The sequence below is a fragment of the Molossus molossus genome, unplaced genomic scaffold (genome assembly GCF_014108415.1).
Source record: "Molossus molossus isolate mMolMol1 unplaced genomic scaffold, mMolMol1.p scaffold_m16_p_10, whole genome shotgun sequence".
NCBI lineage: Eukaryota > Metazoa > Chordata > Mammalia > Chiroptera > Molossidae > Molossus > Molossus molossus.
Genome location: NW_023425345.1, coordinates 2,812,050 through 2,935,293, shown reverse-complemented (window position 1 = coordinate 2,935,293; position 123,244 = coordinate 2,812,050). Strand labels below are relative to the sequence as shown.

General features: G+C 41.1%; 1 protein-coding gene and 1 pseudogene across 4 annotated transcripts; both read left to right on the top strand.

The window, feature by feature from the left end:
• Nucleotides 1-3,231: 3,231 nt before the first annotated feature.
• Nucleotides 3,232-90,721, top strand: EP300 (E1A binding protein p300). Of its 4 annotated transcripts, XM_036252358.1 has the most exons (32): nucleotides 4,104-4,525; nucleotides 15,317-15,442; nucleotides 23,676-24,292; nucleotides 30,836-31,012; nucleotides 32,667-32,928; nucleotides 35,037-35,150; nucleotides 36,134-36,379; nucleotides 47,712-47,805; nucleotides 48,640-48,777; nucleotides 50,189-50,306; nucleotides 50,979-51,153; nucleotides 58,777-58,854; nucleotides 59,601-59,710; nucleotides 61,719-61,856; nucleotides 62,450-62,887; nucleotides 64,539-64,718; nucleotides 64,921-65,065; nucleotides 67,358-67,476; nucleotides 68,887-69,126; nucleotides 69,534-69,622; nucleotides 71,399-71,479; nucleotides 72,857-72,913; nucleotides 73,985-74,062; nucleotides 75,980-76,047; nucleotides 77,435-77,585; nucleotides 77,706-77,852; nucleotides 78,479-78,592; nucleotides 79,520-79,685; nucleotides 81,096-81,260; nucleotides 82,725-82,886; nucleotides 86,963-87,244; nucleotides 87,441-90,032. In XM_036252358.1, the coding sequence occupies exons 1-32, from the start codon at nucleotides 4,432-4,434 to the stop codon at nucleotides 89,625-89,627; spliced, it is 7,356 nt and encodes a 2,451-aa protein (XP_036108251.1). In that variant the 5' UTR covers nucleotides 4,104-4,431; the 3' UTR covers nucleotides 89,628-90,032. The 4 variants fall into 4 exon arrangements, with proteins under 4 accessions (XP_036108252.1, XP_036108251.1, XP_036108254.1 ...); XM_036252359.1 differs by lacking the exon at nucleotides 15,317-15,442 and having other exon boundaries at nucleotides 3,232-4,525; nucleotides 87,441-90,721; XM_036252361.1 differs by lacking the exon at nucleotides 62,450-62,887 and having other exon boundaries at nucleotides 4,108-4,525; nucleotides 87,441-90,028.
• LOC118624835 lies at nucleotides 77,162-77,280 on the top strand (annotated as a pseudogene).
• Nucleotides 90,722-123,244: the final 32,523 nt, after the last annotated feature.

The window sequence follows — 123,244 nt, the reverse complement described above, 5'->3', positions numbered from 1 at the left end:
CCTGGGGAAAGGCATATGTATGAACTAAGGCCGTGGTGCCTGTGGATCATATGGAGAGCATCTTGACCAGATAAAACTGATGAATTTATCCTGAAGTAATACCTTTCTCCTCCTATTCTTGTGTCCACTATCTAGGGGTCTCCTTTTTGGCCATCAAGACACCTGGAAAGCTGGATTCATCATCAGAAGATTTTGAGGTGAATAGAGAATGTCTTAAAGGGAGCTGGATGATCCTGTAAGACATTTCCTTGTGACTGTGGAGAAGCCAAAATCACGGTAGCCCAGGAGCATTTGCCAGGCTCTGGGCACTGCTAAACAACTTACATGCAGTCATCACATTTTCCTTCTTCCAGCAACTCTTTGAGGTAGGTAAGATCCTTTCCCTTTTAGAACGAATGACTAGAAACAGCTAAGGTATATTGCGTGCTTACTATATGCCAGGCATTGTGGTAAGCATTATTCATAAATTATCATGTTTAATCGTTGCTACAATAAAGTAGGTTTACTCAAGAAATTCCTTTTACAGATGAGGAGCCTACACAAGTCACACAGCTGCTAAGTGACAGAACCTGAATTTAAACCTAGTCCTGCTGACTTCAGTGCCTCTGCTCTTATCTGACAGTCTCTGCTGTCTCATGTGTGTTCCTCTCGCAACCTCCCTTACCCCCCAAACTAGCAGACGATTCCTTCTTCATGAGTGCGCTTTTAATCTACACATAGCACTATACAACTGATTATAGTTTTATTTGATTAGGTTATATATAATCCAGGCTGATGATTCAATTCTGCTTTCTTGAAACCAGTTAAAGTCTCATCTTGATTGCATTAGTGTGATTCTATTTTCTCCAGCCACTTCCAATGTGGCTGACTTCAGGGTCCCAGGTAAAGACAGATACGGAAAAGGGTATCCCAGGAAGGAGCAGAATTTCCATTTACAGCAGAGCTTTCCCTCCTGGACAGGTCCATGCCTCTTGACTCAAGAGACCTTCGTTTGATCTTTTGACAGGCTTCCTGTACCTAGCTAGTTCCACAGTATTTTTGGCTAAGCTGGCCAGATATGTTTGCATGCTGCTGAGACTCAAGATGGATTCTCTGCAAAACTAGCAAAAAAAGGTCAGAAATCCTTTAAAAAATCAGGTGAGCAACCTCCCACAAGGAAATTACTGGCCATGCCTCCAGGTGTTGTCCACATTTCTTTCCTCTGTCCTGTTTACTGTGAATGTGGTATAAACTATTAAAAAGAACTGAAGGCCTCCCTGGCTGGTTGCTCAGTGATTGGAGCTCTGGCCTATGGACTGAAGGGTCTCGGGTTCGATTTCCGGTCAAGGGCAGGTATCTGAGTTGCAGGTTCCATCCCCAGCCCCAGTCTCCTGTGGGGGCACATGTGGGAAGCAACCAATCTGATGTTTCTCTTTCTCTCCTTCCCTCCCTCCAACTCTACCTAAAAATCAATGGCAAAATATCCTTAGGTGAGCATTAACCGAAAAACAAACAAAAAACTTGCAGACCAATTTTGATCTTCGTGGTACACATTGAGTCCATCCTATACCAACTTTTATAAGCGAGTATTGCCCTTTTCAATTTGCCTGCTTTTCCACTGCACTTTGGGTGAATTAGGCCTGAACATTACACAACATAATTCATTCTTGTTGGCAACCTGAATTGTTTAAGATTTTCATGCCTAGGTTCTTATTTATTCTCATCATTCATTTAAAAAGCAAACAATGTCCTGGCCGGTTTGGCTCAGCGGTTAGAGCTTCGGCCTGCGGTCCAGAGAGACCAGGGTTCAGTTCCCGCTAGGGGCGTATACCTCAGTTGGAGTTTGTTCCCTGTCCTGGTTGGTCGTGTGGGTGGCAGCCACTTGATGTGTCCCTTTCATGTAGATGTTTCTCTCTCTCTCTCTCTTCCTCTCTCTCCCTCCCACTCTATCTGAACAAAAAATAAAAAAATGTCCTCGGGTGAGGATAAAATAAATAAATAAATAAAAATAAAAAGCAAACAATAACAACAAAAACTGAACTGGGGAGCATATTTTAAATATGTTAAAAAGCTTTTAACTCTCTCCACAGATGCTGGTTTGGGGGTTTCCTTGGGGAGCACTAACAACTTTGCCACTTCCTCAAGTACCATTTTACCCAAGGCCAAACAGACTCCTGGACCCAGTAGGAATGTGAAGCACCCTCAGGAGGCCCTCTTCTGCAAAACTGTTGTCTCACACAGCACGCTGTACTTAAGCATTTTCCTTCATCGTTACCTATTTGCTTTTTTTCCATCCTTACATTACCTTTAGCACATTACATCTACGGTTTCTTTCATAATTACATTATCATTAAGGCAATGCATAAATGTGGTCTTTTATCAAGCTGGTTTATTGGGAGCGGGTGAAAAGAAATGTCTTCAAATGTCCTCAGGTCCCAGAATAATTCAGAAAAATAATTCAAGGCCCCTTTGGTGATGGTGATATCTGGTAGGGGCATGTGGACACGTGGTGGACACGAAACGAATTTGGGTCTGGTCCTAAAACGTCTTCCCACTGCCGTGATTTTTATTTTCTGATTATCAAAACAATACATGCTCACCGTCAAAAATTGTGAAATTCCCAGAAAAAGTAACTCGTAATCAGTGTGATTTTATATGTAAACCGTTCCCTCTGGGAAAGCGATGGAGGGGAGAGGACGCATTAGGTCTCTGGCCCAGAACACCGGGCAGTGGGGTACCCCCCCTGACTGATGGATTCAACCGGGGTTCGAAAGATGGGCCACCATAGGGTCCGGGGCGCAGGACCATTTCCACAGCGATCCTTTTCCGCCACCTGTGCGGACTTGGCGCCTTCCCCGGCGTGGCTACCGGACTCCGTCACCCCCGGTTCCCACCGGTCCCCTACGCAGAGACCCAACCCAGGGACCTTCCCTGAAAGTGTCCACCGACTGAAAATAGATCCCCAGTCAGTCTCCGACCCCCCCCTTCAAATCCTCCCCTTTAAAGGGAGCCACCGGGTGACTCCGGGGGAGTTTGCGGAAGCACCAACCGCGTTAGGGCCTTGGGCGGATCCCGTGATTGAAACTGGCCCCGCCCCCGGGTCCTCTTTCCCCCATTGTGTGAGCGTCTCGGGCCCAGGCCCCGCCCCCTCACCGCCTGCCTCCGGAGGCCCAACCCCTCCCCTTTTTTTCACCCCCCCTTGGCTCATTTCCGGCCGCCGCTGCTACCGCTAGCCCGTAAGGAGGATTCGGCAGAGGGAAGAAACAACAGCCGCCATCTTGTTTGTGTGCTAGGCTGGGGGGGAGAGCGAGCGAGAGGGAGAGGGCGAGAGTGTGGGCAAGCGAGACGCCGGGCTGAGTACGAACTGCGGGAGCGAGAGTGCGTAGGAGAGCCGAGCCGGAGAGAGGCGGCAGGGGCCGAGACAGTAGCAGGGGGCCAGGGGCGCACGGGCCGAAGCGACCGACCCCCAGCGCCCTCCCGCCCGCACACACCCCCACCGCGGTCCGGCAGCCGTGCCGGCGTCGACGCCTAGGGGGGACCATTACATAACCCCGCGCCCCGCGGCGCCTTCGGCCGCCGCTGAGGGCGGCCCTGAGCGGAGCCCCGGGGGGCGGGCGCTCCCGGCAGCCAGGTGCCGGGGGTGGGGGCCGGAGCGGCGGCCGTATTTATTTTCCGCGGGAGAGGAGGACGAAGGAGAGCGCGGAGCCAGGGGAGGGTGCGTGTGCCGCCCGCCGTAGCTGGGCCTCCTCGGTGGGCTCCGCGTCCGCACGGGCGTACGGCACTGTTCGGCTCGGCCCTTTGGGCTGACGAGCTCCGCGCCCGGCGTCCTCGCCGCGCCTCCGCCGCGCGATGTGAGTCGGCGGCGCCAGCCTGGCTCTCGGCTCGGGCGAGCTCTCTGTGGCCATTAGGGGCCGGTGCAGCGGCAGGAGGAGGGTTCGGAGGGTGGGGGCGCAGGTCCGGGAGGGGGCACCGGGAGGAGGTGAGTGTGTCTCGTCGCCTCCTCCTCTCCCCCCTTTTCGCCCCCGCCTCCTTGTGGCGATGAGAAGGAGGAGGACAGCGCCGAGGAGGAAGAGGTTGATGGCGGCGTCGGAGCTCCGAGAGACCTCGGCTCGGCAGGGACCGGCCGTGGCGGGCCGGGGACTGCGCCGCTAGAGCTGCGAGTTCTCGGGAATTCGCCGCAGCGGACTCGCTCGGCGGATTTGCGTTTCTGTGCCCTCCTCCGGGCCTGGGCCCAGGCCCGGCCCCTCTCACTTGCCCCTACCTTTCTATCGAGTCCGCATCCCTCTACAGTCACCGCGACCCGGCGGAGAGAAAAAGGAACTTCCCCCACCCCCTCGGGGGCCGGCGGAGCCCCCCAAGCCCACCCCAGAGAGCGGGGCGGGGACCCCATCTGAAGAAGAGATTTCCCGGAGATTCTCGTTTTCCTCGCCTGTATCTCCGAAAGAATTAAAAATGGCCGAGAATGTGGTGGAACCGGGGCCGCCTTCAGCCAAGCGGCCTAAACTCTCATCTCCGGCCCTCTCGGCGTCGGCCAGCGATGGCACAGGTTAGTCTCGGGATCCCTCGCCTTCCACATCCCCTTTAATGTTTTCTGCTCCGTGCACCTTTATTCTTCCATATTTTCTTTCTTTCTCTTGTTAGTTCTCTCTCTTGGTTAATTTTAAAGGTGTTTGAATGAGCTGGTCGAAGACGTCCAGTAGCCCAACCATTTTCTTTTGCTTCCTAATACGTTCGTTGCAACATTATGTCATATCGATGTGTGTTCTGGAATTAGAGCTCTTTAGTGGTGCTACAGAAATGGTCTTTATTGTTGCTCCCATGCAGTTTAAATTTGGAAATGCCAATGCATTTTTGTGTAAGGGGTTTTTATACGATTTTACTGTTAATTTTGTTGTTGGTAAACGAGGAATTGCGAATCTTTTCTCATTGGTTTCTCTTACTGTTTCCACTACTTTCCACTCTTTTCAAGATTTTCGTTGCACAAGGTTTTCTGTTGATGATGAGGGTGTAAAAAAATCTTTGTTTTATTTATTTGTGTGTATGTGATCCAGGATTTCAGCCTTGACGTGAGGTTTAACGTCAACCCTGAAATTTGATTTGAATTATTTTACCTATATTCCTAGTTTTTTGTTTTCCCTTTCTTAATTTGCTTTAAAAATCAATATGGAGCACAGTTATTTTTACATCTTCCATTCTTTGGTTTGAAACCAAAATGTCTTAAACTCTGGGTTTTCAGGTTGGGAGAGAGCAAGGGTATTTTCTTTGCAGTTTGTAGTCACTTTCTCTTTGGGGTTGGGGAAGAAAAGATGTAACTGATTTTCTGGAGTTATGTACTTGGAAATCAAGATAAGAAATTGAAAGAGTCCCAGTTATGAACTGCAAGCACAAAAGATCCAACATGTTTGAAATGTGTATTAGGTTTTGTGTGTGTGTGTGTGTGTGTGTGTGTGTTGCCTTTTCATGCTCTAAACGTATCTGGAGATTTCCATTTAATAAAGCTCTACAAATTCTTTACTCTCAGTTGTGGACTATCCCTTTCTCAAGAGATATTCAGGGAGACTTTCTTCCATCATCCCTTCCTTACAGTTAGTTTGGTGCTATCCTGATGTCCACTGACCTTTTTTGCTGTTGTAGTTGTTTGAGGTGCCAGGGTAATGAAGAGAAGAATGGCTGGCCATCTGACAGTCCACAAGATGTTCCCCCTTACTATGAAGCATCTCTTTAACTCCCCAAGAACAGGCTCAACGTCATCCCTCCATCTGCCAGTGAGAGTGCTTAATGGAGTTAAATGTACCCTTTGAGTTGTAGAGCACTTCTAAGCACATTTCTAAGTAGGCTTCATTTTAAAGGGTGAAAATGTAAGGATATAGCAAATCCTTTGGTTTCTTTGCTTTTATAGGAAAGATAACCTGCAAAATTTGAGTTTTGCAGAGTTCCTCTACTTGAGGCTTGTAACATTGGCAATGCATAAACTTTGATCTGTCCTTACTCCTTGAAGTTTCTGTAGTCTTCAGGGATTTTTTTTTAACTGTTTTTTGTTTTTTGTTTTTCTTTCTCAGAATTCATGCACATAATGAGTATTGTATTCCTTTGCACTTACTATAGTGTCATTCAGAAATTCTTGTAGATTACCATTAGACATGTTTTCACCTGTAGATTTTTGGGTTGTTTCTTTAGTTTTTATGTAACATGGTAATGGATTTTACATTTGAGTTAGCCAGTCACTTGGGTTATTTTAGAGAAAACTTCTTTTGTATGCGTTATTTTGATGACTCCTTATTTGAACAGCTTAGTCTTGGAGTAATGCAAGGCCTAAAAAGGCTCTGCTCATGTTGGAACACCTCTGTTCAGGTGCGCTACTTACTGCCTTCTCCATACTTGATCTGTGTATTTGGTAACTTTAGCTAACTCATTTTGGTGTAGTGTTTCACCTGTCTATTACACAAAAACTATTTTGCTACTTGATATATCTTTGAATAGTTGTCAGAGTCCTAAATGTATCAAGTGGGGTTTTATAATAAAAAAACAAACTCAACATTGGAATTAACTCAGTCTTAGTACTAAGAGTTTGTTTTAGTTAGCTTTCTCTAAATTTTGTAGTGAGGATTGATTACCCCCCTCCCCAATAAGATTCTATTTTAAGAATTTTTGTCCAGTTTTTAATCCTAATGGGTATGGGTTTTGTTGTTGTTGTTGTTGTGAGGGTAGGGAGGGAGGTATAAAAAAATACAGTCCCCTCTGTGAACTTACTTCTAGTTGGTTACCATTACATTTTGATTTTTTTTTTTTCTTTTTGCATCCAGTAGTGTATACTATAAGTTTGCAGGCAACTTTTAGCAGAGACACTTCACTTTTTAAAACTTGACATTTCAAACTTGTAACTTCTACATTTTGACTTTTGAGTTGTCACCTAGATATTTTATAAATGTGAAAGTAAGTTGTTCCTTGTTGCTTGGTTGTGAATTTTATCTAGAACTGGTCAAAATGATGCCATAATTCTAAGCCCCAGAAACTTTTTTTTTTTTTTTTTAAATAGAGGCTTGCAATTTTAGTAGTGTAAGTGTACCTACCAAGAGTGTTTGCATGTGCCAATTTTATAGGAAAGAAAACTAGAATCCAGTTGGGTTGACATGCAAAAGCATTACAAAACAAATCAGCATAGCCACTGGTGTAGAATAAAAATGAGTTACTCAGTGATTGTTCTAAAAAGTTTCCAGGTTGGTTCAAATAACTTGAATTAAGTTTAAGTTTCATGTGCTGGAATGAGGAGGAAAAGATTTATTTTATAGCTGTTGTATCTTTATGTTCCTGTTTCAGTATTTGCATTTGAGTCATTGAAAGTTTTAACTTTCTATGGTTAGGTCAAAACTTTGATAAATCAAATCACTTATCCTCCCCCAAAAAAGATCATTAAAAAACCATTTGTAAAAAAATATTGTTAAAATTATTGACAGAAAAGTTAACAGGTAAGTCCTGGAAGAATTTCTTGAATCTGTTTCTTTTCTTTTTTGTTACTCCTCACTCAAGGATATTTTCTCCCCCATTGATTTTTTTTTTTAGAGAGAATGGAAGGGAGAGAGAGACATTGATGTGAGAGAGACACATGGACTGTTGCCTCCCCCACTTGCCTAGGCTGGGGATCGAACCTGGTACTGCCTGCATGTGCCAATGCTCTAACCACTTAGCAACACTGGCCAGGGCTTAAACCTATTTCTAATAATTACCTGAGTGTTGGGAATGATGAGGATGATATGGTGCCTTCATTGCACATTAGATATGTTTTGTCACTGCTTTGTAAACACTTCATGCTGTATGTACTGGAAAAACAGACTCTGGAAAGGTGGGTGACAGTAGCTCTGCTAGGATCTGGCATATTAAGTAGGTAAAGATCCCTCTAGTTGGGGTACAGTTTTGTGGCCCTACTGTGTACTCATGTGTCAGAATTGGCTTGGTTTTATACCTTTTTATTTATTTATTTATTTTCATTTTAAAGGCACAGGGCAGCTAGAATATAAAATATACCTGAATCTTGCCCTGGCCGGTTTGGCTCAGTGGTTAGAGTGTCAGCCTGTGGACCTAAGAATCCCAGGTTCGATTCAGACCAAGGGCATGTACCTCGGTGGGGGTCGTGTAGGTGGCAACCAATTGATGTGTCTCTCTCACATCAATGTTTCTGTCTCTCCCTCCCTCCCTCCCTCCTCTTCTATCTGAAAATAAATGGAAAAATATCCTCAGGTGAGGATTAACACACACACACAAACATGGATTTTAACCACTAGATTAATATATACAATAAAGAAGTGGCAAGGATTTTTAAAATGTCAATTTTACTTTCTCAAAACACTATTATGTATTAGCAGTTTATCATCCTAACCAGAATGTTTTTGGTGGAGACCATTTCTTTTTTTGGCTCTTAAACCTAAGATACTATGTACTATGTTTTATTTTTAATTTTTATACATGAGTATTTACTGCTTCTGGAATTTTTCATTTATGGCTTTTCGACCTCGTGAGGTGTTACTGTTAAAATTAAAGTGCAAGACATTTTACCAAGTGTCTTGAACTCTGGCAGTTGCTTATTCTCAAGGCTTTGTAAGTTCATTTATAGGACTTCAGGAAGGCTATCTGTGCTTGATAGGAGGTAAAGTGACTTCTGTTAAATTGTAAATCCTGTATGTGTTACAATCTGGGTTCCCTTTTCCAGCAGGAGTTCATGTTCTATTGCAGAGGTAAGAAATGTATTGGCATAACCAGTGTATAGATGACAAGGATGGAGAATAGGGTTTCTGCCTTGGTTGCCTCTTAGTATTATTTTCTGTTTTACTTTGCTTTTCTACCTTCTCCTTAGTCTAGTCTCTAAACTCAATGGATAAATTTAAAAAATACTTTAAAAAAGGAGTTCGTGGTCAAATTTAAAACCTAAATTATACCAAGTGTAAAATTTTTACAACACTGAATTTTGCTGATGATTTTTTTCCCCATGTGATAGGTGGTAATTTTTTTCTGGGGGAAAAAACAAAACATTTTTTTTTTACATCCTCACCTGAGGATATTTTTCCATTGATTTTTAGAGAGAAACATTGATGTGAAAGAGAGACACATCCATTGGTTGCCTCCCTTACAACCCCAACCAGGGCCGGGAATCAAACCTGCAACTTAGGTATGTGCCCTTGACCAGAATCGAACCTATCACCTCTCAGGCTGATGCTCCAACCACTGAGCCAAACTGGCCAGGGCTCTTCTGAAATTTTAATGGAAATTTTTTATTGCTCAGTTCTCAAAAAAGGTTTAAGAGAATAAATATTAGTTGAGGTGTTAAGCCTCTTCTAAACAGTTTGGATCTTTCTTGTTTTTAGGTGTAGATCTTTGTTTATAAATTGCCCAAAAAGGCAATTAGGAGTAATTTAGTTGAGAGAGAGAGAGAGAGAATTAGAGAGAAAGAGAGAGAAATTAAAACTACTGAAAAAAAGTGAGTGGTTAGGAGATTGGGTTTTGGCGTCAGACTACTAGAGTTGAGATTCCAGACCTGCCTTTATTAACTGTGAACCTTGAGTCACTTTCTTAACCTCTCTGTCTTAGCTCTCTCACCTACAGAACCTACCTTATAGGATTGTGGTAAGGAATAAATGAGAATTTTCTTTATCAAATGCTTAAGATAATGCTTGCTGCAGCATAGTATGTGCTCATTAAGTGTTAACTGTCTTTTTTTGTTTGTTTTTAGTTAAGAGGAGTTTGTTTGTTTATTTATTTTGGTGGTACTGCCCCTAGTGGGAACCAAACCCGGGACTCTCTGGTCCGCAGGCTGACGCTGAACCACTGAGCCATACTGGCCAGGGCAAGTGTTAACTGTTTTTAACCTTACTACTAAATATACAGAAAAAAGTAGTAGTAGATTAAAAAAAAAAATTTACTGATTGATTTTTGTAGAGAGAGGATAGGGGAGTGAGAAAGAAACATTGATTTGTTGTTCCACTTATTTATGCATTCATTGGTTGATTCTTGCATGTGTTCTCATCGGGGGTTGAACTCGCAACCTTGGTGTATTAGGATGATACTCTTAACCAAGTGAGCTACAAGCCAAAGCAGTGATAAGTTTTTTAAAGACAATATAGAGACTAGGAAAAAAAAGGCAAGTGCATGAAGTTTAGAGGGTAGTCTCAGAAGTAAGGCTTATGGTGCAGAGTTAACCTATACATCATCTAGTCAGAGATTAAGTTTTTTGAGCATATATGAAGGTGGCAGCAGAGATGAAAATACTACATGTACTACTGTCACATAGGATGTCTTGTTTATGTAATTGAAATGAAAATCAAATTTTTAAGGCATAATGAGAAATCAGAAAGCAGATTGTTCTTATTAGAAATGCTCAAGTTAAGAATGGCTTTTTGCTAAAGAATTGTGTGGTTGAGCATTATTTTTTCTGTTATGTATTTGCTTATTGGGGTCTTAAAAGAATACTATAAAGGAGGCGGAGGGAAAGTAGAAGGAGCAGTGTGATACTTTTTCATTTTTTTATTTTTATTTTTTGACCTCACCTAAGAAAGAACTATATTTTACATGGAAAACCGGAGGACCTATCTCAGCAAGTGAGCAAGTAATACTTACCTTACTATTGTAATATACTCTGATATTTTCTGTTGCATTTCATTTTTTTAAAAAAATTTATTACGACCCCACTCTATTGAGCTCATGACTCTCTATTGACTTGTGACCCACGGTTTGAAAAATACTGGCTTAGAAAAGTTGACAAAGTAGCAGTCGTCCTGTAGTGGACCAACATTTTCTGTATACTATGTGTTTATCCTCCAGTACAGGGAATACTCTGGTAATCCAGATAGATGTAGACTCTTTCTTCCTGGAACTTATAGATAAGGGGAGGAGAGCAACATTCAAGTCTTATGTGACCAGCATTGTATTTGAGAAGTACATTGTATATTGGAACAAACGGGGGGGCCTAACCTGTAATTACTATTACTCTGGTGGTTCTCTTTGAGGAATTGGTGTTTGATCTTGGGATCTGAAGGATAGATATAAAGTTAGTTAGTAAGAGTGACCCAGGCTCACTTGACTCAGGGAACAAGATAGTATGGCTGGGGGATAGCAAGAAATGACCGTAGAGATGAACAAGTTGCCAGTCATGCAGGGCTTATAAATGCTTATTGGAGTTTAGCCTTTCCATTTTAGCTCTTTTAAATGAATGGGACAGCCCTGGCCGGTTTGGTTCAGTGGTTAGAGCATTGGTCCCTGGACCAATGAGTTGAGGGTTTGATTCCGGTCAAAGGCACATCCCTCGGTTGTGGCCATGCAGGAGGCAACCAATCCATGTGTCTCTCTCACATTGATGTTTCTCTCTCTCTTCCTCCCTCACTCCCTCCCACTCTATCTGAAGATAAATGGAAAAATATCCTCAGGTGAGGATTTAAAAAAAATTAAATGACTGTGACTGAATTATACCTCAAATGATGGACTAAGTGAGGAATTATTTGGAAAGGACAAGGAAAATTATGAAGCTGAGAGACCAGTGAGATGGCTCTGTTAGGATTCTAGCTGTGATGAGGGTGGCCTGGATTAGAATATAGAAGTGAAAAGGTTTCAGGGAAGGTGATGGTTAACAGAACTTAAATGTTAGGATATTGCAATGGAGGAATTGTGGATAAGTTCAAAGTTTCAAGTTGGGGCAGCTGGATTGGTGCAGATGCCATTTACTAAGATAGCAAACATAGGAAAAGAAGTATTTGTGTATGGATATACAGGGAGGGGTTATAATGAGTTAAATTTTGGACATTCTGAAGTGCGATTCTCCGAAATTAAGTAGTCACTGTTTTCATTTAATGTGTCTTTCTCTCATAATCAGCCAACAAATTTTAACTACTCACCAAGTTTTAGGCACTTGGAATTAAAGATAATCAAGGTGCAGTTTCTGCTCTCAAATCCTTTAGGATCTGGTGGGATTTGTATACAATACATTTAATTTCCCCATAAATTATACTCTAAGTTTTTTAAAAATGTTTTGAATAAAAGCAGAGAATAGGAATTACTTTGAACAGGGTGGGTTTGCGGTATTGGGGGAAAACTTCATAAAGAAAATGTATATTTTGATGGGGGGTAGGAGAGCTTGAAGGTAACTTGCCTTTTCATGGAAATAAGAAAGTTGGGTATTTCAGGTGAAACAAATACAAGTGGGCTTTTGTGTGTGTGTGTGTGTGTGTGTGTGTGTGTGTGTGTGTGTGTGTGTTTTAAATCGCGGATATAGTCATTGATTGATTGAGAGAGAGAGAAAAACATTGGTTGGTTGCCTCCCACTCGTGCCCTGATGGGGGATCAATCCCTCAATCTTTTGATATATGGGACGACATTCCAACCAAGTGAGCCACCCAGCTAGGGCCAAATACAGGTGGTTCTGATGTGTCTGGAACATAGACTGTATGGTGGAGTGTTTTAATGGAAGACAAGTGGAAAAAGATGTTGGGCTCCCATTATGAAAAGACAGAAGTATGCCAAGGAATTTGACATTTATCTTACCACCAGGATGAAAATTTATGAGCCAGGGGAATGACATAGTCAGGGAAAGGGGGAAAGCTAATTTTGGTGATGCTATACGGGATCAGTAGCCAGGAGAGAACCTACTGGCAGGAAGACCAAGTGTATGTCATTTATCTCTTAAAATGCACTTATCATTTGCCTTGGAAGTTTTTAGTGAATTGTAATTACCAAAGTGCATTGTTTATTTTTTTAAGATCCAAGTTTTGCCCTGGCCGGGTGGCTCAGTTGATTCAAGTGTTTTTCCCTACACCAAAATGTTGCTGGTTCGATTTTCTATTCTGGGTCAGGGTACATATCTAGGTTGCGGGTTCGATTCCTGGTTGGGGTGTGTACAGGAGGCAGCTGATTGATGTTTTTCTCTCACATTGATGTATTGATGTTTCTCTCTCTCTCTCTCTATCACTCTCTCTATCTCTTTCTCTCTTCTTCCATCTCCTCTCTCCCTTCCTCTCTCTGAAAAAACATCCTTGGGTGAAGATTTTTAAAAAAAAATTCAAGTTTTGTTTACTAGTTGTCATAAACTTAGAAAATGTAGCAGATAACTCAAAGAACCATTCACTCACTCTCTCGTTTTTCTTTTCAGATATGTAAATTTTAGGAGGCCTTTTTTTTTTTCCTTTTTAAGAGATAATATGATGTCTTCGTTATCAGGATTCATTCTAGGCATTCCCAGTCAAGCAAACAAATCCTAGACTCACAACAAAGCTTCTCACATGATGTTAATACTACTCAAAATTAAGTAATGATCAGTGGTAGGTAAGTTAGTATGCAGTTTAGGTTTAAGATAAACATGTCATTGAGTTGATTCTTAAGGTGGAATTTTAATACATAATTCCTCATCTTTTAATTTCACACCAAAAAGTGTCATATATTAATAAATCGATAAAGAGCATGGCAAATAGTGTAAAACTTCTAAAAGTAGGCCCCCAGTCACATTCTAGATCACTTGTAGCACTCCATCTCTGTTTAAATTTATTTTTTAATCCTCACCCGAGGACATTTTTCAATATTTTGTTCAGATAGAGTGGGAGGGAGAGAGAGAGAAACATCAATGTGAAAGGGACTCATCGAGTGGTTGCCACCTACATGACTCAACCAGGACCGGGGACAAACTGCACTGAGGTACGTGCCCTTAGCGGGAACCGAATCCGAGTCTCTCTGGACCGCAGGCCAACGCTCTAACCGCTGAGCAAAACTGGCCAGGGCTCTGTTTAAATTTTTGAGACCTAACCTAAATGAGTTGAGGTTAAGAGTCAACCTCAAGTTGATCACTTCCCAAAGTATAGATACACCTTTTTTTTATCCTCATCTGAGGACATATTTCCATTTATCTTCAGGTAGAGGGAAAGGCGGGGGGGGGGGGGATCAACATGAGAGGGACACATTGACTGGTTGCCTTCCTCAGGACTCTGACCAGCGCCAGGGAAGGACCGCAACCCAGGTACGTGCCCTTGGCTGGAATCAAACCTGGGACTCATTAGTCCATGGGCTGACGCTCTACCTCTGAGCCAAACCAGCCAGAGCTAGATACATCTTTTTTTTTTTTAAATCTTCAGATAGAGCGGGAGGGAGAGAGGGAGAGAGAAACAATCAATGTGAGAGAGACACATCGACTGGTCGCCACCCACACAACCCTAACCCGGGCCAGAGACAAACTGCAACCGAGGTATGCACCCTTAGCGGGAACCGAACCTAGGACTCTCCAGTCCGCAGGCTGACACTCTAACCACTGAACCAAACCGGCCAGGGCTAGATTCATCTTTTGATGTCATGGTTGCAGGACTGTTAAGAGTGCGTATTTTGAAATTTGCTCCACCTTTTCACCTTTGACTCTATTAGATTTCAAAATTCAATAGCTGCCACCTTGCACAGCTGTGAGATCCTGTATAACTTAATTAATAATATCAAACTGGTCCAAATTTGCGTATAATTCACACGTCGTTTCCAGTTGTTTTGGAAATTATTACAACTCTTTTTTTTTTTTTAATCCTCACCTGAGGACATTTCTCCATTTTTTGTACAGATAGAGTGGGAGGGAGAGAGAGGAAGAGAGAGAGAGAGAGAAACATCGATGTGAAGGGACACATCGAGTGGCTGCCACCCGCAGGACCAACCAGGGCCGGGGACAAACTGCAACCGAAGTACGTGCCCTTAGCGGGAACCGAACCCGGGTCTCTCCGGACCGCAGGCTGACGCTCTAACCGCTGAGCCAAACCGGCCAGGGCGGAAATTATTACAACTCTTGCCAGCATGGATAGTTTATTTAATTTTCTCTGTGTTTATTTATTTAGTTAGTTAGTTAGTTGTTTATTTATTTATTTTATCCTCACCTGAGGACACTTTTGCATTTATCTTCAGTTAGAGAGGGAGGAAGAGAGAGAGAAACATTGATGTGGGAGAGACACATCAACTGGTTGCCATCTGCACAATCCTAACGGGCCCAGGATGAACCACAACTCCCTCTCTCTCCCTCCCTTCCACTCTATAATAATCAATGGGAAAATATCTTTGGTGAGGATTAACAATAACAACAAAGGTGGGACCAACGGTAATAGGTATATGTTAGTTTTATCTTTCACATAGATACTTCTCTGTCTCTCTTTCTCACTCTCCCCCTCTCCCTCCCCCACTCTCTATAAAAAGAAGAATCAATGGAAAAATATCCTAGGATAAGGATTAACCAAAAAAATAATAATTTAGTGTGTGTGTTGTTGTTGTTTTAATGAGGGAGAGGGGGAGAGAAACATCCCTATAAGAATGAAACATCGGCTGCCTCCTGCACATCTCCTACTAGGGATCCAGCCCGCAACCCGGACATGTGCCCTGACTGGGAATCAAACCAGCAACATTTTGTTGCACTGGATGATGCCCAGCCGACTGAGCCACACTGGCCAGGGTTTAAATAAAGTGCTGAATGAAGGTTAGTAGAGTTGTTTTACCTGATAAATTGGTGAAGTTTGCAAAAATTGCCTCATTTTAAAGTCTGCAGTGTTTCATTATTTATTTTTAGAGAGAGGGAGAGACATCTATTTGCTGTTTCACTTTTTTTTTAAATCCTCACTTGAAGATATGTTTCTTTGTGTGTGTTTTTAAATTTTTATTTTTATTTTTATTTTATTTTTATCCTCACCTGAGGATATTTTTTCATTTTTTTGTACAGATAGAGTGGGAGGGAGAGAGAGAGAGAGAGAGAAATATCGACGTGAAGGGACACATCGAGTGGCTGCCACCCGCACGACCAACCAGGGCCGGGGACAAACTGCAACCGAAGTACATGCCTTTAGCAGGAACCGAACCCGGGTCTCTCCGGACCGCAGCCCGACGCTCTAACCGCTGAGCCAAACTGGCCAGGGCTAAATTTTTATTTTTATTGACTGATTTTAGAGACAGAAAAAAACATCAATTTGTTGTTCTACTTATTTATGCATGTATTGGTTGATTCTTTTTTTTTTTTTTTTTTTAATCCTCACCCGAGGACATTTTTCCATTTTTTTGTTCAGGTAGAGTGGGAGGGAGGGAGAGGAACAGAGAGAGAGAGAGAAACATCAATGTGAAAGGAACACATTGAGTGGCTGCCACCCACACAACCGACCAGGGCCGGGGACAAACTGCAACCGAGGTACGTGCCCTTAGCGGGAACCGAACCCTGGTCTCTCCAGACCGCAGGCCGATGCTCTAACCGCTGAGCCAAACCGGCCAGGGCTATTGGTTGATTCTTGTATGTGCCCTCACTGGGGATGGAGCCCACAATCTTGGCATATTGGGACAGTGCTCTAACCAACTGAGCTACCTGGTCAGGGTGATATATTTTTTTTGTAATTATTATTGATTTTAGAGAGAAAGGAAGGGGGTAGAGAGAAACATCAATTGGTTGCCTCCTGAATGATCAGGAATTGAATCAGCAACCTTTTGGTGTATGGGATGATACTCGAACCAACTGAGCCACCTGGCCATGGCTGCTGTTCTACTCTTGATGCATTCATTGGTTGATTTCTTGTATGTGCCCTGACCCGAGATCAAACCTGCAACCTTGGCATATCAGGATGGTGCTCTCACCAAAACAGCTACCTGGCCAGGGCAGGGTTGCTCTGCTTTATAATCTCATGCTTTTAAGCACCCAGAACAACTGAGTTAATGTAAGAGTGCCCCAGACCAATAAGAACAAGAGATCTTTGTGAGATTGATAGTTTCATTGTCTAGCCAAACTGTTAGTGGAATTGTTAAAGTTATGTAGATTTTACTTTCATTTCCATCCTTATGTTTTAAAATCCCAAATTCCTCACCTGGAACTACTAGGGGATCTGAATACTTTGATCTCTGCCAGCCTTATCATTCACTTTGCTCCCTCTACTTTGAATTTTTTCAATTGCTGAGCTGTAAGTTGTTCACATCCTATTCTCTTTCTCCACACTCTTCACCTATCTAGATCGTACTCCATCCCCTGACCTTACCACTGGGTTAGATGAAAGAAAGATTTTGAGAGCTAGAACATTCATTTTGTAGAAAGCATTTTAGCCTGGCCAGTGCAGCTCACTGGTTAAGCATCGACCCATGCACCAAGAGGTCGCTGGTTCGATTCCTGGTCAGAGCACAGGCCCAAGTTGTGGGCCCAGTCCCCAGTCGGGGGCATGTAGGAGGCGGCCATCCACGTTCCCTCTCATCGATGTTTCTGTCTCTCTCTTCTCCCTTCCTCTCTCTCAAAATTACTAAAGAAAAAAATTTAAAAAGCATTTTAATACCAGTGAAAACTAATTGAAAGGCAAATCCATGGATGGATTCTGTCTTCTAAGTGGATGCTTGAGAATTGACTAGTTTTAGAATAATTTGTATGGCCATTGTACTTAATGTACACAGTTTAAGAACAGACTGAGTTTTAACTTGACTTCAGTTTACCTGAAGTACCAAAATAAGACTGTTTATTCAACAAATAATGTATAACTGGAAGAGATACTATTATGTAGTAGAATTAGATTTTGAACCAAAATTATCTCAATTTTAAGTTGTTTTGCATCCTAGTTAGTAACTAAAAATATTTTATTTATGCTCATAGATAATGCAGTGTTCAGGATTATATTGTTAATCCTAATTTTGAAGGTTATACTTCCCCTATATATTTCATGGTAGGCAATATTTGTCTAGTTTTTTGTGTATCATGGAATTGTCTTGATCTTTTGATTTATGGAAAGGCTAAAGGAGCTGAGTGTTTATTTTACAAGAGATTATATGGCTACATCTGCTATGAAGATCACAGCAACATAGAAGATACCCAGAGTGTCCTATAGAATCAGTATGTAATAATGAAAGGATGTTTTGACTCAGTGCTAGTTTTTCACATGCCCATTCAATATTTGTTTTTGTTTAGATTGCCACATTTTGAATACATATTCCATTGAATAAACTCACGTATTCTAAATTTTTCGAATAAGATTTAAATCTGTGCCAGTCACGTTTTGTTTGCATCATTGTTTGGACTCAGATGCAGAAACATTTTAGCCCTAGTCGGTTTTGCTCAGTGGTTAGAGCATCGGCCTGCGGTCCAGAGAAACTTGGGTTCCGTTTCTGCTTAGGGCGTGTATCTCGGTTGCAGTTTGTCCTCGGCTCTGGTTGGTCATGCGGGTGGCAGCCACTCGATGTGTCCCTTTCACGTCAATGTTTCTCTCTCTTCCTCTCTCTCTCTCCCCCTCTATCTGAACAAAAAATGGGGAAAAAATGTCCTCGGGTGAGGATTTTTGAAAAAGGAAACATTTTACTCAGTCATTTTGTTTTTGAAATTCATTAAATGTATATGGGAACTTACCAACAAGCTATTTGATAGGAGTAGCCTACCAAATATTGGTTGCTATTTAGAAAGTAACTGGGAAATGTCTTACTGGCGATAGTGTGAGTTCGTACATTTCATCAGTTGTATGTGATAGTTTTGTAATATTTACCACAGGATAATTTAAAGGCAATGGAATAAATTTCAGATTTATAAATTTATTATCCAAGAGAAAAGTGGAAGGAGTGATCAAATTACATATCTAAGAGCTCACCTAAATATCTAGAAAAAAACTTGGTGTCTTTTACTTTACCTACTACTACTCAATCCACTGCAGTCTGGCTTTTGCTCTTTACAACTTCACTGAACTGCTCTTACCTAAATTTCTAAATATATCCTATTATCTACATTCAGTACCTTTTCTCTGGAACATGGGACACCACTGACATTTTCTGCTTGGAACCTGGTTTCTAGGACAGTATTCCTAGTGGATAAGCTGGGTTTTAGCATCCATTGCTGGTTAAGCTCATGGTCCCTTAAATACTGGCATTTCTAATGGTCCCCTTAATATCTGATGATGAGTTAACCTCCATATTTCTCTCTCATATCGCCATGTATTAATTCTTATTGGTCATTGGGACAATACTACCACTGTACTCTCAGGTTGTCCAAGCCAGAAACTTAGGAGTCATCCTTGTATCTTTCTCGTAACTCTCTACTTATAGTTACAAATGAGTTCTTTAGATTGGCCTTTTTGATACCTCTGCTCCCTTTTAGTACTTCTGCTCCAGAGTTAGTGTTAGCTTTTGTTATTTCTCTAGCAGCAGCCTCCTAACCAGTCTCACTTACTCTAGACTTGTCTGTCTGACTCATTCTTCGTTGTATTTGTCTTAGTAGGCTCTAATAAATGCATATTTGTTCATATCATATTTCTGTTTAAAATTCTTCAGATCAGTTGTCTTTCTGGAATTAAAAAGCCCAAACTAGCCCTGGCCAGTTTGGCTCAGCGGTTAGAGCATCAACCTGCGGTCCAGAGAGACCCGGGTTCGGTCCCCGCTAAGGGCACATGCCTCTGTTGCGATTCATCCCTGGCCCTGGTTGGGTCGTACGGGAGGCAGCCACTTGATGTGTCCCTTTCACATCGATGTTTCTCTCTCTCTCTCTCTCTCTCTCTCTCCCTCTCCCCCCCCCCGCCCTCCCTCCCACTCTATCTGAACAAAAAATGGAAAAATGTCCTCGGTTGAGGATAAAAAAAAAGCCCAAACTATTATGTTACAGAACTCTTTCATTCAGTTGCTTGTATTTCTTGAACATCTAAATTTTATTCAGCTGATTTAAACTAATCCCTGTGAAGGGCAAGTTGAGATGGGAGCCTAAAAAGATGATTTATTTGAACTTTTATTTTTTTCCCTTTCCTTGAAGGAAAAGGAAGAACCTGAGGAGCTTGGTAAGAGGCACTACATTGAGGCTGGTCAATACTAAAACCCACTGTTTAATAGGATTTATTTAATTATGGCCTTTAAAATTTTATTTATTTTTTGCGTCTTCATATGTATTATTTTTAGTTTGGGACTTCCTAGGTTTAATTGACTATTTATGACAAACTTTGGCTAAAGATACAATCTCTTACTTTAGTAGCCTTTTTACAATAGGCTGCTCATGAACTAACTATACCAGGTTTTTTTTCTGGGAAGCCTTTGTAGAAGATCTAATGGGGAAAGATTAGAAATTTGATGGCAAAAATGAACTCCACATACTAGGTTTTAAAGCTTTAGTACTCTTAGTCCTACTCGTATAGAATTGATTTTTAGCTTATTTAAAAAAAATTTTTTTTTCTCTATTGATTTAAGAGAGAGAGGAAGGGAGAGGGCAAGAGAGATAGAAACATCGATGAGAGAGAACAGCTATTGGCTGCCTCCTGCATGCCCTCCACTGGGGATTTGGCCCACAACCTGGGTATGTGCCCTGACCAGGAATCGAACTGGCGACCTCCAGGTGCATGAGTCAATGCTCAACCAGTGAGCTACACCAGCCAGTCTTGATTTTTATTTTATTTTAATATTCTCTGGCTGTTTTTCTCAGTGGTTAGAGGGTTGCAGGATTGATCCCTGGCCCTGGTTGGGGTGGTGCAGGAGGCAGCAAATCAGTGTGTCTCTCTCACATCAATATTTCCCTCCCTCCTTTCTATTCTATCTAAAAATCAATGAAAAAATATTCTCGGGTGAGGATTAACAAAAAAAAGAGGGTCAGTAAATTTACACATTTCTATGCTTTAGAATCAATCTTTTAGAATTCTTTTTTTCCTACAGAAAGGCCAGAACAAACAAATGAGGACCAGATTGAAAGGCTAAGAAACAAGAAGGAGCTGGCTGAAAAACTTTATAGAGTTTGAAAGATCTTTTGGGAATAAGTGTAATCTACAGTTTGGGATAAAAAAGCAGAAGAACATTTGAATCTCAGTGTTACTTTTGAAAATGTCAGGATTTAAAGTGTGTGTGTGTGGTGTGTGTGACCACAGTCCTAACTTCCCTTAATTCTGAGAGCAGCCAAGAGATTGTGAATAAACAACATCTATCCCAACATTTGTTTTTCATCATCCATTGTCAGCAGCAGAGACAAGAATAAAACACAAAGTCTCTGAGAACAGTGTTTTGTAATTTTATTTAAAGACCAAGTAACAAGAGGGAGAATGTTTAACTGTCTCACATTTACTAATCATGAAATTTGTTGCTGATGCTGTTTTTTATTTTTACTTAAATTTTTTTTTTCTTTATTGATTTTTAGAGAGAGAGAAACATCGATGTGCAAGAACATTGATTGGCTGCCTCCTGCACTCCCCACACTGGGGATAGGGCCCATAACCTGGTCATGTGCCCTGAATCGAACCGGCAACCTCTTGGTGCATGGGTCGATGCTCAACCACTGAGCCACACCAGCTGGGCCAGTCTTTTAGAATCTTTAAGAGCCATCTCATTGGTTCTTACAACAATTCCATGAGGGAGGGAGGGAAGGAGAAGTAAGTTTTTCACTACTTTTTGAGAGAAAGGTAACTTGAGCTCACAGTTGGAAAGTGACAGCTAAATGAGGTCAGCTTGAAGACTTGGGTTTAAATCCAGGTGTTTAGACTCCTTGAGCAGTGCCAAATTAGATACCTGTGATGGCTGATGGCATTTAGGAATTGTTAATGTCCAGAAATTTGAGGCACAATCAAAATAGCTAAGGAGTGCTGGGCTGGTGTGGCTCAGTGGTTGAACGAGGACCCATGCACCAAGTTTGTCTTTATTACTCCTTCAAAGAACCAGCTGGTTTTGCTCAGTGGTTCTAGTGTCGGCCTAAGGACCGAAGGGTCATGGGTTCGATCCCTGATCAAGTACATGTACCTGGGTTTCAGGTTTCATCTCTGGCCCTGGTCAGGGCTCATTCAGGTGGCAGCCAATCAATGCCTATCTGTCTGTCTGTCTCTCTCTCCCTCTCCCTCCCCCCCTTCGTTCTACTCTCTCTTAAAAAAAAAATCAGTGGAAAAAAATATCCTCAAGTGAGGATTAACAAAAAAGAGATCAGAATGCTTAATTGTGTTTGGCATTGGCAAGGAGTTGGCCTATAAGTGATAAGACATGCTTTCCAAAGAGCCACAGTCTGGGTGCACAGGTGGGAGTGGGGAGCAGTGGGGAAGGGAGAGAGAAAAAGGCACACTAATAATTTCAATGCTGTGATAGAATGCTATAACAGGAAAGGCACATAGAAGAGGAGCTGTACTAAAAAAGCAAGATTAGCCCTGGCCAGTTTGGCTCTGCGGTTAGTGTTGGCCCGCAGACCATAGAGTCCCAGGTTCAGTTCCCACTAGGGGCACGTACCTTAGTTGCAGTTTGTCCCCAGCCACGGTTGGGGTTGTGTGGGTGGCAACCACTCGATGTGTCGCGCTCTCTCTTCCTCCCTCTCTCTTTCTTTCTCTATTTGAAGGTAAGTGCAAAAATGTCCTCGGGTGAGGATGAAAAAAAAGGCAAGATTAATTGGACCAAATAGATCATTTAAAATGGTATCTTGTCTTTAAGGGATGATCTATTTTTAACAGGACAGTCAGTTGTAGATTCTAGTATATTTAATTATTAAATACCCAGCAATGCCTTTTTAATGAGAAAAGTACTTAGAGAATTAAAAAGGAAGAAAATTCAAATACATACATACATACATACATACATACATATATATGTGTGTGTGTGTGTGTGTGTGTGTGTGTGTATGATGAGTTAAGACTGTCAACAGGTTAACCAGGGGCAATTTTCCCCTTCCAAGAGACAGTGATACTGAAGACATTTTTGGTTGTCACAAATGGGTATAGCTACTAATGACACTGAGAAAAGAAAGTAGGGATCTGTGGAGTATTTTAATAATGCATAGGACAATTTTAACAATGCAATAGGACAAGGGAAGGAAGCCTCTTTCTTCCATCACAATAAAGAATTATTCAGCCCAGAATATTTAGTAACAAGATTGAGAAATCCTGGGTTAATCTCTTAATTTCATCCTTCTTGGTGGGAGTGGAAGCTGGGTAGTTGTGGGGGTGATTTTTGTGTTGTTGAAGGAGCTAGAGGCTTGGTTTTGTATCCTATTTCTAGATAGGATTTTGGTTAAGGACATCTAATCTGTAGGCGGAAGTCAGGTGAAAGCAAATTCTCTTAGCAGATTGAAGACCTACTTTGTAGCAGGCACTGTGATAGAACTTGGCAAAGAATGGTAGACACATTACTACAATAAAGATAAAAATAAAGAAAGCCCTGGCCAGTTTGGCTCAGCGGTTGAGCATTGGACTGTGGACCAAAGAGTCACGGGTTCAGTTCCTGCTAGGGTCACATACCACAAAAGAAAAAAAATAAATAAAGAATAAAAAAGACTGGTAGAGTCTGCCCCTTGCTTCATGAAGCTCTCACACTGAATGTTCTGTATATGACGGGTCTTTTGTATCAGTTTTCTTTATTATGATGATAGTTTAAATCTTTTGTTCTGAATTAGTTTGTATATTGATAAATTATTTTAACCTAAGGAATTCTGGAGTATTATATAACTTATTTGTACATCTTTTTTCATGACAATCAACAAATTTTTGGCAACTCATTAATAATGAGTTTTGTACTAAGATTTAGTCCTTTTTCCTTGGTGTTATTTTAGGTACAATTCATTAAGTGTTTAAACTTGTTGGCATAATCAAACATTCTCCTATTTTAAAATATGTATATATAAAAAAAATTTTTTTTTGTATATCATGAAAAACTGCAGTACAAATAGTATTCCATAGAGTGAGGTATAGAAATTTAATGCTTATTAAGAACAAAATATAGAGCAATTTTTAATTTTGATTTTGTCAAACTTTAATCATTATCTTTCCTCTTGCTTTCAGATTTTGGTTCTCTGTTTGACTTGGAGCATGACTTACCAGATGAATTAATCAACTCTACAGAATTGGGACTAACCAATGGTGGTGATATTAGTCAGCTTCAGACAAGTCTTGGCATAGTACAAGATGCAGCCTCTAAACATAAACAGCTGTCAGAATTGCTACGGTCTGGTAGTTCCCCTAACCTCAATATGGGGGTTGGTGGCCCAGGTCAAGGCTTGGCCAACCAGGCCCAACAGAACAGTCCTGGATTAGGTTTGATAAATAGCATGGTCAAAAGCCCAATCCCCAACATGGGAATGGGCTCTAGTGGACCAAATCAGGGTCCCACACCGTCTGCAACAGGTATGATGAACAGTCCAGTAAATCAACCTGCCATGGGGATGAATACAGGAATGAATGCTGGCATGAATCCTGGAATGTTGACTACAGGCAATGGACAGGGAATGATGCCTAATCAAGTCATGAACGGTTCAATTGGAGCAGGCCGGGGGCGACCTAATATGCAGTACCCAAACCCAGGCATGGGAAATGCTGGCAACTTAATGACTGAGCCACTGCAGCAAGGTTCTCCCCAGATGGGAGGACAAACAGGATTGAGAGGCCCCCAGCCTCTTAAGGTAAGTGCAGTTTTGGTTTGTGTGCACTGTCAGTGTGTTTTTGAGTATTCCAGTGTTATTTTTATTTAATTTTCTTACATTGTGTTGCATTTTGCACATATTTTATGCCAAGGATCTACTGTATTGTCACGAATTTTATGAAGCTATTGTATTAAATTTAAGTAAAACATTTTACACTGACTGATATACCTTCACAGTTTGTTCCAAATTATTGCCAGCTAATTACTGTCCTCTTTGGCACAAGTATTAGAATATTTTCATATTATTTCTAAGCCCACTTTAGCCTTCTTATAAAACCACAGTTTTGAGATAGCTGGCATAATACTGTATTCAGATAGATTTCATTTGTTACCACTGCTTTGAATGTTTCAAGTTTTAAGAGATCATTCTTTATTATAAGATTTTTTTAAATGTTATTTTTTCATATTAGTTGATGGAAATTAAGGTATATTAGTTTACTATGAAACCTCAGCTAACATTCCAAGTGTTCCAGTGTGTACTTTCTTAGTTTTATGAATTAGAGAATGCTAAGTTTGTTTTTTAAAAAACTTTAAAATGTGCCCAGCTGGTGTGGCTCAGTGGATTGAGCACCGTTCCATGGACTGAGAGGTCCCAGTTCGATTCCGGGTTAGGGCACGTGCTTGGGTTGCAGGCTTGATCCCTAGTAGGGGATGTACAGGGGGCAGCTAATCAGTGTTTCTCTCTCTCATCAATGTTTCGCTCTCTCTCCCTCCCTTTCTAAAAAAATCAATAAAAACATATTGTAAAACAAAACAACCAACTTTAAAATGTCTTCTCTCTATATAATTAATACATTATAAATACATTTGTAACATTTTTTCTGCCTTAGTTTTCCTGTGTATTTTATTCCTTTTTCTTTTTTTTTTTTAATCATCACCCGAGGACACTTTTGCATTTTTTGTTTAGATAGAGTGGGAGGAAGAGAGAGAAACATCGATGTGAAAGGGACACATTGAGCAGTTTCCACCCGCACGACCCAACCAAGGCCGGCGACAAACTGCAACCGAGGTACGTGCCCTTAGCAGGAACCGAACCCGGGTCTCTCTGGACCACAGGCCACTGATCTAACTGCTGAGCTAAACCAGCCAGGGCTATTCCTTTTTCTTAAAATAGTACCACACTATAGTTGTCACTGCCTGGCATGTAGTTAGTAAAATATTTGGTGAATGAAAGAGATGGCTTTGCTTGAAAGGTGCTTTTGGAAATGGGTAAGATTTTCACAAACAGGTAAGAGAAAGTTTTCTCTGTTAGAGGAGTGATTTGATAAGCATTAGGATTTCTGTGTTCCTGGGAATCATGATGGGTAAGAGTTAAAAAATGAAATTAAGACATAGGCATGAATCAAGGAGTGCAGGAACTAGGGTCACATGTAAATATATAAAAACCTTTAATGGCCCTGGCCAGTTTGGCTCAGCATTTGGAGTGTTGGCCTGCGGTCCAGAGAGATCCGGGTTCGGTTCCTGCTGGGGGCGCATGCCTCGGTTGCCATTTGTCTCCGGCCCTGGTTGGTTGTGTGGGTGGCAGCCATCGATGTGTCCTTTTCACATCGATGTTTCTCTCTCTTTTCCTCTCTCCCACTCTATCTGAACAAAAAATGAAAAAAATGTCCTCAGGTGAATATAAAAAAAAACATTTAAAAAAAAAACCCTTAACTTTTTTTTTTTTTTTTTTTTTTTTACTACATGATAAAGAATATAGACATTAAACATGGGAAGGAATTCTGTTTGTTATCCCTACCTATACTATAGATTATCCCTTGCTGGCACTTCTGTGTTGTTGTATTGATGTAGTTTACTTAGAATATTTGGAGTGAAAACCAGAAGCACAAGGTAAAATATTTATTAGGTACTGCTTCTAGGTCCTAGGAATTAGGAGTCCCTGCCTTGCCCCGCTGGTGTGGCTCAGTGGTTGATCACCAATCCATACACCAGGAGGTACTGGTTCAATTCCCAGTCAGGGCACATGCCCAGGTTGTGGGCCAAATCTCCAGTGTGAGGCATGTAGGAGGTGGCCAGTCATTGTTCTCTCTTCTTTCTCTCTCTCTCAAACCAATAAAGAAAAAAAAAATTTTTTTTTAAGAGTCCCTGCTTTCCTGATGTTTATATTCCAGTGAGGAGAATAGGGATGACAGACAGTAATTCTTCACTGATTGATCAGATATTTATTGAGTCCTAGCTTTGGTGCTGAATATAGAGCAGTGAATAAACTTAGTCATGGGACTTATTTTCTAGTGTTCATAAAACATGTAAATTTACTTATTCCAGGTAAGTGCTATGAAAAAAAAAATTAAGGGTAAGGCTCATTGGGAGAATACCTTTGTTAGGAGTAGGGCACTGTTTTACTTATAATTTAAATCACAAATTTTTTTAAGGTTTTAAAATTTATTTTTAGGAAGAGGGAGAGAGGGAAACATTGATGTGATAGAGAAACATCAGTCGGCTGCCTGCTGCACTCCCTCTACTGGCCTGAAACCCCGGGCGTGTGCCCTGACCCGGAGTAGAAACTGCCACCTCTCAGTGCATGGAATAACACCCAAACAACTGAGCCACTCAGGCGAGGGCACCATCAGTTTTTGATGGTGTTTGACCTGTGATGTTAACAAGTACTTCACCTTTAAAGTTGTACATCAAGAGCAATGATTAATCTGTTGCAGCTTTGTTTCAGAACTTGGGTATCCTTGGATAGGGAAGGAGTGAAGCAGGGAGGAAGGAAGGACCAGTTAGAGGGGTATGAGGTGTAAGACAGGGAGGAAGAATCCATGTTGAAAGAGAGGAAGGTCTTAAGTGACATACTGTGCTGGATTTTAAATAGGAAGGTCTTAGGCCCAAATTGACAGTCGAGATTGCATGTAGTTTTAGATGTACAATATTAATGTACAATTTTTTTCTTTATTTACAGAGAGGGAAGGAAGAGGGAGAGATAGAAACATCCATGAGAGAGAACATTGATTGACCACCTCCTGCATGCCCCCCACTGGGAATCAGGCCCACAGCCTAGGCATGTGCCCTGACCAGGAATTGAACCAGTGACGTTTCAGTGCCTGGGTCGATGCCCAACCACTGAGCACACCAGACGGGCTATGATATTAATTTAAGAGGAATGGTCCCTAATGATGACGAGGCTGCCTAAACTAAGGCACTGGTATAGGAATAATGGGAATGAGCCTGAAAACTAATGTTGAGGATTTGGTGTAGGTTCTGAGAGATCCCTAGTCCTCCTTGTTTATCAGCATACCCCCAGTGCTTACCATAGTGCCTGGCATTAAAGTTGTATACAGATACACATCGTGGGCATTTATTGAATCCAGTAGGTAATAGAAAATGTCTGAATGCAATTTAATTTGTTTTATTATTTGGTGAATCTTTGAGTCACACATAATTGTGTTGCTGTGGTTCCTACAAGTCTTATTAAGGGATTTTTGTCCCTGAGTTAAATGTTCCTAAACTGTTATGTTCTTTATATTTTGGGCACTTCTTTTTATTTATCAATGGTTGTCACTAGTGTGTTTTTTGTGTTCTTTGTTCCCCAGGTTTCTGCTTTTAATATATTGAAAACATAGAAACAATTTGTAGAGTCAAAAAAATTTTTTCAAGTAAGAATAAATAATCCCTCTGCAGGTCATTTTTGTTTTAGTTTCCTAGAACTGTTTGTGGCTTCTGGTCTTTTGCCCTTTCAGTTACTGCTGGTCCAGGTAGGTGATGAGTACTTGGACATTAGCTATAGAGAAGTAAACAAGATCAAGTAATTATAGTGTAGCAGGAATTAAATACAGTATATTCCTTTCCTGTTATGTTTGGTGAGGTAGTAGTGAGGATTGGGGTTACTTTCCTCACTCTGAGAACTCTGAGGAAGATGGTAAAACTAAAGCCTGAATCTGGGTCTGAGTGACGGAAGTGTGAGGAATGGATATTACCAACTGACCAGCAGTCAGTGCAGTCTGTGTTTTGTAGACCAGTCTGCTCGAGAGTGAACTTGGGAGTTTCTAGATAATGCAATGTCAGAAATTAATTGAAACTTGATTGGTGTAGGCAGGCAAGGCAGTAACTATGTGAACAAATGTGAAGGACCAGATTCTGCTGGGATGTGGTATTTGAATAAAGAAAGACATTATGCTTATTAATGAGACATTAGGCAGCTTACAAATCTCTACATTTTATTTACATAAATAATGGACTCTTAAAAGCTTTAACTTATTGTCTGATGGTTTTTTTATGGCCTGTCATTGCAGGTTCTGTGATAGAATGGCTTTCATTTTATGTCTATCATGAATTTCCATGTGAATAATAAACAAAATTAAATGAACTATAACTCCCCCAGGTGTAAGCGTGCATATTATTGGAATTATTTTAGGATAAATATTAGTACTTTAAAAGCATATGTAGGAGCATTTGCAGCACATTTGAAACTACCAAAAGACACCTGAACATGCATTGAAGCCTATTTCTGTATTTGATTGTCCATATAATCTTACTGGCCAGATACACCTAGGAAATTCCAGTTACTGGAATCTGAATCAATGAGTTTTTTTTACTCTGCATGCTTTTCATTTAGGCTGCCCCATTCTTTTATGCTTTCACCCAAACCATGCCATTTCAGTCTCATTCCCTTTCATCACTAGGCAAATTACTTAACTCATAGTCTTCAATCTTATCTGGAAAATGTGAATATACTTTAAATATTTTTCCTTATTCTTTTGCCTTTCCACTACAGGCAAACCTTTGATCTGATAAAAATATCATATTCATAGAAATTTGCAGAGTATAGACAGTGCATGTAATTTAAAGAACTGAATTTTATTTACAGAGGTTTATGCCATTTATTTTATGACTTTTATAATTTGTTTTCCTGAGATAACGAGCTCTTTTGTAAATCCGGTTTAGGGTGGTGGTGCTACAAAGATAAATTAATTAAGGCTCTTTTCATTCTGTGCATGGTCTGGGAATGGAGACATGCATTTTAACAGATTATTTTGTCACCCGTATTGTATTATAAATAAAGGCATGAACATTTGTACCATGGTAGAAAGAGAGCTTTTTGCTGTTTAGGACAATAAACAGATGCTTCACACAGGTGGTAACTTGAAATGTATCTTAAAGGATGAGTAGAATCTAGCTGCTTCTTAGTTTTAGTTGTTCTAACTGAGTAAGCAACAACAACAACAAAAAACCCTGAAAATAGGACTGCCACTCTGTGAACTTGACTATTTTATTTCCTTTATAGGTTAGCATTCAGGAGTCAAATAGGAAAGGAAGCTACACAGCTACCTAATTTTAGGGAAAAGGAAAAGCTTAAGACAAATACTAGAGATTTAAGAAGCATGCCCTCAGATTTGCAAGTTATTGGATACTATGAAGAAGTAGTCAGGCCTCATGCACACCACGAAGGCTCTAGTATACCATGGCGTTTTTTCCCCCTTATGAATTAATTGAGGATGGAAGGCAAGAAAACCTGTTGGACATAGTCTACATAGGCCGCAATGAGGGGCTGAATTAAGACAGTGACAGTGGACATGGGCATGGATACGTGGGAAGCGTTTGAGGGTGGTGGTGTAGAGGTAGAATTTGAAAGACCCCTTGATAGAATTGGATCTGACTGAGAAGGATAAAAATCTTATATGACTCCTTTTAATTGGGCAGTAGTAGCTGTAGAGTCCTTACTTTCTCTTGAGTGTTTGCTGCATGTTTCTAGTATGCAATGATTGACTTACTTTTGATCTTACATGGAAGAATAGAATTGTAAGTAGCTTGCATCATTGTTATCACCAAAACATTTGGCTGTTGCATAATTAATGCTGTTTCAATTAATTATTATATAGTATGATGGCTCCAGATGGACTTACGTAAACATGGGTGGAGGGCTACTTTTTAAAGTACATAGAGGCTGAAAAAAAAATCAAATTATGTTAAGAGCCAAGAAGGTAATTTAATGAATAAAGAACTTAGGTTTAAGACAACAAGAAATGGTGTGGACTCTTAAGTTTATGTGCTCTATATAAAAGATTCAGATTCAAAAGTTTTAAAAATCACTGTGCCATTGTGTTCCTAAATACAAAAAGACATATTCCCTAATCCTACCAGTTTTGTACCTTTTATATAAACAAAATGCCTAAAATAAGCATTCAAATGTTTTGATATATTAAACTCTGATATATTTAGGGATAGACATGTTACTGAGTTGGATTTATTGAGCCCCATAGTTTGTACATTAAACAAAAGTGCATTTAATGCATTAAAAGTGGAGATGGCCCTGGCTGGTTTGGCTCAGCGGTTAGAACATCGGCCTGCGGACCAGAGAGTCCCGGGTTTGGTTCCCACTAAGGCCACGTACCTCGGTTGCGGTTTGTCCCCGGCCCCAGTTGGGGTCATGTGAGTGGCGACCACTCCGTGTGTCTCTCTCACATCGATGTTTCTCTCTCTTCCTCCCTCCTTCTCTCCCTCCTGCTCTATCTGAAGATAAATACAAAAGTGTCCTCGGTTGAGGATTAATAAAAAAGATTTAATTTTTTTTTCTTCTTATTTTTAGATGGGGATGATGAACAACCCTAATCCATACGGTTCACCATACACTCAGAATTCTGGACAGCAGATTGGAGCCAGTGGCCTTGGTCTCCAGATTCAGGCAAAGTCTATACTACCAAATAACTTATCTCCATTTGCAATGGACAAAAAGGCAATTCCTGGTGGAGGAATGCCCAACATGGTGGGTAGTAATCTATTTACAAATTTGTCTTTAAACTGGCATTTTAACTAAAGAATTATGTTAAACTTTCATCCCTCCTACTATACATATTACAATGTAATGGATGGCCCTTGTGATTGAGAAGGTTGTACCCTTCTTTCAGTTCACATGGTATTTTGTCACTTGTGGTATTGGTCAATAGGCTGCTGGTCCACATAGGAGCAAGTGGGGTTGCTACAGTGAAAGTTTTGACTGGAAAACAATATGGTGTTTCCTCAAAAAAGTAAAAATTGAACTGCCACTAGACCCCGTGATTCCACTTTTAGGAATATATTCTAAGAAGAAATACCAATCAAAAAGAATATATGCACCCCTATGTTCATAGCAGTGCTATTTACAATAGCTAATATCTGGAAACAGCCCAAGTGTCTGTCAGTGGATGAGTAGATAAAAATGCTGTGGTACATTTACATAATGGAATACCATGCAGTTGTAAGAAAGAAAGATTTCTTACCCTTTGAAATGACATGGAGGGACCTGAAGAGTGAAATAAGCCAATCAGAGAAAGACAAATACCACATGATCTCACTTATTTGTGGAATGTAATGAACAAAATAAGCTGTTAAATAAAATAGATCTAGGCCTGGCTGGTTTGGCTCAGCGGTTAGAGCATCGGCCTGCGGTCCAGAGAGACCCAGGTTCGATTCCTGCTAAGGGCACGTACCTTGGTTGCAGTTTGTCCCTGGCCCTAGTTGGGTCGTGTGGTGGCAACCACTCAATGTGTCTCTTTCACATTGATGTTTCTCTCCCTTCCTCTTTCCCTCCCTCACTCCCACGCTATCTGAACAAAAAATGGAAAAGTGGCCCTGGCCGGTTTGGCTCAGTGGTTAGAGCATCCGCCTGCGATCCGGAGAGACCCGGGTTCGGTTCCCGCTAAGGGCATGTACCTCGGTTGCAGTTTGTCCCCGGCCCTGGTTGGTCGTGCGGGTGGCAGCCACTCGATGTGTCCCTTTCACATCGATGTTTCCCTCTCTCTCTCTCCCTCCCACTCTGTACAAAAAAAAAAAAAAAAATGGAAAAGTGTCCTCGGGTGAGGATTAAAAAAAAAAAATAGATCCAAAGACATGGAAGTAGGGAACAGACTGACAAACATCAGAGTGGGGGAGTGGACGGGAAGAAATAACCAAAGAGCTTATATGCATAACTAATGGACACAGACAACAGGACGGTGGTGGAGGAGGCGCAGAAGCAGGGAGGAGGGTGTCAAAGGACTGACATCTGTAATTTTAAAAAATTAGGTATATTGATGCCCTGGCTGGGTTGGCTCAGCGGTTAGAGCGGTGGCCTGCGGTCCAGAGACCCGGGTTTGGTTCTCCCTAAGGGCATGTGCCTTGGTTGCAGTTTGTCCCTGGCCCTGGTTGGGTCATGTGGGTGGCAGCCACTTGATGTGTACCTTTCATGTTGATGTTTCTCTCTCTCTTCCTCTCCCTCCTACTCTGAACAAAAAATGAAAAAATGTCCTCGGGTAAGGATTTAAAAAAAAAAAAGGAGTCTGGCTTATAGTAGACTGTTCTTAAAGGTTTTAATTGAAAATGTCTATGTTCATACTTATTTAAAAATTAGCACATTATGACACCTAACATTAAGTGTGTCTTTTTATTGTTTTCTTTGTTAGGGCCAACAGCAGGCCCCTCAGGTCCAGCAGCCAGGCCTTGTGACTCCGGTAGCCCAAGGGATGGGTTCTGGAGCCCACACAGCTGATCCAGAGAAGCGCAAATTAATCCAGCAGCAGCTTGTTCTCCTTTTGCATGCTCACAAGTGCCAGCGCCGGGAGCAGGCGAACGGGGAGGTGAGGCAGTGCAACCTTCCCCACTGTCGTACGATGAAGAACGTCCTAAATCACATGACGCACTGCCAGTCAGGCAAGTCCTGCCAAGGTGAGTGAGCTTAAAGGGTTTGTGTGCCCAGCAATTAATATTTACATCAGAGAGAAGAGATAAGATATGGTCAACTCTATTTTGAGGCTCCTTTACTGTTAATGTCTTCCTCTATAGTAGGATATTCTAAAATATAGTATTATTTTGTGAGTGAATATGTAGGGATGTGATAGAAGAAAGTTTTAAAGGACTTCCTTTTGGTGATGATCCTTACTGAGTTTGATTCACCAGCATAGCATATTTTAAATATTATTGAGGGTTTGCCAACTATCATGTAACCCAATAGTAAAACAATTGCCCTGGCTAGTTTGGCTCAGCGGTTAGGGCATCAGCCTGTGGACTGGAGAGTCGCGAGTTTGGTTCCTGCTGATCCTTAGTGGCTAAGGGCACGTACCTCTGTTGCAGTTTGTCCCTGGCCCCGGTTGGGGTCGTGTGGGTGGCAACCACTCAATGTATCTCTCACACATCAGTGTTTCTCTCTCTTCCTCTCTCCCTCTCTCCCGCTCTGTCTGAAGATAAATGCAAAAATGTCTGGGTGAAAAGAAAAAAATAAAACAGTGTTATCTGACATAATTTGTGTATTTGTGGAATCATGAGAAATCTGTTTTTAAAAAATGAAGTACCCCTGGCCGGTTTGGCTCAGCGGTTGAGCGTCGGCCTGCGGACCAGAAACTCCCGGGTTCGGTTCTCGCTAGGGGCACATACCACCAAAAACAAAACAAACAAACAAACAAAAAAAGCTTATTTCTGCCCTGGCCGGTTTGGCTCAGCGGTTAGAGCGTCGGCCTGCGGTCCGGAGAGACCCGGGTTCGGTTCCCACTAAGGGCACGTACCTTGGTTGCAGTTTGTCCCCAGCCCTGGTTGGGTCGTGTGGGTGGCAACCACTCGATGTGTCGCTTCCACGTCGATGTTTCTCTCTCTCTCTCTCTCTCCCTCTCACTCTATCTGAACAAAATATCGAAAAATGTCCTCGGGTGAGGATTCAAAAATAAATAAATAAATAAATAAATAAATAAATAAATAAATAAATAAAGAATGAAGTAGATTGCACTGCTTGGTGGTGAAAAATATGGGCCCTGGCCCTGGCCAGGTGACTCCCATACACTAAAAGGTTGCAGGTTTAATTTCTGATCAGGGCACATATCTAGGTTGCAGGTTTCATCTTCTGTCAGGGCAGGTATGGAAAGTAACCCATCAGTGTTTTTTTTCATTCTCTCTCTCTCTCTCTCTCTGTTCTTCCTCTCTTCTCTTCCTTCCCTCTCTCCCTCTCTAAAAGTCACTTTAAAAAACAAAACAGCCCTGGCCAGTTTGACTCAGCGGTTAGAGCGTCGGCCTACGGTCCAGAGAGACCCGGGTTCGGTTCCCACTAAGGGCATGTACCTCGGTTGCAGTTTGTCCCCGGCCCTGGTTGGTCGTGTGGGTGGCAGCCACTCGATGTGTCCCTTTCACATCGATGTTTCCCTCTCTCTCTTCCTTTCTCTCCCTCCCACTCTGTACAAAAAATGGAAAAATGTCCTCGGATGAGGATTAAAAAACAAAACAAAACAAAACATCCTCTAGTTAAGTAGTAAAAAAAGGTGTTTATTATTATTATTATTATTTTAATATGGGCTCTGGAGTTAAGACTGCTTGAGATTGAATCCCACGTTAGGTATTCTGTGACTTTGTGCAAATTGCCCAGTTTTTGCCTGTGTCTCAACTATAGTAGTAATAGCTACCCTGTAGGGCTGTTAAGAAGATGAAATGAGCCCTGGCCGGTTTGGCTCAACGGTTAAAGCGTCGGCCTGCGGTCCTGAGAGACCCGGGTTCGGTTCCCGCTAAGGGCGCGTACCTTGGTCCCCGGCTCTGGTCAGTCGTGCGGGTGGCAGCCACTCGGATGTGTCCCTTTCACATCGATGTTTCTCTCTCTCTCTCTCTCTCTCTCTCTCCCCTCCTCCCCCCCACTCTACCTGAACAAAAAATGGAAAAATGTCCTCGGGTGAGGATTAAAAAAAAAAGAAGATGCAATGAGTTAACATCTGTGGCATTTGTTAAGTGATCAATAAGCTAACTGATAGAAATGTAAAAATATAACATGCATTTTAAAAAAGTAATTTTCTACTTTTTAGTGGCACATTGTGCATCTTCTCGACAAATCATTTCACACTGGAAGAACTGTACAAGGCATGATTGTCCTGTGTGTCTCCCCCTTAAAAATGCTGGGGATAAGAGAAATCAACAGTGTAAGTGATTGAATCTCTTGAAGCTTTTTATACCAAAAGTATTCCTAGACTCTCCCCAGTGCACTATGGTGGGATTTAGAGTATTTGATTATGTGAAGTTACTGTTACTGCCTAATTGTTTTTTCACTTTTCATTAACTTCATATTAATGAGGTTAGAATTGAACTGCTTATTACCTAAAATAAGATCCAGAAACTTAATCATTCTTTATAAAAATGATAAATGAATTTATGCTTCATTTTTAAATTCATGAAAACTTAAAAGAGTATTGCTTTAACATTGGGCAAGTTACTCCACTATTCTTATTACCTAAATATTTAGATAATTTGAAATTATTTAAAGAGGAATAAATGGAAATTCTTTTTAGAACCCTGAAATTATGCGAAACTTTTCTTAGAGAAAAGGCAAGTCAAGAGTAGAAAGATTTAAGTGCAGCTACCACACCTCTACTCTAGAAACAATTGAGCATTTAGGATTGAAAGACAAATTTGGAAATACATAATGCAGCATGTGGGAAAGGAATTAAACTTCATAAATTAATGAAGAAATCATAAATAGTCCAGTTGAAAATTGAAACTAGGAAACAGAAAATTCACTAGAGGGAGGAGATACCAAAAGTTCACTGTTAAAGTAAATGAAATACTCTCTCTCCCATCACATTAGCAGGAAAATGCTACCTAGTGTTGACATTTGTATGGCTCTAAGGCATTCATATGCTGTTTTGCTGGGAACTGTGATGCAACTTGCAGGAAGGCTTTTGAGTATTTTGGATCAAAAGCCATTTCATGCCAATCGTCTGCTTTGACCAGTCAGTTCTGTATCTAGATTTTTTTTTCCAAGGAAACAATGGAGGGAAAGATGCATGTACTGAGATGTTTCAAAAAACAGTAATTTTGTGGTTTTTAAAATCCTATTAAATGTTAGTCCTTTTATTTTATTGAACCATCTTTAATGTTGTAATTCCATTTCTTTTGTCTTGTACAGCAATTCTGACTGGAGCACCAGTTGGACTTGGAAATACTAGCTCTCTAGGGGTGGGTCAACAGTCTACACCCAGCCTAAGCACTGTTAGTCAGATTGACCCCAGCTCTATAGAAAGAGCCTATGCAGCCCTTGGACTACCCTATCAAGTAAATCAGATGCCGACCCAGCCCCAGGTACAAGCAAAGAATCAGCAGAATCAGCAGTCCGGGCAGTCTCCCCAAGGCATGCGGCCCATGAGCAACATGAGTAAGTTTGCATCCTCCCAGTGGCAAATGTGATATTGATTGTATCTGTAAATGCTATGTAATAGTAGGATTAACTCCTTTGATGATTTAGTCTGTGTGTGTACCTGTTTCCCCTACCCTTCTTAATTTTTTTGTTACATGATTAATATTTGAAGTAACTTTAAAAAAAGATTGTAGTTCCCTTGTAATCCACATACCAGAGGCAACTGCTACTGGTTTATATCCTTAATCCTTTTATGCATATGTAACTTTAAATTCTAGAAATGAAATGCCATGTGCTATTCTATAATAGGCTATTTCTTTAACACAGTGTGGCCATCTTTCACTTTTTGTACTCAATATGTCCTTTTTAATGGTTGTATAGTGTTTCACTGTATAAAGCAATCTTTAATGGATAGATAGTTAGGTTTCTGGGCTTTTGTTAGTTTGTTTGTTTGTTTGTTTGTTTGTTTTTGTGTTTTTAGCAGAATAGAAATCATTCATTCACATTTTTACAGTATTGATATCTAAATTTCTAGAGCTTAACTTCACTAATTCTTCTTAATTTCCCAGCACTGAAGTAAATGTCCAGATAAAAATTACCACCAAATACAAGTAATAAGAACACCGTATTAGTAGATTTTTAGTAGTGGTAACATTGCACACTTATTTTTTGCTACTGGCAAGTAGCTGTTGGCAAAGCTCTAATTCATTCTTAAGTTACAAATACAAATAATTTTATCATTGACTCAAAATAGAAAGTGGAGATATCTAATTTTCATGCAGTACTAGAGTCCATTGACAAGCAAACTAAATTTCACAGCACACTTAAAACTAGCTTCATTTTGAAAATAATACAAAGTTATGGATGTTAAAACTAGATCTTACCAGTATAAGCGCCACCAATTTTATAGCAATGTAAATTTCAATATTTGACACCTAGAGATTAAGTTTGCAAAATCTGCAGGCTCCACAGTCACATAGTCAAAAATCCCTGGTGTGCTAGGTGAGCACACCTAGACCCAGAGAGTTTAATTAAGTAAGTGACTGGTTCCTACTCCCTCTCCCAACAGAAACAACTAGCTACAGACAGTGAGGATTAGAACTGGTTTTATCTACTTTATGAAAAATCTCCTCATCAGAAAAATAATTGGAAATACTGTTCTTCCATTTAGTATCGTGTGATCTATGCTGTCTTTATTTTTGTAAATGATACATTAGAGATCACAAATTCCAGTTCTGCTACCTTCCAGTCACCGTCTCACATAGGTGAAGCTGAATCATGGAGTAGGAGGTTGGGTTAGTGGTTGTACATAATAGATGCCACCATTTATTAAGTCTTTATTGGAAAACCTTGGGATGTAACACAACTACCAGTTTACACAAGAGAAAAACACAAGCTAAGTTATTGGCAGCAGGAATGATGAATCACTCAACCCGAGTTAAAAAGAAACAAAAGTACACTACTAACTGTATTGTATCTTAATAACCATAGAAGCTTTTTGTTAAAATTGTATGCTTTCCCTAATGTTATACACTCATTTTATAATAAATTTTAATAAACCTGGTATGCATTTCAAGGCAGTATCTTAGTTTAGATTAACTTAAGCATCCCTATATGATAACACACTTCATACTTAGTAACTTGCTAGTTACCCATGGTTCATATGGTATGGTTTTTAAATGATGTGAGTGAACAAGCACTTTAACTCAACCAAAAAACAAACCACACACACACAAAACAGAAACAATACAAGTTAAATAAATAAGCAACACAAGTAGGAAAATTACCTTAAGCTTAACTTTAAACACCGATATCAATATGGCAAATGGAAGAGGCTCATCACTATTCAGAATGTACAAGAGAGTTGGGGGGAGGGTCGTGCGGGGAAGGTTCATAACCCTAAGGGGTATTGGACAAGTGAAGAGCGATTTCTGGTTTTCCACATTCTGCCACCATTGGTTGCTAAGTGGTGCTGCTGGGGTCATAACCTATAACCTTCATCCCAGAGAACCCCAGCATTTCTCCATGCTGTGCAAAGTCGATTGCTGGAGGAGAAGGGCTTAAAGGCCAGGCTTTACTGCTCAGGGACGTCAGACAAAAAAATCTTCTCCATCCCCAACCGAAATCGGAGCAATGGGTGTATTTGTGGAATGGATTTCTTAGCAGGGCCCTTCTGGTGATTGAAAAGTCTCCATATCCTGGTGAAGAGAATTCCCATTTTCCGGCAGCAGACCCTGTCTCCAGCCAGGTCTGCCTGACCTTCCCTGGTTTAAGCTGATGGGGAGGAGAGAGATGAGATGCGCAGCCTTTGCCTCTGCTGCCGCTGCTCCCGCGCTGGCCACCATCCTGCTCCTAGGAACCAGAGAGAGGTCGAAGCCCAGGCCTCCTTGCTGTGCATGAGGGCCCGCCTCCACTGCCTCATCCGCCTGTCTCCTGGACATCGCCGCTGAGTTATCTGGCGAGCTTCATGGGCCACCATCCTCCCCAGCTCCTCTTGGGCGGCCACTTTTTGTTATTTTAAACTGCACAAAAAAATTGTTGTGTTTTGGCTTGAAATATTCTTTAGGTTTGAAATGTGTAGAAATGAACATGGATAGTGTTAATATCGATTTTCACATATCTGGCAGCAGGAATAGTGTGCCTTTTGAAATTTTTTATTAAATGCACTTGTTTGCTTTACCTCTCCCTATGATATGAGTGAGAGGGAGGGGGGGAGAGTGCGCGGTGTTGTAATAGCCTAATTAGTGGTGTATTGTTTTCTCTAATTCTATGGTAAAACAAAGGAGATTTGCCCTATGATTATCTCTTTGCTGTTAGGCAGTGGAACCTCTAAACCATTTTGTTTAGATCCATTGCTGGTAACTTCATGACTCTTAATAGCATTTTGACTCTTATTCTAAAATTGTTTGTGGTTATGAAGTTCTTCTGTAACTAGATACTGGTTTAATTACGAATAATCAATTCACCATTCTTTTTCCTGTGAAATTTGATTTTCTTTTTTTTTTATCCTCACCCAAGGACATTTTTCCAATTTTTGTACAGATAGAGTGGGAGGGAGAGAGAGGGAGAGAGAGAGAGAGAGAAAAACATCGACGTGAAAGGGACACATCGAGTGGCTGCCACCCGCACGACCAACCAGGGCCGGGGACAAACTGCAACCGAAGTACGTGCCCTTAGCGGGAACCGAACCCGGGTCTCTCCGGACCGCAGGCCGACGCTCTAACCGCTGAGCCAAACCGGCCAGGGCTGAAATTTGATTTTCATCCTTCTATTAGTATTTGCAGTAGGCTTTAGTTTATGCCAATTATTTAATTCTAAATTAGGAAACAAAATTGGGCATAGTTTTTCAAAAATGTAATCTGTTGGTTCTTGTGTTTAACTTAAGGAAGTGTGCACTATTTTATAACAAGCAGTGCTAACTTGTTAAACAATTATTTTGTGTGTTTAAAAAACGGAACCAGAAATTAGGATAAGAGCCATCCTGCCTTTTCAGGCTTGTATTCAAGCTCTTGTGTAGTATTAAAAGTATACTAAAAGGGGTTAAAAATAGAGACCTGGGTCTTCTTTTTTCCCCTCTTCTAGCTTTTTTTTTTTTTTTTTTTTACTTAGAATGTTTTTGGTTTTTTTTCCCTCTCCCTCCTGTTATAAGTATGCATCTTCCTTGAATTTTAGGTTCTTGACCCAATGCAGTTGACTGTCGCTGGCCTGGATTTTTCATTTGTATAATTGGATATTTTCCATTAATTAAAAAATTTCTGCATGTAGTTTCTACTTTAGCTCTTTATATCTCCTATTGTGCCATCTGTGTAAGTGCATTTGTTTATACTTGTATACACAGAATTATTTGAAAGTTAGCTTCTTGGGATCCCCCCCTCCCCCATTTCTCAGTGTCTTTTCTTTATTTTAGGATTAAATTTGAAACTAAATGAATTTTTATCTACCTTTTACTGTTAATGGTGACTTTTTAGTAATAATCATCATTATTATAAACCAAAACTTCAAGAATACCTCAGTATTTTTTTTGTTGTTTAGATCCCATTTTGAAAACCATTATAAAGAAAACATATACTGCCCTGGCCGGTTTGGCTCAGCGGTTAGAGCGTCGGCCTGCGGTCCCGAGAGACCCGGGTTCGGTTCCCGCTAAGGGCATGTACCTCGGTTGCAGTTCGTCCCCGGCCCTGGTTGGTCGTGCGGGTAGCAGCCACTCGATGTGTCCCTTTCACATCGATGTTTCTCTCTCTCTTCCTCTCTCCCCCTCCCACTCTACCTGAACAAAAAATAGAAAGAAAAAAAAAGACAACATATACTGCTTTTTAGTTTAGAACATTCTCATCGTTTCTGTTCATCAGGCACAACCCCAATAGGCAAAGGCCTAATAGTGAAGTGTTTTTCCTTTTAAAATAAAGCCCCTTTGCCCAGCCGGTGTGGCTTAGTGGTTGACCGTCAACCCATGCACCCCCAGAGGTCGCTGGTCAGGGCACATGTCCAGGTTGTGGGCCAAATCCCCAGTGGGGGGCATGCAGGAGGCAGCCAGTCGATGTTATCTCTCATCGATGTTTCTATCTTTCTCTCTAGAATCAATACAGAAAAAAAGTAAAATAAAGCCCCTTTTTAAAAAATATATATATTTTTTTATTGAAAATTTTTAGAGAGGAAGCGGGAGGGAGATAGAGAAACATCAATGACAGCCCTGGCTGGTTTGGCTCAGCGGTTAGAGTGTCAACCTGTGGTCCAGAGAGACCCAGGTTTGATTTCTGCTAAGGGCGCGTACCTTGGGTGCAGTTTGTCCCTGGCCCTGGTTGGTCGTGTGGGTGGCAGCCACTCGATGTGTTCCTTTCACGTTGATGTTTCTCTCTCTCTCTCTCTCTCTCTCTCTCTCTCTCTCTCTCGCTCTTTCTCTCTCTCTCTCCCTCCCCCACTCCTTCTGAACAAAAAAATGAAAAAAGTCCTCTGGTGAGGATTAAAAAAACAAAACAAAAAGAGAAACATCAATGACAGAAACATTGATGTGAGAAAGGCATCTCAATCAATTGCCTCCCAAACATACCCTAACCTGGATTGCAGGTTCGATCCCTGGCCCCTGTTGGGGTCGTTTGGGAGGCAGCCAATTGATATGTGTGTGTGTGTCTCCCTCCCTCCCTTCCACTCTGTCTGAAAATCAGTGAGAAAATATCCTCCGGTGAGGATTAACAAAAACAAATAAAATAGTACATTATCTTTATGTTGAAGAGTATCCCTTGTATTTTCCTTTTCTTTTTTCCTGAGTTCCCTAAAGCTTAAATCAGTTATTTTCAGCCTTTTTTTTTTTTTATCCTCACCCAGGGACATATTTGCATTTTTATTTTCAAATAGAGCAGGAGGGAGAGAGGGAGGGAGAGAGAGAAACATTGATATAAGAGAGACACATCTACTTGTTGACACCTGCATAACCCGGGGACAGACTGCAACCAAGGTATGTGCCCTTAGCAGGAACCGAACCCTGTACTCTCTGGTCCGCGGGTTGACGCTCTAACCCGAGCCAAACCGGCCAAGGCCAGCCTTTTTTAAATCTCACGGCACATATAAACTAATTACTAAAATTCTGCGGCACACCAAAAAATAAATTTTTGCCGATGCGACAAAACATGATAGGTATAATTTTGATTGATTTATCCCGCCTCTCCCCCGCAAATGATAATTACCCACCTTTTTTGCTCCAAAGTGACTTTTTAGGAAACCAGATACCAAGAATTGACCAATCAGATGGCAACTGTATCATGTAACGTGACCAATATGCAACTTTATTATATGATCTATATATATTTATGATTTAAGACAAGGCATTCACACAGGATGGCTATTGTTGTATTAACTGTTGTCATCTTTTTATTTGACAATCTAAGGACAAAGAGGTCGGTACTACTGGCTAAATAGTCTGGCATTGCATATTTTAAAAATTCTTGAGGCACACCAGCTGAAAATCGTTGGTCTAGATAATAAGTAGAGGAAATAAATAGTAAAATGAAATCACTGTTACTGAGTCATGTAATTTTCTCAACAGTCTTTGTGGGGGGGGATAAAAAGAAGTATTGATTGCATATTATGAACATGTGACTGCCTTTTCACTTCACACCAGAATCTTAAGCAATTTATCATTTTAAATAAAACTTTATATTTTTGGGTTATGTTTGGGGTTTTTTATTATAAGTATTTCAGGTGCTTAAAGTGATCTTTTAAGGCTTCTATCATTATAAATCTTATCATTGAATATAATAGTTTTGATGGTGATCAGAAATATGACTCTGGAATTGCAACTTTGCCTTAGCCCAGTATCATGTTATCAGAGGAGTAAAGAAATACACAGTTTTAATTAATCAAGTTAGTGTCAATACCTTTATTTTCTTAATTTTTTGATGTGTCTTACGATTTTGAAATACTAAACCAAGGTTTTTTCACTTCTGTTTTCTTCCACTGATGGTCTTTATTTTAGGATACTTCAGGTTTGGACCTAAATCCACACTAGGACTATATTGTGTTCCCTCAACAGTGTAAGACTTTTGTTGTGTTCCCCAACACGATAAATTTTTATCCCACTTGTGAACAAAAGCAATTTACTTGACTATATTTACATTTACTTAGCAAACTAAAATGTTTGTCTTTTATGTTTTTACAATGGTTAATGCTATCAGGTCTCACCCATATTATTTTAACCCTAAATTATTCTTGGGAGCACTTCTAAGAGATAGATTGGATACATTATGATTAGACATCTAAGCCCTAGCTGGGTAGCTCTGTTAGAGCATTGTCCCACTATGCCATGGTTGCATGTTCGGTCGCCTGTCAGGGCATATACAAGAAACAACCAATGAGTGTATAAATAAGTGTAACAACAAATCAGTGTCTCTATCCCCCCCTCCCCCCCATCAAATCAGTAAATTAAAAAAATGTTTTTAAATCTAGAGAGAAACTGTCAGGATATTTGAGTCATATGTGTTCCTTCCTAACATCAATTTAAAACATTCTGGGTTTACCTTGGCCGGTGTGACTCCGTTGAACATCTGTTGAACAGGTTGCAGGGGTCGATTTCTGGTGGAGGGCATGCAGAAAGCAGCCCATAGTTTCTCTCTCTCTCCCTTCCTCTCTAAAGTCAATAAAAACATTTTAAAAATGTAGAATAAAATATTCTGGGTTCTTCATAGTTATTGCAGGCTTAAGGTTAAAAGTATTATTTTGGTGACCTTTTTTCTCCTTTTCTAAAAAGTGTGTTTTGTTTATTATTTTAATTATGTTTGCTTACTGTTAATCCTCACCTGGGGGTGTTTTTCTTTTTAAATTTTTTTTTTTATTCTTATTTTAGAGAGAGGAAGGGAGAGAGAGAACATCGATGCCCTCCCCCACCACTACCACTGGGGATCAGGTCCACAACCTGGGCATGTGCCCTGATTGGGAATCGAACTGGTGACCTCTTGGTGCATGGGTTGAAACTCGGCCACTGAGCCACACCAGCTGTGCCTGAGGATATTTTTCACTGATCTTTTTAGACAGTGGAAGGGAGGGAGGGAGAGACAGACAGACAGACACAGACATTGACTGGTTGCCTCCTGCACAACCCCAGCTGTTCAGAGATCGAACATGAGACCCTTCAGTCCAAAGGTCAACACTCTGACCACTAAGCCAAACCGGCCAGAGCTCTTTTGTGTCTTTTGATTTAAAATTCATCTCACTCTTTATTCTTCACACATTGACTTTTGATGAGTCCTATAGATTGTCCCTAAATTTGGATTTCTCTGATTGTTTTCTTATATACAGAACCTTAAACAACACAAGTTTAAACATAACAGATCCATTTATACATAGGTGTTTTTTAGTTAATGTCCGGTCGGCCTTCTGTGTTCTTAGGTTTCGAATCTCTGGATTCAGCCAACTGTGGATGTACATTGATTTGCATTTGAGAATCCAAGGATCCAGAGAGTCAACCATGCATTTTATATAAGGGACTTGAGCATGGCAGATTTTGGCGTCCACAGGGTGTCCTGTAACCAATCCCCTGGGGATACTGAGGGACAGCTGGGTTTTGAGGGAGTCAAAAGTTAGTTGGATTTCTGACTGTGTGGGAGGTTGATGCCCCTACCTCCCATGTTGTTAAAGGGTCAACTGTAATTAGATCAAGTTTAAACAGGATGAGAGGGGAAGGGAGAGGGAGAGAGACATCAGTCGGCTACCTCCGCATGCCACTTATTGTGGACCAATCCCACAACCTCAGGTATGTGCCCTGACTGGAATCGAACCAGAAACCTGTTGTATGGAAAGACTCTCAACTAACTCAGGCACACCTGCCAGGCTCTTGGGACTCTTTATTTGTCTTTAGCCTTGTACTATCCATATCATCTTGTTTTATTTCTGACCTTCATATTATATTCTACTTTTCAATTATTTAATGGAAACTCAGGAACTATTACTATCAATAACTTCTGAGTTTTGTATGCTCTTCTGAAAGTTTTGTGTTCCAGCCCTGGCCGGTTTGGCTCAGCCGTTGGAGCGCTGGCCTGCAGCAGACCAGAGAGTCCTGGCCGGGTTCGGTTCCCGCTAAGGGCACATACCAAAAAATAAATAAAAGTTTTGTGTTTCATATATTTGGTAGATAGGATCTCTATTTTATGCTGTTGGATTTTTAGAGAAAGTGTTATTTGTGTTTATGGATCTATGTCATACTGTAGCATGTAGTACTAGGTAGGATGAAGCACCTAAGGTATGTAGTACTAGGTAGGATGAAGCACCTAAGTATGTTTATATTGATGCTTCCATTGGAAAAATATGTTCACAGTAACAGCTTGAGATGACAAATGTGTCTCCCACTGTGACAGAACTGGCTGTAATGTTAGAACATTCTCAAGAGTTATAAATTTTAGGTACCTATGATTGACAAGGATATTTGAATAATTGATAAGCAGCATTCATTCAGGTATGCTTTCTGCTGGGAAAAACATACCAAAGGAACATGTTCACTGTAACATCACTAGTCTGAATGGGCAGTTAAATTATTAAGTAGACAAAACTACAGAATCTCTATTACATGTCAGGTTATCAAGATTCTGTAGCAGGGAGGGAAGAGGGAATCCCCTCTGGAGCCCCAAATTAGCTTTTCATTGTAAGCCTTCCACAATCACATTCTTAATCTTCTAGTTTCTATTGATTTCACTTATTCTGTAAAGATTTTTTTAGTATGGGATTCCTCCTAAGGATTAGAAAACAAAAATGTATTCTCGCTGAATTCTTTTTTGTTTATATTTTCTTTTCCTTATTCTCTGGCAGTGCCAGTAACATCTGGCTTCTTGCATTTTTGTATTCTCACGTGAATGCTTACTCTTAACCATCTTACATACTAATCTCTGTAAGGGTATCCCTTCTGAAGTTATGATTGAGCCATTACTTGACATCAGTGTCAAATATTAAGTGGACTGAGAAACTTTGGAGAGAATGTTTTGCTGTGTTTTCATGTGCCATCAGAAGGCAGTAAGATAAGCAGATTAATATATAGTTTAATCTCTTTTTCTTTTAACTCTAGTCTATACTGTTGCCACCAACGAAACAAACCTGTGTTAAGGGTACATAAATTTTCTCCCCAGACCGCAGGCGGATGCTCTAACCACTGAGCCAAACCGGCCAGAGCTACATAAATTTTCTAAAAGACCACTTTCAGCAACTACCGTTAACAGCCAGCCTGTGCTGTCACAGAAGCAACATTCTGCCTAAGCATTTAGGAAGCAGTGATGTTCAAAGAAAACAACAGCATTTTTCTTCATTAAACATTGTTTACAAATCTAGCTAATTTTAAGCACTTTAGTGGAAAGTTTTTTTTCTTATTTTAAACTAAAATACAGGTACACTAATAGAATTGTGTAACATAAGTGTTGTTTAACCACATGAAACTGGTCTATTGTGCACATTGCTGTTGGATTATTTTTTTAAAACAATTTTTATTAAAATTATTAATTGAAGAATATATGCACACAGAGATAGACCGGTTTGAAGGAGTATACTTACATTTTAAATGTTTAATTTTAACCAAAACACTGCCTTTTGTTCCCCTCTGTAGGGCGATCATTATACTTAGGTTCCTTATGTCCTTACATAAATTGTCTGTGCTTATGAAAGCCTATGCATGTATACTTCAGTTTTAGAAACAGTTTTGATTCTAATTTTGGGGGGGGGTTTGCTTCTTTTAACATCATTATATTTGTGTCTTTTCATACGTATATGAACATCAATGTAGGAAGAACTCCTAAGTAAAAGAATATGTGCATGAATATTTTTGTTAGCAGTTGCCAAATAGCCCTCCCAACAGAGTGTCAGTTTACACACCTATGAATTTTCATTGAAAATGCTTCTTTCCCCAATTCTTTCTCAACACTTGGTATTTTCAAACTTTAAAACATTTTCACAGCCCTGGCCAGTGTGTCTTAGTGGTTAGAGTGTCGGCCTGTGCACCTGAGAGTCATGAGTTTGATTTCCTGTCAAGGACACATACCTGGGTTGCAAGTTGGATCCCTGGCAGCTTGCAGGAGGCAACCAGTCGATGTGTCTCTCTCACATTGATGTTTCTCTCTCCCCCTCTTTTCCTCCCCCCCACCTTCCTCCCTCCCTCCTTTCCACTCTATAAAAATCAATGGAAAAAATATCTTCGAATGAGGATTAACAAAAAATAAAAAAATTACAAAATGCTGCCCTGGCCGGTTTGGCTCAGCGGTTGGAGCGTCGGCCTGCTGTACAGAGAGACCCAGGTTCGGTTCCCGCTAAGGGCACGTACCTCGGTTGCAGTTTGTACCCGGCCCTGGTTGGTCGTGTGGGTGGCAGCCACTCGATGTGTCCTTTCACATCGATGTTTCTCTCTCTCTCTCTTTCTCTCTCTCTCTCCCCCTCCCGCTCTATCTGAACAAAAAAATGGAAAAATGTCCTCGGGTGAGGATAAAAAAAAAAATTTATAAAAAGACATTTTCAGAGTTTCATACATGAAAAATATGTTTTAAGTTTTACTATAAGTACAGTTGAACATATTTGCAGTTTTTTAAGGTATTGTATTTGTTTTTATGTAAATTGTTCCTTTCCTATTGGATTGTTCATCTTTTTCTAATTGGTTTGTAAAGGTACTTCTTGTATTAGCCTTTATATATGTGTTGCTAGTTATACTGTTAATAATTATTATACATGCTGCTAGTATTTTCTACCCCTGATCTGAATTTGGGGTCTTAAAAGGATAAAAATTTCTTGTGATAATTTCTTCTAGGACTTTTATAGCTTTTCCTTCTTTTTTTATTTGTTTTTTTGTTACTGGTATTTTAAATAGTCTGTGTTGTTTTTTGTTTTGACCTAGATGCTAATCCTATGGGAGTAAATGGAGGTGTAGGAGTTCAAGCGCCGAATATTCTTTCTGATTCAATGTTGCATTCAGCCATAAATTCTCAAAAGTAAGTTTTTTTTTGGTTTATGCTCTGTGTCATTTTCCAAACTCTTGTTAGAATTTCTTATAGTTTTTTTTTTCTTTTTTTGACCTGAAGATATCCTTTAAATAAAGACAAATATGATGTTTAATTCCATACTTTTAGGCTATATATAACCTGTTTGAAATTGTATCAATTATTTGGTGTAACCTACACCTTCCTATACATAGTAGGGAGTTGCAATATGCAGCTACTTAAAAAATGAGTTTGCTCTGTCCCAGTGTTTAGAATTAGTCCATTGCCCAACGAATTCCCTGGCATAAGGTGCGTCAAAATGACAGCTTAGTCTTATAACACAAGACTTAGTCTTCTAAATCCAAGTATTTTTCCTCATAACATAATGAAATGTTGTGGGTGTACACTTTTCCCTCACAGAAGCACAGACACATTTACACTATCTCCCCACCTTTATGTAGTAAATACATTTGTCACAGTGTATTTAGACTCATTGCACTCATCACTTTTTTTTTTTTTTTTATCCTCACCCGAGGACATTTTTCCATTTTTTGTTCAGGTAGAGTGGGAGGGAGAGAGAGGAACAGAGAGAGAGAGAAACATCGATGCGAAAGGAACACATCGAGTGGCTGCCACCCGCACAACCAACCAGGGCCGGGGACAAAGTGCAACCGAGGCACGCGCCCCTAGCGGGAACCGAACCCGGGTCTCTCAGGACCGCAGGCCGACGCTCTAACCGCTGAACCAAACCGGCCAGGGCGCACTCATCACTTTTAACTCTACTTAAATGAGATCTCCTTGCTCCTGCCCTCTTCACTAAAACTATTTCATCTCTCTGTTTTAAAGCCCAATGATGAATGAAAATGCCAGTGTGGCCTCCCTGGGTCCTATGCCAACAGCAGCTCAGCCATCCAGTACTGGAATTCGGAAACAATGGCATGAAGATATTACTCAGGATCTTCGAAATCATCTTGTTCACAAACTGTAAGATTGTAGGCATGTCTTATTCATAAAGAGTTACCATGTCAACATGCTTTCATTCTGCCAGGCACTTAACCACAAGAGGAATATTATTGATTTTTCTATAGCCTGGCTGCTGATATGCTCCTGTGGCTTTCTTGCTTCCTAGTTAGTCTCTGCCTCTCAAGTTTTCACCATCATTTGTTAGGAATCTTTCAGCTTTAATAATATATGAACTATTTATTACTGCCTAGTGACAGTAATAAATATATTAGTTAAAAATTATTCATTTTAGTGTTACTGCCTTTACAAAATTTATAATTTAAAAAGGAAAACTAAGTCTCAAGTTACTAGAATATAGCAGTGGCAACAGTTTTTTGTTATCCCTGGTGAAGCTGTTGTTTTGACAAGTTGAATCCAGTAGGATGGTCTTCTGATCCTCAGAAAAAGTACACATACCAATAGTTTGTGAAATAGTCTACAGTGTTTGTTGTTAAGTTGATATATACCAGGCATTCTGCCTCACAAACGCTGTCTTCTTTAAAGAGTGCTATCCAGAATAAAGAGGGGAAAGGACAATAGAGTGGGAAAACATGATGTGCCCAATATCAGAAAGATAGAGCTTGGATCTCTGTGATTACAGAACTTATACTTCAAACAACACACGGCGTTGTTATTTTTGGAGATAGCGGTCTTTTTTTTTCCTTTGTTCTTCACTTAATAGAGCAATTTTGTTCATTCCATCCATATTCTTTATTTACTGAACAGAGATAATTATTTGGGTAGATCATCTGACTTGATGTTACCTTTTTCACCAACTCAAGTATTCTTCTGAATTTCTGTTTATTTCCCTTCTGGTTCCTTCAGGTACTGTACAACTGAACATGAGATATCCAAATGATAAAATTAGTGTCTAGAAACCACATTTGTCAGTTTTTAGGAACATGGGTATCATGCATTTCTGCCCCCCTCCACTTAAAGTTTTTTATCTTTTAAGATTTCATAATGATGATTAGGTTTTATTTTATTTACTAAGCTGAATAAATTTAGGAGAGAGAAGGATATGAAGGTTGTTGCTAATTGATACTATACCAAAGGTCAGGTTTTCTTGCTTCCTTTATGCAAATTACACAGTATACTATTTTGCTCCAAATTAGAGCCACAGGGAGGGGCCAGAGAGTATATTTATAGAATCATTTCTTATATTCTGGTCAGGAAAACCTTTTGTTTACCACAAAAGGACAGTTTTATTTTGGCCAGTATTTTATATTTGAGCACATTGCACCCTTCATTTTTAAATTTTATTTAATGTGTATATATTATACAAAAATGAGAAAATATTAATAAAAAAAATTTAAAGTACTGTACATTTCTATGATGAGTTAAAAACAAAAAGCTGATGTGATATAACAGTTGTAGGATTCTCTATTTTTAGTGTTCAAGCCATATTTCCTACTCCGGATCCTGCGGCTTTAAAAGACAGACGGATGGAAAACCTAGTTGCATATGCCCGGAAAGTTGAAGGGGACATGTATGAATCTGCAAATAATCGAGTGAGCACCTGTTTTTTCTGTATAAATTCAGAAATGGACCTGTTCTGGTTGCTTAGTTTATTCCTCTTTGTAACATGTACTTCAGATGATACCCTTTAGCTGTCCTGTCTTATTCTCATTGTGCATAGTCAAGATAACAAAATAATTTTCATGAAGTGTATGTCATTGAGAATTTTACATTTTCCTCTTATTAATACAGTGCACTCATGTGGCACTTTATCTGGGTTGTCCTTCTGTCAACTTATAAAGTGGTTGAGCTGTTTCTAGCTCTGGGCTATTTTCACTACAATATGGTGAATCAGCTGCTTAGTATTTTCATCTCAAGTAGTAGTACAGTTTCTCTGCATCAGTTGAACTTTCTTCTCTAAATTGGCACTTCTTAAACATGTAGCATAGCATAATATTTGTGTGTGCTGTAAATTGCCACCACATACTTTGTAAACCTACTTTGAGATGTCAACTTTAATATGTACATTCATAATAAAGCTGCTTTTCATGTGATCATTCAGAAATGAGTTCATATTTGAATGATTCAAGAAAGTAGATTAGGTTCCTCCCACTTTGGGTTTCTGCCTACCTCTTGAAGTGAAGCTAAAACCTGTTCTTAGCTCATTTTTTCTGTTACCTAATACTGATTTTTGGTTTTCTTCTTTATTTCCAAAATTCAAAAAGGCGGAATACTACCACCTGTTAGCTGAGAAGATCTATAAAATCCAGAAAGAACTAGAAGAAAAACGAAGGACTAGACTACAAAAACAAAACATGCTACCAAATACTCCAGGCATGGTGCCAGTTTCCATGAATCCAGGGCCTAACATGGGGCAGCCACAACCAGGAATGACTTCTAGTAAGTGCTTTTTGTTATAGTTGATTTGGGGAATATTTGGAAATAAATGATTTCTCACCAAAGTCATTAATTTACATTAACTTATGCAAGTATTCTAGTTTCTGATGACCCTTTTTTGCCATGCAGAGAAAAGAATATATCCTCTGGTACAAACAGTAGTTGAACAGTATATTTAAGATTTCTGCGAATGATACTTAAAATGTCTTGATAATCTGGCATCATTTGAGAGCCCAGATACTCCCCTCTCACAGTGCACCTAGAAAAAGGTAGCCCACAGGTTTTCACTGACTTGCATACGGTGGCAACCTATAGGTGTAGACTGAGCAGGTTCAAAGGCTCCATCAGCTTTCATACATCCTAAACACACAATGTTATATTATTTACATTGACACAGTATGTTCAAAGTCTAAAAACTGTTTTTTACAAGCATCATTTAAAAGTCAATCTTGACCGTTTCAGTGTTCTAATATAGCAGCCGTCTCACCTAATGAATTAACCAGATAGCCAGGATTACTATTCATTGTCTTATTCATTTATTCATTGACTTGTTGGCAGGTTCCAAGCAGTGAAATGTGGAGTTAGGTACACAATAGCGAGAAAGAATATAGGCTATTTAAGTGATGTGAAGAAAAGCTGTGATAGGAAAGAGGCTGTATTATAAGTAGCACCATCTGAGCTAGCAGGTATCAACTCTTATATGCCATTAGTAGATTATAGCTAGGCTTAGAAATTCATCCTTGTCAGGCCTTGACATAAAGTGAAGAACAGTTGGTTGCCACTGGCCTCTAGCAACCTCATTTGTTAACTGCCATGTGCTAGATGTATTTTCTCATTGTATGATGGAAAGAATTGAGAAGAGGAATAGCATTTCTGGCTAAGGGAATAGTGTACATGGAGGCCCACTGGCAAGGGAAAGTGCAGGTATCTTTTGAGTAGGTAGAACAAATGTTCAGAAACAAAGTCAAGACTAGAGTTGAGACTGCTTCAGTGCTAATGGTTTGAATGAGGGGTGTAACTAAGGTACAGAAACAAGTGGACAAATTTGAGATGCTTGGGCGTGGTGGAATTTATTTGAATTCTTTAGAAATTAGAGCCAAGTTTAAAGTCTGTGAGGTACTAATTTGTAGTGCTATTTTAGAGTAAAAACAGTGCAGGCAGGCAGAACACGTGTTAGTGGAACTGAATAGCCCTAAGTATATGTTGACTTTCAACTTACACTAAATCTGACATTTTGTAGAAGGAGATCTCTACCTTACCCCATACACAGAAATTAATTGTAGAAGAATAAAAAGTTTTAAACTTTAAACAAAAAACCCTGAAAGTATAATATAGAATACTGAAGAAAACATAAAATGAAATGAGAAAGAGCTCTAAACTAAGAAACGAAAGATACCATAAACATGATTAGTATTGAAAATATTTTCCTTGGTCTGTCTATTAAAGATATTAATAGAAGAAATATTTGCGAAGAAAAGTGGGAAAAGAAAATTAATAAGTAAAGTCAGTGCAGACCTTTTTGGGTCTCTAAAGGTTAAAATGGGCATTAGTGACAATGTGACCTAAAAAAATATGTACTGTTGGTAAGAATTTAAATGGTTGTTCATTCTTTTAAATCCAAATGCTCCAGAAACATACTGAAGTGCCCCAGTATTAAGTGATGTTCAAGCTATGGCTGAGTGAGTGACAGCTCTAAAGTGATTCCACCTACCTCTTCTTGCGTAAACAGCACAGCCTAAGCCAACTGCTCCCTATACAGAGATAAATAACAATTAGAATGAATCCAATCTGGGGTCCTTGAGTTGATAAATTGAAACTGCAAGGGAAAGTCACAATCAGCATAATAGAAAAAGCATTTGAAGAATTATTCCAAAAAATGAAATTTTTAGCAGAAAAAATTGCTACATGAGACCGAAAATATAAAAAGACTGCAGAGGATAGAAAGGCACTGGGCGTGTTGACAAAGTTAAAATCTGTATTACCAATAACAAAACAGAAGGTAGGACTTAAACAGCTTTATTTTAAATGGTTCAAAATAAAATGGAAAAGAAATATAATCAGTAGGGAGATATAGATTAAAAAAAAGCAGATTTGAAAGTGCTAACAACCTAATAATGTAGGTGCTGTTATATTCCCATTTTACAGAAGAGGAACTAAGGCATAGAGAGGTTACCTAACTTTCCATGGTAAAGGTTAGTGAGTTGCAGAACCAAGAATCAAACCCCCAGGTATTCTGTATTCAGTCTTCTTTAAACTATCAAGATGTTAAATAAACAAATTAATAGGGTTAAAATGTAAGAAAAGAAAATTTTTTTGAAAGAAAAGGCTGAATCAGTAAACCAAGCCTAGCTTATCACTCTATCTTAATGAAAATGTAGCTGAGGAAATAAAACCAGAAATTATCCAGAAAACCAAACCAAACCATAAAGGAATGAAAAATTTGACTTAAGTGAAAAACCTGAAGTGTGCCCATAAGGGAGAAACGGGTTTAATAAGGTAGAAAACCATACATGGCACCCCTATGTTCATTGCTGCATTATTTGCAGTAGCCATGGTATGTATGTATATATGTGTGTGTATATATGAAGTATTTGGCTATAAAAAATATTTTGTTACTTGCAATAACATGGATGATCTGAGAGTATTATGCTAAATGTAATAAGTCAGGCAGAGAAAGACAAGTACTATGTATACCACTTATATGTGGATTCTTTTTGAAAACATAAAAACGAGCCTCCAGTGGGGGGCACGCAGGATACAGCCAGTCGATGTTCTCTGTCATTGATGTTTCTTTCTCTCTCTCTCCCTCCCTCCCTTTCTCTCTCCAAAGTCAATAAAGAAAACATATTTAAAAAATAAATAAATAAAAACAAACTCATAGAACAGATCGATGTTGCTAGAGGCAGAGGGTGAGAGGTGGGCAAAATGGGTGAAGCAGGTCAAAAGGTACAAATTTCCAGTTATAAAAGTCCTGGGGATGTAATAATGTACGGCATGGTGACCATAGTTGTTAAAGCTGTGTTTTGTTTTGTTTTTTATAATGAGAGATTAACAATCATAATCTCTTTTTTTTTTTATCCTCACCCAAGGACATTTTTCCATTTTTTGTTCAGATAGAGCGGGAGGGGGAGAGAGGAAGAGAGAGAGAGAGAAACATCGATGTGAAGGGACACATCGAGTGGCTGCCACCCGCACGACCAACCAGGGCCAGGGACGAACCGAGGTACATGCCCTTAGCGGGAACCGAACCCGGGTCTCTCAGGACTGCAGGCCGACGCTCCAACCGCTGAGCCAAACCGGCCAGGGCAACAATCATAATCTCTTTTTTAATTCTCACCCAAGGACATGTTTTTATTGATTTGAGAGAGAAAGGGAAAGAAAGAGAGAAACATTGATGTGAAAGATACATCGATCAGCTACCTCCCGCAAGTGCCCTGACTGGGAAGCATACCCACAACCACTTGTACAGGACTACGTTCCAACTAACTGAGCCACCCGGCCAGGGCACTGTTGTTGCACATTTGCACTACATAGTTGATAAGAGAGTAGATCTTTAAAATTCTCATCACAAGAAAAGAAAATTGTAACTCAGTATGGTGAGGGATGTTAACTAGACTTACTGTAGTGATCATTTCACAGTATGTACAAATATTAAACCATTATGCTATACACCTGAAACTAAGAAAAGTGGATAACAGTTTTCACACTGATGTATTAAGTTGAGTGAATTTATTTTTATCTAATTTTTAGATTTGCATGAGAAAATGATTGTAAGAGGAAGAATTATGAAAGATTTGAACTTTCTCATTTTTTGCAAAATGTAATAATGCATTTATTATATAATCAAAGGGTAACTATGGTATAGGTCATTGTATTGGCCTAGAAACATGTTCATAGTAAGTGAATATAAGCAACATGTATGTACAGTCTGAAAAAGATTAAACTAATTATTAATTAGGTTGAGTGGGAGTTAACTCAATTTTTTTATAAAAACTTTAAAAGTTGATGACAGACAAATGTATGTATTATAACCTGATATTTTAAATTGTAGCATATTCCCAGAAAACAGTTCTATAAGAAATAAATACTAATCTGTTAGCATTGGTTTCTTATGGGGGTAGTAGGATTCCTGTATAACTTGGTGTTGTGTCAAAGTTTGTGACTGATCTATATGTGTATTTTTGCATTACGAGAGTATTTATTTAAATGTGAATGGTGGCCATTTTAATTAATGATTTTAAATGTACACATATGTTCTTTGTAAATATTTATCTTAAAAACTATCAGCAAAGTGTTCCTTCAAATGTTCATCAGATGTTTCTTATGATAAATGAAAAATTAAGTTACTTAATAAGCCAAAAGTGGATTTTGTGACAATTTATGTCATGTAGTCAGTAAATAAAACATCATGAACACTGTAGTTGTAAGCAGAAGTGCTTGGGCCAGGTGTAGGCATCATATTCATATTTCTGTTTTTTTTATTTGATTAGTCTCACGTTTTTGAAAGTTAGAAAGTTTTACCTGGCTGATGTGGCTCAGTGGTTGAGCGTCAACCCATGCACCAAGAGGTCGCTGGTTTGATTTCTGGTCAGGGCATATGTCCAGGTTGTGGGCCAAATCCCCATGCAGGAGGCGGCCAATGGATGTTCTTTCTCACCGATGTTTCTCTCTCCCCCCCCCCCTTCCTTTCTCTCTAAAAAAAAAAAAAGTCAAGGGGAAAATATTTAAATAAATAATAAAAATTAGAAAGTTTTGCATTAAAATCTGGATTTCTGGCTTCCTTTAAAAATGGAAGCTCTGCCCTGGCTAGTTTTGCTCAGTGGTTAGAGCATTGGCCTATAGTCCACAGAGACCCAGGTTCAGTTCCAGCTAACAGCACAGCACGTACCTCGGTTGCACTTTGTCCCTGGCCCTGGTTGGTCGTGCGGGTGGCAGTCACTCTATGTGTCCCTTTCACGTCAATGATTCTCTCTCTCTCTCTCTCTCTCTCTCTCTCTCCCTCTCCCCCTCCCTCCCTCCTACTGTATCTGAACAAAAAAATGGAAAAATGTCCTAGGGTGAGGATTAAAATAAAAAAGGAAGGATCTAGCCCAGCTGGTGCGGCTCAGTGGTTGTGTGTCGACCCATGCACAGAGGTCGCAGGTTTGATTCCTGGTCAGGGTACATGCCCAGGTTATGGGCCAAATACCCAGTACGCAACATGCAGGAAGTGGCCAATTGATGTTTTCTCTCATCGATGTTTCTCTCCCTTCCTCTCTCTAAAATCAATTAAAGGGGGGGGGATATAGCAGATTTGGCCCTCTCTCCAACAGGTGCACCTCACCACTGTCTATAGTTACAGTGGTGCCTTCCTGTCTAGCAGGGTTGTGCTTTCTCTCCTTCACCACAGTCTTCCCTATTCCTTGTTTCAGGTGCTTAGTATTTACATTCATTGATATTAAATTTCTGGCCCCTGCTGGCATTTACCTGGTAGTACCTATTCATATTGACAGGAGAAAAAGTTCTTCATATATTAGGTGAAAACTTTGTTTTGTATAAAGTGTATGTGAATACATATGTGGAAGATTAAAACTGTTAATAGAGGTTTGTCTCTTTTTGCTATGTTCTCTACATTTTTATATAGTGAACATAGGTTACACATGTAATTTTGTAAGTCTTCACAGTTGCAGATAAAAGATTATATGACATTCTTCAGCATTCTCCAGTTTTCATTTTGACTGTATTATCATTTTATTAGGAGTAATGTTAGTAGTAAGTCCTTAATGAACTTAGTAACTTGAATTGCAGTAAGCCACATAGTTGTGGGATCATTTTTATTAAATGAACAAAAGTGATAGCAAAATTTGAGTTGTCTGAAGTCATGGGCTTTAGAGCACAGTGTGCCACAAGTATGCCAAAAGCTTGAGTGCACAACACTTTGGGTGGGGGTGTATGAGATAGAGCTGGGTCACTATAAGCATTTGGCCTTTTCCCAGAGTGCTGTAGAGATATTTTCTATGTGCACCATGATGTGGAAAAGGTTGGGAAGTGCTACACTAGTGAATGTGCACATAGTCCAAGAAAACATTAGAACATTTTATTGAATTCCTATGTGCAAGGAACTATGCTAGCTACTGCAGACAAAACACAAGCAAGCCCTGGCCGATTTGGCTCAGCGGTTAGAGCATCAGCCAGCGGTCCAGAGAGGCCCTTGTTCAGTTCCCACTAAGGGCACGTACCTCGGTTGCAGTTTGTCTCCGGCCCTGGTTGGGTCGTGTGGGTGGCAATAACTTGATGTGTCCCTTTCACGTCGATGACTCTCTCCCTCCCTCCCTTTCACTCTTATCTGAACAAAAAAATGGAAGAAAATGTCCTCGGGTGAGGATAAAAAAAAAACAACACACACACACACAAAAGTAAGTCAGAAATAGACATTGCCTCGAGTCAAGAAAAATGTCTTGAGGAGAATGATAAAGTATAAACCAAATACCAGTGTTCAAAAGAGGATGATGCTATATTAAATTTGGGGTAAAGGGGCCTGAAACCCCTTTCATTTATATATGCGAGTAGAACCTTTATACGTTCATATCTTAATTATACGTTTTGTTTTAAGAGGTGCACAATATGTAGTGCATTATATTATGGTTTTTTTTTGTTTTGTTTTGTTTTTTTTATCCTCACCGGAGGACATTTTTCCATTTTTTGTACAGATAGAGTGGGAGGGAGAGAGAGGAAGGGAGAGAGAGTGAGAAACATCGATGTGAAGGGACACATCGAGTGGCTGCCACCCGCACGACCAACCAGGGCCGGGGACTAACTGCAACCGAAGTACGTGCCCTTAGCGGGAACCGAACCCGGGTCTCTCTGGACCGCAGGTTGACACTCTAACCGCTGAGCCAAACTGGCCAGGGCTATGTTTTTTATTTTAAAGTCAATATCCACAATACATAAAAACACATTATTGGGATACACAATCAAATTTGGTTCCTGGACAAAGTCTGTGGCCCTTGTCTTTGGGTGTATTCTGCTGCATACAAACCAACAAATCTGACTTAGTCAAATAATAGGATATTAAATGCTATATAATAGCTTTTTATTTTAATTTAAGATTTTATATTATTTTTCTGTCGGTAATGAAAGCACCATAGTTCCTAAAGGAATATACTAAACTCATCATTTGGAGGCTTTTTTTTTTTTTTTTTTTGTATTTCAGGACTAACATTTTCTTGTTTTTATTATCCTCACCCGAGGATATTTTTCCATTTTTTTTGTTCAAATAGAGTGGGAGGGAATGAGGGAGGGAGAGAAACATCAACGTGAAAGGGACACATTGAGTGGCTGCCACCCGCACAACCAACCAGGGCTGGGGACAAACCGCAACCGAGGTGCATGCCCTTAACAGGAACCAAACCCAGGTCTCTCCGGACCACAGGCCAACGCTCTAACCGCTGAGCCAAACTGGCCAGGGCAGGGCTAACATTTTCTCTAGGTTCCTGTCTGATTCATAGTTTTTGTTGTTTTGTGATTCAGACTGAATTCAAGGTAAAACTAAAACATATTCTGGTTTTGGTTTTGGTTTTGTTTTTTTTAAGGGAAGGGAACCAGGCTGAAAGATGCTTTTCTAACCATTATTCTGTTCCACTCTAGATGGCCCTCTCACTGATCCATCTATGATCCGTGGCAGCGTGCCAAACCAGATGATGCCTCGGATCACTCCACCAACCAGTAAGTTATGGAAGAAATCCATGTATTTAATTGTAGCCCTTTGTAACAGAGTCCCTGGTGTACTACAAGATTATACTTGCCACCTTGATTCTTCCCTCTTGCCACCAGAGGTATCATAATTACCTGCATGAGAATTCTGAAAATGTTTTGGAGTTGGAGCCCAGGGAGAAGGAGAAGGGTGAAGAGCAGGTTGGCTGGCAGGTCAGGGGGCAAAAGACATTTAAATGCTCAAGCATCCATTTAAAAACAAGTGACCAAGCACTGGCTGGTTTGGTTCAGTGGTTAGAGCATTGATCCACAAACCAAAGGGTCATGGGTTCGATTGCCGGCCAGTCAAGGGCATGTACCTGGGTTACAGGTTTGGTCCCTGGCCAGAGTTTTGCGGGTGGCAGCCAATCGATGTGTCTCTCTAACATTGATGTTTTCCTCCCTCTCTCTCTGTCTCCTTCTGTCTCTTTCCTTCCCTCCCTTCCACTTTATCTAAAAATCAATGGGAAAATATCCTCAGGTGAAGATTAACCAAAAATAAATAAATAAACCACACACAGCAAAACTGGCCAAGATGGAATGTATGTAAATTAACAGTGCCCTTCTATTGCTACTGTGAATTCAGCAGATTCATTCATAGTTGAAAGCAGGTTCCCTTATTTGTTCTAATTAAAATGATGTAGAACCAAAAATAAGAACTCTTTTATTCTTTGATCCTATGAAAGTATTCAGATCTAATGTTTTACACTTATTCACAGGTTTAAATCAATTTGGCCAGATGAATATGCCCCAGCCCCCTATTGTACCCCGGCAAACCTCTCCTCTTCAGCACCATGGACAGTTAGCTCAGCCTGGAACTCTCAACCCAGTAAGTTTGACCTCTTTGGGTAATCTCTTTTGGCCTTTACCTGACAATTTTTAAATTCTTTTTCTTTGTTTCTACTTCATGAACAAAAATTCTCACACTTGCTTAAAAGCTGACCATAGTGATTAATTCTTAACTTTAATTCTTTCTGTAATTCTATTGTATTTTGCCATACTATGGAAATGATTAAATGATTGTTTCAGAGATTAGAATAAATAGGCAATCAACATTAGAATCCTTAATTTTCACCTATCTCTTGTCTATAAATTGCCTTTAAGAATTTATCCTGTCCGGCTGGTGTGGCTCGATGGTTGAGTGTTGACCCATGCATCAAGAGGTCACTGGTTTGATTTCTGGCCAGGGCACATGCCCAGGTTGTGGGCCCAATCCCCAGTGAGGGGCATGCAGGAGGCGGCCAGTCGATGTTCTCTCATCAATGTTTCTATCTCTTTCTCTCCCTTTGTCTTTCTCTCTCCCTCTCCCTGTTTCTCTCTCTAAAATCAATAAAGAAAAAAGAAAAAGCCCTGGCCAGTTTGGCTCAGCGGTTACAGCGTTGATCTGCGGTCCGAAGAGACCCGGGTTCAGTTCCCACTAAGGGCACGTACTTCGGTTGCAGTTTGTCCCCGGCCCTGGTTGGTCGTGCGGGTGGCAGCCACTCGATGTGTCCCTTTCACATCGATGTTTCCCTCTATCTCTCTTCCTCTCTCTCCCTCCCACTCTATCTGTACAAAAAATGGAAAAATGTCTTCGGGTGAGGATTAAAAAAAAAAAAGAAAAGAAAAAGAAGAATTTATCATACAAAAATAATTACTGAGACACTAAAAGGATATGTTTTGAAGAAAATTCATGTGAAAGATTTTTTTTTTAATTATTACATTATAAAGTGTATTATTTTATATACTCTTTTGAAAAAAGGCCCTATCCTGAATGAACAGTACGGGATTTGTTAGGTAAAATTAGGGCACATTTGGAAATTGGAATGCTCTGTAAGTGATCATTTCAGAACTTATGTGATGGCATGAAAGCTTTAAATGAAAAACCAGCTTTCTAAAGTATATATATTATGGATTCCAATATAGTTAAGAACTCTTGGTTATGATCTATATAAAATAATACAAAAAAGATTTGCTTCCAACTGCTGTTCATAATTATAGTGTTGGAAAGCTGAGTAGCCCAGTCACCTTTTGCTGGAGTCTCAGTGTTTGGTATCCTGCATACTTTGACATAATCACCTTTCTTCTATAATGCCTGTCTTCCCCAGGAAGGTAACTATCTTTTGCAATGGAGGGACAGTTGTCTGTTCCTAGAAACTAGAGAAAAAGGACTCTAAGCATCTCATTGCTCCTGTTGCAAACTCTAAACCTGTTACCCACCTTTAGTTGGCCCCAACCCTTACTCTGTCTTTGAGTTAGCTAGTTCCTCTTATTCTAGAGCCTCTTTGGAGTTGTCTAGCATAATGTCTTTCATATTGAATGCAGAGGCTTATTAGTCTCCATTTTAATCTGTAATACACATACCTTAGATTATGGATTTTTGGGCCTTTCATAGTTCATAATTCTTTATTAAAGGCCTGTATTTGTTTGGGTTAATTTTAGACATGAAATGCAACAATTCATTGTGGACCATGAATGCTACATCTCTTTCAGTCACAACTTGTAAGATTTTACTTCTTTGTACCCATTATGGAGTCTTACAATTTGTTCTGTTACATCACCGCCATGAGCAAAGAGCAAAGATCTCATGAAATTTTGATACGCTCTCCTTACTTAAACAGAATATGCAAAGGAGCAATTACTTCTCTGTCAGAGTTCTAGGTGCATTTGTGTATCAGAGAATTTGTAACCTCTTGTAATTTCTCTAGAATAGATTTAGGTAAACTGTCAGGCTTTCCTCCATCAGTTATTGCACCACTTTCCTTTCCACAGTAGGGCCAGAACAGTTGGTGATTTCAGTTGCTCTAGTAGAATAACTCTAATAAAGCAATTTGGTGCTGTGTTTTTTTTATGTGCAGCCTATGGGCTATGGGCCTCGAATGCAGCAGCCTTCCAGCCAGAGCCAGTTCCTTCCCCAGACTCCGTTCTCAACACAGGGAATGAATGTAACAAATATGCCTTTGGCTCCGTCTGGCAGTCAAGCACCAGTGTCTCAAGTATGTCTCACAGTTGGATTTTCTTACTTGTTTTTGTGATTCTTGAACCTCTGGTCTAGGTTTTCTTTGCAGGGAAAGGTGGTAGCAAATAGTGGATAAGAGTAGATTATTTTTTAAGTTTTTAATAAGAACAGTTATAGACGTGGTATTCTGAACAATGAAGAGATTACTCTGTGGCATATCTATGTTAATTGTTATAAACTAGGAAAGAAATTAAATAGATAATTTTAACCTTTTTTTTTTTAAAGTAGTGAACACAATAAAATGAAATCTTATTGACAACTGCCATGCAAAAAGAAGAACTCTAGTTGAAAAGAGCACAGGAAGGCCAAAAAACATTGTGTACTCACCTGTTTCATGCCCCTGCAGTGACTGAGGTCATTCTGCTGAATTTTTTGTAGTATACTTAATTGTACTGTATTATCCAAAGAAATGCTCCAATAACAGGATTTTTATCACATTTTTAAATGGAGGCATTCATTGCCATTTTCTGTTTAATCAGTTGTGTCCTTAAATGCATATAGCCTGCCTGTGTAAACATTTCTTTAATTCTCTTCTTAATTGCCATCTTATTATGTTTTTCATTTTAACAGGCACAAATGTCCAGTTCTTCCTGCCCTGTGAATTCTCCTATAATGCCTCCAGGGTCTCAAGGGAGCCACATTCATTGTCCCCCTCTCCCTCAACCAGCTCTACATCAGAATTCACCCTCTCCCGTACCTAGTCGTACCCCTACCCCTCACCACACTCCCCCAAGCATAGGGGCTCAGCAGCCACCAGCAACAGCAATTCCAGCCCCTGTTCCTACACCTCCAACCATGCCACCTGGACCACAGTCCCAGGCTCTACATCCACCTCCAAGGCAGACACCTACACCTCCACCAACGCAACTTCCTCCCCAAGTGCAGCCTCCACTTCCTGCTGCTGCTTCAGCTGACCAGCCACAGCAGCAGCCTCTCTCACAGCAGAGTACATCAACGTCTGTTCCCACCCCGACAGCACCGCTGCTGCCTCCGCAGCCTGCCACTCCAGTAAGCAGAGACTTGGGTTTAGGTGGAATCATTTCAACGGTGCTGTGGTGTCAGAGTACTCTTGTGCTGTTATTTCTGTTATCTACTGTTTCATCTTGTCTCCCCCAGCTAGACAAGACTCTCTTTGTAGTTAGGGACTTTCTTTTCTTTCTTTGTTACTTTTTCTACCCTTTTTTTATTATTATTATTTTTCCCATTGTATTACCTAGCATAGGAGTTCAAAGATTTTGTTTAGGTCTGATATTGATTATGCTGTTAGGTGTTATATTCTGAGGCTTTTAAGGCATGCACATAAGGGGGACTGAAGGGAGAGAGTCTGTTACATTTAGTACACCTACATAATTTTAAAGAATCTTTTTCAAACAGTCTGAGCTGTGAGTATTTGACAGCAAATGAACAATAACAACAGTCATGAATTTATGAGTGTCTGTGGTCCTAGCCAAGGTTAGAAAGTTATGGTCTAAGATGAGAAAAGTACTGGCCTGGAACAACTTATAGCTTCCTTGTGAGAAGCTCACTTTATGTATATAGTAGAAATCTAAATTTACATCTATCTGAACAGTCCCATTAGTCACCACTACTTTATAAAACACTATTGAGCCCTGGCCTACATGGCTTAGTGATTAGAGCATTGGCCTGTGCACCAAAGGGTCACTGGTTAGATTCCCGATCAAGGGAACGTACCTGAGTTGCAGGTTTGATCCCCCCCTGGTCAGTGAGGAGTGTGCATGAGGCAACCAATCAGTGTTTCTCACATAGATGTTCCCACTCCCCACCCACTCTCTAAAAATCAATGGAAAAAATATCCTTGAGTGAGGATTAACAGGAAAAAAACACTATTCATTAGCAGCTGGTTCATTCTGGCCTTTGATGTGCAAGAAAGGGCAGAGTACAGAAAGGAAACTTTATTTTATTCTATGTAGGTTATCCTGAAAATATTAACCTCTCATTATGAGGTTTCTTATTGGAAGACTTAGGAAAAAGATTAGAGAATGGACAGTTATCCCATTAGAATGTGATCATTTCAAAGAGCCACACAGTATGAGGAATCATTATGTTCTACTTTTCTGTACATTTGAAACTTCCTAATGAAAAATTAGAAACAAAATGAGAAAGCCAGTTATCCTTTTTTTCTTTCCATTTCTCTATGAATGTGAGCTCCTCTAGGCAGTCATCTCTGAAACCTCTGCCCCTAGTACACTGCCACAGAATGAAAGTCACCAAAGAGCCAATTAATGGCTCTTGTATGTGCAACCAGCCAATCAGTATTTTTAAGTCCTCAATTTCCTGTTTTAAAGTATAATTCATGCCCAGCTAGTGTGGCTCAGTTGGTTGAGCATCATCCTGTGCACTGAAAGGTCACAGGTTTGATTCCCAATTGGAGCACGTACAGAAGACAACTGATCGATTTTTCTCTCTCCCTTCCTCTCTCTAAGCATGTCCTTGGGTGAGGATTTTTAAAAATAAAATAAATTAAAGCATGATTTAGTACAAGGGGGTGAAATAGGCAGTAAGTGAAAGCACAATAAAAGGATATGGTGGTAACAGCCTTAGAAATAGGGGGTTAACCATGACATCCTGTTGTGTAGCTTAAATTCTGGTTGTGTAATTGGCAAACTTTTTGTGTTTTTTCCACCCTCTCTCTGCCCAGCTTTCCCAGCCAGCTGTAAGCATTGAGGGGCAGGTGTCAAACCCTCCATCTACTAGTAGCACAGAAGTGAATTCTCAGGCCATTCCTGAGAAGCAGCCTTCACAGGAAGTGAAAATAGAGGCTAAAATGGAAGTGGATCAGCCAGAACCAACAGATACTCAGCCAGAGGATATTCCAGAGGTGAGAGTAGGGCAATTGCTGTTATTTGGTTAGGAACTCAGACTAGAAAACTCAATTAAACATGTTACAGGAAAGTATTCTGATAATTAGAACTCATTTCATTGATTACCATGTGAGAAAAGGGTCTTCAGATACGTCCGTGGCGCAGACTGCTTCCAATTGCATGTCTTTGGAATACTAACATACCTACCTTGCCTTATAGACTAAAGCAGAAGACTGTAAAGTGGAACCTACAGAAACAGAAGAGAGAGGCACTGAATTAAAAACTGAAACAAAAGAGGAGGAAGACCAGCCAAGTACTTCAGTTACCCAGTCATCTCCAGCTCCAGGACAGTCAAAGAAGAAGAGTAAGTCTCTTAGGCTCTGTGTTCCTGAAGGCAGGGGAGAAAACCAAAGAACTTGAGAAGAATGGGATCAGGCATTGGGCTTCCTGGACCTCAGAAATTGACTCTGATGTGATTTTATTAAGCTTGGAGCCCTTCATTAACTAGTTTTGGAAAATAATTTATTTTTAAGTTATATTTGCTTCCTGGAATCACTGGGTCATTCATACCCTTCATTTCTTCAGGGTTGGGTGGTTAACACTCGGTTAAAATTGTCTTTTTCAGAGGAGAGAGATTAAGTTATATTCTTGAAATGTAGAAAATAACACCAATGACGTTTATTATTAACCTACTGTGCACCAGGCACTATGCAACACACCTGGATTGTCTCATCTGACAACTCCACTAAAAATGCTGAGCCTATTGATCCCATTATACACATGAGAAAACTGAAGCTCAGTAAGTAACTTGCCCCAGCTTATTCAGCTAAGTGAACCCACATCTGCTAACGCAGTCTCTTCTCTGAACAACTCTCCTGAATATTGAGTCAAGTTGAGCAAGCAGCGCTGCTTAACACGGTGTTAAACTCAGACTAGAACTTCTTGTGGCTGTAGTGACCTCTTCAGTGGCATAGGCAGGACTTACCTCAAGGGAGAGGCTTCTGACTCCTGGAGATGATGTATATAAAAATGTTCCATTAACACAATGTACTTTAAAATATTGGGGTTAAAAAAATATTTTCATTTAAAAGTAAGGTGGTATGTATTGAGGTGTTATTTTAATGTAGGCTGTAACAAACCCAGTCTTACTATTAGGATTCTCTCTTTAAAACATTTAGCTAATCATACAAGTTCACTCAAATTTTGTATATTACAATCAGATATGAGAGACAAAGAAGCCTCTCCCATCTGTTTATCTGATTTCTTTTCATGGCAGCCCCCACAGTGAGGTGAAAAATACCTGAAGTGTGCTAACACATATACCCTCGTGAAGATAAAATTAATTTGTAAATAGTAGAGATAACAAGGCCTGTGCTGAAGCATGCATTTTTTTTTTTTATCCTCACCTGAGGACTTTTTTTTTTTTTTTTCAGATAGAGTGGGAGGGAAGGGAGAGAGAGGGAGAGAGAAACATCAATGTGAAAGAGACACATTGGCTGCCCCCAAGCGGAGCCAGGGACAAACTGCAACCAAGGTATGTGCCCTTAGCGGGAACCGAACCCGGGTCTCTCTGGACCACGGGCCGCTGATCTAACCACTGAGCCAAACCCGCCAGGGCAAGCGTGTATTTTTAAAGCTCAAAACTGGACCCTTAATGACTAGCTTCTTGAATTACAGCTTAAATTGATCTCATTTATGCCTTGGCCAGTGTTGCTCGGTAGGTAGAGCATCGGTGCACTCACAAATGGGTTGTGGGTTCTATTCCCAGCCAAGGGCACGTACCTGGGTTACAGATTCAATCCCCAGCCCTGATCAAAGTGCATACAGGAGGCAATCAATCCATGTATCTCTCACATCGATGTTTCTCTCTATCTTGCTCTTCGCCGCTCCCTCTCTTCTACTCTCTAAAATTCAGTGGAAAGAATATCTTTGGTTGAAGATTAACAAACACAAGCAAACAAAAAAACTTGATTCCATTAGGGACATACCCACAACTCCTTTCTGAATGCCAGGTTCAATTTCTGGCTTGTTAAATACCAATTTCATGAATGACTTCTTTCTGTTCTTATTTGACAGCATTCCCCTCATATTATCAGTATCTTTTGGACTATTATTTTGATAAGTCTTTTCATAAATTTTTGGAAGGCTTGGGATTATTTTTCTATTTGGTCAAGACCATCTTAACTGCCCTGGCTGGTGTGGCTCAGTTGGAGTGTCATCCTGTACACCGTAAGGTCACAGGTTTGGGTCCTAGTCAGGGTACATACCTAGGTTGCAGGATCCATCCCCGAATGGGGCGCATACAAGAGGTAACTAATCTATGTTTCTCTCTCACATCAATGCTTCTCTCTCTCTCTCTCTAAAATCAGTGAACATGTCCTCAGGTGAGGATTTAAAACACAAAAAGCCATCTTAACTACATTTCTGACTGAAAAATTAGCTGAGCCATAAAAGGTGTTTAAAGATGACTAGACATGGTGTTTTGAAGGTGCTACCCAAAGCAGACCAGGAATTAGAAACAGGAAGTGCACCCTTAGTGAGACTTCCTTGGGAACAATGTAGGCACTTCTGTATTTTGTGGTATTTTTATAGTTTCGACTTAAACTTTTTTTCTTCTTTTGATTAATTGATAACTAATTTCAAATGTACTCTTAAGTTTTCAAACCAGAAGAATTACGTCAGGCACTGATGCCAACATTGGAGGCACTTTACCGACAGGATCCAGAATCCCTTCCCTTTCGTCAGCCTGTGGACCCTCAGCTTCTTGGAATCCCTGTAAGTGTTAGGTGGTACTTCTGGTTTTTGTTGTTGTTGTTGTTGTTGTTAATTGCTTTATTAGGATATAATTCAATGGTTTTTGTGTATTCACAGAATTGTGTGACCATCGCCACAGTCAGTTTTAGATAATTTTATCAGCCCACAAAAGAAACTTATATCCATAAGTAGTCACTCCTCATTTCCCTCGTGACCCCCACTACCCCTACCCCAACCAATCATAAGTCTATTTTCTGTCTCTGTATTTTGACTTTTCTGGGCATTTCATTAAATGGAGTCATACACTATGTGATTCTTAGTGACTGGCTTCTTTCACTTAGCATAATGTTTTCAAGGTTCATCCATTTTTGTAGCACAAGTCCATTTCTTTTTTATGGCCCAGTGATATTCCTTTACGTGACTATACCATATTTTCTTTACCAGTTCATTTGTTGATTGACATTTGAGTTGTTTGCACATTTTTGGCTGTTGACACTAGTGCTGCGAGGTATATTCACATACACATTTTTGTGCGGTGTTTTTTTATTTCTCTTGGATACATACCTAGGAGTGGGATTCCTGGGTCATATAGTTTATTTTTATCACTGGAGTTGTAGTTTATGATAGAAAAGATGAACCCAAATTAGCTTCATCTGCTCTTAAAGTTGTCTTTACACCAGGCTGCTAGGTTTCATTTGAAGATGTAAGTGGTGTTGAAGAAGACAATGGAGTGCTTTGCGGGGCAGAAATCCATTAGGAACTTTTCTTTTTCCCCTATATTTTTCTGTGTCCTTAGATGGATCACTGATGTTCTCTGAATTTAGTGTCCTCATCTGTAGATCCCTTCTAGTACTAAAATGTTTAAGGTCTTTAAACTGATCGCACATAAACAATATTTTAAAGCACCTAGAATTGCTTCAGTAGACCATCAGCCTGCCTAATGCAAAGTCTGTGGTCGTTCTTTTTTTTTTTTTCATCCTCACCGGAGGACATTTTTCCATTTTTTACTCAGATAGAGTGGGAAGGAGAGAGAGGAAGAGAGAGAAACATCGATGTGAAAGGGACACATCGAGTGGCCGCCACCCACACGACCCAACCAGGGCCGGGGACAAACTGCAGCCAAGGTACATGCCCTTAGCGGGAACCGAACCCGGGTCTCTCTGGACCGCAGGCTGACGCTCTAACCGCTGAGCCAAACCAGCCAGGGCTCTGTGGTCGTTCTGTTGTCCTCTCTGCATTCTGAACTGCTTCTTGTATCTGTAAACTAATGATTTAAAGAAGTGTTGGATATCAATCAACTCCTGAAATATAGACATAATGTCAAAGACTCAACATGCCCTGGAAAATGAATGATAATAATAGGAAGATAGGCCATCTACCTTAAGTATACTGAGACTTTATGGTAATAGTGTTTGGTGTCGCTTGTCCTAGGATTATTTTGATATCGTGAAGAGCCCCATGGATCTTTCTACCATCAAGAGGAAGTTAGACACTGGACAGTATCAGGAGCCCTGGCAATATGTGGATGACATTTGGCTTATGTTCAATAATGCCTGGTTATATAATCGGAAAACATCGCGAGTGTACAAATACTGCTCCAAACTGTCTGAGGTCTTTGAACAAGAAATTGACCCAGTCATGCAAAGCCTTGGATATTGTTGTGGCAGAAAGGTAAGAAATTTTTGCACAGATAAAAATTGTGTTGAAAATTTGTCCAATTAGAATTCTGAATCATCAGATTATAAATTCATCTGGAGTAGGAACTTGATCATTATCTCCTGTGGGTACATACTACCTTGTCATGTACTGATTTACCTCTGCATACCAATTCATATTAAACTCCTCTTCTGTTGAGTTCTTTGGTAAGTGGTGGGAGGATATGACTGCTAAGTCTAAAATGATGCGTTAGTAAACTAGAATGGTTTTAGTTCTGTGAACTATCTTGGAAACAGAAAGTCTATTATGATTAACACAAATGAGAATTAAGACTTCACTGACTTGTTTTTGATTTGCCAGTATAAATATTCTAGCTCTTTCTTCAGGCCTGTGTACTACTTAATGAATTGTTTCTTTTGCAGTTGGAATTCTCTCCACAGACACTCTGTTGCTATGGCAAACAATTATGCACAATCCCTCGTGATGCCACATACTACAGTTACCAGAATAGGTAAGTTTGACCATGTGTGGCCCATGTCTGCGAGTTGAGAGAGTGTATGCAGATGGACCAACACACATATTATGGTCATGGTTCATATGTAACTTGGCTTGAAAACAACTGTACATCACAAGTTCTGGTCTTTGCAATTTGCCTTTGTAGAATTACAGTTTTCTAGCAGAAAGTAGCCTTGTTCAGATGTCTTGGCCCTGGTTTAAAAGAATACAAAAGGCAAAAACCCAAAACCAGAAGTTTGTTAGCCAGCTATATCTTTTTGGAAATGTTTCCTTTTTGTGTATGGCCTATCCCTAAGTAGTTGTTATTAAAGTATATGAAAACAGAGGATTCCAGGGTATTTGCTTTGCCTCTATTAAGCAAATGAAAAAGAACACTTACAAAAATGGCTCTATCTAGACTGTTAACTGACAAAGACTTGGATGTGACACTGGATGGTAGAGTTCTAATAAATTAGGCACTTCTGCCTTGTTTTCCCTGCCCAGACAATGGCTGTAATTGTAAGAATTACACTTATAAGCTATCTTAACCATGATTTGTCTCCTATTTTCAGTAATGGAGTGTTCACTTTGGGCTCTGTAAATAGCAGAGTAAATAGCAAGGCTGGCAGATAATACTCTTTACTTTAATAAAACCGATTCCATGGTGGTGGTTATTGCTGAACTTGTGTGCTACAGATGCATTTCTAGCTTTAAAAAGGTCACTTAAACTTTTTGTTTTACTTACAAAAAGTTAGGTGCTCTTCCTTAGTGCTTTGTAGTCATTAGAATCCATTGTTTTTTACTCATTAAAACCTGGAATAGTGAGTCTCAAGTTGTTTTAAGTACCTTATGTTAAAAAAAAACAAGTGACCAGCATGAAACTTTGCTCATGCTACAATCTTAACATTCATACCACTTTTGGATTTTTAACATCATTCTACAGTGTTTGTAGTCTTTGTACAAAGGAACATGTAATTGGGTACCTGCACACACCACTGCCTTCCTTTTGCCTTTTTAACTGTCAGTTGATGGTTACAAGCAGTATTTAACTGCTTGGGCAGACTTTTCATATCAAAAACCTTTTTTTTTTTTCTTATGTGGCTTCCTTGGAATCAAATAGAAAATTTTTTTCCAAACCACAATTGTTTTTAGATAAATTGTTCTCTGGTACTATCCATAGTAAATCCATAGTGGATTTTTATTTTATTTTTTTCCATTTTTTTGAAAGTGGGGAGAAGTGTGTAATTGCTATATTTAGGTAATAGGGTGGCAATTCTTCTCTCCCCAGTGTATTTATCCTCCTTCCTTCTTATTTGCATCAATTAACATTAATTACTAAAATGAAAGGTTGTAGGTCTGTGTAAGTGAAACATTTTTATTTGCTGTAATCATTTGCTACTTGTGATCCCATTTGAGATATTTAATGCTAATCTGTGCTTTGCCTTGGCTTTCTGCTTTGTGTTGTCTTGTCTTGCGTTTATGTTTTTTTGTTGTCCGGCAATCCCTCATTTCTTCGTTTGTTTTGTGTGTTTTTTTTTTCTCCCTCATGCTTGTCGTTGTCTGCACTTGGCTTTGATTGCAAAAAAACCAAACAAAACAAACAAAAACAAAACAAAACCCATACTGTGGGGCCCATAAATCTGCATCATTGAATGTCCTTGTCGCCGTTGATGACCTGCTCTCTGCTCCCGTCCCCCTCCTTGGCCTGCTGTGATTGGTGGCTTCGTTGCTTGGCTTGGGCTGTGTTGTGTGAACGGAACAGTTCACCCCAGTATGGCCTTCTTGCCGACAGGTATCATTTCTGTGAGAAGTGTTTCAATGAAATCCAAGGGGAGAGCGTTTCTTTGGGGGATGACCCTTCCCAGCCTCAAACGTAAGTAGCTGCATTATTTTGGAAAGTGCCGTGCCGTCTTTTTTCTCAGTTTGTTGTCAGGTGATTATGCTCAGGCTTCTAAAGTGGCCTTGGATTATGCTATCCAGCATGGTAGCCATTAGCCATAGATGGCTGCTTAAATACAAGTTAATTAAAAAGTAAATAAAATTTAAAATTATTTCTCATTTGTACCCACCACATTATCAAGTGCTCTGTAGACATCTGTGGCTATTTGCTGCCACATTGGTCAGCACAGATCAAAAATATTGCTTAGTTTTATCAGCGCTGAAAGAAGGACTACATCAGCACTGGATTGTCATTTTAGATATATTTTTTCTATAAGGAAACAGTTTCTTTCCAAAAAGTTGAAAGGTTGTAGTGCAAGGGAAATTCATTAACAGTTTTGAATTTGAGGGAAATTGAACAAAACCTTACAGCCTTCTCATATAGGTTAAATAATACAGAAATCACTATAATCGTAAATATCATTAAACAGCATTAGGGCTTTAAGGGGCTGATAGAGTGACTTAGAGATCTTACAAGCTCTTATTTTTTGGTAAACGCCAAGAAACATTTTCAAACATATCCTGAACCTAAGAGTCTGCATAACTAACAGGGTCCTCCTATGCTGCTGGTCTTCAGAGTATACTGAGTAGCAAGGCCTAACCTTGTAGAAATGTTTCTCTAGGCTATAACTAGTAGGAAACAGTTTAAATGTAGAAGTGTCCTCTTTTTCTGTAGAAGAATCACAGAAGTCAGTGTTGGTCTCCCTGAAGTTTATTCTAGATAGAGAATAAGAGGCCATGTGTTGTGCTAGTTCTGGATGGGTGGGAGGCTGTGTGAAAATTTTAAAGTGAATACTATAAAATGAAGAATTTTTACCCTTTAAAATTGAAAAATAATGTTCATAATATTGAAAATTCCTATTAATATAAAAAGTTGTTTGACTAGACCTTCCTGAAAAATGAGTATTGTTTTTAAATAGTGGTTTAGCTGCCTCTATAAACACCATCTTTCATGTTCAGTCTAGGAACATTAAACTATTAAAAAGCATAAATACATAACATTAAGAGGAGCAGGCAAGGTTTAAAAAGGAGAAGAGTGATCTCATGTTTCTAATTCTTCCTAGTTTCTCCAGTTGCTACCAGGAGAAATAGATTTATGATAAAGTCCTTTCCAAAAACACAGGCATTCCTTTATGTAAACACTAATTTTGTGACAGCCAGGAAAGTATCTGTTTAATGTATCCTCATTATATTCTCAGAAGATTTAAGTAATCCCCTTACAGTATAAGATTTGTTCTTGGATTAAAACAGTGGTCAGAGTGCTCATCTTTCTGTGTCACTTTTTCTCATCGTGTCCCTTTTCTTTCCTTAGTACAATAAATAAAGAACAGTTTTCCAAGAGAAAAAATGACACACTGGATCCTGAACTGTAAGTAATTTTCCTTGAATCGTCAGTACACTTAGATTTGCCTTCTTTCTTTCATTTTCTTGGTTTGCATGGCCATTGAGATGATTCTACATTCTTGGGCTAAATCTACATTACAGTTAGTATTCATTTACATTTCACTAAAGTGACCTAATATTGGTGTTATGTAGGCCCAAGTGAAGCACCAAGCTACCTCTGCTCAGGGCCATTGTGTTCCATTCCTATTGTCCTCTGCATTTTCAAACAAGTTCACAGTCCCCTACTTTGTGGTGAGGCCTTTCACAGTCACATTTTAAATTGTCACATTTAAGCCCAGGCAAGTGTGGCTCCATGCACAGAAGGGTCGTGGATTCGATGCCCAGTCAGTGCATGTACCTGGGTTGCAGGTTCAACCCATAGCCCCGGCAGGAATCAGCCGACCAATGTGACTTTCTTACATCGATGTTTCTCTCTCTCCTCTCCCCACCTCTCACCCACTGTCTCTGAAAATCAATAGAAAAAATATCCTTGGGTGAGAATTAACAATTTCTTTTGAAATTTGTTCTACCTGTGACACCAAAGAGCTTTTTTTTAAATCCTCACCCGAAGACAATTTTCCATTTTTTGTTCAGATAGAGTGGGATGGGGAGAGAGAAAAACATTGATGTGAAAGGGGCACATCGAGTGGTTGCCACCTGCACGACCCAACCAGGGCTGGGGACAAACTGCAACCGAGGTACATGCCCTTAGCGGGAACCGAACCTGGATCTCTCTGGACTGCAGGCCAACACTCTAACCGCAGAGCCAAACCGGCCAGGGCCCAAATTGCTTTTTAAAAATTAAAATCTTTTAGCCTGGCCGGTGTGGTTCATTTGGTTGAGCATCATCCCATGCATTGAGAAGTCACTGGTTTGATTTCCAGTCAGGGCACATACTCAGGTTTCTGACTTAATCCCCAGTTGGGGGTGTACTGGAAGCAGCCAATTGATGTTTCTCTCCCTTTCCCTTCCTCTCTCTCTAAAAAAAAATCAATAAAATCATATTTTTAAAAACTATTATTTCAAGTTTTTAGATGTTTTGGCTTTTTATTTCCAGATTTGTTGAATGTACAGAGTGTGGAAGAAAGATGCATCAGATCTGTGTACTTCATCATGAGATCATCTGGCCAACTGGGTGAGACATGAATCATGAGTTTTAGCAAGTTTTTGTCTTTGCGATGATTGTATCATATTTTCAAAGTTACTATCTCTAAAAATTGTTCTTTGGATTGGGAAAAGATAATTAAAATCCAGATTTAAAACATTAAATAACCTAGAATCCAAAAATGTAGATTGTTCACTTGCTTGCATGCAGCATTTTAATCCATATACAAATGTTCTAAAGGTTTTTATTTTAAATTATTTTGTGATCTGTTACACCAAAAATAAATGCTTGGGAAGATTTATGAATAGAGGTAAGAAATCTCTAGCACCTGGGAACTAGCAAGGAAGTATTAGATGCAATTAAATTTGCCAAATTTTGAATGTTTATTTACACAGCATTAGAAAAATTAGAAGAGCCCAGCTGGTGTGGCTCACTGGTTGAGTGTCGACCCATGCACCAAGAGTCACCAGTTCGATTCCTGGTCAGAGCACAAGCCCAGGTTGTGGGCCAAATCCCCAGGGGCGGGGGGGCATGCAGGAAGCAGCCAGTCAATGTTCTCGCTCATTGATGTTTCTGTCTCTCCCTCTCCCTTCCTCTCTCTCTAAAAAAATCAATAAATAAAAAATTAGAAGATCCAGGTATGGAAGGTACCAAGGGAACGCCTCTATTTTTCCCTCTGAGAAAACATCACACTACGAATGGTATATTAAATGGTGGCCCTGGTTAGAATTTGATTTAAACATCTTTGGAGGGTTGGGCAATAAGTTTAATGACTGTCGTAATAAGTTACATGGCTGTTGTCCAGTGAAAGTCAGAGTTGCCTTAAGTGACTAGATACAGACTTCAGTTAACTAGCTATTCTTGGACCCCATGTTCTGTTTATGAATATTCTCCACATATTTACCCAGACTGTCCATCATTTGTGACTTCGATAGCAACGAGTGGATTTTTGTCCATTGGGACACTTACACCTGCTACTGCTATGGGCCACCTTTCACCCTCCCAGAATGGGGCTGGTCCTGGCTCTGTTCCAAGGGAATTATGAGGTGTCTATTTATCAAGTGACTTGTTAGGATGGGATCTCTATCTACACTATCCTCTGCTCTTTTCTTGAATTATTGATGCTGGTTTGAAGGTCACAGGAAAGAGGAGGCTAACAGATTTCCAGAAAATAACACAGGAAAGCCATGGTAGTTGATGTATATATATGGCTTGTCTTTAGATAGGAATTTTTAGTGTTCTTAATTACAGAGTGGGTGAGAATAATTAACAGACTGGCAGTGATTCTTCCAACTTCAGATCAGTCAGCTAGCTGATGAACTCACATGTTTCAGTAAGAAATTCAACTTATGTACACATCCTTATGTAATTGCAAGAACAAAAAGAATGTACATTTTTCCTTGGCTGATACGGCTCTATTGGTTGGAACATCATCCCGTGCACCGGAAGGTCTCGGGGTTTGATTTCCCAGTCAGGGCACATAGCCTTGTTGTGGGTTCAGTCCCTGTATGGGAGGCAACCAATCGATGTTTCTCTCTCAGATCAACAATTTCTCTCTCAAATTAAAAATATATATCCATCCATCCTCAGGTGAGGATTTTTAAAAAGAATGAACATTTTACATCTGTTGGTACTTTTGAGTGTGCTTCTTTACATACCATACCTGTCAGTAGCATACAGACTTTGCCAGTGCTCGGCCAAAAAACAAAATTCCTGTCTTTTGCCTGTTTTTCAATTAGGTTATTCCCTTTTTGTTAATGGTATCTACAAGCTCTTCATATATTCCTCGCATTATTAACTCTTTGTTATACATTTAGAAATATTTCTATTTTTCCCAGGTCATCTTTTGAATTTTAACTTGATACATACATAAGATAGATTGTGTCATACACATTACCTTAAATGTTTCTGTAAGTTTTGTAAGCAGAGTCTTGGTTTATATTTTAGGTTTGTCTGTGATGGCTGTTTAAAGAAAACTGCGCGAACTAGAAAAGAAAATAAGTTTTCTGCTAAAAGTAAGTTTCGTTCTTACAGGTATAGCTTGGCAAAACTTCACTGAAGCACAGTTAAGAATAAGCTATCTAAAATGAATGGCTTTGGATTGGCTGGTGCAGCTCAGTGGTTGAGGGTCGACCCATGCACCAAGGGTCACCGGTTTGATACCCATTCAGGGCACATGCCCAGGTTGTGGGCCAAATCCCCAGTGTGAGGCATGCAGGAGGCGGCCAATCAATGTTCTCTCTCGTTGATGTTTCTATCTCTCTGTTCCTCTCCCTTCCTTTCACTGTAAAATCAATAAAGAAAAACATTTTTTAATTAATATCTTTGCTTTAACCTTATTTAAAATATTTAACCAAACTAAAAATAAATAACTTTTCTATAATGGATCTACTTAGACTTGAACTGTACTGTACTTTTATCAGCATTTGTAAAATGGAGTCAGTTTTCCTTGTTTGTGCATTTCTCCATATTTGAGGCATTTCTTAATAGGGGCCAGATGTGGAACTGTTTGTCTAGAATTTCCGTCCCATGGTTCCCTCAGTTTTGTCCATACCATTAGTGGGGCCTGCTTTTAAACCTATGTCATTTTTTTTTTTTAATCCTCACCTGAGGATATTTTTCCATTTATCTTCAGATAGAGTGGGAGGGAGAGAGAAAGAGAGAAACATTGATGTGAGAAAGACATATCGATTGGTTGCCTTCCACATGACCCTAACCAGGGCCAGGGACTGAACCACCACCAAGGTATGTGCCCTTGACCGGAATTGAACCCAAGACTCTTTGGTCCGTGGGGCAACGCTCTAACTGCTGAGCCAGACTGGCCAGGGCCTATGTGATCTTTTCAATTGAGGGTTAGGGCAGCGTGGTGATCAAAATTTTAATACAGTTAGTATTACATTATATTACAGTGTGTGGTTTAGTTTCGTGTCTTTGCAATTCTATGCTTATCTACAGATTGCCTTTACTGTTGCTAGGTTTCTCATAATACCCAACCTTTTTAAAAAGTACTTTTGCAATTGAGGCAAAATGCATATGGATGTTTGTTCTTTTTTTTTTTAACTTTTCTGTAATTAGAAAGTTTTCAAAGTAAAAAGTTGGGGAAATAACATTAAGTGATGACTATCATGCTTGCTTTAAATGCACATATAATATAATTGGAATTATACAGAGAAGATCAGCATGGCCTATTCCTTGTGCAAGGATGATACACAAATTCATGAATCTTCTACGTGGGGGAAGATGCTTTTAAGTTTTGACTACATTGCTTGCTTTTAGCAAAATCTAGCACATTATCCTATTGAAAAAGCAGAAATGAGATTTGATATTGAATCTTAAGACTGACAGTAATAAATTTGTATCTTGATTACTACTGAACTTTTTTTTTAACTTCTACATTCCTAGGGTTGCCATCTACCAGACTTGGCACCTTTCTAGAGAATCGTGTGAATGACTTTCTGAGACGACAAAATCACCCTGAGTCAGGAGAAGTCACTGTTCGTGTTGTTCATGCTTCTGACAAAACTGTGGAAGTCAAACCAGGCATGAAAGCAAGGTATCTAGTATTTTCTTTCTTCTTCTCTTGTAGATCCACAATTGCTCAAATATCATTACTGTTGATTATTCTAATCTGAATGAGATGTTGTGGGTTTTCCCTCCTGTCTGAATTGTATAGGTTTGTGGACAGTGGAGAGATGGCAGAATCCTTTCCCTATCGAACCAAAGCCCTCTTTGCCTTTGAAGAGATTGATGGTGTTGACTTGTGCTTCTTTGGCATGCATGTGCAGGAGTATGGCTCGGACTGTCCTCCACCCAACCAGAGGTAGGGTTTGCTAGGGCTGCCTTCTGATGTGCATGGGACTTTGCAGTTAGATGAAAAAGCAAAATGGCAAGAAAGTATTTGATGTACGTGGTTTGGAAATGCAAATTCTCCAGTGTAGTATTTAAGTAAAATCAAAAACAAAGTATTGCTCAATACTGCTCTTCTGTGGTCATAGTAATAAGGAAAGGGTTATGAATAGCAGTCTAGAATGGGAAACAAACTCACTATTCTTCAGAAAATGGACTTAAATCTAGTTGTGTTAAGTACCTTGCTGAGAGATGTGTGAATGAATGTCTTTCAAATGAGGTAGAATATGGTTTGGAATTTTTTGTTTTGAAAATAGTGTAAAGGCCAGAATAAGAATGCTGCCAGAATACATTTGGGTCCATAAATATTGTCTGGTATACTATGTTTCAGGCACTGTTGGGTGCTAATAAGACTATATTAGAGCCTTAGGTTCACTAAGCTTCCTAAAGGGTTCAAAATCTAGTCATTTAACTAACTATAATACCGTGTTGACAAGGTAAGCCTTAAAAAGCACAGGAGTGAGAGAATGTATTTTTAGCCACATCGATAAGAACTCACATGATGACCTGACTTGATTTCTTTCTCCCCATCTGTTACAGGAGAGTATACATATCATACCTCGATAGTGTTCATTTCTTCCGTCCAAAGTGCTTGAGGACTGCAGTCTATTATGAAATCCTAATAGGATATTTAGAATATGTCAAGAAATTAGGGTAAGCATCTTTGAAAACAAATGCCATTTTTAAAAAACAATTGTTTTAAACTAATCATTGTGCAAATATATGACTTTTTGCCTTTTTTCTCAGCTTTGATTTCCATCTAGTAAAACTAGAATCTCATTTTTGCTGGAGATCCTTTGGTTTTACACCTGTCCCAGATTGGTTTGATTGTATTCAGTTAAGCTGTTAAGTACAATTTGATTTCTAAGTTGGTTGTTAACTCATTTGGGGCCAGTACCTTGAACATTTACATTTACCCTTTTATACTGAGGTATCAAACCAAAAACAAAGTTCTAGAGATAATAAAAATTTAAATGTCAGACCTGGTTCCTTACTGTACCACCTCACCTTGCAGGTTTTTCTTTTCTTTTTTTTCTTTTTTGTAATTGATTTTTTTTAGAGAGAGAAGCATCAATGTGGGGAACAGGGTCATATGCTTCCTGTATGCTCCCTACTGGGGATCAAATCTGCAGTCCGGGCATGTTCCATGACTGGGGATCAAACCAGGACCTCTCAGTCTATGGGACAGTGCTCAATCCACTGAGCCACACCAGCTGGGCTTTGTAGGTTTTTTTTCTCAACGACTTGCATTTTGTTTAACTTTCTTGTTGAAATGGATCCATTTCCCTTAACATTATAGCTTTCATTTGGTTGTTAAATGCAAATCTGGGGGTTTGTGATCCTCCAAGAACAACTAGCCTCTGTGAAACTTCTAAGAAGAACCAGGAATGTGAGGTCCATTGTTAGTACTGTGGGTACTGGCCTATGAATTTTGATCTGATGCTGGATTGTATACTTTGTGTTGTCTTGGGGGGAAGTCATTGGTTTCTGTATTGACTTCACCTAGTAGTTCAAAATGTGTCATTCTGGGAAGAATGGATGATCACTTCTCTTGAATGTTCCTTTTCTTTGTATTGTTAGTTATACAACAGGGCATATTTGGGCATGTCCCCCAAGTGAGGGAGATGACTATATCTTCCATTGCCATCCTCCTGACCAGAAGATACCTAAGCCAAAGCGACTGCAGGAGTGGTACAAAAAGATGCTTGACAAGTCCGTGTCTGAGCGAATTGTCCATGACTACAAGGTCAGAAGGAGTGGGGGGAGTGATAGAAGTGGAAATTTACTCTTCCATATAATTTATAAAATTATGCTCATTTGGTAAAGTTTTTTTTTTTTTTTTTTTTTTTTTTTTTTTTTTTTTTTTTTTTTTTTTTTTATCCTCACCCGAGGACATTTTTCGATATTTTGTTCAGATAGAGTGAGAAGGAGAGAGAGAGAGAGAGAGAAACATCGACGTGAAAGCGACACATCGAGTGGTTGCCACCCACACAACCCAACCAGGGCCGGGGACAAACTGCAACCAAGGTACGTGCCCTTAGCGGGAACCGAACCCGGGTCTCTCCGGACCGCAGGCCAACGCTCTAACCGCTGAGCCAAACCGGCCAGGGCTGGTAAAGTTTTTATTTTGCCTAAATTATTAAGATGAAGTGTATCTGTTTACAAATTGCTCAATCCAGTCAAGTATATCAGTGTTTAACATTCTCTTTTCCATAATCAAACTTTTTCAAAGTTTGAAGAGTCTTAGATCAACAAACTTCTATTTAAAGATGTGACCTATTAAAAATATATTCTTAATAGCCACTGGTGATTATAAGGTCTCTTATAATAAGAACTTGAACTACTGAATTTCTTACCTGTTTTTACTCTTGGGGAGGAAATCATCAGCCGGGTGTTTTCCCAGCAGCACAGCAGATCACTGTGTAACCATACAGTTTCCGGTATGTGCAGTTTTTGTGTTGAACGTAGTTATTTCTCAGTGAAAGCTGCTGGAACTCCAGGGATGGGTTCAAGGCAGGGGTGCCCCACATGGCACTGCCTTTGTCATCGGGAGTGGTAAAGGCCACGTGGAAATGATGATGTCTCTGCCTGTGCCATTGGTCCCGGCAGGACAATTTATCACTTGGTTATATGAAGGCAGACAATCTCCCTGCCTTCATGGGTAGAGGAAAGAGAAAACCAGAAATAGTGGCTTAAGACGGCCTTCTTACTGTTTATGATACTAAATGTCTTCCTGGGTATGGTATTTGGATATAAAATCTCTACCACCATTTAATTAATTAATTAATTTACTTATTTCTTTTTAATCCTCACTCAAGGACATTTTTCCATTATCAGAGTGGGAGGGAGGGAAGAAGAGAGAGAGAGAAACATCAATGTGAGAGGGACACATCGATTGGTTGCCCCCACACAACCCCAACCAGGGGACTAACTGCAGCCCAAGGTACGTGCCCTTGACCGGAACCAAACCCGTGACTCATTGGTCCACAGACCAATGCTCTAACCACTGAGCCCCGGCCAGGGCTCTGCTACCATTTCAGAAGACATTTTAATCCTTGGTGTTTCATATGTCCACTAGCTGTGACTGCTTTGTATAATATGAATGCTTTTTAAAATAAAAATTAGAAATTTCATTTTGTGCATGGATATTTTTCAGGATATTTTTAAGCAAGCTACTGAAGATCGATTAACAAGTGCAAAGGAATTGCCATACTTTGAAGGTGATTTCTGGCCCAATGTTCTGGAAGAGAGCATTAAGGAACTAGAACAGGAGGAGGAAGAGAGGAAACGAGAGGAAAACACCAGCAATGAAAGCACAGATGTAAGAGCTTTTCCTTTTTCTTTCCAACTTCTACATTGATTCTCATCTATAATCCAGAGTGTACTTAAATTTTCAACTTGGCCTGAAAGCTCTCAGGTGTGAAAGCTCTTTAAATTGAGCAAGAATAAAAATAAAAAATAAAAAATAAAAAAAAATAAATTGAGCAAGAATGCCTGGCCGGTAGGGCTCCTGGATTGAGCCACTGTGCCATGGACTGAGGTCCCGTTTCAACTCCTGGTCAGGTTGCAGGCTCGATCCCCAGTAGGGGGATGTGCAGGAGGCAGCTGATCGGTGTCTCTCTCTCACACATCTGATGTTTCTTTCTCTCCCTTTTCTCTCTAAAAAAATCAATAAAAACATATAATAAATAAATAAATAGGGCAGGAAATGTTGGCTAAGTTACTAAGATTCTATTTCTGTGATTTTAAGTCTCTTTAGCATCAGTCCCCACTATTAAATGCAATCTTAGATTTCCAGTATGGAAACTGATGTGGAAACAGAAAGGAAACCCTGAGTAACTGATACAAAATTTCCTACCTAGAGCAGGGGAGTGGCAAACTTTAGTTTCTGTAAAGGTCCATATTATAGATATTTGGGGCCTTGCAGGCCATATATTGTCTCTGGTATGTTTTTTTTTTTTTAATCCTCACTCAAGGGTATTTTTACATTTATCTTCAGACAGAGTGGGAGGGGGAAAGAGACATCGATTGGTTGCCACCCACAAACCCCAACCAGATCCGGAGACAAACCACAACCGAGGTACATGCCCTTGGCCGGAATCGAACCTGAGACCTGGTCCACAGGCTGACACTTTGACCGCTGAGCCAAACCGGCCAGGGCCATGTTTTTGTTTTTGTTTTTATAACAAAAACAGACCTGGACCACAATTTACTAGTCCCCTGTGTAAAGAGCCTGATCTGTTATTTACACATAGCATGTCTAGAATTGCCCTCATTTAGTTTGATCTTGTAAAGTCACGCTTAAATAGTTTGTTAAAGAATTCTTTACAGCCTTGTTGTTTAAATTCATCGATTTAATGTTTTTTGGAAGTTTTTATGGAGTAGGCCCATAAAATACTAGATTGTGACTAGAAGGAAATAGGAAATGAGTCAGTCCAAGTCCTTGTGCCACCTGTCACTGCCTCACACTGCCATTCACTCCTTGTTCCCTGTCCTCAATTCTGGGATGGGATTGCTCAATCTGAGGGGTCTCCAAACTATGGGGCTCTTCTGGTCAAAAAGCTAAGGCTACCTTTGTCTTAATGAAGGGTCTTAGTGCAGGGATTCTTTATTGGGCGAAAACTAATGTTTACAGTGAATATCAGCTTAAAGATAAAGAGCAGTTGTGGAGGGCATAATATTGTATGACCTCTAGTTTCAAAGAATCGAGTCTTTCTTACCATTATTATTATTAAAATCACTCCCTAAGTTAACATTTTCTTGTCTCCTCCATGCTATCCTACAGGTGACAAAGGGAGACAGCAAAAATGCTAAAAAGAAGAATAATAAGAAAACCAGCAAAAACAAAAGCAGCCTGAGTAGGGGCAACAAGAAGAAGCCAGGCATGCCCAATGTATCCAATGACCTCTCACAGAAACTCTATGCCACCATGGAGAAACACAAAGAGGTAAGATGGAGCCTCCAAGAGTGGGATAAAAGCAGGGCAGGATTTCAGAACTGCCCACCATGGTTGGCATATATGATGTGAGCACCAGATTGGAAATTCAGAAGAAAGAAATCATTTGAATAAGAAAGAAAAAAGAGGATGGCTAGAGTAGGTGGTAAAAACAGGAAATGATAAGATTCCTTTGATTTGAAGATTTTATAAATCTAGATGGTGTTGGTCTTACACAGTCATGTGCTGCCTAGTGATGTTTTGGGCAGTGATGGACTGCATATATGATGGTGGTCTCATAACATGATGAAGTTGAAAATTTCCTATCACCTAGCAACATCACAGCCATTGTAATGTCATAGCGCAACACATTACTTGTGTTTACGGTGATGCTGGTATAAACAAACCTACATGCTGCCAGTCATATAAAAGTATAGCACGTAACAGTTATAGTAGTAGGTTATATACCATCTAGGTTTGTGTAAGTACACTATGACTACTCTCACACAACGACCAAATGACCTAATGACGCATTTCTTAGAACATATCCCAGTTACGAAGTGACACATGATGATGGATTTTGAAAGTATAAACATAGTTTACCTTGTGGGTATACCTCTTCATTGTTCAGGAAATTGCCTTGTTGGATATTTTTGCTATTTTGTTTTAAACCAAGTTCCTTAGAACTCCACTGGCCATTCCAGTTGGTCTATAATGGAACTTTGGCAAAACAAATGAAGTTAAATGTTGACTGTTGGCTTTCCTGAAAATAAATTGGGAAGTGGAGAGACTTTAAGAAAAATTAAACTGCCCTGGCCGGTTTGGCTCAGCGGTTAGAGCGTCGCCCTGCGGTCCTGAGAGACCTGGGTTCGGTTCCCGCTAAGGGCATGTACCTCGGTTGCAGTTTGTCCCCGGCCCTGGTTGGTCGTGCGGGTGGCAGCCACTCAATGTGTCCCTTTCACATCGATGTTTCTCTCTCTCTTCCTCTCTCCCCCTCCCGCTCTACCTGAACAAAAAATAGAAAAATGTCCTCAGGTGAGGATTAAAAAAAAAAAAGAAAAATTAAACTGCCCTGGCCAGTTTGGCTCAGCGGTTAGAGTGTCGGCCTGCGGTCTTGAGAGACCCGGGTTCGGTTCCCGCTAAGGGCATGTACCTCGGTTGCAGTTTGTCCCCAGCCCTGGTTGGTCGTGCGGGTGGCAGCCACTCGATTGTGTCCCTTTCACATCGATGTTTCTCTCTCTCTTCCTCTCTCCCCCTCCCACTCTACCTGAACAAAAAATAGAAAAATGTCCTCAGGTGAGGATAAAAAAAAAAAAAGAAAAATTAAACTGCCCTGGCCAGTTTGGCTCAGCGGTTAGAGCATCAGCCTGCGGTCCACAGAGAGCCAGGTTCGGTTCCCGCTAAAGGCGCGTACCTCGATTGCAGTTTGTCCCCAGCCCTGTTTGGTCATGTGGGTGGCAGCCACTCGATGTGTCCCTTTCCCGTCGATGTTTCTCACTCTCTCTTCCTCTCTCTCCCTCCCACTCTATCTGAACAAAAAGAATGGAAAAATGTCCTCGAGTGAGGATAAAAAAAAAAGTTAAACTTCCATAAATATACTTGTAACCTTTCCTCAAAGAAGTTAAAACTTTGAATTATTTCATTATTTAAATTACCTGTTCATTGTAGGGTATGTTGGGGTTCTTTTTCCTTTCAGCATTATCATTGGTGAAATGAGAAGTCTTAAAGGGTAATTCATGTCAAATTCTTAATGTCTCGGTTCAACTCTGTTCAGACATCATAATCACTTTCTTCTTAGAGGAAGTGGTTATTATGTGGAGAGGGAACTGAAGGTTTGAGTTTAAGTATGGAATTACAACCAAGTTAATTAAGCAGTCTTCAGTAGAGAAATCGTTATAGCAGAACCCTCCTTTAGAGAGTTAGTTATTGCAATGGTGCTTGACATTATAAAGCTTTTCAAAGAATCGTACCCATACACCACTGCTCTACTCCCATACCTTTTTTGTTGAAGCCTAAAGAACTAAGGTCAAGCCCTGATCAGTTTGGCTCAGCGGTTAGAGCATCGGCCTGTGGACCAGAGTCTCAGGTTTGGTTCCCACGAGGGGCGTGTACTCGGTTGCAGTTTGTCCCTGGCCTTGGTTGGTCGTGCGGGTGGCAGCCACTCAATGTGTCCCTTTCACATCGATGTTTTTCTCTCTCTCTGTCTTCCTCTCTCCCTCCCACTCTATCTGATCTGAACAAAAAATGGGAAAAAAAATGTCCTCACATAATAAAAAAAAAGAAATAAGGTCAACAGGTTAGCCTACGATGCTAGAGGCCTAATACCATTACCTCGGCTCTGCTAGTGAAACAGAAGGATTTCTTCGTTCTAGTGGGTGCCTCACTTAGATAATATTTATTAACTATTTAGAGCAATATGCAGTGTCACAAAAGTCTCATGTAACAGCAATTGGGAGAGGCCCTGTTGTGATGGGTTTAACTTAAATAGTGGGTATGTTCTATGACTTTGTTCAGTCAGAGGAAAATGTAGGTAGTATTCACCTATTAGGAATTAGAATCTAAGGTTGATTTAGATTAAATTCAAGTATTGTCTTAGCTATAGAGTGGCATACAGTGAAATCAGTCATGATGGCTGTTATCAGAGGGTTGATCATGGTTTTTATTTGCCTCTATTTTGAATGGGTTAGGCATTCCCCACTTGTTAGAGTCAGTGTTTTCCTCTGTGTCACGTTTTCAAAACGCTCTTTCTTGCCTTATGAGTGCATCCTTTGAGCCACAATCTTAAACCCAAGATTACAAGGTCAAACACCCATCACAGTCCTCCCTTGATACTTTTAACTTCTGGCATCTGTTTGATATGTGTCTCTACTCAGTGTGTGCTCTCTTTTCCTGTGTTCTTTTTCTAGAAATGTATCTTATCTTAAAAGACTCTTGTTTTATGCAAACATTGCTTCCCAAGTATATTATAAGTCTTACTGCCAGTTTGCACAGGTTTTCAGTTTCTGAAAAACTGGTATAATACAGAGGGCGGTACAGCACTTGCTCACAGCGTCCTGATCTCATGAAGGTACCATTTTACATTTTATTAGGTTAATAAGAGTTTATAGGTATATACTAATTAATTTCAAATACATATATACCAGCTTCCCACTGCAGCCTTTCCACTAATGGATATGGAAATTAATTAATGGTTGTGTTTTCAAACTTCAGTAAACAAAAAAATGTTGCTGCTGCCACAGCAAAGAGTAAGGTGTTGTTGCTCTGTTATCTTTCCCACCCTGAGCAACAATTTTGCTTTAAACTTACAGGGAAGTTGCATAGAGGACCTCCTCCCACACCCTTCACTCACAGTCACCAATTGTTAACATTTTGCTACATTTCCTTTTCTCTAGTTCAGCAAGTACCTCCTAAGAAAGAAGACAACCTCTGCATGGCCAAACTGGTTTTGCACTCAGGAAACTTAACCCAGTGTCACCATCTAATGTCTAGTCCGTCTGTGCTGTGGTTAAGGAGTATGTGTCATGTTGAGTTGCTGTGTCCTAGCTCCCAGCCTTACTTTCTTTCATGACATGGGCATTTTGTTGAAAAGTGCAGGCCAATTGTTATGTAAAATCTCCTTCAATTTGGATTTGTCTGATTTTTTTTTTTTTTTTTTTTTTGGTGGGGTATGTGCCCCTAGCGGGAACTGAACCTGGGACTCTCTGGTCCACAGGCCGACACTTCAACCGCTGAGCCAAACCAGCCAGGGCTAGCTAGATTCAGATTAAACCATGGGTTGCATCTTAAAGTATACCTCTCTGAGGCAAAATGTTCACTGTACATGTGCTGTACCTGACCTGTTTTTTTTTTCTTATTTTGAAGGAATTATTGAATGACATAGAAAAGGTCAGGTGTAGGTTTTAGGCCCTTTGTAAGCAGTTTCAGAGAAGAGACCAGAGATGTGTGAAGCAGGAAAGAGGGGCTGTATCACCAACTCAGTGTTCATTGGCTTCACAGGCATCCATGCTGATTGACCTGTCCACTGTTACTGATCCAGCACTATGTGGCACTCTAGTTCCAGAGTCAGAATGAGATTGTCTGTTTTGCAGGTCTTCTTTGTCATCCGTCTCATCGCCGGCCCTGCTGCCAACTCCCTGCCTCCCATTGTTGATCCTGACCCCCTCATCCCCTGTGATCTGATGGATGGACGGGATGCCTTTCTTACCCTCGCAAGGGACAAGCACCTGGAGTTCTCATCCCTCCGAAGAGCCCAGTGGTCTACCATGTGCATGCTGGTGGAGCTGCACACCCAGAGCCAGGACCGCTTTGTGTACACCTGCAATGAGTGCAAGCACCACGTGGAGACGCGCTGGCACTGCACTGTCTGCGAGGTAGGCCCCGGGTGGCTGGGAGGGGAGGGTACTGGAGGGTTCCAGGGGCCCTTCTGGGCTCGAGTGCCAGTGGTGAGTACTAGAAGGAGGCGAGTGGGGCCTGGCCTTGTAGTTGAGTGGTAGAACTAAAGGGGCTTGAGAGCTCAAGCAGACTTCACTCTCAGAGAGTTGACCTGCACTTGTTCTTTTCCCCCAGGATTATGATTTGTGTATCACCTGCTATAACACTAAAAACCATGACCACAAAATGGAGAAACTAGGTCTCGGCTTAGATGATGAGAGCAACAACCAGCAGGCTGCGGCCACTCAGAGCCCAGGAGACTCTCGCCGCCTGAGCATCCAGCGCTGCATCCAGTCTCTGGTCCATGCCTGTCAGTGCCGAAATGCCAATTGTTCCCTGCCTTCCTGCCAGAAGATGAAACGGGTTGTGCAGCACACCAAGGGTTGCAAACGGAAAACCAATGGAGGGTGCCCCATCTGCAAGCAGCTCATTGCCCTCTGCTGCTACCATGCCAAGCACTGCCAGGAGAACAAGTGCCCTGTGCCGTTCTGCCTAAACATCAAGCAAAAGCTCCGGCAGCAGCAGCTGCAGCACCGGCTCCAGCAGGCCCAGATGCTCCGCAGGAGGATGGCCAGCATGCAGCGGACTGGTGTGGTGGGACAGCAGCAGGGCCTGCCCTCCCCCACTCCTGCCACTCCAACCACGCCAACCAGCCAACAGCCCACCACCCCACAGACACCCCAGCCCCAGCCCCCTTCTCAGCCTCAGCCCACCCCTCCCAACAGCATGCCACCCTACTTGCCCAGGACTCAAGCTGCTGGCCCTGTGTCTCAGGGTAAAGCACCAGGTCAGGTAACCCCTCCAACCCCCCCTCAGACTGCTCAGCCACCTCTTCCAGGGCCCCCACCCGCAGCAGTGGAAATGGCAATGCAGATTCAGAGGGCAGCTGAGACGCAGCGCCAGATGGCCCATGTGCAGATTTTTCAAAGGCCAATCCAGCACCAGATGGCCCAGATGGCCCCAATGACCCCCATGGGTATGAACCCACCTCCCATGGCCAGAGGTCCCAGTGGACATTTGGAGCCAGGAATGGGGCCCACTGGGATGCAGCAACAGCCACCATGGGCCCAAGGAGGATTGCCTCAGCCCCAACAACTACAGTCTGGGATGCCAAGGCCAGCCATGATGTCAGTGGCCCAGCATGGTCAGCCTTTGAACATGGCTCCCCAACCAGGATTGGGTCAGGTCGGTGTGAGCCCTCTCAAACCAGGCACTGTGTCTCAACAAGCCTTACAAAACCTTTTGCGGACTCTCAGGTCTCCCAGCTCTCCCCTCCAGCAGCAACAGGTGCTTAGTATCCTTCACGCCAACCCCCAGCTGTTGGCTGCATTCATCAAGCAGCGGGCTGCCAAGTATGCCAACTCTAATCCGCAACCCCTCCCTGGGCAGCCTGGCATGCCCCAAGGCCAGCCAGGGCTGCAGCCCCCTACCATGCCCGTTCAGCAGGGGGTCCACTCCAGTCCAGCCATGCAGAACATGAATCCCATGCAAGCAGGGGTCCAGAGGGCCAGCCTGCCCCAGCAGCAACCACAGCAGCAACTCCAACCGCCCATGGGAGGGATGAGCCCCCAGGCTCAGCAGATGAACATGAATCACAACACCATGCCTTCACAGTTCCGAGACATCTTGAGACGACAGCAGATGATGCAGCAGCAGGGAGCAGGGCCAGGAATTGGCCCTGGGATGGCCAACCACAACCAATTCCAGCAACCCCAAGGAGTTGGCTACCCCCCGCAGCAGCAGCAGCAGCAACGGATGCAGCATCACATGCAACAGATGCAACAAGGGAACATGGGACAGATGGGCCAGCTCCCCCAGGCCTTGGGAGCAGAGGCTGGAGCCAGTCTGCAGGCCTATCAGCAGCGACTCCTTCAGCAACAGATGGGGTCCCCTGCTCAGCCCAACCCCATGAGCCCCCAACAGCATATGCTCCCAAACCAGGCTCAGTCCCCACACCTACAAGGCCAGCAGATCCCTTCTTCTCTCTCCAATCAAGTGCGTTCTCCCCAGCCTGTCCCTTCTCCACGGCCGCAGTCTCAGCCCCCGCACTCCAGCCCTTCCCCAAGGATGCAACCTCAGCCTTCTCCACACCACGTTTCCCCACAAACCAGTTCTCCACATCCAGGACTGGTAGCTGCCCAGGCCAACCCCATGGAACAAGGGCATTTTGCCAGCCCAGACCAGAATTCGATGCTTTCTCAGCTTACTAGCAATCCAGGCATGGCAAACCTCCATGGTGCAAGCGCCACGGACCTGGGACTCAGCACCGATAACTCAGACTTGAATTCAAACCTCTCACAGAGTACACTAGACATACACTAGAGACACCTTGTAGTATTTTGGGAGCAAAAAAATTATTTTCTCTTAACAAGACTGTTTTGTACTGAAAACAATTTTTTTGAATCTTTCTTAGCCTAAAAGACAATTTTCCTTGGAACACATAAGAACTGTGCAGTAGCTGTTTGTGGTTTTAAAACAAACATGCAAGATGAACCTGAGGGATGATAGAACACAAAGAATATATTTTTGTTAGGGCTGGTTACCACCAGCCTTTTTTTCCCTTGTGTGTGTGCTTCAAGTGTGCACTGGGAGGAGGCTGAGGTCTGTGAAGCCACCGACATGCTCCTGCCTTGCACCTCCAATAGGTTTTATTATTTTTTTTAAATTAATGAAAATATGTAATATTAATAGTTATTATTTACTGGTGCAGATGGCTGACATTTTTCCCTATTTTCCTCACTTTATGGAAGAGTTAAAAGAACATTTCTAAAACCAGAGGACAAAAGGGGTTAATGTTACTTTAAAATTACATTCTATATATATATAAATATATATAAATATATATTAAAATACCAGTTTTCTTTCTCTGGGTGCAAAGATGTTCATTCTTTTAAAAATGTTAAAAAAAAAAAAAAATTTCCCTTTCCTTCCCTCAAGTCAACTTTTGTGCTCCAGAAAATTTTCTATTCTGTAAGTCTGAGCGTAAAAACTTCAAGTATTAAAATAATTTGTACATGTAGAGAGAAAAATGACTTTTTCAAAATATACAGGGGCAGCTGCCAAATTGATGTATTATACTGTGGTTCTGTTTCTCGGAAGAATTTCTTTTTTGTTATTTTTACATCTAACAAGAAAAAGATTAAAAAGAGGGTAAGAAACGATTCCATTGGGATGATTTTAACATGCAAAATGTCCCTGGGGTTTCTTTGCTTGCTTTCTTCCTCCTTACCCTGCCCCCTCACACACACACACACACACACATACACTTTCTGTAAAACTTGAAAATAGAAAGCAAAAACCCTCAACTGTTGTAAATCATGCAATTAAAATTGATTACTTATAAATATGAACTTTGGATCACTGTATAGACTGTTAAATTTGATTTCTTATTACCTATTGTTAAATAAACTGTGTGAGACAGCTAACTTTGTTTCACTTCTTGCCGTCACATCTTTGTCTTAGAAGGCATCGGTTTATGTCCCTGATGCATAGGGTTCAGAGGAAAAAGCAAAAGCACTAGTTTATAGCCTCCCTGTGTATATTAGCGTGAATTTACAAATGGACTTTGGTAAATTTGTCCAACATTCAGGGGAAAACATTACAAGTACCAGCCAAGTGTCAATTTTATCTGTTTTAATTTATATTAAGTAGCCTTTAATATCTTGATATGGGACCTTCTATGGTCCCCTATGGGTGACTCATGGTCTTCCAATCAACCTTAACTGACAGGGATGAAAATGAACACATAGCAGTTTCTTGAAAAAGCAATAATTAAAGCTAGGGCCACAATACATGCCTATTCTATCACACTTTTTGCTAACTGCTAACCAAGACCTTAACGAGGGGATGAGGTCTAGTAGGAAAGGAAAATGTGAGGAAATAAGACCTGGGAAGCTAAGTAAGAGAGCTTAATTATAACAGTCCAGTATGTTGCCAGGTGTTAACGAGAACTGAGGTTACTGGTCCTTTCTCCAACTTAATTATATGGGCTATGAACAATTTGAAAATTAGAAGAATACTGTTAGCTGCTTTGGCATCATTTGGCAGGTCTTGTTTTTGTCCTAGAGCTTTACAGTATATATGGTAGTCTGCTGAGGGTTAGAGAAAGAAAATGCTCTTCGAGTTGCCTTATTCAAATTTCTTTTTGTTTTCCTATTTCACATGTCTCATCGAAAACAACCAATACCAGCCCTGGCCAGTTTGGCTCAGTGGTTGGAGCATCAGGCCTGCGGACCAGAGAGTCCCAGGTTCGGTTCCCGCTAGGGGCATGTACCAAAAAAAAAACAACCAGTACCACCCAGGCTGGTTTGGTTTGGCGGTTAGAGCGTCGGCCCTTGGACCAAAGGGTCATGGGTTTGATTTCTGGGCACGTAATTGGGATGCAGGTTCAGGGTTGTGTGGGAGGCAACCAACTGATGTGTTTCTGTCACATTGATGTTTCTTTTTCTCTGTCTCTCCCTCCTCTAAAAAAAAAAAAAATGGAAAAAGATCCTTGGGTAAGGATTAACAACAACAAAAACAGTACCTTAATGTGAGGTAAACTTGCACACTCAGTTTTAAAGCCCACCCCAGAAAATGTATCAAGCATATACCTGCCTCAGGTTAGTAGTCCAGCACATGTACATGAAGCACTTACATTTTGTGCCAGGCCCGACAGCATATGGAAAGGATGTGTCCCTGCCCTCAAGCCAGTTTGAGATCTAGGAAAGATAAAATGATGCTGAAGTGAAATAGAAAATGTTAAATGGTGTAAACAGGATCAAGATTCAGAGTAGCGGAAACCCTGGCTGATGGCAATTGGGAAGGTTTCTGGAGAGGCTAGTATTTAAACTGGATCTTGGAGGGGGGATGAATGGGAAAAGATGGAGCGGAAGGGATGAGGAGGAACTCCATCCACCCAGAATGCAGAATTAGATCGTGTTGAGAATCAAAGAACTTTAGACCCACTTGGCTGAAACCAGATTGTAGAGGTGAAAGCCTGTGACAAACCACCCCCTCTCCCCGCCTATTTTGCTCCCTCTTAGTAGGGAGCAAATCCCCAAAAGGGAAATAAGTATTTAGAATTCTAACCCATTTCCAAGCAGTAAATTTCCAGTTTTTATACCTCTAGCCTCTTTGACTAAAGTCATCTAGGTTGGAGCATTAGATCACATTTCACTGCAGTGTTGTAAGGAAGTGGGGGCAGAAACATAATTAAACGAGGGGGAGCTGTTCTTGCCCATGCCAGGAGTAGTGCTAGGGAGGGGCAACATACAGTTTGCTCTAGAGTGAGGAATATAAGAATGTGATTTCATTACTAATGTGTATTTGAAAATTATCACAGTGAAAAGCTGGGAAGAGCAAAAAACCACAAATTGGTGTTTCTAACACATCAACCTAGGAAATGGACCCATTGGGGCTAACAGTATTAAGGTGTTCTCATTGACTTAGCTTACTGAATCCCCCAAAACAGCCCCAAAAGACAAATGAGAACACCAGCTCAGGTGAAACAACTTGCTCACACAGCCTGTAAAAGGCTGACCAAAAAAAGTCATCTTCAGTACTGTAAGAGAAGCCCTAGTGGTGGCTGCAAACTAATACGTATGGCAGGGGTCCCATTCCAAGCAAACTCAAAATACAGACTAAAAATTGAAAGGGAGCAGGTGGGGCTAAGGAACCATAAAGGTAAGATCTCCAGGCTTCTTTTTCTTTTCTTTCTTTTTTCTTTTTTTTGGTGGTATGTGCCCCTGGCGGGAACCGGGACTCTCTAGTCCACAGACCAACGCTCAACCACTGAGCCAAACTGGCCAGGGCCAGGCTTCTTTTTCTTAATCCTCACCCAAGGACATGCTTAGAAAAAGGAAAGGAGAGAGAGATGGAGATCGATCGGCTGCCCTCCACACACATCCCAACCAGGGATCAAACCCACAACCCAGGCATGGGCCATAACCAAGAATCAAACTGGCAACTTTTCAGTGCCCAGAACAACACTCAACCGACTGAGCCACTCTGGTTAGGCAGTTAAAGCTCTTTTACAACCGAGGAAAGTGATCTCCAAACAGATGGTTTCCTGGAATGGTATGTTGAACGCAATCTGTATGAAAATTATCTGCTGGTTTCTTTTTTAGGGGACATTGACATGCTAATCTTTTTTTCTTCTTCTTTTTTTCCCCCTATAATCCTCACGTGCACCTGGAGATATTTTTTTCCCATTTATCTTCAGATAGAGTGGAAGGAGGGCAGAGAGAGAGAAACATCGACTGGTTGCCTCTCGCACAACCCTGACCAGGGCCGGGAATCAAACCGCAACCAAGGTATGTGCCCTTGACCGGAATTGAATCCGAGACTCTTTGGTACAAGGGCCGACGCTCCAACCACTGAGCCAAACCAGGACGACATGCTGATCTTTTTTTTTTATTCCTCACCTGAGGACATTTTTCCACTTTTTGTTCAGATAGAGTGGGAGGGAGAGAGAGGAAGAGAGAGAGAGAAACATCAACGTGAAAGGGACACATCACGACCAACCAGGGCCGAGAACAAACTGCAACCGAGGTATGTGCCCTTAGCGGAAACTGAACCCAGGTCTCTCTGGACTGCAGGCCAACGCTCTAACCGCTGAGTCAAACCAGCCAGGGCTGATGTACTGATCTTAAAATGCATATGGAGAGACTTGGGTCAAGAAGGCGGGTAGGTAAATGCGGTATCCGTCCTCCCACAACCACATCAAAGTTACAACTAAACTACAGAACAACAACCATCATTCAAAACCGCCTGAAATCGAGCTGAATGGAAGTCCTACAACTACGGAATTAAAGCAGCAGCTGCATCGAGACTGGTAGGAGGGTGGAGGGGACAGGCTGGTCCCACACCCACGTGTGGGGGATACAAATCAGGAGGACACCTCTGCTGGGAAGGTCCTCCCTGAGGACTGAGGGCTCCCTGTCCCACACCAGGCGCCCCGCCCAGGGTTCCAGTGCCAGGAAGAGAATCCCCATAACTTCTGGCTTTAAAACCAGCAGAAACTGAGGCTCAGTGAGGCTGAGGCGGCTGGAGCCCCAGGCAGTTCCTCTTAAAGGGCCCTGCTCAGACTTGCACCCTCCAGGCTCCAGCGTGGGGGAGGCAGCTTGAGGGGCACCAGAGACACATGGGGAAGAACTGAGCTGTTTGGCAATAGAGTAAGGGCTGGAGAGGGGACTTTCTAAGGGACAAATGTACTATCGGAGAAGAGGCCTTTGTTCCTTTGGTGAGCCCTTCCCTGGGGCAGCAGACAGCAGCCATATCTGGGACTCCAGCAACCTGGCTCACACTGTTTGCCCCAACCTGGTGATTCCCTGAGGCCCTGCCCCACCCAACTTTCAGGCCCACCCAAGCTGTTGCCAGTTGCTTAACCATAGAATTGGCTTGTCTTGGATCCTGCTTCAGGTTTTCCTAAATTCTTTCAAACAAGCAGCATCTGGTCTCAGCTAGCCCCATACCTCTCGTTAAGTAATACATAGAAACAAACACAGGAGGCAGCTAAAATGAGACAGAAACAGGTCCCAAATGAAAGAACAGAACAAAACTCCAGGAAAAGAACTAAGTAAAATGGAGATAAGCAACCTAACAGATGCTGAGTTCAAAACACTGCTTATAAGGATGCTAATGGACTTAGTGAGAACCTTAGTGAACTTAGTGAGAGCCTCAAGAGCATAAAAAAGGACCAGTCAGAAATGAAGGATGCACAGTCAGAAATCAAGGAGGCACTAACTGAAATAAAGAATAATTTACACAGATTCAATAGTAGAATAGGTAAAGCCAAGAAGCAAACCATCGATTTGGAATACAAGGAAGCAAAAAACACACAATCAGAACAGCAAAAAGAAAAAAGAATCCAAAAAATGAGGATAGTGTAAGGAGCCTCTGGGACAATTTCAAGCGTGCCAACATTCGCATCTTGGGAATACCAGGAGAAGAGAGAGAACAAAAAATTGAAAACCTATTTGAAACAATAATGACAGAAAACTTCCCTAACTTGGTGAAGGAAACAGACATACAAGGCCAGGAAGCACAGAGAGTCCCAAACAAGATGAACCCCAAGAGGCCAACACCAAGACACATCATCATCAAAATGCAAAAGGTTCAAGACAAAGAGAGAATCTTAAAAGCAAAAGAAAAGCAGTTACCTACAAGGGAGTTCCCATTAGACTGTCAGCTGAGCCCTGGCCAGTTTGGCTCAGCGGTTAGCGCGTCAGCCTGTGGTCCAGAGACCCGGGTTTGGTTCCTGCTAAGGGTACATATCTCAGTTGCAGTTTGTCCCCGGCCCTGGATGGGTCGTATGGGTGGCAGCCACTTAATGTGTATCTTTTCTTTTTTTTAATCTTTATTAGTTGAATGTATTACAGATGTTCCTCATTTTTCCCCCATTAACCCGCTCCTCCCCATTCCCACCCCCTTCCTGCCTTTCCACACACTGTTGTCTGTGTCCATTGGTTATGCATATAAGTTCTTTGGTTTATTTCTTCACAGCCCCCAACCCCCCTTCCCTTTGAGGCTTGTCAGTCTAACAACCAATTTATACTTCTTAATTCCTTCACCTTTTTCATCCATTCCTCCAACACCCCTCCCATCTGGAAACCAACAAAATGTTCTCTATTATCTATGAGAATGTTTCTGTTCTGCCTGTTCATTTTGTTTGTAGATTCCATTGCCGATAGATATGTATTTATTGCCATTTTGTTTGTTCATATATTTTATCTTTTTCTTCAAAAAGACCCTTCAACATTTCATATAATAACGGTTTGGTGGTGATGAACTCCTTTAACTTTTTCTTGTCTGGGAAACTCTTTATATGGCCATTGATTCTGAATAACAGCTTTGCAGGATAGAGTAATCTTGGGTGTAGGTTCTTGCTTTTCATCACTCTGAATATTTCTTGCCACTCCCTTCTGGCCTGCAAAGTTTCTTTGAGAAATCAGCTGACAGCCTTATGGGAACTCCCTTGTAGGTAACTAACTGCTTTTCTCTTCCTGCTTTTAAGATTCTCTCTTTGTGTTGAACCTTTTGCATTTTGATGATGATGTGTCTGGGTGTGGGCCTCTTGGGATTCATCTTGTTTGGGACTCTCTGTGCTTCCTGGACTTGTATGTGTGTTTCCTTCACCAAGTTAGGAAAGGTTTCTGCCATTATTGTTTCAAATAGGTTTTTGATTTCTTTTTTTTCCTTCTTTTGTTTTTAATCCTCACCCGAGGACATTTTTCCATTTTTTGTTCAGATAGAGTAGGAGGGAGAGAAAGGAAGAGAGAGATAGAGAAACATTCATGTGAAAGGTACACATCGAGTAGCTGCCACCGGCACAACCCAACCAGGGCCAGGGACAAACTGCAACCAAGATACGTGCCCTTAGTGGGAACCGAACCCGGGTCTCTCTGGACCACAGACTGACGCTCTAACCGCTGAGCCGAACCGGCCAGGGAGGTTTTCGATTTCTTGTTCTCTCTTTTCTCCTTCTGGCACCCCCAAGATGCGAATGTTGGCAGATTTGAAATTGTCCCAGAGGCTCCTTACACTATCCTCATTTTTTTTTTTTGGATTCTTTTTTCTTTCTGCTGTTCTGATTGGGTGTTTTTTGCTTCCTGGCTTTACCTACTATACTATTGAATCTGTGTAAATTATTCTTTATTTCAGTTAGTGCTTCCTTCATTTCTGACTGTGCATCCTTCATTTCTGACTGGTCTTTTTTAATGCTCTTGGGGCCCTCACTAAGATCATTGAGCATCCTTATAAGCAGTATTTTGAACTCTGCATCTGTTAGGTTGCTTATCTCCATTTCACTTAGTTCTTTTCCTGGAGTTTTGTTCTGTTCTTTCATTGAGGACCTGTTTCTTTGTCTCCTCATTTTGGCTGTCTCCCTGTGTTTGTTTCTATGTATTACTTAATGAGAGGTATGGGGCTAGCTGAGACCAGATGCTGCTTGTTTGTAAGAATTTAGGAAAACCTGAAGCAGGATCCAAGACAGGCCAATCCTATGGTTAAGCAACTGGCAACAGCTTGGGTGGGCCTGAAAGTTGGGTGGGACAGGGCCTCAGGGAATCACCAGGGCAGGGCAAACAGTGTGAGCCAGGTTGCTGGAGTCCCAGATATGGTGACTGTCTGCCACCCCAGGGAAGGGCTCACCAAAGGAACAAAGGCCTCTGACAGCACATTTGTCCTGGAGAAAGCCCCCCCTCTCCAGCCCTCACTCCATTGCCAAACAGCTCAGTTCTTCCCTGTATGTCTCTGGCGCCCTTCAAGCTGCCACCCCTCCAAGCTTAGGGGGAGAGAGTCCGATAAGTCCACGTGTGGGCCCTTTAAGAGGAGCAGCCTGGGGCCCCAGCCGCTTCAGCCTCACTGAGCCTCAGTTCCCGCTGGTTTTAAAGCCAGAAGTTATGGGGATTCTCTTCCTGGCACTGGAACTCTGAGCAGGGCACCTGGTGTGGGACAGGGACCCCTCAATCCTCAGGGAGGACCTTCCCAGCCGAGGTGTCCTCCTGATTTGTATCCACCACACGTGGGTGTGGGACCAGCCCGTCCTCTCCGCCCTCCTACCAGTCTCGATGCAGCTGCTGCTTTAATTCCGTAGTTGTAGGACTTCCATTCAGCTTGATTTCAGGCAGTTTTGAATGATGGTTGTGCTGTAGTTTAGTTGTACCTTTGATGTGGTTGTGGGAGGATGCGATATCGCTTTTACCTACACCACCATCTTGAACGGAAGTCCCCTGGTGTGTCACAATGTGTATCTTTCACGTTGATGTTTTTCTCTCTCCCCCTCTCTTCCTCTCTCCCCCTCCCACTTTGTCTGAACAAAAAATGGCAAAATGTCCTCAGGTGAGGATTAAAAAAAAAAAAGATTGTCAGCTGATTTCTCAAAAGAAACTTTGCAGGCCAGAAGGGAGTGGCAAGAAATATTTAGAGTGATGAAAAGCAAGAACCTACACCCAAGATTACTCTATCCTGCAAAGCTGTCATTTAGAATTGATGGCCATATAAAGAGTTTCCCAGACTAGGAAAAGCTAAAGGAGTTCATCACCACCAAATCATTATTATATGAAATGTTGAAGGGTCTTCTTGAAGATAAAAAATATGAACAACAAAATGGCAATGAATACATATCTATCAACAATTGAATCTGCAAACAAAATGAACAAGCAGAACAGAAACATTCTTATAGATAACAGAGAAATTTTGTTGGTTGCCAGATGGGAGGGGGATTGGGAGAATGGGTGAAAAAGGTGAAGGAATTAAGAAGTACAAATTGGTTGTTAGATTGACAAACCTCAAAGGGAAGGGGGTTGGAGAGTGGCAAGAAATAAACCAAAGAACTTATATGTATATATGCATAACCGATGGACACAGACAACAGTGTGTGGAAAGGCAGGAGGGGGGTGAGAATGGGGAGGAGGAGTCAATGGGGGAAAAATGAGGAACATCTGGAATACATTCAACAATAAAGATGTTAAAAAAAAAAACAAAAAACAGTCTTGAAAAAGAAGTATAAATTCAGAGGCCTGGCCAGGTATATCAGTCGGTTAAAGTGCCATCTCCATACATCAAGGTTGTGGGTTCTGTCCCGTCAGGGCACATAAAAGCATCAACCAATGAGTGCATAAATAAGTGGAACAACAAATTGATGTTTCTCTCTTTCTCTCAAATAAATAAATAAATAAATAAATAAATAAATGTTTGGTGTTTTTTTTAAGTATAAATTCAGAGAACTCTCACTTCCCAATTTCAAAACTTAAACTACAAAGCTACAGTGATCAATACCACAGTGGCATAAGAACAGACATTTAGATCATTGGAATAGAGTCTAGAAATAAACCCATATATTTATAGTCAATTGATTTTCTTTAAGGATGCAAGAAAACTCAATGGAGAAAAAAGAACCTTTTCAACAAATAGTGTTGAGAAAACTAGATATCACATTAAAAAGAATCAAGTTCGACCTCTAACTCAAACCTAATATAAAAATTAATCTGAATGTAAGAGCTAAAACTATAAAAATCATAGAAGAAAAACAGGTACACATCTGCATGACTTTGGATTAGGCAATGATTATTTACATATGACACCCAAAGCACAAGCAACAAAAAGAAAACTGGACTTCATCAAAATTAAAAGCTTTTGTGCATCAAAGGACACTGTCAGAGAAGTGAAAAGACAACCCACAGCCCTGGCCAGTTTGGCTCAGTGGTTGGAGCATCGGCCTGTGGACCAGAGAGTCCTGGGTTCAGTTACCGCTAGGGGCACATACCAAAAAAAAAAAAAGGACAACCCACAGAATGGGATAATATATTTGCAAATCATATCAGATAAGGGTCTGTGGGTTCAGACTATATGAAAACTCTGACACTTAACAATAAAAAGACAACCCAATGAAAAAAAATAAGCAAAGAATTTAAATTAGATACTTCTACAAAGATGATATACAAATGACTAATAAGTGTATGGCAAAATGCTCAACATCATCAGTCCTTAGGGAAATGCAAAGAATCAAAAGTACAATGAAATACCACTTCACACCCACTAGGATGGCTATAATAAAAAAAGACAGACAATAATAAGTGTTGGTCAGGAGGTGGTGAAATTAGAATCCCCATACATTGCTGGTGGGAATGTAAAATGGTGCAGCCACTTTGGAAAACTGCAGCAGTTCCTTTTAAATGTTAAATATCTGCATTTGTGAGGATGATTTGCACAATGTAGAAAGTTTATCCTAATAAATATTTGTTCATACCACTTTAAAAAATTATACATAGAGTTATTATATGACCTAGCAATTCTGCTCCTTTGTACATACCCAAGAGAACTGAAACAATGTTCAAACAAAAACTTGTGCACAAATGTTCATATCAGCATTATTCATAATGTTAAAATAATAAATATCTCAAATGTCCATCAACTGATGAATGGATAGCCACACAATGGAATATTATTCAACCATGAAAAGGAATGAAGTATTTATGCATAACGTGGATGGACTTTGAAAACATGATGCTCAGTGAAAGAAGCCAGATACAAAGGGCACATATTATATGATTCTATGTATATAAAATGTCCAGAATAGACAAATATAGAGGCAGAAAATAGATGAGTGGTTACCAGGGGCTGGGTGAAGGGGAGAATGAGGAGTGACTCCTAATGAGTATAGGGGTATCTTTTTGGGTCATGAGAATGTTCTGGAATTAGTGATGATGATCACACAATTGTGAATATATTAAAAGCCACTGAACTGTAAGCCTTAAGAGGGCAAATTTTATAGTATGTGAATTATATCAAATTAAATGAAAAGGTGGCCACAGACCAGCTGGGAGACCAGCCAGGACAGTGCTGTGTCAAGGGCCAGCTCCCAAAAGCCCCACTTGAAGTTCTGGGATATTTAGCCTGCATATGGGAAGCCTGGAAATTAAAAAAGGATGGTCTGAAGGACCACCAAGAAGAGAAAGATGTGTTCTTAGTTATAGGCTTAAGCAAAATTTGTCCCAGGAGAGGCAGGGTTGCCTCAGGATGTAGTGAATTTCTACCAAGAGTGGAAGAAACTAAGAGACCTCTAAGATCAATCTTTTGATAAAGCTATATAGATAAAAAACTGGATAATACTCTATGAATAAATGCTTAATAGGGATACAATGATGTTAACTAAGCCTGCTATTTTTGAGGGGAAAATTTATCATCCTTCTTACTTGCTATACAGAAATTAACCCAAAAGTGAGAATGAGCAGCAGATAAACTTCTCCCAACTCCCAACCCTAATTATGACATCAGTCATTTCCCATTTATAAAGCATCTAAGGTCATTGATGTATGACAAGCTCTGGAGACAGAAGAAGGGAAAACTAAGAAAGACAGATAAACTATATACAAAGTCAGAGTAAACTATTAAAGTTTTGGGAAACAACCTAGGTAAGTGTCTGCCAGCAAATGAGTGAATGAATAAAAATGGCGTTTTGTTCAACCACGAGAAAGAAATCCTGTCATTTCAACAACATGGATAGACCTTGAGGGTGTTATGCTAAATGAAACGAGTCAGACAGAAAAGACAAATAGATACACTTGTATGTGGAATCAAAAAAGCCAAACTCAGGCCCTGTCCAGGTAGCTCATTTGGTTAGAGCATTGTCCTGATGCACCAAGGTTGCAGGTTCGATCCCCAATCATGGCACATACAAGAACCAATAAATGCATAAATAAGTGGAACAACAAATCGATGTTTCTCTCTCTCTGCGTTCCTTTCTCTCTCTCTCTCAAATCAATCAATAAAAATAAAAATAAACTCATAAATAGGGGCTGGGGTGGGGGAATTTGGAAGACTTTGTTTAAGGGTACACACTTGAAAACAGTAGATAAATAAGTAAATAAGTCCTGGAGATCTAATGCACAGCACAGTAATTATAGTCAACAATACCATAAACTTTAAAGGTGCTAAGAGACTACTCTTAGTTTCATCTGTGAAATGGAGACAACACTGTCCTCACTAAGTGGTTGTAAAGGGTCGTGGTTTCATTTCCTGGTCAAGGGCACATACCTGGGTTGCAGGTTCGATCCCCTCCCCAGCCCCACTTGGGGTACATGCGGGAGGCAACCAATTGATGTATCTCTCTCACATAGATGTCTCTCTCTCTCTCTCTCTTTCTCTCTCTCTCTCTCTGTCCCCATCCTACCCTTCCATTCTCTAAAAATGTATGGAAAAATAAGCGAGGATTAACAACAAAATAAAGGTTAAAATGATAAATGTTATGTTTTGTATATCTTACCACAATAAAAAGATTACATAAAGTTGTGTTGATGAAAATATGTTGTGAACTGTAAAACATTGATCCATATATTGTGTCATTTTTTTCCCTCTTGAATGCTGTCAATCAATTAGCCCAAAACAGCCAACTATGTATTATTCCCTATAAGGATGATGGAGAGATTTCTGGCCATGAATTCTAGTCTTGCCTCCTAGTTCACACACATAGAACAGGGCCTAATAGAACAGCGCCAGAAAAGGAAGAGCAGAGAGGGCCATTTTTGTCACAAATCCTTGCATCAACATGAGTACCAGTTCCATATATGGCCTAGTGATGAGAACTACATGAAAGAAAGCAGTAGCTGGTTACTTCGTGTTTACACACAACTGTAGCCTCAAAAGTTCAGGGAGCCCTGGCCAGTGTGGCTCGGTTGGTTGGGTGTGGTTCTGTGCACAGAAAGGTTGCCTGCTTCATTCCTGGTCAGGGCACATGCCTGGGTTTTGGTCTCAATCCCCAGTGGGGAGCGTGCAGGAGGCAGCCAATCAATGTTTCACTCTTGTATCAATGTTTCTCTCTCTCTCTCTCTCTCTCTCTCTCTCTCTTCCCCTCTCTCTAAAAATCAATGAAAAGGCCCAGCCATTGTGGCTCAGTGGTTGAGCGTCGACCCATGCACCAAGAGGTTGCAGGTTCGATTCCCCAACAGGGCACATGCCCAGGTTGTGGGCCAAATGTCCAGTCGGGGGCATGCAGGAAGCAGCCAATCGATATTCTCTCTTGATGTTTCTATCTTTCTCTCCTTCTCCTTTCCCCTCTCTCTATGAAGAAAAAAAATGTTTTTAAATCAATGAAAATATTAAAAAACAAAAAACCCACATGGATACCAGGTGGTCACAGGCAGGAAAACAAAAACAAAAAGGTAGAAATGAAGGGAGAAAACACAGCTCATCTAAAGAGTGTATAGCCCAGCCAGTATGGCTCAGTGGATTGAGCATTATCCCATGGACTGAGAGGTTCCGGTTCGATTCCTGGTCCGGGCACATGCTCAGGGTGTGGGCTCAATCCCCAGCAGGGGGTATGCAGGAGGGAGCCAATCGATGCTTCTTTTTCACATCAATGTTTCTATCTCTCTCTCTCTTCCTCTCTAAAAAATCAATAAAAAGAAAAAAGTAAAAAAATCAGCCCTGGCCGGTTTGGCTCAGCGGTTAGAGCATCAGCCTGCAGTCCAGAGAGACCCAGGTTCGGTTCCCACTAAGGGCACGTACCTCAGTTGCAGTTTGTCCCCAGCCCTGGTCGGTTGTGCGGGTGGCAACCACTTGATGTGTCCCTTTCACATCGATGATTCTCTCTCTCTCTCTCTCTCTCTTCCTCTCTCTCCCTCCCACTCTATCTGAACAAAAAATTGAAAAATGTCCTCGAGTGAGGATAAAAATAAATAAAATCATATTTTTTTGAAAAGCTTGTGATAAGACATACCTATTCATGTAGCAAATGCAGTACTGAGTGGTAAGGCACAGGCAGGTACTGAATGCTGACTGGAGGGTAAAGATTGGTGGGGAGACACTCATTACTCCAACAAATAGAACCTTTTTTTTAAGGTGTTTTATTTTTAATTTTTTAGCGTTCATCGTCAGAGCAAGAGGGAGAGAGGGAGGAAGAGAGAGAGAAACATCAATGTGAAAGAGACACATCCACCGGCTGCCACCCACATGACCCCAACTGAGGCCAGGGACAAACCGCAACCGAGGTACGTGCCCTTAGTGGGAACCAAACCCGGGCCTCTCTGAACTGCAGGCCAGCGCTCTAACCGCTGAGCCAAACTGGCCAAGGCACAAATAGAACTTCTAGAGATAAAAAATATAGTGTCTAAAATGGAGAAGTCATTGAATGGGATTAACAGAAGACTAAACAATGCAGGAAATAATGATTGGTGAATTTAAAGATAAGACAATAGAAACTATCTAAAATGAAACAGAAAAATGACTGAAGAAAATAAACAGAGCCTCTGTGGGGTAATATCAAGTAACCTAACAAATGTGTAATTAAAGTTCCAAAAAAGGGGGAGAAAAAAATTTTTAATTTAAAAAATTAAATTTTAATTTCAAATTTGATGAAAACCATAAGCTCACAGATCCAAGAAGCTCAATGAACCCTAATCAGGATAAACACATAGAAAATCATACCAAAACCAATTATAATAAAATTGCTGAAAAATAGTAATAAAGAAAAAGTCTTAAAAGCAGCCAGAAGATACAGATACATTATGGAACAAACATGACTCTAAATTTCTCATCAAAACTATGCATCTAGAAAACAATGAAAAAAAAAATGGCAACCTAGAATTTGACAACCAAAGAAAATAACCTTCAAAAATGAAGGCAAGTAGCCCACTGGTGTGGCTCAGTGGTTGAGAGTTGACCCATGCACCAAAAGGTCCCTGGTTCAATTCCCCGTCAGAGTACATGTCCAGGTTGTGGGCCAAATTCCCAGTGGGGGGCATGCAAGAGGTGGCCAATCGATGTTATATCTCATCGATGTTTCTATCTTTCTCTCTCCTTCTCCCTTTCTCTCTCTCTAAAATCAATAAAGAAAAAACAATGAAGGCAAGTAAACTTTTTCTAATGTAATTTTTTAAATTAGTAAATTATGCAAAAGATAACAGGGCAAAGGAAAAATGTAATAAAGAACAGATAGAAAAATAAACAGCAAGATGTAAGATTTAAACTCAAACATAATAATTACAGTAAATGCAAATGTCCCAAACTCTCCAATTAAAAGGTAAATATTAGATTGGATTTTTATTTTTATTTTTTTAATGTTTTTATTGATTTTTTTCTAGAGAGATAGAAACATCGGTGTGAGAAAGAAACATCCATCAGCTGCCTCCAGCATACCCCCTAATGGGGATGGAACCTGAAACCTAGGCATGTGCCCTGATTAGGAATTGAACTGGGACCTCTCAGTCCATGGGACAATGCTCATTTCACTGAGCCACACCAGCAGAGCTCAGATTGGAATTTTAAAAAGACAAGACCCACCTATATTCTCTCCATAAGAAACCCACTTTATTATTTATTTACTGTTTTCTTTCAATCCTCACTTGAGAATATTTTTTCCATTGATTTATTTTAGATAGAGTGGGAAGGAGGGAGAGGGAGAGAGAGAAAGAGAGAGAAAAAAAAACATTGATGTGAGAGGGACACATCAATTGGTTGCTTCCCACAAAACCCCGACTGGGACTGGGGATCAAACCTGCAACCCAGGTACATGTCCTTGACCGGGAATCAAACCCAAGACTATCTGGTCCACAGGCGATACTCTAACTGCTAAGCCAAATCAGCCAGGGCAAAAAACACACTTTAAATGTAAGGATACATACAGGTTAAAAGTAAAAGATGGACAGAAAAAAGAAAAAATGTCCTAGGGTGAGGATAAAATAAATAAATAAATAAATAAAAGTAAAAGATGGGAAAAGATATACTGGCAAATATTAAACAAAAGAAAACTGAAATAGCAATTATTTCAGAAAATAGCAGGAACACCTAATTTTATAAATATAAAAAAAAGTAGACTTCAGAACAAAGACTATTATCAGGAATAAAGAGGAATAGTTCCTCAGGCCTGGCCAGGTTTGTTAGAACGCTGACTCAATATCCAAGGTTGCGTTCGATCCCTGGTCAGGGCACATACAAGAAACAACCAACGAATGCATCAATAAGTGGAACAACAGATCAATTTCTTTCTTTCTCTCTCTCTCTCTCTTTCTCTCTCCCCCACTCCACCTTCCTCTCTCTCTCAAATCAAAAATTTTTTCAAAAGAGGGTTATTTCCTCATGACAAAGGTGTTAATCCATCAAGATGTAACAATCCTAATGTGTATGCAAATATATCTGACAATGTATATGAAATTGAATTGTATTCCTTGAAACGCAAAATTATCAAAACCAATACAAGAAAAACAGAAGATCTGAATAGCTCTAAATCTATATAGGAAATTAAATTTATAATTAAAACCTTCTCACAAATAAAATTCCGGGCCAAGGTTATTTTACTGATGCATTTCTTCAAAAATATAAGGAAGAAATAATATAAATCATATACAAATTATTTCAGAAAATAGCAGGAACACCTAATTTTATTAAATCAATACTATCTGCCACCAAAATCTTAAAAATTATAAGAAAACTAAAGACCAATAGCCATCATGAACATAGATGTAAAAATCCTAAGCAAAATATTAGCAAATAAAGTCCAGCAATATATAAAAAGGATACTAGTCTGTAATACTTTCAACAATAAAGATAAAAATAAATTAAAAATATAATTTTTTAAAAAATGGATACTAGCCAGGCTGGTGTAGCTCAGTGGTAGAACGTCAACCTATGCACCAAGAGGTTGCTGACTCCATTCCCTGTCAGGGCACATGCCTGGGTTTTGGCCTTGATCCCTTTCCCTTCTCTCTAAAAAAAATATCAATATAATTTAAAAAAAAAAAAAAAAAAGGTAGTCCTGGCCAGTTTTGCTTGGTGGTTAGAGCATTGGCTCATGGTCCAGAGAGACCTGGGTTTGGTTCCCGCTAGGGATGCGTACCTCCATAGCAGTTTGTCCCTAGCCCGGTTGGGGTTGTGTGGGTGGCAGCCAGTCGATGTGTCTCTCTCACATCAATGTTTCTCTCCTCTCTTCCTCCCTCTCTCCCTCTCGCTCTATCTGAAGATGAATGCAAAAATATCCTCAGGTGAGGATAAAAAACAAAACAAAACAAAACAAAAATGGATACTATATCACAATCAAGTGGGGTTTATTCCAAGAATTCAAGGTTGGCTTAATATTCCAAATCAGTCTAATTCACCATATTAACAGAATGAAGGTGACAAACAATATGATCATCTCAATAGATCACCCATTCATAATAAAAAATCCTCAGCAGCCCGGGCCAGTTTGGCTCTGCAGTTAGAGCAACAGCCTGAAGACCAAAGGTTCTAAGGTTTGATTTCTGGTCAAGGGCATGTTATCTAGGTTGCAGGTTTGATCCCAACCCCAGTAGGACTCATGCGGAAGGCAATCAATCAATATGTCTTCTCATATTGCTGTGTCTCTCTCACATCGATGTTTCTCTCTATATATCTCCCTCCTTTCCACTCTACCTGAAAATCAATGGAAAAATATCCTTGGGTGACGATTAACAACAACAACAAAAAGTTTTTTTAAATCCTCAGGAAACTAGGTATAGAAGTGAACGAACCTTATAGCCTAAAAATGTGCATCTACACAAAACCCACAGCTAACATCAGATAGATAGATAGATAGATAGATAGATAGATAGATAGATAGATAGATAGATAGATGTAGATAGATGTAGATAGATATAGATATATATAAAGGCAAATGCTTTCTCCCTAAGCTCACAAAAGAGGCAAGAATCTCTATTCTCATCCATTGGTTTCAAAATTATGCTGGGTATTCTAGCCAGTCATATAAAGCAAGAAAAAGAAATAAAAGACAAAATTGTTAAAAACAAACAAATGAAAAAGATGTCATAATCATGTAAGTAAAAAATCCTAAGGATCTTATAAAAAGCTACTCAAACTAATAAGTGAATTTAAATTTTTTTTATTATTTTTTTAATCCACACGCAAGGACATTTTTCCACTTATTTTTCAGACATATGGGGGTGGGGGAAGAAACAGACAGAGACAGAGAAACATCAACGTGAGAGAGACACATCAAGTGGCTGCCTCCTGCATGACCCTGGCCAGGGCTGGGAATCAAACCTGCAACTCTTTGGTCCACGGTCCAATGCTGTAACCATTGAGCCAAACTGGCCAGGGCAAGGTAGCAGGATAAAAGAAAAATTTACAAAGATCACTTATAAATCAACAACAGTTAGGAAATGAAACAGATATTCCAGATATGAGTCTTTGTCAGATATATTGTTTGCAGATGTTTTCTGCCTATTTACAGTTTGTTTTTCCATCCTTTTTTATTTTTTAAAAATATGTTTTATTGATTTGTAAAGAGAGAGGAAGGAAGGAAGAGGGAGAAAGAAACATCAATGACAGAGAAACATGGGTTTGGCTGCCTCCTTCACGTCCCCTCACTGGGGATCAAGCCCACAACATAGGCATGTGCCCTGACCAGGAATGGAACTAGTGACCTCTTGGTACATGGGATAAAGTTCAATCCACTGAACCACACCACCCATCTAACAGAGTTCTTACAGAGCAAAACTTTTAATTTGATGAAGTCCAATAACATTATCAATTTTTTTCTTTTTTTTTTTTTTTTTTATCCTCATCCGAGGACATTTTTCCATTTTTTGTACAGATAGAGTGGGAGGGAGAGAGAGGGAGAGAGAGAGAGGGAAACATCGATGTGAAAGGGACACATCGAGTGGCTGCCACCCGCATGACCAACCAGGGCCGGGGACAAACCGCAACCGAGATACATGCCCTTAGCGGGAACCGAACCCGGGTCTCTCTGGACCGCAGGCGGATGCTCTAACCGCTGAGCCAAACTGGCCAGGGCTCAATTTTTTTCTTTTATAGATCATGTTTATTGTGGTATGTCTAGGTACTAAAGATTGTTTCCCATGTTATCATCTAAGAGTTTTAAACTTTTTTGTCTTACATTTAAATTTATAGTCCATTTTGAGTCCATGTTTTGTACAGAGGTGCAGCTTAAGGTTTTGAGGTTTTGTTTTATTTTTACTTATGGATATTCAGTTGTTTCAGCACTTTTTAATTTAAAAAAATTTTTTTTTTCCTTTATTGATTTTAGAGAGAGAGGAAGAGAGAGGGAGAGAGACAGAAACATCAATAAGAGAGAACATTGATTGGCCGCCTCCTGCATGCCCCCCACTGGGGATTTGGCCCACAACCTGGGCATGTGCCCTGACCAGGAACCGAACGAGCAACCTCTTGGTGCATGGGTCGACGCTCAGCCACTGAGCCACACCGGCCGGGTGTTCCAGCACCTTTTTTTTTTTTTCATCCTCACCTGAGTACATTTTTCCATTTTTTGTACAGATAGAGTGGGAGGGAGAGAGAGGAAGAGAGAGAGAGAGAGAGAGAGAGAGAGAGAGAGAGAGAGAGAGAGAGAGAGAAACATCGATGTGAAAGGGACACATCGAGTGGCTGCCACCCGCACGACCAACCAGGGCCGGGGACAAACTGCAACCGAGGTACATGCCCTTAGCGGAAACCGAACCCGGGTCTCTTCGGACCGCAGGCCGACGCTCTAACCGCTGAGCCAAACTGGCCAGGGCAGTTCCAGCACCTTTTAAAAAGACTATCCTTGCCCTGGCCGGTGTGGCTCAGCGGTTAGAGCGTCGGCCTCAGAGAGACCGGGTTCGGTTTCCTCTAAGGGCACGTACCTCGGTTGCAGTTTGTCTTCGGCCCTGGTTGGGTTGTGAGGGTGGCAACCACTCGATGTGTCTTGTTCATGTCGATGTTTCTCTCTCTCTCTCTCCCTCCCACTCTATCTGAACAAAATATCAAAAATAAATAAATAAAAAATAATAAAAAGACTATCCTTGCCTGGCAGGTGTGGCTCAGTGGATTGAATGTTGTCCCATGGACTGAGAGGTCCTGGTTCCATTTCTGGTCAGGACACAGGCCCGGGCTCCGGGCTCGATCCCCAGTTGAGGATGTGCAGGAGGCAACCGATCTATGTTTCTTACATCAATGTTTCTATTTCTCTCTCCTATCCTCTTTCTCTAAAAAAAAATCAATAACAACATATTTAAAATAAATAAAAAGACTATCCCTCCTCCACTGAATTGCTTTTGCACCATTGTCAAAAATCAGTTGGTTGTACTTGTGTGGGGGTATTTCTGGGTTCTCCATTCTGTTCCATTGATCTATCTGTCTATTCCTCTGCCAATACCACCACGATCTTAAATAATATAGCTATGTTACAAGTCTAAAATCAGGTAGAGTGGTTCATTCCCACTTTATTAATCTTTTTCAGAATTGTTTTAGCTATTCTAGTTCCTTTGCCCTTCCATATAAGTTTTAGAATTACCTTATTTATACTTACCAAAAAATGTTGCTGTGGTTTTGATAGGAATTGTGGTAAACCTATTTATCAACTGAGGGAGAACTGACATCTTTACTATGTTAAATCTTCCAGTCCATAAACACAATGTCTGTTTATTTAGATTTTCTTTGGTTTCTTTCATCATCGTTTTATAGTTTTCATCATACAAGTCTGGACGTGTTTTGTTACATTTACACTTAAGTAGTTCTTTCTCTTTTTCTCTTTCTTTCTCTCTCTTTCTTTCTTTCTTTCTTTCTTTCTTTCTTTCTTTCTTTCTTTCTTTTGTGATTGTAAATAGTACTGTACTTTTTTTAAAAAAACTGGTTTGAGAGAGAGAGAAGAAAGGAGGGGAGAGAGAAAAAAAACAAATACTGACATTGTTATACTCACTTATGCATTCATTGGTTGCTTCTTTTTTTTTTTTAATCCTCACCCAAGGACATTTTTTTTTTTTTTTCGTTTTTTGTTCAGATAGAGTGGGAGGGAGAGAGAGAGAGAGAGAGAGAGAAACATCGATTTGAAAGGGACACATCAAGTGGTTGCCACCCACATGACCCAACCAGGGCCGGGGACAAACTGCAACCGAGGTACATGCCCTTAGCGGGAACCGAACCCAGGTCTGTGTGGACCGCAGGCCAGTGCTCTAACCGCTGAGCCAAACCATCCAGGGCCATTGGTTGCTTTTTGTATGTGCCCTGATCTGGAATTGAACCTGCAACCTTGACATATCGGGACAATGCTCTAACCAAACCAACTGAGCTACCCAACCAGCATTGTACTTTTAATTGTTATTTCTGCTTTTTAAGGTTTTTAAATTTTCAGTCTCATGGATAGTACATAAAAATAGAATTGGTTTTTGTATGTTTATCTTGTATCCTGTAACCTTACTAAACTTACTTATTAGGTCTAATAAGTTTTTGTTTCTGTTAATTCCATGGAATTTTTACAGAGACCATCATGTCATCTGCAAAAAGAAATGTTTTATTTCTTCTTTTCTGATCCACATCACAATTTTGGCCAATCCCTCAAGTTTTGGTGTGTTTTAGATTGCTGCTACTCTATTGACACACTCTTTTGGCTGACCTCCTCTACTTTGGAAGTTTTATGTAATAACCTCTATCTTGGGCCCAGTTCTGTCACATAAGCCTCAGGCCCACAGTTCTCCCAAAGACAAGGAAAACAGCTCTACCTCAAATGTGCTATAGATACTTCCAACTCCATATGCCCTATACCAGGCCAATCACCTACTCCTTAAACATGCCTTTCTCCCTCCAGTGCATACTCCTAACCACATGAAGATTATCTTTATCTTTCTCTTGATTAAAAACTTTCTAGAACACAGCTTACCTATAGGACAAATTCCAAATTCCAAATTAGCATGACATTCACGTCCAGTCTTGTTTCCTTCTACATTATCACCTTCTTCCAACACTATCTTGCAACAATACTAACACACAAAATAGCCTCTATTTCTCATTAATACATGCTCCGGATGTGTTTTCCCTGGGCTCATGTTCCCTCTGTCTGCAATGCCCTTGGCGCCATTATTTCCTGGTAAACAATTCCCACTCATCCTTCAGGATCCAGTTCCATGTTCCCTCTCTATGCTCTGACATCTACCTGTGAAATGCTCTGACATCTACCATACCCCAACATGTGAGCATATATCACACTGCATTATAACTTTTCTGCATTTGAGTCTGTCTCCACTAGACTGTGAGGTCCTAAAGAGCTTCTCTCACTCATCTCTGTTACTCCATAGCCTAGAGCACATAGCACAGTGCTTAGCACAGCATAGTTGCTCAATAAATTTTGAATAAATAAATAGATGGGTAGATAGATAGATGAATGACTAAACGAAGTAAGGGGAAAAGTAAGTTCTTGGGTCCCATGATTTCTACTTCATAAGATCATAATACATCCATCTTCAATTCATTTCTTCTAAATATTCCTCTGATCTTTTCTTTCCGTTATATTTTATAAACAACTGAAAATTCTTGTATGAGCCATCACAAAGTATTGGCCTGGTCAAGTAATTGTCATAGAAACAGGAAAATTATTGCACCGCACCCATACCTCTAGAGAACCCTGATGCTCTTTACATCAACCCTGTCTCTTTCTTCCCTAGCCAGCAGGAGTGCAGAGAACATCTCCAAGGGCAGATTCTGAACTTTGGCCCTAATTTTCCCTTGCGGCTGATGAGTTCCAGGAAAAATCTGAAGTTAGAAGAAGAAACAAAGAGGAGCAACTGCAAAGAGAAGTCTGGATGGTTTCCTTCTTAAAGAACCATCCAGCCTGTGTAGCTCAGTGGATTGAGTGTTGCCCCATGGACTGAGAGGTCCCAGTTCGATTCCCAGTCAGAGCACATGCCCGGGTTTCAGGCCCAATTCCCAGTAGGGGGCGTGCAGGAGGCAGCAGATCAATGTTTCTCTCTCACATCGATGTTTCTATGTCTCTCTCCCTTCCTCTCTCTCTAAAATATCAATTAAAAGATATATTAAAAAAAGGGGGGGGGTATGGGGATGGGTTAAAAAAAAAGAACTAAAGCAAGGCTCAGCCTCTCAATGAAGCCCACCCCTACCCTACCCTCCAGCAGGTGCTCAATCCCTTCTCTGCCCTCAGGTTTCAGTGAGGCTAGAAGGAAACTTTATTTATTTATTTTTGGTTAATCCTCACCAGAGGATATTTTTCTTTTCTTTTTTTTTTATCCTCACCCGAGGACATTTTTTTGATAGTTTGTTCAGATAGAGCGGGAGAGAGAGAGAGAAACATCGACATGAAAGGGACACGTCGAGTGGTTGCCACCCACAGGACCAACCAAGGCCAGGGACAAACTGCAACTGAGATACGTGCCCTTAGCGGGAACCGAACCCAGGTCTCTCTGAACCACAGGACGACGTTCTAACCGCTGAGCCAAACCGGCCGGGGCCAGAGGATATTTTTCCATTGACTTTTTAGATAAGAGTGGAAGGGAGGGAGAGGGAGAGGGAGAGGGAGAGGGAGAGGGAGAGGGAGAGGGAGAGGGAGAGGGAGAGGGAGAGGGAGAGGGAGAGGGAGAGGGAGAGGGAGAGGGAGAGGGAGAGGGAGAGGGAGAGGGAGAGGGAGAGGGAGAGGGAGAGGGAGAGGGAGAGGGAGAGGGAGAGGGAGAGGAACATCAATGTGAGAGAGACACATGGATTGGTTGCCTCCTGCATGACCCTGACTGGGGCTGGGGACCAAACCTGCAGCCCAGGTGTATGCCCTTGACCAGAATCAAACCCACGACCCTTCAGTCTGTGAGCCAATGCTCTAACCACTGAGCAAAACAAGCCAGGGCTAGAAGGAAATTTTCGATTCACATAGCACATAGGCCCCTCCAGGCTGCTGTGATCCTTTTTTTTTTTTTTTTTCCAAATATACCTCCAGGACTCCTTTTTTAAAATTATTTTTAGAGAGAAAGGAAGGGAGAGAGAGAGAGAGAGAGAGAAATATTGATGTGATAGAGAAACATCGATCGGTTGCCTGCCGTCTGCACCCTAACTAGGGATCAAACCCTCAGCCTAGGTATATGCCCTGACCAGGAATTGAACCAGCGATCTTTTGGTGTAAGGATGGCACTCCAACCAACTGAGTCACTCGGCCAGGGTGGTGGGTTTATTCATAAAGACATGTCTGTCTCAGACAAACTACCTGGCCACAGGCCGAATCTTCTCTAGTCTCCACACCGCCAGGCCACCTCCCAGCAACCATTTGCTGAACTCCGTGTCATGCGTTGTGCTTTATACACATTGACAAAAGAGAACCATCTACCAGCTGCCTCCTGCCCACCCACCCTCTACTGGGGACCAAGCCTGCTACCCAGGCATGTGCCCTGACCAGGAATTGAACCGACGACCTCTTGGTAAATGGGACGCCCCTCAACCAACTGAGCCACATTGGCCAGGGTAATTTTTGTTTAATTTTAATTTCAACTTAAATAGTCACATGTAGCCCTGCCCCATGTGGCTCAGCAGTTAGAGCATCAGCCTGTGGACCAAAGAGTCATGAGTTCGATTCCAGTCAAGGGCACATACCTCTGTTGCAGTTGGTCCCTGGCTCTGGTCAGGGTCATGTGGGAGGCAATCAATTAATGTGTCTCTCTCATGTCGATGTTACTCTCTCTTTCTCTTTCTCCCTCTCTCACTCCCTCCCCCCCTCCCACTCTATCTGAAGATAAATGGGAAAATATCCTCCAGTGAGGATTTAAAAATAAATAGCCACATGTGGCTAGTGGCTACTCTCTTAGCACAGCTCTAGCTGTCCCCGAAGTGAGGATGGCAACCCTCATTTTATAAGGGGTTCTTATAAGGTCTGTGTACCAGTACATGGAAAAACGTTAGGGTTCTCCCAAATACTTGGGGATAAATAGAAATGTGAAGTTGTCCTCTAATGAATCAACCCAAAGATACAAAGTCACCACAAAGCAAAAGCGGTTCCCCAGTCTACAATGACATCCCCAACTAATGTTCTTTTTTAAAAAATATGTTTTTATTCATTTTAGAAAGAGAGGAAGGGACAGGGAGAGAGAGAAACATCGATGAGAGATAAACATTAATGGGCTGCCTCCTGCACAACCCCTACTGGAGATCAAGTCCTCAACCTGGGCATGTACCCTGATGAGGAATCAAACTGGTGTCCTCTTGGTGCATGGGATGATGCTCAACCATTGAGCCACACCGGCGGCCATCCAACTGATGTTCTTAACCACATCAGAAGAAGGGCTGGTCAACAAAGTCAACAGAGAGAGAGGATATTCAGAGACACCCACATGCTCCATCAAGTAAAGACAGTGCCAGCTCAAACACACGTCCCAGCCCTGGCAAAGGGGCAGCACAGGCATGCCATGAGTCTTCAGTCTCAGAGTTTAATGACATTCACTGCAAACCAACTCCCAGTGCATGGTTCCCAAATCTCCCAGCAAGACCTAATGATAGTCTGGCATCCTATTTGGTCTGCCTCTCAGAAGAGTGCGCTGACTCAGCTACCTATTTCTCCATGTAAATTCATAAACTAGCATTTGTTCTATCAGCTGCTGCACCCTCGCTTATCATGCGTGGGACCCTGAGGACAGGAAGTGCCTTCATTGTATCATTGTACTGAGCTGGGTTTCTGAGCCTACAGACAGATCCGGGCCAAGGACTAAAGCTGGCTTCCTAGGGTGCTAAGTGTTCCCTGGTGGGAATCTGTCCAAGGGCCAGCTGGTAATTCCCCAGCTTCTCTGCAAGTCTCTTTTCCAGCTCAAATTACAACTATCTATGGTGCATAGCACAGAGCCAGGGACATGCAAGAAGCACTCAATGGTGGCACAAAGCCCTCTTCTTCCAGAAAGCAGCCCTGATCACTGGCCCACAAAGACTCCTTTTACTTCAACTTACAGAGCACTTGCTCTCACAGCACATGAGGGTCCTGGTCACACACTGTCCCCACTGCAGGCGGTACCACATTCTTGCTCACCAGCATACCCTTGCGCCACGCTAGCCTGCTTCTGGGCCTGTGCCCAGAATGCCCACTCCAGCTAGGGCAATCTAGCTGGCCCTGTCTTAGCCCTGACCACTGCCTAATGAGTGCCTTCTGGGCATGCAGCCCTCAGCTACAGTATCACCTCCTTGAAAAGGACCTCCAACTCAGGCTGAAGTAGCCACACTGCTGCCATCTAGCACATGGCCCTGTTGTAATGTTCTCCAGAATCCTTGTCACTAATTGGTATTTTTCTTGTTTCTTAATTATTTCAACCCCGTTGACTGGCTTAAATCCTGGATCCACCATCCCACTAGCTATGTGACCTTGGTCAATGATAACATAATAACAGTTATAGCTGCAAGGTCTTGAGAACTAGCTACCTTCCAGGCACTGCTAAGGTCTTTACACACATCACCTCATTTAATACAAAGTCCCAGCAAGGTAAGTGATACTACTCAAGTTTTACACATGAGAAAATTGAGTTATGGGAAAGACTTGCCCAACGTGACACGGGGAAGTAGTGGTGGACCAACACAAACCCTCTGTCTACAGTGCCCTCATCTGGAACAGGAAGCTTACCTCTCTGAGTGTCCTAAGGAGTAGAGGAGACAATATCTAAAACAATGCCCAGGCCTGGCTGGGTGGCTCAGTTGGTTGGAGCATCATCCCATACTCCAAAAGGTTGTGGGTTCAATTCCCAGTCAGGGGATATACCTTGGTTGTGAGTTCGATCCCCGGTCAGGGTGTGTATGGGAGGCAATTGATCGATGTTCCTGTCTCATGTCAATGTTCCCCACCACCACCTCCCTTCCTCCCTTCTTCTGTCTCTAAAAATCAGTAAAAACATATCCTTGGGTGAGGATTAAAATAGTAACAATAGCCCTGGCCGGTTTGGCTCAGCGGTTAGAGCGTCGGCCTGTGGTCCTGAGAGACCCGGGTTCGGTTCCCGCTAAGGGCATGTACCTCGGTTGCAGTTTGTCCCCAGCCCTGGTCGGTTGTGCGGGTGGCAGCCACTCAATGTGTCCCTTTCACGTCGATGTTTCTCTCTCTCTCTGTTCCTCTCTCTCCCTCCCACTCTACCTGAACAAAAAATGGAAAAATGTCCTCGGGTGAGGATAAAAAAAAACAAAAATAGTAACAATAATAAAACAATGTCCGTTAGCTTCTCCTTTTGTGCTAGGTCCAGGGTGGCAGGGCTGTCTGGAAGCCACAGAGCTGGTGGAAGCCTGCAGACATGTCCATCTGTTAGTGAGGGGTCCTCACTGCTGGGCATTGCTCCCCTGGCATCAGAGGTTTTGCAGATGCCAAGACTGAATATATCCATATGGTACATGATTACTCAGCAATCAAAATAAACATGACGTGGATGAATCGCAAAAGTGTTATGCTAAGTGAAAGAAGCAAGATGCAAAGACTAAATACCTCATGAAATCCTCTAGAAAAGCATAATATAGTGACAGAAAGGTGATTAGTGGTTTCTAGGGAAAGTGGTTGGAGAAAAGCAAGAGACACATAGGAGTAGCCCTGGCCAGTTTGGCTCAGTGGTTGGAGCATCGGCCTATGGACCAGAGAGTCCCAGGTTTGGTTCCCACTAGGGGCATGTACCAAAAAAAAAAAAAAAAAAGAGGCACATAGGAGCTTTTGGGGTTCATGGGAATGATTCTGGTGGTTGTTACATAGCTGTATACATGTCAAAACCCACCAAATTGTAGATTTTATTATTTTTTGTTAATCCTCACCTGAGGCTATTTTTCCCATTGATTTTTAGAGAAAGTAGAAGGGATGGGGGAGTGGGGAGAAAAGGAGGAGGAAGGAGAGAGGAAGAGAGAGGAAAACATCGATGGGAGAGAGACACATCCATTCATTGCCTCCAGCATGACCCCAACTGGGGCTGGGGATTGAACCTGCAACCCAGGTGTGCCCTTGACTGGTATCAAACCCACAACCCTTTAGTCCACAGGCTGATGCTCTTACCACCTGAGCCAAATCAGCCAGGGCTGAATTGTAGATTTTAAATGGATGAATTAGGATTAAATTTAATCTATAGATCAAGTTGGGAAAAACTGACATCTTGACAATATTGAGTCTTCCTTTTTTTTAGAGTCAATACTTTTATTTTATAAACAGAAGTCTATTTAGTTACAATATGCATTAGTACAACTGATGAAATATCATACATAGCAGGTTGTTCTTTCATCCTGGACAACAACTCTTATCTAAAAGCTTTTTTGTTTCTTTTTTCAAAAAAGACCTTGCATCTAAGAGATTTTTAAAGTCAAAACAGTGCATCTTTGAATTACTTAATAAGAATATAATGCAATTGTATTATATTACCATTCCAGCAAGACAGCTAAAACACATATCACCCTTTTCTTTACAGAATGCAGGCCCCAAACATAATTTCTTGAATCATGGTCTGCCATTGAATCTGGCTCTAAAACCTTCTCTCGCACTAAAAGGACCTACCTGTAGCTTTTCCAGCTGAGAGTGGAGTTCAGAACACTGAACATGGAATAACTTTCCATTTAATTAATTTTTCTTTGATATATTTCATCAAAGTTTTGTAGTTTTCTTCATGTAGATCTTGTATGATATAAATGTTTAAATGCTATTGATGCACTCAGTACATCAGCTGCATTTTGTCTGTGTGCTCACTATCAGGCTTTGAAGTCAGGGCCATGACTGCTTAAGTAGCAGATGGCCATGACAACATTTGCAGGTGTGGGTGTCAGAAATGCTGATGAAGACTTCCGGTCAAGATAGTGGCATAGGTATCACCTCCTCCCATAACCACATCAAAATTACAACAAAACTACAGAACAACCATTCTTAAGAACCATCTGAAATCCAGCTGAAGGGAAGTCCTACAACTACAAAATTAAAGAAGAAGCCACATGGAGACTGGTAAGAGGGGCGGAGGTGCAGACAGGCTGGACCCACACCCACGTGTGGTGGATAAAAATCAAGAGGATACCTCGGCTGGGAAAAGTCCTTCCTGAGGACTGAGGGGTCCCTGGCCCACAACAGGCACCCAGCTCACGGTTCCAGTGCCAGGAGGAGAAGTTCCCATAACTTGTGGCTGGAAAAACCAGCAGGAACTGAGGCTGAGGGAGGCTGAGGCTCCTGGAGCCTCAGGCAGTTCCTCTTAAAGGGCCATGCACGGCCCTGGTCGGTTTTTCTCAGTGGTTAGAGCGTCGGCCCGTGGACCTGAGAGACCCAGGTTCGGTTCCCGCTAAGGGCACATACTTTGGTTGCAGTTTGTCCCCGGCCCCGGTTGGGGTTATGTGGGTGGCGGCCAGTCGATGTGTCTCTCTCACATTGATGTTTCTCTCTCTCTCTCTTTCTCTCTCCCTCTCCCTCCATCTGAAGATAAATGCAAAAATGTCCTCAGATGAGGATTAAAAACAAAAAAAAGGGCCCATGCACAGACTTCCTCGGACTTGCTCCCTCTGAGCTCCAGCATGGGGAGGCAGCTTGAAAGGCACCAGAGACATACAGTGAAGAACTGAGTTGTTTGGCATCAGGGAGAGAGCTGGAGAGGCAGCTTTCTCCTGAACAGATGTGCTGGTGGAAGTCGTTGATCCTTTGGTGATCCCTTCCCCCGTGGGGCTGGCAGATGGCTGCCAGATCTGGGACTCCAGCAACCTGGCTCAACTGTTTGCTCGCCCTGGTGATTCCCTGAGGCCCTGCCCCACCCAACTTTCAGGCCCACCCAAGCTCTTTCCAGGGGCTTTACCACAGGATTGGCCTGTCTTGGCTCCTGCTTCAGATTTTCCTAAAATCTCTCAAACAAGCAACATCCGGTCTCAGCGAGCTTCATACCTCTCATTAAAAGGCCCCAGGCCTGGCACAAGAAGCAGCTATCAGATCACTTTGTAGCTTATGCCGGGTGACCCTGGGTAGAACACAGGCAGAGGCTGACCTTGCCCCAGAGCCAGCACACCCAGATGACAGCTTCAGAACACATCAGAGCACTACCACCCAATCACTTTCACAAGTGACACACTCAAGGAGTAGACTCAGTGGGTACCAGAACCCTGCTGAAGTAAGTCTTGCTCTATGTGGTGGGCCCCTACAGAGCTGATCCTCCAAGAGAGTCAGAGGCCAGTGGTCAGTGGGCACAGCCAGTCCTTGCAGCTGATTACCCTGAATAAATCCCTCCCATTGATGTGCCAACAGCAATAAATACTCAATTACAACAGAAGGGTGTACAGTCCTCGAGGCCCAGCTGGAGTGATCAGGGAGGTTGTGCCACTGGATCCTACAGGACACCTACAACAATAGGCCACCCTACGAAGCCTAGGAGACATAGAAACTCTGCCTAATACATAGAAACAAACACAGGGAAGCAGCCAAAATGAGGAGACAAAAATGCAAAGTATGTCCCAAAGGAAAGGAAAGAACAAAACTCCAGGAAAAGAACTAAACAAAATGGAGATAAGCAATCAATCAGATGTGGAGTTCAAAACACTGGTTATAAGGATGCTCAATGAACTTAGTGAGACCTTCAAGGAACTTAAGGAAAACTCCAAGGAACTTAGTGAGAACATCAATGACGTAAAAATGGACCAGTCAGACCCTGGCCGGTTTGGCTCAGCGGTTAGAGCGTCTGCTTGCAGTCCGGAGAGACCCGGGTTCAGTTCCCGCTAAGGGCATGTACCTCGGTTGCAGTTTGTCCCCGGCCCTGGTTGGTTGTGCAGGTGGCAGCCACTCGATGTGTCCCTTTCACATCTATGTTTCCCTCTCTCTCTCCTCCTCTCTCTCCCTCCCACTCTATCTGTACAAAAAATGGAAAAATGCCCTCGGGTGAGGAAAAAAAAAAAAATGGGCCAGTCAGAAATCAAGGATGCACTAACTGAAATAAAGAATAATTTACAGAAAATCAATAGTAGAGTAGGTAAAGCCAAGAAGTAAACCATCGATTTGGAATATAAGGAAGCAAAAAAACCACTCAATCAAGATTCAATAGTAGAGTACGTAAATCCAAGAAACAAACCATTGATTTGGAATATAAGGAAGCAAAAAACGCCCAATCAGAACAGCAAAAAGAAAAAGGAATCCAAAAAATGAGGATAGTGTAAGGAGCCTCTGGGAAAACTTCAAGCGTGCCAACATTCGCATCTTGGGGGTGCCGGAAGGAGAAGAGAGAGAACAAGAAATTGAAAACCTGTTTGAAACAATAATGGCAGAAAACTTTCCTAACTTGGTGAAGGAAACAGACATACAAGTCCAGGAAGCACAGAGAGTCCCAAACAAGATGAACCCCAAGAGGCCCACACCCAGACACATCATCATCAAAATGCAAAAGGTTCAACACAAAGAGAGAATCTTAAAAGCAGGAAGAGAGAAGCAGTTAGTTACCTACAAGGAAGTTCCCATAAAGCTGTCAGCTGATTTCTCAAAAGAAACTTTGCAGGCCAGAAGGGAGTGGCAAGAAATATTCAGAGTGATGAAAATCAAGAACCTACACCCAAGATTACTCTATCCTGCAAAGCTGTTATTTTAGAATCAGTGGCCATATAGTTTCCCAGATAAGAAAAAGTTAAAGGAGTTCATCACCACCAAACTGTTATTATATGAAATGTTGAAGGGTCTTTTTGAAGAAAAAGATAAAATATATGAACAAACAAAATGGCAATGAATACATATCTATCGGCGATGGAATCTACAAACAAAATGAACAGGTAGAACAGAAACAGTCTCATAGATACAGAGAACATTTTGTTGGTTGTCAGGTGAGAGGGGGGTTGGGGGAATGGGTAAAAAAGGTGAAGGGATTAAGAAGTACAAATTCATTGCTAGACTGACAGACCTCAAAGGGAAAGGGGTTGGGGGGGGTGGGGTGGGAAGAAATAAACCAAAGAACTTGTATGCATAACCAATGGACACAGACAATAGTGTGGGAAAAGGCGGGAGGGGGGCGGGAGTCAATGGGGGAAAAATGTGGAACATCTGTAATACATTCTACATTCAACAATAAAGATTAAAAAAAAAGCCCTGGCTGGTTTGGCTCAGCGGTTAGAGCGTCCACCTGCGGTCCGGAGAGACCCGGGTTCGGTTCCCACTAAGGGCACGTACCTCGGTTGCAGTTTGTCCCCGGCCCTGGTTGGTCGTGCGGGTGGCAGCCACTCGATGTGTCCCTTTCACATCGATGTTTCCCTCTCTCTCTCTTCCTCTCTCTCCCTCCCACTCTGTCTGTGCAAAAATATGGAAAAATGTCCTCGGGTGAGGATAAAAAAAAAAAAAAAGATTAAAAAAAAAAAAAAAACAATCAGAACAGCAAAAAGAAAAAAGAATCCAAAAAAATGAGGATAGTATAAGGAGCCTCTGGGACAACTTCAAGTGTACCAACATTTGCATCATGGGGGTGCCGGAAGGAGAAGAGAGAGAGCAAGAAATTGATAGCCTGCTTGAAAAAATAATGACAGAAAACTTTCCTAACTTTGTGAAGGAAATAGACATACAAGGCCAGGAAGCACAGAATCCCAAACAAGACGAACCCAAAGAGACCCACACCAAGATACATCATCATCAAAATGCCAAAAGTTAAAGCCAAAGAGAGGATCTGTTTTGTTTTGTTTTGTTTTGTTTTGTTTTGTTTTGTTTTGTTTTGTTTTATCCTCACCTGAGGACATTTTTCCATTTTTTGTTCAGATAGAGTAGAAGGGAGCAAGAGAGAGAAACATCGACATGAAAGGGACACACTGAGTGGCTGCCTCCCGCATGACCCAACCAGGGCCGGGGACAAACTGCAACTGAGATATGTACCCTTAGCGGGAACCAAACCCAGGTCTCTCTGGACTGCAGGCTGACACTCTAACTGTTGAGTCAAACCAGTCAGGGCCAAAGAGAGTCTTAAAAGCAGGAAGAGAAAAGCAGTTACCTACAAGGGAGCTCCCATAAGACTGTCAGCTGATACCGCAAAAGAAACTTTGCAGGCCAGAAGGGAGTAGCTAGAGATACTCAAGGTGATGAAAAGCAATGACCTACAACCAAGATTACTCTATCCTGCAAAGCTATCATTTAGCTGATGGACATATAAAAAGCTTCCCAGAGAAGAAAAAGTTAAAGGAGTTCATCACCACCAAACGAGTATTTTTAAACATTTTTTTTTCTTTATTGATTTTAGAGAGAGAGGAAGGGAGAGGGAGAGAGAGAGAGAAACATCAATGAGAGAGAACATCAACTGGCTGCCTCCTGCATGCCCCCCATGGGGACTGAGCCCACAACACAAAATCGAACCAGCAACCTCCTGGTTAATGCGTCGATGCTCAACCACTGAGCCACACCGGCCAGGCCAAACCAGTATTACATGAAATGTTCAAGGGTTTTCTTGAAGGAGAAGAACAAAAATGTGAACAATAAAATGGCAATAAATACATATCTATCAACAATTGAATCTACAAACAAAATGAGCAAGCAGAACAGAAACAGACTCAGATACAGAGAAGTTTTTGTTGGTTGCCAGATGGGAGGGGTCTGGGGTGAATGGGTGAAAAAGATGAAGGAATTAAGAAGTACAAATTGGTTGGTAGACTGATGAACCTCAACGGGAAGCGTGGAGGGAGGGTGGGATAAGATAAACCACAGAACGCATAACCAATGGACACAAACAATAGTGTGGGAAGTGCAGGAGGAGGGCAGGATTGAGGAGGAGGGGGGTCAATGGAAAAAAAAAAAGGGAGGGACATCTGTAATACAT

Coding starts and splice junctions, on each gene's coding strand:
- EP300 (XM_036252358.1), top strand. CDS start 4,432: ATGGCCGAGAATGTGGTGGAACCGGGGCCGCCTTCAGCCAAGCGGCCT. Junction 59,711..61,718: donor AGCCTGGAACTCTCAACCCA/GTAAGTTTGACC, acceptor TTTTATGTGCAG/CCTATGGGCTATGGGCCTCG. Junction 69,623..71,398: donor TACTACAGTTACCAGAATAG/GTAAGTTTGACC, acceptor TCTTGCCGACAG/GTATCATTTCTGTGAGAAGT.